Source organism: Staurois parvus, unplaced genomic scaffold, assembly GCF_062004578.1.
Source record: "Staurois parvus isolate SC_StPar_1 unplaced genomic scaffold, SC_StPar_1.0 ptg000355l, whole genome shotgun sequence".
Classification (NCBI taxonomy): Eukaryota; Metazoa; Chordata; class Amphibia; order Anura; family Ranidae; genus Staurois; species Staurois parvus.
Genome location: NW_028318151.1, coordinates 642,590 through 768,143, shown reverse-complemented (window position 1 = coordinate 768,143; position 125,554 = coordinate 642,590). Strand labels below are relative to the sequence as shown.

The 125,554-nt window shown below is 42.1% G+C and overlaps 1 protein-coding gene across 1 annotated transcript; it reads left to right on the top strand.

The window, feature by feature from the left end:
• The first annotated feature begins 39,454 nt into the window (after positions 1 to 39,454).
• PRRC1 (proline rich coiled-coil 1) lies at positions 39,455 to 84,682 on the top strand. Its single transcript, XM_089684762.1, has 9 exons — positions 39,455 to 39,610; positions 45,314 to 45,438; positions 46,519 to 46,917; positions 52,215 to 52,351; positions 62,035 to 62,137; positions 73,009 to 73,172; positions 79,391 to 79,494; positions 79,941 to 80,043; positions 82,809 to 84,682. The coding sequence occupies exons 2-9, from the start codon at positions 45,330 to 45,332 to the stop codon at positions 83,016 to 83,018; spliced, it is 1,329 nt and encodes a 442-aa protein (XP_089540888.1). The 5' UTR covers positions 39,455 to 39,610; positions 45,314 to 45,329; the 3' UTR covers positions 83,019 to 84,682.
• The last annotated feature ends 40,872 nt before the right edge of the window (positions 84,683 to 125,554 follow it).

The following is a 125,554-nucleotide window of genomic DNA, read 5'->3' as shown; positions in this document are numbered from 1 at the left end:
AATATTTAATCCCCTTGATATCCACATCAGGGAGGTTACACTATGGAGGGTCTCTGTTTGTATTTTATTATGATCCTGGGAGGAGCTGGCTGCTAGTTGGTTGAAGGCTGAAGACGCATGTCACCATTGAGGGGAACCCTGGGAGGAGTCTGTCTTTGTAGAATCAGTTGATCCCCAAAGCGAGCTGGCCCTTTGTAATCTAAGTAAGGAGGTGAGGGGGCATTCTGGCTATTGGAGGATTGTCACTTGTGAATCACCCACACAGCACTATAACTGCATGAGAGTGAAGTTGGAGTACCACTATATGTGTTGTTATTTTTGGGACTATTTATAACCATTTGTCTACAGTTGGTCTGCACATTTTTTTGTGTGTTATTTCACAGCATTGTGTGTATGGTTAACATTTCACTATGTGCACTGTATATTCCCAATGAGAGGGGATTCACGTGTTACACAATCATTTATATATTATTATACACATATGTATTTATATGTGGATCTCCCTGATGTGGATATCAAGGGGATTGAATATTATGCACTAAATTGGTTTATATGATCACTATTTATTTATTTAATATTTAGTTTTGTCAGCGCTGCACTGTGTCATTTATTGGTTTATTCACTTACTGGGTATAAGGTTAGTGTCAGCAGCTTTGAGGTTAGGACTCCATTTAAGCGCAGGAGGATCCTCGTTATATTTGATGAGAGTATGAGCCTACTCATGAATACACTGCACACATATACTATGAGTCTATGTATGCAAAAACATACTCCTTAAAACAACCATAGATGGATCGAATCCCTATTAAACTGGTCAAGATTCAATCCATCTATGAGCAGGCTGGTTGTACCCAAGTCCGTCTATAGTCTATATCGACTTGGGTACAACCAGCCTTTTGTATTTTTTACATGTGATTACTGTCAGCAGCGATAGTTGCTACCCGTAATCATTGTGTTTTGAATTCATTAATGTAGCACACATGCGAGACTTACAGACACAGCTAAACCTCAGCACAAAGGATAATTTTTTTTAAATTCAAACTATAACCCCCCCCCCACCCAACCACCCATTTAGGGGAACATAGCTGAGAGGTAACATTCCAGAGTAACACAAATGTGGCATTCTCCTGTGTCACCCCACCAATGCTGCTTGTAATCCAAGGTGAGGCTAGAAGAAGGTGTAGTGCCACAGTGTGCCAGATTGGAGATCTCTCCCTATATTGGTATGTTGATAGAAATAATGATGGGAAAGGCTGTGTTCCTGGCTCCCCCTCTTTTCTAGATTTTTCTTCAGCCTGCCTCTCTCCTATTTATGGCAGCTTCCTTCCAGCTACAGCACTACAAATTTGTTGTGTGTGTCCTGTGTGTTCTGGCCAAGCCCCTCTGCCGATCAGATGGAGCCCACCTATCGGCGATCATACCTCTTAGATCCAACAGCTATGGAAGGGGGAATCACCTTTTGATACAATTCAAGTGAGCTTCCTCATGTTTTACACTGGGAGGTGATGGGCCAGGCATGTCCTGGCTGTGCCAGCAGGACAGGCATTATTATCAATTCCTGGTCTAGAGAAACTGCCTTGACATGAGTTCAGATCTTGCAGTAGATCTTTCACTTATAGTTTAATAGCTACTGTTTAAAAACATAGCTTCAATAAGAAAAGAAAGCATTTTTTAAGCATCCTTATGAACCAGTCAAATAGTGGTAACTTTACACCACATTTCATTGATTTCAAAGCTGAAACTTGAGAGAATTCACTAAACTATTTTATCTCTCATCATCTTTCTACATCTGTTGACAGATTCCTGATGGCAAATGTTATTGTGTCTAGCAATACATTTGTTCAGCATGGTATAGAATATCTAAAGTACAACAATAAAAACGAAAGCACAGATTCATCGAAAAAATGTTCCTGTCAAAAGGTCAACTTATGCATTAACATGCCGGAACAAAAGTATTTACGTTTTCTAAAAATAAGATTTATGTTAAAAGTGTGTGCAGTCTAGATAGAGCAAAAAAAGCAAAATTAGGATTGATTGTAATCCCTTTGTTAGGTTTCTTATTCATGGTAAAGCCATCATCTGCAATGACATAATTAAAATTAAAGGCACACTTCTGCCAGCTGCCCAGGATATTTAGACAGATAATATTTCATCTCTTCTGAACTGTTTGTGTTTCATAATTATTTTAGCAATGGTAAACTTTACATTCTTTGGGGGCATAGTCCTATCAATACCCAACCCTCAAGTGTAAATACCAACTCCCGTGTCCACAAATATATTTGAGTTAAATATGATGATGGAAAAACACATATCTGATGAGGCAAGAGAAAATGAACCCTTTATAGCAGCATCTATTCCATTAAAAACACATTATGTCTATAAATATGGTGAATGTGGCAATGGTCTTTTTCATAGTTCTTGATTAGTGGAAAAATGATTGTTCTACACAGAAACATTAACTTGTCAATAACAAAAAAATGCACAAATGTTAATACAAATTCAGTACAATTTTATACTGTGTCAAAAGAATGAACATCAAGAAATAGTTGAACAATATAATCAATGCTCTATTACTTTGATACTAAACACCTAAAGGCACATATAAAAACACTAATGAATGTAGGTATGTATTCATTATAAAAACACTTACAAATACAATGAGTGTACCTAGTACTTAAATTTGTTTGGACATCATCCACCGGCTGTCTTCAGTATGTGGGCTGGTGGATGTTGACTGGACTACGCTAGGTACCGTGGACTGGGTTACTCGCCCTACACATAGGGTACCCTTGCTGTGTCATGCACATCAATGCCCTTGGACAAGGTAGGTTCCGCTCTCAGAGAAAGTCAACCTTAAGGCGGTCCTCCAGTGAATAAACTGGACTGCAGTTCACATAAATTATATAACCATACATGATCAGAGCAGTAAAACAGCAGGTACACAATTAAAACATAAAAGTCAGAAATTTGGAGGTACACTGGTTTACCGGTGATCAGGTGGGTTTCCCTGGTGCTGAGGATGGTAGGCAAAAGGCACCCAGGTATGACAATTTCAATCTTGTCCATGTAGATGTGCCTCCCAATGCTGCATTCCTTGTAAAAGCAGTGGAATTCAGCCTCAATGTGTTTGTTTTGTTGCCAGAAACTCCTAAAGGTGCTTCAGCACATAAAGCCTTTCCCAAATGGCACGGCTGAAAACTTTGGGCTGTTCCTCCCCAAGCTGGTGAAACAGTGTCTCTGACATGTAAGGGAAGATGCTTCCATACTGTTCCCATATGTGGGTAGCAAAGTACCTCTGCAAGCGGGCTAACCAAGTGATCTTGGCCCAAAAGTGGACAGAGCTCTGGGGTATATATGCATCAGCAGGGCTGGGGTACTTATACCAGTTTGTTCAACAGGGGCTCTTTGCAGACTAGGAGGTACCTAGGACTAGGACTCCTCATCACTGTCAAAAGACCAGCGAGGCCCAGGAGATCTCTTTGCAAGGCTCTGGGCAAGAGACCTGGAGGATAAACAAAGTATCCTTTGCAGTTGTGGTTGTAGCCATTGTAGCAGAACCCAGGAGGGGTCTTTGCATGAGGACCATCACCAGTGCATCCAGGATGGAAGAACCGGTGCTGTCCCAGAGGTCAACAGCAGACAGGTCCAGAACTGGTGGAGGCCGCATTTCTTCTAAGATGATCTCCGAAGGTTGAGTATGAGCTACCTGAGAAGGTGGAGATCTAAGTGCAGAAGGTAGGGTGGCAGCTGAACCCCTAGTCCAGTGAGGGAGGCCATCCTTGCAAACTTTTGCTTGGCAGGTCAATGGATTTTGGCTGGGGGTTCCTGTAAGGTGGTGGCTCCAGTGCCATTGGGAGTCACTGGAAGGCCGTCGGAGATGAGGTCTCCGGGTGCCTCGACCTTGAGCATCCTCTGGCACAGTTGGGCCCCACAGTGATGTAAACAAGTGCCAGACGTTTCCGGCAGGATGGATAGATGTACCAGAGTTCTTTGCGGGTGCCTGTGTGGGCAAACCCTACAGAAGCCTGGTACCGGACTCTGATGTTGGCATCTTCTTTCATGGCTGTTGCTGGCTGGACATGATGACAGGTAGCATTGAATGTGGTGGATCTGAGTGTCCTTCCAGGACTGGTTGCTATATATGCCCCTTATCAACATCTCCACCAAACCTCATACAGGAGCCAATCAGGAAGCAGCCATAATTAGTCACGTTCACTATTGCTGGACAAGCCTGGACAAGTTCTAACCAGCTAGCTACTGCCATGGTCTCTTTAGAGGTGGTCTTCAAGGTGATGAAGTGGGTATAGCCCCATGTTTGGCACCAAATCATGTGGGTGGATGTTGACTGTTCCAAGTGATTGTAAGTCCACAGGTTCTTCTGGACTATGCTAGGCACCGTGGACTGGGTCACACACCCTACACATGTGGTACCCTTGCTGTATCATGCTTGTCATTGCCCCAGAACAAGACTGGACCGCTTTCAGGGAAAGTCAACAATAAGGTAGTCCCCCAACTTAGAGATGGCCATACACCGTGTACACTGAGTGAATAAACTGGAATCCAAGTAACTCTCTGGTTACTTGTCTATGCAAACCTTACCTGTAACTGTTTGCATTTAGGAGGGACACGCTGAGCCTATGTCCACTCCACCCATCCAGTGTATCTCTGTCACCTACCTCCAAGTGATAGAATGGGGTCCCGCAGTGCACCTAGCTAGGACCTCATGCATGCACTTTGTCTTCTTACTCTCTCGCACCTGGCGGCCAGGTCGAGGGCCTCTGTGGTACTAATCTGCTCCCATTGCTATGACAGATGGACCACTAAGAGAATAAGTCCAAGAAGTAAGGCACCACACTTCACGACAGGCTGCTTATTCTGGTTACTAGACGTCTGCTACCCTTGGCAACTACTTGCTTTAACTCTGTACCATGTTAACTCTTGCAGAGCTGCCTTCATACCAGGGTCTACTTACTATGTCACAAGTTACAGCCTCACAAATACTGTCACATACCTGGCAGTGAGCCTGACTTGCAGAGGAAGGCCTCTTGTACAGCTCCTGCTCATGGGTCACTTATAGTGGAATAGTAACCACGACAGCACAGCGAGGTATGAGTGCTGTGGTCAGTCCAGTAGTCTACATGGGTAGCCGCTGTCACTTTGCCGAAAAGATGTCAGGAACAGAGCATATGGTGATTGGCAGATGTCTCAGCAGGGTAGGCTCGCAGCAGGCAGGTATTGGAATCGATCCCTATTTCCATCTCAACATCATCACAGGCCCCCTCCAATAGCAAACTTTCCAAAATGGGGAGTGCTGGATCATCATTCAAAGATACATTGATTTCCTGTGTATTGTGGTGAAGTTCACTCAATATGAGGGGTTCTTTTTTCAAAGCAAAATATCTTTTGATAGTTAGATTACATATCTATTTAGGTTGATAAAAAGTTTGAATAGATTGGGTGGATTTCTGGGGGTGAAATTGAGGCCTTTGAGCAATATGGTGTCCGTTTGTGAACCAGCGGTAATAGATCGCTGCTCAGTTCTCCGGCATTCTCGGAGAACACAGTTCTCCTGTGAATGCAGTTTATGAAGCAGTTCTCCGAACGAAGGGAGAACGGTCTCCAAACGCTGGAGAACGGTCTACAAACTCTGGAAAACGGCTCATTTTACTATAATCCAGCGAGATTACAGTAAAAGATCAGTTTACTAAACAGAGGTAAATTATCTGTGCTTAGTTTTCGGTCCCTCCGTTTCTCCAGCTCTGGGCTGGAGAATCTGGAGGGAGAACACAGATCTCCAGAGAAGGGCTGACATGATCTCCTGAGTGTCATAAACTGTGAATGACCAGAGAATAGCTGAGATCTGTTGAATCGCAGCTATTCTCTGTCATAAACGGACACCTATATCCAGTTTTGTATGTGTGAAAAGACAACTGGAAAGATTGTATATTTTTATGGTAGATTCTGTCTGAATCGCTTTCTCCCTCTTTTTGGCATTCTTTCCACCTCTTTTTCCCCTTCTTCTCTTCCCTCTCTTTTTCTCGCCGTGATCTTCTGCTGAGCTGCGCTGCTGTAATTCACTGCTGTGGGAACCAAAGTGCCCGCAGCTTCTTTCTGTAAAAAAGAGGGAGAGTTGGAAGGATTTTTGGTTGTTGATATCTGATCATTGGATCTAGCCACTGGATGTAAATCCTTGGTCACATGAGTGTTATTTTTGGGATTATTGGTTGCACCACCCTTTCGTGACTATGTCACTGGCTGTGTGGAACCGTGAGGCTTGTTATTGTACTGATTGACCTTTACCATAGAGCGATGTTCAAAGGGAGGTCCTCTTTGATTCTTATAATGGGAGGCATGTTTAGGAGCAGTACTACTCCTAGTGTTCTTTTTAGTGCTGTAGGTTCTCAGAGGGGCAATGTTCCTGGGATGGCCACTGGTCCCTTTTCGGGGCATTTCCATCAACACCATGATTTTGGTGTTGGCTTCTATTATAAGTATTAGTGTTGCATGCAGGCCTTTGTCTACGTCTCTATTGGGCCTAGTCCCAACCATATATGGGTTTGCTTTTTTCCAGTTGAGCTCACGCCATGATGGTAATCGAGCCTATCTCCTCGAACTTTCCTGATTTTTTACTTATCAGGTCCATCTCAAAGTTGACCATCTGGTCATTAACCTTGGCATCCCAGGAATTAAAGGACACTAGGTCAGAGTATAAGGCTAGTTCATCTTGTAGTGTTTGTATATCTCATGAGGAGAGGACAGCCGGTAATCGGCATTCCTCAGAGGGGACATCTACACTGATCTACACTGATCATCAGGGCACTGATGATCAGTGTAGCCCCATCAGTGCCACCTGTCAGTGCCCATCAGTGCCACATCAATGCCACATATCAGTGCCTACCAGTGCACATCAATGCCACATATCAGTGCCCATCTGAGCTGCCTTTCAGTGCCAACTATCAGTGCCAGTCAGTGCTGCCAATCAGTGCCAGTCAGTGCTGCCTATCAGTGCCAGTCAGTGCCACCTATCTGTGCCCATCAGTGCCGCCTATCAGTGCCCGTCAGTGCTGCCTATCAGTGCCAATCAGTGCTGCCCATCAGTGCCATATATGAATGCTGCCTTTCAGTGCCCATCAGTGATGCCTTGCAATGCCCATCAGTGCCACCTACCAGTGCCTCCTCATCAGTGCCCATCAGTGCTGCCTCATTAGCAAACATTAGTGAAGGAGAAATATTGCTTAATTTACAACATTTTATAACAGAAACTAAGAAAACGGTTTTTTTTTTCAAAATTTTCATTCAAAGTGCGACAGTGCTGAAAGCTGAAAATTGGCCTGGGCAGGAAGGAGGTAGGCAAGTGGTTAAAAATTAACTTTAATGTATAAAATGGTAAGTATTATACTCACAGTGTAACTGGAAAATCCTAAAACAGGATTCAGTTTTGGGCCAAGGAAACCCAGATATGAGTTTCATTGCACCCAGCAGAATTTGGAAATTACGTAATACTGGGAAGCACAGTCTGGGTTCGTGTTCGACCGTGTTCGACCAAACAGGAAACTAAAAATGTGGGGCTAAAAATTGTGGGACATGTAGGTACATGTGGTATCGCAAGAAAGAGGTACTAGGAAGGGATGGCCGCATGTATAAAATCAAGCAGATTATCAACTGCAGTACTTCACATGTTTTGTATATGGTCTCATTTGCCCATGTGGTCTCCATTATGTTGGTCAAACTACATGGCCTTTAAGAGTGAGATTCAGCAAGCACAAATGTAGTATTATAGACATCAGTAAAAGACAGAACAAATGGGACAAATACTCAGTACCCAGGCATTTCCAGGAAAAGCACAATAGTGACCGTACAGATATGAGAGTTTTTGGCATTGAATTGGTTGGTGACGACTCGGTTAGAGGTAGGAAGTTCCAAAAACTGTGCACAAGAGAAACTTACTGAATATTTACTTTGGGGTCCCTTGCCCCTGGAGGCCCTAATGAAGATTTAGAGATCTATGGGGCCTTACAGTGAGTCTTATATGTACCACATTCCATTGTGGGTTACTCTTTCTCTGTTTTTTATGTATTTGAATTCAAATTATAAATTTTTTTTCGATACTATTAATTATTACACCAGTGTGATAGTTATGTTACAACTGTGTGGCCCTCTATGTCATCAGGCACCATCTTTCTTCTTCTGTTGTTTCAGGTAGATAGAGAAGGCATACAGGGCAGACAGGGCGGCCGCATATATGTGTATGTATATATGTGCATATATGTATATATGTGTATGTATGTGTGTATCATTTCCATAGTGTGTGCCTCCCTAGGTCCTGGCAGCTGCATTCATGTCCCCATTAATATCGGTCAGTGGTTTGTAGGGTTACCTCTGTATCCCATTGTTTCATTATTGATGCAAGACTGTGGCACAGATATAGGCATATGCGCACTTGTCTCTCTATATGCATGTGGTGTACATGTGTGCAGATACGCATGTTGGATTGAACACCTCACCACACTGTACATATCATTCAGGATATCAGCTCCTTACATTCCTCTTTTTATTTTTGAACACTTTACTTGCATATATTTTGATTTGCATCATTTAATAAGGCATTTTATGGTTTCTTTATAGTTATTTTATGTTTATTTGTTGAGTGTGCATATGTGCACACATAAAGTATATGAAGAGAAGAGATATATATGTGTGCTATACACCGTGTTCCAAATTATTATGCAAATTATATTTTTCTCATTTACCTAAATAATTGATGTAAATAACAGTCAGCATAATTCTCATGTTGTCAACTATTAAGAGTACAATTCACATTTTATTGAACAAACCTCCTAATGATAACAGGATTTTTGTTAAACATAAAACACTTACAATGCACTGTTCCAAATTATTACGCACAGTAAGTTTCGAAACACTTTATAGGTTGTAAAGAACTGAAAATTGTCATTTGTTGTGTTTGCAGTATATTTACTGAAATCAAAATCTATTTCAATCAAACTTTTAACAACATTTTAACTTTTTAAACATTTTAACAGGTTACGTTACATTGTAACATAGGACCCCTTATTTGATAGCAGCTTCACAAGTCTTGCATCCATTGAACTTGTGAGTTTTTGGACAGTTTCTGCTTGAATTTGTTTGCAAGATGTCAGAATAGCCTCCCAGAGCTGCTGTTTGGATGTAAACTGCCTCCCACCCTCATAGATCTTTTGCTTGAGGATGCTCCAAAGGTTCTCAATAGGATTGAGGTCAGGGGAGGATGGAGGCCACACCATGACTTTCTCTCCTTTTATCCCCATAACAGCCATTGATGCAGAGGTATTCTTTGCAGCATGAGATGGTGCATTGTCATGCATGAAGATGATTTTATTACGGAAAGCATAGTTCTTCCTTCTGTACCAGGGAAGAAAGTGGTCAGTCATAAACTCCACTTTGCAGAGGTCATCTTTACACCTTTGGGGACCCTAAAGGGGCCGACCAGCTCTGTTCCCATGATTCTGGCCAAAAACATGACTCCACAACCGCCTTGCTGACGTTGCAGCCTTGTTGGAACAGGGTGGCCGTCCACCAACCATCCACTACTCTATCATCTGGACCATCCAGGGTTGCACGGCACTCATCAGTGAACAGGACTGTTTGAAAATTAGTCTTCATGTATTTTTCTGCCCAATGCAGCCGTTTCTGCTTGTGAGCATTGGTTAGAGGTGGCCGAATAGACGGTTTATCCACAGTTGCAAGACTGGAGGACTCTACACCTTGATGTCTGTGGGACTCCAGAGGCACCAGCAGCTTCAAATATCTGTTTGCTGCTATGTAATGGTATTTTAGCAGCTGCTCTCTTGATCCAATGCATGGATCTGGCAGAAATCTTCCTCAATGTGCCTTTATCTGCACAAACCCGTCTGTGCTCTGAATCAGCCACAAATCTCTTAATAGTGCGATGATCACATTTACGTTTTCGTGAAATATCTAATGTTTTCATACCTCGTCCAAGGCATTGAACTATTTCACTCTTTTTGGCAGCAGAGAGATCCTTTTTCTTCCCCATATTGCTTGAAAATGGTGCTCTGCTTAATAATGTGGAACACCCTCCTTTAGTAGTTTTTCCTTAAATTGGGCTCACCGGCCAATCTAATTATCACAGGTGTCCGAGATTGTTTTCAGTGATCAAAAGAGCCCTGACACACAATGCCATCCATGAGTTAAACTGAAAAACAAAATATTTAATCTTTGTGACACTTAAATAAAATTTGCATAATAATTTGGAACGCGGTGTATATACAGGTACATTTATAAGCATTTTTTTTATTATTTTTTATTGTTTAATCTACTTTTATGCTTCTATGAATCTTTTATTTATGTGTTCCTCTATTTACACTATCTTGCTCGCTGTGGTTTGCGTGAAATGGCTACAGGGATGACACTTTAATCCTTATATTACATTCATTATTTGCCACCTTGAATATTTGATCATTTTTGGTCACTATCACAGGGTGTCCACGTACACCAATACAATGCATTGTATGGCCATAGAGTATATCATCAGTACTTTACATCCTTATAGTGAGCCGTGACTTGTGTATTTTGCAGGTCAGTACAACCCCCGGCCACTGGGAACTTCAATTGTTGGAAAGTAGGCCTTGTGCAACCTGTTTGCGCTCCATGCTGGAACATATTGTCATTCCATACCCTCTGCGGGGCGCATGCATCCCAGATCGGAGTGCTCTGTGGTATGGAGCTACTGGATACCCGTTTGGAGTCTTGTTGCCATTACTCAACGATCTCCTGTTAGCGAGACCGCTCCACTAGACCACCATCACCACATGACATCAGTCTGGAAACCTGATTACAGGTGGGGGCAGGAGCATGTGGGAAGCAGCAAGGGTCAGAGGCTTAATATGAATATGAACTGGCTTATAGGACAAGGATGATCTGCACTCAGATAATGGGTAAGCCCTATTCACCTAACTAATCTTTCATGTTTCATGTTACAACACCCGCGGATGCCGGCTTACAGCACCCACAGACTGCAACCAGCCAGCTGCCGCCCCAGCCGCCCACCACTCCTTCTCCCCTCCTACGATCGGTCACTAATGAACTCAGACATGGCATAACAGACTCTCCCCATCCTCATGTCCTGACCAAAACCTCCCTCCTCTCCGACCCGATCAGAATTCTGCCCACCCTAGCATGCCACCTGCACTTCTCCTCCTCGTTCTCCCCTCCTCCATCCCCAAACTTGCCTCCCTCTACTCCCCCAAAACACCTCTACATCGCACCCTCACTTCTTCCCTCCCCCCTCTACGGCTCTCACCACCTCCTCCTATTACTCCACTCCCCCGCCGACCCACAAGCCACCACCAACCGACCCACGCGCTCCTGCACCTCCCATTCCCATGCCACCCTCCTCACCCTCCTCCTTCTCCTAAGCGCCGGTCACATCTCCCCGAACCCTGGCCCTCCATCTCCCCACTCCCCCACCCGGCACCCCCCTACTCACGCCAACCACTTTTTTTCAGATATAGCTTGGCCTCTCATTTGAGCTACCACTGTAATTGGTCACCTTGAAATGTCTCTCAATAACTAAATATATAAATATATATATATAAGGTATCCTTCATAGGAATAGATGGAAAGTCACTTGAGCAGAATTTTTGTTGTCGCTGGAAAAGACTGATTCTCACAGGAGCCTAGGCTGAGCTAATGCTCATTTTCTTAGCTTGGCATAGCCAACAGAAGAAGTATCTTTGACAGTTTCTGTTTCCCCCCACAAAATCACAAGGGAAATAATTAGTGTGGGTCCTATGAACTAAGCATAATTATACATATGTGGTTCTTCCTGGAAGTGTCAAAAACACAATCTGGCTGGAAGTTGGAAAAGACCACATTGACCCTACATTGTGACAGGTCAGCTTTAACGATATAATACTTTTGCTGTCCAAGTCATTCCTTCAGGGCCATGATCCTCACACAGATACTTGTTATTAATAGGCAATAAGAAAATCTACAAGATATAGTTCACTTTAAAGTGCCTATCATATAAATCTGGCCTGCACATCGTACTCACTGGGGTAGATCTACAAAAACTGGTGCACTCAGAATTTGGTGCAGCTGTGCATGATAGCCAATCAGCTTGGAAGCTGATTTTTATGCAGAGTTGTACCAGATTTTGCACTCTCCGGTGTTTTAGTAAATAAAGTCCAGCGACTTGTATTAAACAGTCCTAGACAATACTGTAAATAAATGACAGTTTAGATATATGTGTGTCTAGCCTCAAAACCTTCAGAATCACTAACCTGGAACAATCATGCAACACGTGAAGTCAGAGGGAAATCAGAACACTTGATCTGCAAATTTTTTTCTGGGTCAGTTTTGAAAGAGTTCCAATTAACTAAACCAGGAAACTTACTTTTAATTAGGAAAGGTCATCAAATCAGCCCATATATTTTTTCCATACATTTTCTGCCTTTTCCATGGGGACTTCACCTTAAAAGTGGAAAGTATCTAAAAATATTTTCTGAATGTATTACTTGAATGAATGTATTTATCACCCTCTGCTGGTAGCTAAGTATATCTAAAAATCACAACGGAAAACTCCACTTGTTCCAAAAACTGCACACAAACCCATACACATAAATATATTTTTTCACTTTACATATTTTTATTAACCTCAATTTCTTTACCATTAAGCCCTCATGCACACTTGATGTTTTTACAGCGGCTGTTTTTGACGTTTGACGTTTTTTTCTACAGTCAATAAACTCCCCAGCATGTTATCCTATGTGTCCGCGCACACATAGGCTGTAATCAACATTTTTTGGCTGGAAGAAAACCCAAAATTAGCGGGTTTCTAGTTTCTGTAAAAACGCTCTAACACTGAAAAACACAGCAAAACACGGTAAAACGCAGCAAACCGGCGTTTTTGGACTTTTTTTACCTTTTTTGAAATGCGGAAAAATGAGGGAAAACGCTGCTAATCGTGGAAAAACTCCACTAAGCGCTAATGTAAAAAAGCTGAAAAGTTTTTAACATGACTTTACACAGCTAACGTTACCAGCGTTCTCAAAACGTCAAGTGTACATGAGGGCTAATGATTGGAAATTACATAGAACACACTTTGGCTCCCATATGTAATTGTGGGTGGATAACACTATTAGCTGAACATCCCGCCCTAACCTAATCCTATGACTCAGTCAGTACTTGTGGCCGCAGCAATTCAGAGGACACATCCATAGGAATGAATGAAGAAAGCAAAGCAAAAGCACAGTAGGAGCTGGATAAGGCCTGGGACTTTCCTGTGCATAGGCTGTGCAGAAATCTTGTAATGAACACATCTGCTTTCTTACACAGACAAATGGGTGACATGTCCTTCTTCAGCAATGCTTTTGTGTCATTTCTCATCTGCTGCTCATTGATCAATGAATTAGCATCCTCACCTCTCTCCAATTAGCTATTCAGTAAGGCATGATGAGCATTTCAACTGTCTATTTACAGTGCCATGAAAAAGTATTAATACCCCTACCACATAAAATCCCAATAAAAAGCATTTATGTTTTTGGTTGGCACATGACAAAATGTGGAAAATTTCAAGGGGTATGGATACTTTTTCAAGGCACTATAGTTTGCCTAAAATTCTTCTTTACCACATAAAGTTTGGGGGCAATTAAAAACTGAAGAAAAGGAAATAGGAACATACATGGACTGACCAATTAAATTTCATCTTCTATACTCAATTACTTTGATTGGTCACTATGGTAAACAATTCAGCCTCTTATCTCAATTTAAAGAGATGCGCAAGTCTCCACCCAAAATAATTAAAAGCCAGCTACAAATACTGTAGCTACTGACTTTTATTATAAGGACACTTACCTGTCCAGGCATCCCCCGATGTCCTCACCCGAGCTGATTCTTCAATCGGCTTCAGGTCCAGGCTCTGGCATCTTAACTAGGGGAAACCGGCAGTGAAGCTTTGTGGCTTTACAGCTGATTTCCCACTGCGTATGCCCATGCCGAGCTGCACTTTGTGAATGGTCACACAGTCTTCTGGGACCTGTGATGTGTCCCAGAAGACTGTGCGGGAGGTTGGGGGTGAACTTCCAATTGGATGGCGATCCGACTGGAAGTGGGAACACGTCAAAACCAGGTACCTGCCCCACCTCCCCAAAACAAGTGCCAATTGGTAAAGAGGAGGGGGGAGGATGCAAACAAGCAAAACTTCCCCTTTTGGGTGAGGTTGCACTTTAAGCTTTTGTTATTTAGAGAAGGGAACAAGCAGGGCTTTTTTTCAGCGGGAATTCATTGGGAACGCAGTTCTGACACCTCCAGCACTGAATGTACTGTATCTAATGGCAAAGGGTGCCGTGGTGTGCTGGAGGGGCTATTGATGCTGGCTGCTGGGGGGTCTATTGTTGCAGGAGGGATTTATTTTTTTTGGGGGGGGGGCTATAGCTGCTGGGGTGGCCTATTGTTGCTTATGGGGTATCTGTTGCTGCTTCGAGGTGCACTGTTGCTGGGAGGGATCTACTGTTGAGGGAGGGGTCGATTGATGTTGGCTGCAGGGAGATCTGTTGCTGCTGCCATCGGTCTATTGTTGCTGGGGGGTATTTTGTTACAGGTGGTCTAGTGTTGCTGAGGGTCCACTGTTGCTGGGGATCTGCTGTTGCTGGGGGGCTCTATTGTTGTGGATGGATCTATTGTTACTGGGGATGTTATTGACTGTATTCCTTGTTATCGTTAACAAATTCCATACAAATTACTTAATATACATTATTCTCTGAAAGTAGCAGTACTGGAAGTAGGGTAGGGGGTGGATCCCAGGAATTGTACCCAGAGGTGGGTAGGGGGCACAGACAAGGGTGACTCGGAAAGCGGAAGTTCCTGCACCTTTTTTTTTCTGAGCAAAAAAAAAAGCCCTGGGAACAAGCCATAAAGCTTAATACAAAAGTTGCTGCAGACACATAGGGGTTGATTTACTAAAGGCAAATAGGCTGTTCACTGTGCAAGAAAATTTTCATTAGAGCTTAAAGTGTTACTAAACCCAGGACCCTGCATTCACTATATCTGACCTCCCACAGTACACACAACATGGAAATGCAATTATTTTAGTAAATATAAACTGCTAAATACCTTTTCTCATTCGCAGTTAGAGGAGTATTGTGACTTTAGCAGAGCACTGGTTAAAGCTTGTAGGATGAGTTTTCTTTCTGCCATAGGAGGATGTGAAACCCCTGACCTTCTGTCTGGACAGTGCTAATTGGTCCTATGCTGATCACATGCACTCTCCCAAGAAGAAAAAAAACCCTCTAGCAACACCAATACACACCAAACTGATCATGTGCATGTGACTATGGATTCAGCCTGTATCAGGTGGTCATTTCAACAAGAGGAGGGGCAGATAAGAAAGGATCAAACAGCCTTTTTACACAATGCAGAGGATTAACCCTTTAGGTTCCACAGTGAGTATAACAAGCATGCTTTACTGCATATACAGGCTGATTTTGCTGTTGTGGGTTTAGTAACACTTTAATAAATATGGTGCTATTTCACTTTGCTAAAAATACCTAAGCACATGCAAGGAAAATAATACTGATAATGATAGTAGTCAGCAGATGATAACCTCATTCACTAACCTCTGGAGATTATTCCCTTGAAAAGTGTAATTTCCCTTGTAAAGTGAAGTTTGTTTGCCTTAGTAAATCCATCCCATAAATATTGGAAGTTGGGAAGTGTCAGTAGTTTCTTTCACTGGGGGATCCTGTAGAACTGTCCTACTTTTGGCTGGTCCCTGGCATACAATGGATCTTTCTTCATATTGCCACTGTTGGCTGAGGTTCAGTTTATGACTTTCAGAATTGTGGTCTACTCGGTGGAAGAAATAAAATGCAATAACTGAAAATATTCTGGTTTGTATGTGCTTAACATTATAATACGTGCATGATGTGGGAACTATAACCTCAATTCCCTGCTTCTCTTGTCTACATAAAAACACGGTTTCTAACAATAGAAAATTGTGCTGAGCCTTAGAGAACAATCAGGTTAATTGCTAGGTATGTTAAACAGACATTTGTTAGTCACTGTTTTTCTTGAACACTTACATTGGTGCAATTCAAGGTAACAGAGAACAGTATTCTTGACAGAAAGAGACTGAGAGTTTTTACAGAAAATAAAGGGCTGCATGTATTGGTCAGATAAGGAAGGTTATGTACAATTTGGCCACAGAGAGAAAAAATTCTTGCTTCTGAGCAAAAGAGAAAATTATTTTAAAATGGATGTACTGCTTTTTTTTAGATAATTAGTTGCTTTGATTCAGTTTTATTTTAGTTGAATTTTTCTTGATACATTTTTAAATTGTGTAGCCCCCTTTTTGGTGGTGGTGGTGGTGGTGAGGGGAATGACAAATGTCCCTCCTCAAACAGGATATTGAACTAAACCTGTAGGTAAATAGGAGAACCAGAACCTTCACTAAGGCTCTTTTGACAGGGATCCATTTTTCTTTTGCTTTTGTGTTAAAAAAGCAGAAGAAAAACATGTGACCATGCAGTCCTATGGAACTCTTCACACTGATCTGTTGTGGGTCAGATGTGTTTTTTAAAAATCTGTTTGTTGCATTTTTTGTGTATGTTTGGTGCAGTAAAAAAAATGCCCCAAAACTGCACCTCCCCATTGAAATTAATGGAAATCGTGGCAAAAACGTATAAAAAAATTGCATCAAAAACACATCCGTGGTTTTTGCTAGGATCAGTGTGAAACCAGCCTAAGTGGAATTGTTTTGTGATTTCTCCACACACATGAAGATGACACACCTCTCTCACTCAGCACTTACTGACACACCTTGAGAAATTTCAAGGAGTTTATTAGGCCAAGCATAGCCTAAAAGAAGGAAGGATTAGTAAGTGTACTTATACAATCAATGAAGACAATACCATACTTTCAGTATTCCGGCTAATGGTAATTTAACAGAACTGAACTGTATTTACCTAGCAACGGTATATAAAGACAGTCTTAACTTGTTATCACAGTTCCAGTTATAGCCCACTGACCAGTGAATGATGAAAACATTGGCCTGCAAAGTTGGAGCCCTTGAGAAAAGCAGAAGAGTTTACCAGGAAAACCCAGGACACCTTCTTCTGGATCTCTGGATATGTGCTCTGGTTCAGTTTAAGGCCCCAGACAAGAAAAGAGCTGCTGTGATTTCCCTCTTTCAATCCTGCTGAAACAGTTCCTCTTTCTTCCAAACAGTGGGAGTGCTCTCTCTAGTACAATCTGATCACATACCCTCCCAAGGAGAAGGTTCCCATTCTTTGAGAGCAAGGTCCTGTGCGATGTGAAGTTTCTTTGCTTCACTCAGGCCCCATGTGTGGTCAGCTATGGCTGATGCAGCTTCTCACCAGCAGAAAATGGGATGTTGTGTGGCACTGGAACTCAGTAGGTCCTGCTGCGTGTTTTATGAAGTCACAGAACAGAAGATCCGCCCAACACATTACCTCTAAACAGGCATCATGAGGAATTTTCTATTTCACCAGCTAAGCACACCCACTTGCCTACATACCTGGGCTAAGGTCAGATGGATTCCAGGAATTAAATGCTACATGAATCATTCGCCTTTGCTCAAATGCAGGGGGGTGTTTTTAAAAGAGATTTCTCAACAAAATAAAGCATGGAGACATGGATGGATGAGTGAATTTGCTTTGAATATTAAAAATTGATTACAGGAGTACAGCCAAAGCTCTTTTGGCTGTACTCCTGTGGATCACAGGAGTGCAGTTCGTTCTTCACGCTTGTGACTCGATTTCAGCTGACAGTGGGCTGAAGCCCAATGTCGGCTGACACCACTCAGTTAGACCAGGCTGGGGAAAGATCCTGAGTTTAAAGTCAAGATCCACCCCAAAGTCTGGAGCGGCACCTGGCTCAGCTTCTCAGTGATCTGCTGAAAACCTGAGCCAGCCGCTTCCTACCCCTCTGCAGGCCAGTGCTCCAATGAAAGTGGAGGGGGCAGAGCAGACAGAGGTGAATGATAGTCACTGCTCTGCTCAGTGTGGCTGTAATAATTCAGCGTTTAGCAGTCATGTGATCGCTGAGTTATCACCCTTAAAGCTAGGGGGGACAGATGCAGCATTGGACCAATGCAGCATTGGACCAATGCTGCATCCACCTAGGTAAGCATAATTTGTGGAATAAAAACAAATCTCATAATTCTCTTTTTAATTGTGTTTTCAGTTTGTGGAGCTCAGATACAGTTAAAGAGAAGTACAGGATTTTACTAAATAAACCTACGTAGTCACCTAGCTGGATGTAGCATTGTTCTGATGCTGCATCTGTCCCCCACTGGCTCTACACCGAGAGCTGAGCAGTCAAAGACCGCTGAGTTTTCTTGTCCACACTGAGCAAAGAGCAGTGACATATCAAAGTTAACAGATCAGTAGTACTGCGGGTGTCAACACAGTTTGGGTGGCCTTTGAACTTTAGAAAGAACCAGCCTTCAGAGAATGGAATATTTGGACATTCTATTCAGTACAGTGTTATCAAGAGCATTCTTTGCCTGAATGCAAGAGCAGCAAAGTGATGCACTGTGCTTGGTGTCCAGCCTGTTTGAGGGACCGTATGACATTACTGGATATTCTGACTGCATTACTATTCTGAGGTTCCATATGTCATGTGGCATATAAGAGATTTTTCAGCTTGTTTTCTATGTCAGTGGGACAGGTCTTTCCAATATCAGATGACCAGAGTACCTTTGCCGATTTGACAAGATCTACATGGTGAACAGTTCTGTCCAACCTTTCCTGAGTGAAGCCCCTCAGTCCTGAAGACTGGACTATTCTTACATCAGATGACAGTCTCTGGGTCTGGGAAGCTTGCTGCTTTGGGACACAAACTTAGGGGTGGTTGTAAGGTCCAATGCATCAACATTCATGTCTCATAGAACAGCAGCATTCTTAACCCTGAGAATATTTGCCCACTTCCTCAAAGGATGCCATGTGGACATTTTGTTGGGCAACAAGACAGCCGTTTCTGACACTGCAAAGCAAGGTGGCACCAGAAGCATCCTTTTCCAGCAGATTGCAGACAAAATGTTTTCAGTGGACAGAGACACACCTGAGGAATTTCAATCATGAATGAGTGGTGAACAGAAGATATTTTCAAGGATTGGTGCATTCCACATGCTGATCTGATGGTGAGGTGACACCAGTGAATGCGCAAGCCACCAACTTTTGTTCCCATGTTGGATGCCTTCAAGATTTTGTTAAGGATGCATTCACAGTAATGTTGTGGAAACTGATCAAGATCTGGAGGGAGGTAGTCCAGGTCATAGTAATAATACCCAATTGGCCGAGAAACACTGGTTCCATCTTCTTCTATGGAATTCAAGGGTACCATGCACTCCTTCCTGAACTGATGGTGCAAGGGGATTGGCAACATCCCAACCTCTCTAGGTAGTGATTGGCAGTATTGCTTGTAGCAAGAAGGCACTGATTGATCTTAGGTTCTCATCAGATGTATTTTTCACTCTGTTGCAAGCCCACAAATCTTCCAAGACACTAAGCACTTCCAAATTTGGGACAGATTATTGGCAAGTGAAAAAAACATCCTTCCTTTAAACCCTTCACTACCCAATATATTGGATTTTCTTCAGATTTTATTAGATCTGGGCTTGGTTCTAATTTGTAAATGACCTGATTCCAGCTTCGTGTCTCATTGGAAGGAAAGGGGCAGAAAAGTAGTTAGTGAGGCCATTCATTAAGGTAAGGGTCAATTTACGGTCCTGAAGAAATCTTTGTTCATGTGTTGGGACTTGTCCTTAGATTTAAAAGCTCTAATGCAGGTCTCTCCGTGTGCAATTGGATTCTTGTTCCATCCGGTCTCTGACCTTGAAAACAGTGTTCTTTGCAGCTATTACATTGGCTAGAACTGTTTCAGAACTACGTGCCTTTGCCCGTAAAGAGCTGTTTTGTACCTTGCTGCCTGATATGATCATACTATTTGCATTAGCATAGTATTGTCATAAATTATCCAAGGATTTCCACTAAAGATTATCAACAGGAGGACTTTTGTCCATTAGACATGGTAAAGCTCATATCAGCCTGAAAACAGTTTGTTCTTATTAGCAAGTTCTAGGAAGGGAAAGGCAGCGTCACCTAGGACTGTTTTGATATGGATTCAGGAGGTGCATAATTCAGCATATCTAGCAGAGGACTTATCCCTGCCATCTGAGGTGTGAGCTCATTTAACCAGAGGGACAGCAACCCTGTTGGCTACTTATGCCAAGGTTTCCAAAGACATTTGTAAATGTGGGGTTCAACAAATACATTTATTCAGCATTACAGACCTAAGCAACAGGAAACTGAGCCATTTTGGTTCTTCAGTACTTTTTGCTGCTTTATTAGTGCAATATATTCCTTTTACATTCAATTCAATCAAAATTATTTATTTTCTCCCCCCCCGTTGTGGAAACTAATAATATCTTGTGGTAGGTTGACATGAGATGAGGCAAAAATATGGAAAATTGTTATCCACACTTGCGCTCTTTAATTTATTCTGAAGGTTATAGAGGTCAGAGAAGTGGAGTTGACTACATAATAATCTAGGAAAGGAAAATGATTGCAGCGGTTTTCGCATCATTAGCATGTCCACAGCAACATGCGATTTTCGTGTCACAATCGAAAGTACCTGATTGAACATGTTGGCTTTTATTTAAAAAAATTAATCAATTTCTAATCATTGATGGGTGAATAGTATGAAAAAATAAAAATGAAATGCGCAAGAGCTAGGAAAGTATGAACTGGAAGGAAAAGAACGTTCACTGTCAAGGAAGTGCTTTTATATGTAATATGTAACATTTAACATGTATGAATAGCAGGCAACAAGAACAAGCTATGTATCTGTATGCAGAGGGGAATACACAAAATGGGTTTGCATTATAATGAAAATGGGTTGACACCTTATGTACTACTGCACTCCTAGCACCAGAAAATAGTAAAGTGATTCTAAACATCTGAAGTGATTTTTTTAAAAATAACAAACATGTCCATACTTACCTGCTGTGTGCAGTAGTTCTGTACAGATCAACCCGGATTCTCCTCTTCTAGGGTCCCCTGCCGACACTCCTAGCCCCTCCCTCCTGTCAGGTTCCCCCACAGCAAGCAGCTGGGAGCCCTGCTGTGTGTGTCCAATCACACATGGAGCTGTGGCTCGGCCCTGCCCCCTCTATGTTTTCATTGGCTCACTGGCAACAATTGACAGCAGTGGGAGCCAGTGGCTCCCACGTCTGTCTCAGCCTAAGAGGAGAGGGAGTCCCAGGATAGCTGAGACTCCAGTGGACATCGTTGGATCAAGAGGGGCTTAGGTGAGTATTAAGGGGGGCTAGGTGGGAGGCTGCTGCACAGAGAAGGCTTTCTTGACTTAAGAACCACTTTGTCTGCTTTTTGGAAGGCTTGTACATACAGTAAAATACCATAGGGGTTGATTACTAAAACTGGAGAGTGCAAAATCTAATGTACTTCTGCATAGAAACCATTCAGCTTCCAGGTTTTTTTGTTAAAGCTTAATTGAACTGTTTTAGTCATGGACTTAATCATCCAGTTCTTATCTGTTCCTGTCCAAAATTTATGACGCTGGCCAGCTTGTGGAATGTGCGCACATAAAGAAACTCACACTGACACCTTTGGTCTGTGAAAACTTCTCTCTAATTTATTGAAATGAAACCGTGAGCTTATATATGAAAAATGATGCGAACATCACGTGATAACAGCATAAGCATTATATTAGTCTTTGATTGGTCACTTTACACGAAAACAATCTCCGTCATGGTATAGGTGTGATCTTCTTCAGTCTTATCTTAAAAAGAGAAAAACATTCTTTTGTCTTCCAAATCACACGATGGGAGGGGGTCTGTTCCTGTGAGCAAATATTTCTTAAGCAAGGATTTCTTAAAGTACCACAAAGCCCAGCAGGCAGAAAATATTCACACAACATATGTATTAAAGTATAAAAGTAAATATTTATAAAACTTATAGAAATAGCGTATATATATATATATTCAATAGGAAACGAAATAGGCATTTTACCAAATCCATCACAGTCCCCCCTTAAAATGACTATTTTACTCTGTCCCTATAAAGCCTAGCTCATCTGTCCTTATGTACCTTGGAACTCTTTTGTGCTGTACGTTAGACAAGTGATGACTATTTCATCACCTCCCTTGCCACAGACTTTGTACATAAGGAAGTCAGATGCTATCCCTACAAAATTGTGAGATTACTATTGGCGGGGAGGGACCGTAATGGGGTGTAAGGTTTTTCTTCATCCATCATATGGGGATCCTCTTGGTCCTGGTTCAGGAAGGTAGGTGTTCTGTTGTCTACAGCTTTGCTTATTAACTTCTTTACAAATGGTAGAATACAACATACAATCAGAGCTAAAAGAACTAGATTTATTAGTACCGTTACACCTATTTGGGCGAGCACTTTTTGCCACCCACTCATCCAGCTAAAATATTGATCCCACGGGTCTGAGATACCTGAGTTCTTCTTCAGCTCCACTGACAGATCTTCCAATTTATTTATACCCAGAGTAACCTTACCATTCGGGCCAGTATTGTCAGGAATATATGTACAACATGTTCCGGTTCCTTCTATCATTTTACAGACACCTCCTTTTTCTGTTAAAATCATGTCTAGAGCCATCCTATTCTGGAATGTCATGTAGGATGTAGGGGCTAACTGGTCAACGATTCCTTGAAGGGCATCCCTGGTGTAATTCACAAACCTCTGTTGGTTGTAGTATATGTAATTTATCTAATCTACATTTTTATTAACAGTTATCATGGGAATCAGGGATTCAAAACCTGCTTTACTTGGTCTTTGGCTTTAAATTTATTAGACACCCCCCTTGGGACTCCAATGGCATCTATATACACATGTGGGTCAAAACTACCAGAAGGAGCTTTTCGTTTCCTCCTATGGCCAGGCGTTGGGTCAGGGGTATTCTCTGCTAGGATGTGGAGAGGCATAATGGCCTTTGCAAGAGCACACTCACCAGTACAAATCCCTTCCAATCTTATTCTAATCTTTTGGTTCCCAGTAATTATCCGTGACACATATGTATATTCACTCACTACTATCGGAACATGCTCGTTGTGTCAAGATCATATAGATTACGGTCATAGCACCACATGGGATCTGTACTACAGAAATCAAAGGTGTAAATAGCTACATGAGTGTTGGATGAGTTGTACCAAAATATAGTGGTGTCACCTATTTCGGTGATATCCACCTGTTGAGCCTCTATCAGACTCATTAGAAAAAGGATATACAACATAGTTGTCATGGTGTAGATCAGCGGTTCTCAACCTGGGGGTCGCGACCCCTTTGGGGGTCGAACGACACTTCCACAGGGGTCGCCTAAGACCATCGGAAAACACATATTTCCGATGGTCTTAGGAACCGAGACACCGCTCCTCGCCGCCGCCACCGCCGTCTCCAGGTGTGGGCGGGATGACATGCCGCCCCTGTCATCTGGACACACCTCGAGATCAATCCTCGCCTGTGATTGGCCGCCGGCACTGTAGCTCAGGAGAGGCACACAGGCGGCCAATCACCGGCAAAGAGGTGGAGCTTGGGACGGAGGAGCCGAACGGCACCGCGAAGATCGAGCGAGTGAAGAGGAGGAGAGCGGCCGGAGAAGGAAGACATCTGACAGGTAAGTGTTGGTACCATGGGAGAGGGAGGGAGCGAGCTAGCCCAGGCTGGAGCAGGGGTCTGCAAGGTAAGTATCATTGGTGTCAGTGGGAATAGTGCCCCATCATTAGTGTCACTAATACCAATGATGGGGCACTATTCCTCCCACTGACACCAACGATGGGACACTATTCCTCCTACTGACACCAACGATGGGACACTATTCCTCCCACTGACACCAATGATGGGGCACTATTCCTCCCACTGACACCAACGATGGGGCACTATTCTTCCCACTGACACCAACGATGGGGCACTATTCCTCCCACTGACACCAACGATGGGACACTATTCCTCCCACTGACACCAACGATGGGGCACTATTCCTCCCACTGACACCAACGATGGGACACTATTCCTCCCACTGACACCAACGATGGGGCACTATTCCTCCCACTGACACCAACGATGGGACACTATTCCTCCCACTGACACCAACAATGGGGCACTATTCCTCCCACTGACACCAACGATGGGACACTATTCCCCCCACTGACACCAACGATGAGGCACGATTCCTCCCCCAAATGACACCAACGATGGGGCACGATTCCTCCCCCCACTGACAACAACGATGGGGCACAATTCCTCCCCCCACTGACACCAAGGATGGGGCACAATTCCTCCCCCCACTGACACCAAGGATGGGGCAGTATTCCTCCCCCCACTGACACCAAGGATGGGGCACTATTCCTCCCCCCACTGACACCAAGGATGGGGCACTATTCCTCCCCCCACTGACACCAAGGATGGGGCACTATTCCTCCCCCCACTGACACCAAGGATGGGGCACTATTCCTCCCCCCACTGACACCAAGGATGGGGCACTATTCCTCCTCCCACTTATACCAATGATGGGGCACTATTCCTCCCACTGACACCAATGATGGGGCACTATTCCTCCCACTGACACCAATGATGGGACACTATTCCTCACACTGACACCAATGATGGGGCACTATTCCTCCCACTGATACCAATGATGGGGCACTATTCCTCCCACTGACACCAATGACGAGGCACTATTCCTCCCACTGACACCAATGACGGGGCACTCTTCCTCCCACTGACACCAATGACGGGGCACTATTCCTCCCACTGATACCAATGACGGGGCACTATTCCTCCCACTGACACCAATGACGGGGCACTATTCCTCCCACTGACACCAACGATGGGACACTATTCCTCCCACTGACACCAACGATGGGGCACTATTCCTCCCACTGACACCAACGATGGGACACTATTCCTCCCACTGACACCAACGATGGGGCACTATTCCTCCCACTGACACCAACGATGGGACACTATTCCCCCCACTGACACCAACGATGAGGCACGATTCCTCCCCCAAATGACACCAACGATGGGGCACGATTCCTCCCCCCACTGACAACAATGATGGGGCACAATTCCTCCCCCCACTGATACCAAGGATGGGGCACAATTCCTCCCCCCACTGACACCAAGGATGGGGCAGTATTCCTCCCCCCACTGACACCAAGGATGGGGCACTATTCCTCCCCCCACTGACACCAAGGATGGGGCACTATTCCTCCCCCCACTGACACCAAGGATGGGGCACTATTCCTCCCCCCACTGACACCAAGGATGGGGCACTATTCCTCCCCCCACTGACACCAAGGATGGGGCACTATTCCTCCTCCCACTTATACCAATGATGGGGCACTATTCCTCCCACTGATACCAATGATGGGACACTATTCCTCCCACTGACACCAATGATGGGACACTATTCCTCACACTGACACCAATGATGGGGCACTATTCCTCCCACTGATACCAATGAGGGGGCACTATTCCTCCCACTGACACCAATGACGAGGCACTATTCCTCCCACTGACACCAATGACGGGGCACTATTCCTCCCACTGACACCAATGACGGGGCACTATTCCTCCCACTGATACCAATGACGGGGCACTATTCCTCCCACTGACACCAATGACGGGGCACTATTCCTCCCACTGACACCAATGACGGGGCACTATTCCTCCCACTGACACCAATGACGGGGCACTATTCCTCCCACTGACACCAATGACGGGGCACTATTCCTCCCACTGACACCAATGACGGGGCACTATTCCTCCCACTGACACCAATGAAGGGGGCACTATTCCTCCCACTGACACCAATGACGGGGCACTATTCCTCCCACTGATACCAATGACGGGGCACTATTCCTCCCACTGACACCAATGACGTGGCACTATTCCTCCTACTGCAAAATTACAGTTATGAAGTAGCAACGAAAATAATTTTATGGTTGGGGGTCACCACAACATGAGGAACTGTATTAAGGGGTCGCGGCGTTAGAAAGGTTGAGAACCACTGGTGTAGATGATGCCTTTCCCTCAGGGTTCGGGACTTTCTTGCAGTGGGAGGCGTGTATCCAAGTGTTCTTCCTGGCCACCTTGTCAGAAGGGGCTGTGGTCAGCAGAACTTGGAATGGACCATCATATCTTGGCTCAAGGGAATGTTTCCTCATAAATGTCTTTACTAATACCCAATCTCCGGGTAATAGGCTGTGAGTTCCTGTATCTGACTCAGAATCTGGAATGGAGAAAACACTTGGACATGGATACGGGTTAATTCACGTAATAATACAGTCACATAATCAGTTAACACATCAAATTGTAATTGCAACTGTTGTGGAAAATAACAACCAAGTCTGGGGGCTGAGCTAACCAAAATCTCATAAGGGGATAGGGAGTGTTCTCTCTTGGTGTGTATCTGACACTAAATAGGGCAATAAACAGACTGTCTGGCCAACTCATGCCAGTCTCTTGGGCTATTTTTTTAGCATTCTTTCTATTTTCCCACTACTTTGGGGGTGATAGGGGGTATGGAATGCCAGAGTGACTCCTAATGCCGCCCATATTTCTTTGGTTACTGAAGCTGTGAAGGCGGGGCCCTGGTCACTCTCTATCACCTCTGGAAGCCCATATCTGCATACAACCTCAGTGGGGAGTTTCTTCGCAGTTGTTTTAGCAGTCCTGTTAGTTACAGCAAAGGCCTCTGGCCAACTGGAAAACATGTCCAACACCACTAGGGTGTACTCAACCGCCCACTCTTTGGCATCTGGATATGGTCAATTTGTATCCTATGAAAAGGGTATAGGGGTTTGGCCAAGTGTTTCTGTGGTGTCTTCTCTGTGCGTCCCGGATTGCATTTTGCACATATGGCACATGTTCTGCAAAAATTGATCGTCAATGTGGTGATTCCAGGCGCTAGATAGTACTTGTTGATGAGAGAGTTCATGAGGCTCTTTGACAGATGGGCTGCTCCGTGTGCCCACTGGACTACAGCTGGAAACATATTCTTGGGTAAACAAAGCCTCTTGTTGCACTCAAACAGACCGTCTTTGAAAATAGCTCCTCTCCATCTCCAGCTTTCTTTTTCTTCTTGACTTGCTGCTTCTTGGAGTTCCTTGAGGTAGTTTCTGTCCACAGGTAAGGTCTGTAAGGTGAACATTGGTTCCCACTCTCCGGTCACCTCTCCTTCCATTTCTGGTGGTCCCATGGCCGCTCGTTTTGCCGCCAAATCTGCCAGATTATTGCCTTTGGCTTCTGAAGAGTTTAATTTCCCATGAACTTTTACCTTCAGAATAGCCACTTGAATGGGTAGAAGGAGTGCTTCCAGCAGTCATCCAATGGCTGCTCCATGTCTTATGGACGTACCTGCCGCAGTCATAAATCCTCTTGCCTTCCATGTGGGTCCAAAGTCATGGGCCATCCCAAAGGCATATCTGGAGTCTGTGTAGATATTGGCCCTTTTTAATCTGCCTATCTGGAACCATCAACAAAGAAAGTGAAGTCTGGATCCTGCAGAGGTGTTTCACTAACTGTGGGGAGATGGAAGATTTCCATTTTCATCACTTCAACACAATCATGTGGAGTAGTACAGGGGTCTCCTTCTTCACCTTCGCCTTCTTCTCCCCCCCTCGAAAAATGGCAGAAGGGTGGCTGGGTTGAGAGTGAGACACCTTTGGAGGGTCACATTGTCAGGAATGAGGAGGGAGATTTGCAACCGTAGATGTCTGGCCGTGGACAGGTGTCGGGGTTGTACTTGATTCAGGATGGCAGCAATGTCATGCGGTGCCAGAAGAAACGGGGTGTGGTAAAACGAGGTCTGAAGTTCTGTCCAATAGTGCTTGAGCAGAGAAGACAGCTGTTAGAGATGAAGGACCACCCCTAGCTACGGGATCCAAATGACAAGAATAGTACCCAATGGGTCTGGTTTGCCCTCCATGTTCTTGAGCTAGGACCCCCGTGACGTGGCCTTGCTTTTCTGACACAGTTTGAAAGGTTTCTCATAATCTGGAAGTCCCAAGACAGGAGCGGTGGATATTGCTTGCTTCAGCAGAATAAAATTATCCATGGCCTTGCTTGACAAGGTAAATGGCACAGACTTGAGAGCATCATAAAATGGTTGCATACGGACCGATGCATCAGGGATCCATGCCCTGCAGTAGGATATGAGTCCAAGAAAGGCATGCAGTTGTTTAGCTGCTTTAGGTTGGGGAATATCCTGGATTACAGCTACACGGTCCCCCAGTCTTGTTTGAAAATACTGCCATAAGGGGTGACACGGGTTTGCCCATTTCCTAACGAGAGTTGGGGCGTGGTGGTTGATATTCACGCTGCCCGTCTCGGGGGTCCCTGTCTTATCTGGGATATCTTGGGGCTCTGCATTCTCTTCTAAAGTGTCCCCGTTTCCCACAGTTATAACAGGTGATCCTTTCCCTGATATTTGGCAATGGTGGTGGACGAGTGTAGGTGGGATCTTCATCATTGACCACCATGAGGGGCGCTGTTTTTTTTCCTTTTTTATTTTCTATGCCTCTGGCCACCAACAGTCATCAGACATCTTCATAGAGCGGTATTCAGGGCGGGCCACCATCAGACCTTTCCTGATATCCTCTTTGAGCCCTGAGACAAAAGCAGTTGAGAGCATGTGTGTTTGTGCCTTTTCATATTGAGAGAAGCCCAGATCATCAAAGGCCTGTATGAGTCTGGCATAATACTTCTCCACAGACTCCCCTTTATCTTGGGTGATGTCTTGAATTGTGGTAGTCTGATCCGCCAATTTCTCCTTTTTTTAGTCGTGGAGCTGGGCACAAAACTCCACGCCTGAAGAACAGGAAATAGCACTTATCAGGCAGGCATCATTGAAGCCCATCTGCATAACTGGCCAGAAAACATGTCCTGCTTTAATTTGGCATAGACTGAGCAGGTCTTTCCAAGCAGCTGAGTAAGTTTCTTGTATCTGCACTACCCAGCGGTAAAGGGGCATTGGCTGTTTCTCTGGGTCAGGCAGACTCGTCACTAAGACCGCTGCTTGTGATGGGGTAAAAGCGACATACATTACCGGTGCCCCTTCCGGTAATCTTGAATGTCGGTGTTGTCTTGTGTACTGTTCCGGTTTAGTTTGTACTCCACTGTGCGTGGGTTTGGGAATCAAATCTATTGGTGCCCTTGTCGCTTGCAGCTGTCGATCACTCCATTCAGATGCATCGTCATTCAATTGGACATCTGACATAGGTTTGGGAGTCATACCTATCGGCATCCTTCCTGCTTGAGGTTGTTGATCATCCGACTCGAATACATTGTCATTCATGTATCCGGCTTGTGAAGGTGACACTTCCATATTGGGGAAAACGGGAGTGTGGTAGGAACCATCCTGGTTTAGAACAGGGAGAACTGGGTATATGCCTTATTTAGGCCTTCCGGGTGTACCAAGATGGCCGGCGAACGGAAGTGCACTGGGCTGGGCAGGAAGTGACAACACAGGTGTAGCAAGATGGCTGCTAGCAGGAAGTGTACTGGGCAGGAAGGGACAAAGCAGGAGCAGCAAGATGGCTGCCATCAGGAAGTGCACTGGGCAGGGCTGGGGTGATGGGCATAAAGTAAGCGTTAGACAAAGGGCAGGACTGTCCCTCCCCTCCTCCACCCCACATTCCAACATAGGGCGGTGGTTTTAGCAAACTTCCAATTACAATTTTGTGATACAAATACATTATACAATTGCCATTTTCTTGAATTTCTTCCAACTATCCTTCTTTATACAACACTTTTCCAGTTCTGTACAAAACTTCTGTCACGTTCAGCAAACCTTTATCACATAACATTCCTCTCTGTTCCTACAATGATTTATGCCAGTCCTGACCTTCAGCTTACAAACTTTCGCTACTTACTATAACTTTAACTGCTTCACTTCCTTCACAATATGACATGCCAGTAATCCTTTTCAATATTTTAACACATTAATGGTACACATAAACAGTTTATTTATTTTTTTTTCCCCTGTAGCAATACCTGTTCTGTCCACTACTCTTTGTGGATAACTTCGGCTACATTATACCAAACTTCTTGCTGTCCTCAAGCACATGTTTGTCAACTAAGACATCTTTCTTCTCTTTTTTTTTTTTTTTCGCCATACCTCCTTATCTTTAATTCCACATACTTTTCCTTTTCTCTCTCTGCAACCAGGTCACATGCTAACATTCCTTTCTAGGGGTCTTATCAGCGTCTGACCCATCTCCTCCCCCCTTCTCTGTCCTTCCTAACAGGAATCTAAGACACTTCACAGGCTGCTGTCCAGACTTTCCTTAACCCTTAACAAACCCCAACCTTCTGTTATGAATGGCAAACATTAGCTTACAGACACACATTTAGGACATAACATAGCAGTCTATCTTGGTGGGCTCTGAGTACAGACCACTGAGTAACTCATCGTAACCCACACAAACAGTTACGGCACCCGCTGTCACACTACCGTGACGCATATCCGACACCTCCTCTGTTGTGGTCAACACACAAGGTTACCACACACCCAGAGAAATTATGTGTCAAAACCCTCAGTAGGTCCACTCCTCTTCCACCTCAAGACTGATACATAAAAACACACAACAGAGACCCAGGTAACAGATAAGCACATGCAGGTATATTTAAATAAACTCCGGGCATACAAGGTTACCTGCCTTTATTGACCTTTAGCAGCCCTACTAGGCACAGGTATGAATCAACAACAAAGACAGGATAAGCAATGGTAAGATAGCAAAATATATCTTACCATGCTCCGAGAGGTGATCAAGCTCTTCGGCCTGTCCAGTTTGACTGACACCGAACGCCTTTTCATGGCGGCTGGCTGCAGGTTCATTATTCAGTTCCCGGGTTTCGGCACCAAATTGTTTTAGTCATGGACTTAATCATCCAGTGCTTATCTGTTCCTGTCCAAAATTTATGACGCTGGCCAGCTTGTGGAATGTGCGCACATAAAGAAACTCACACTGACACCTTTGGTCTGTGAAAACTTCTCTCTAATTTATTGAAATGAAACCGTGAGCTTATATATGAAAAATGATGCGAACATCACGTGATAACAGCATAAGCATTATATTAGTCTTTGATTGGTCACTTTACACGAAAACAATCTCCGTCATGGTATAGGTGTGATCTTCTTCAGTCTTATCTTAAAAAGAGAAAAACATTCTTTTGTCTTCCAAATCACAGGGAGGGGGTCTGTTCCTGTGAGCAAATATTTCTTAAGCAAGGATTTCTTAAAGTACCACAAAGCCCAGCAGGCAGAAAATATTCACACAACATATGTATTAAAGTATAAAAGTAAATATTTATAAAACTTATAGAAATAGCGTATATATATATATATATTCAATAGGAAACGAAATAGGCATTTTACCAAATCCATCACAGAACAAGCTAAAGTTAGAAGCTAAATCGCTACCATGCACAGCTGCACCAAATTTTGCACCAGTTTTAGTAAGTCAACCCATAGAGTCTGTAAGCAGAGTGAAAAAAAAGTATTTCGGTGCTTTCAGCTTAGTACATGAACAACAGTCAAAGAAATATTTACCCTAGGTTCACACCTAAGCGTTTTCCACAGCATTTTGCAGAAACGCACTACAGTCCAGTTAACATGATTCCTATGGGACATGTTCATATCTCCGTGTTTTCACCGGGTGCGTTTTTTGGAAAGGATCAGGGACTTTTTTGAATGCAAAAAGTTGTGTTTTTGGTTCTATAGACTTCAATGGAAATTCTGCAGAAAAGCATGAAGTGTGGTTTCTCTGCGATTGATGCGTTTTGTGCATTAAATCTGCCTAGCTACAAGAAAAAAACAAAAACGCAAAATGCATCAAAAACAGGTGCAAAATGCAACGCAATGCAGAAACGGATCAAACGCAAACTGCATAGGTGTGAACCTTGCCTTAAAAAGTACTTATTCTCAATTCCTATTGGTGGAGTCTCCACAGTTCTTATCACTTTCATTACCGCTCTGCACATTCTGGTCACCTTCATCACCGCTCTGCACAGCAAGTGTGCACAGGGATATACAGTACTGTACAGTATTTGCTGAAAAGCACACCAAAAAACTTCTCAGTATTGTAAGTACATGTCAGACCAGGAAAAATGTATGCAGCTCATGTTCGTCAACCGAAGCGGAGTTCATGAACGGAAGCAAATTTTAGTGAACTCTTCTGTTCGTGAATCTGAGTTCTTCGTGGATAGAAGCATTCGTGAACTGAGGTATCTTTGTACGTCCAAGCACTTCTCTTACTTGACTGTAAGTTCAGATATTTGTTTGTTTAACCACTTGCCCTCCAAAGGATTTACCCCCCTTCCTGACCAGGCCATTTTTTGTGTTACGACTCTGCATTACTTTAACTGACAATTGCACGGTCATGCAACGCTGCACCCAAATGAAATTTAAGTCTTTTTTTTCCCCGCAAATTGAGTTTCCTTCGGTATTTGATTACCTGTGCATTTTTTTTTTTTTGCTCTATAAAAAAAGACCTACAATTTTAAGAAAAAGCAATATTTTAGACTTTTTGCTATTAAACATGTCCAGTAAAAAAAGTTTTAAAAACTGAATTTCATCATAAATTTTAGGCCAAAATGTATTCTGCTACATGTCTTTGCTAAAAAAAAAAAAAAATCCCAATACATGTAAATTAATTGGTTTACGTGAAAATTATAGTGTTTACAAATGGCGGTATAGATACTGGGATTTTTTTAATTTTTTTTAATTTTTAATAGTAATGGAGGCGATCAGCTGCTCTTCTCTCTCTACAACCCCCCTTTTTTATTTTTTACACTCTGATAGAAACAGAGGTCACCCTCTTTTCCTATCCAATATCAAATTCCCTAATATCAGGCCCTACGTAACCCTTGCATTCCAAATACTCAACAGGAAACTCAAAGATTCCCTAGCAGACACCCCAGAGCCATACTGTTCAGTGGTTTTACTGAAACCAATACTTTTGTACCAATACTTTTTGTCATAACTTTTAAATGCTGGAGCATTAAAAAATAAAAATTGGTACTGTTCTCCACCCCAAGGTGGCTCAGGTCAAGAACAAATCGGCATGGTTCTTCCTGAATTAAAAGATGTCTGTGATTATTAATGAAAAACTGTGACTGAGGTGTGGGTGGAAGAGAACTCACGCGGGGTCAAAGAGTGGTTTTATGGCCCATGGCCAAGGGGCTCTTTTTTTGGGGGGAGCTGAAAAAACAGGGAGTCAGATAAAAGGAAAGCCACAGGGCAATAATTCCAGCACAATGAATGACAAACAGAAATATAAAAGGGTGGCAATAGGGAACGTCAAGGGATAAGTCCAGAGTCACAAGGCAACAAGCTAGGCACAGTGAGTAGCAGGCTGCAATCTGGTACAGCAGAGGTTAAGTTCAGGGTCAGAGGGCAACAATTCAAGAACGAGGAAAAAGGAAGCAATCTGGAACAGCAGGGACTTAAGCTGGCCATAGAATATCCAATTTTCTTGAGATTTTTGGTTTAGATTTACCAAAAACCTTATAATAGGAGGTCAAACCTAACAACACTTTCAATTGTATCCAATTAGGTAGGCTTTTGCACTACATAGTTGAAGGTAAATCTAAAGGAAATTGGGCAGAAATTGGACAGAAAATTGTATAGTTTATGGTCAGCCTTAGTCCAGGGTCAAAAACCAATTGTGGGTCCTCAGAGGGCTGTGTGTCCTGGCCTCAGCTTTAGGCATCAGTTGAAGGAAGAGCAGAGAGTAGCGTCTAAGTGTCCAGAAAGCAACACAGAATGAAAAACCAAAATTGTGCATATAAATTGACTTGGTTACACACTGCATCTGAATTAGAGATCACCAATTTCACAAAACAACAGAAAAAAAATCCAATTTTTCTGACCTCCATTACATAAACAAGTGTTTCTCAACTGTTTTTCAGTCAAGGCACCCTTTAAAATTCTGCACAATCTTGAGACACCCTTTAAAATGTTACACAATCTGGAGGCATCCATTACAAATTGTAAAAAACTAAATGAATCGTGTTACAGAATACTGCAACATGTTAGAGGTGATTTATTCTTCCAGATCAAATACACTTTTGCACACTGGTACTGACTAGTATTCCAATGTTTCTCTTCTCCCTCTTTTCACACCCTGCTAATGTGACCTCAGTTCTGACAGAGAGGGGCAAGGAAGGATCCTGTGCAAGTGCCTGATGTCCTACTTAATAACTGATGACATCATTGGTTGTTATGTCGCATGCAGCTAGAAGGTTGTAACGGTGCACAATTCAAAACCGTGGCTTTGTGTACCTGAAAGGCAGGCTTGATTCCCTCGCTAGCTTTAGACAATTTTGTGGGTATTTTTAGACATTTTGCCAAGGCACCCCTGAAGAAATCTGAAGGCATCCTGGTTGAAAAAGGCTGGCATAAACTATGTATGTTTGCATAGGGTTTTGACCTTTGATTGAACATTATTTGGCTAGGGACCTTGATCACTCTTTACTGACCATCTGATTTGGATAGCTAGACATCCTGCTTGGTCAATGATCATCACAAACACACCCCCATTGGATTTCTCCTGCTTACCTAGTCCCCCCAGTGTGCCCTTCCTCTTTCACTTCTTATTTTACTAGTTGGTTACAGAGTTTCAGCTGAGTCTATGCTGGAGGGTGAAAATGTGGATTACAGCAGAGTATTTCTTGGACCAAGATTTTTATTGTCTAGTGCAGGAGTCTCCAAACTTTCTAAATAAAGGGCCAGTTTACTGTCATTCAGACTTTAGGGGGGCCAGACTGCAGCAAGTGGGAGTAGAAAACGTCCTGGCATTAGTGGAAATAAACAGTGTTCCATCTTTAGTATTAAGGGGAGGAATAGTGCATCTTCATTAGTATCAGTTGAAAGAATAGTGCCCTACAATTGGTGTCAGTGGAAGGAATAGTTCCCCATTATTGATGTCAGTGGGTGGAATAGTGCCCAGTCATTGCTGTCAGTGGGTGGAATAGTGCCTAGTCATTGCTGTCAGTGGGTGGAATAGTGCCCAGTCATTGCTGTCAGTGGGTGGAATAGTGCCTTGTATGATTGGAAGGGATAATGCTTGAAGGGCCAGATAAAAGGGCCACATCCAGCCCCCGGGCAACAGTTTGGAGACCACTGGTCTAGTGCACTGATTCTGTGTATGTACCCTCATTGTAATTGGAATTATACTTGCTGTTATATATGCCTTTACATTCTTTAGTATAAACTGAAATGGAGAACAATTGATACTATTCCATTATCTGGAAGCCATTATTGTAATTATTTGACTGGATCATTTATATTGGTCATGTATTGGGCTGTTGCTTCCCTCTTTTTTTTAAATCTTCCAATGATGATACCCTACCTCTAAAACCAGGGAGAAGGAGGAGGGACGTGGTTTCAATGTCCGAATCAGCTCCAGCCTTCTACGAGGAGAGTTTCAGACCCTTGGCTTTATAAGGCAAGTGTGTATCATGGAACTGTGTGAGAAGAAAATAGGAGGACCATGCTTAACTGTAGAAAGAGTAGACTCTGTTCACAAGGAGGCAAAATAACGCAGGTCATGCACTCCTACAATAGTGGGTTTTCAGGAACATTTGCTGGAAGTTGAGGGAATGCTTCTGTGACGGTCGCGGCGTCAGAGCCCCAGCCCTTCTCACCAACTTGTGACTGAAGGACTACCCAATCTAAAACCGCGCTGTCACGCGCGTAACAATACCATGCTCAGTTGCACCCTGCGCAAAGATTTTCCAGCTAATGGACCACAATCTATGTGCCACAGGCTGAGAGCGATTCTTACTGGGTCAGCTTAATTACGCAATTAACTGTTCACACTGCCACCACCGCCTTTTTGTACAGAGGAGGAAATTTGCCAAACTTAGCAGTAACACTATGATGTTTGAATAATCGTCTGTATACACGCTGTCACCGCAGGCAGATGCATATAGAGGTTTAAAACAAAGAGTAGCACTCTTCAGAGACAGGAATTCTTAGTTTGCATTAAAGAGCTTTAGAAACAGTTCAACACTTTTCAGAAAATAAGATTTATTACTAAAAAGGTCAAAATGGTGCAATAAAAGTATTTACATAAAAAGATGTAGCCTATATATATATATATATATATATATATATATATATATATAAAAAAATACAGAGAGCAATACCACAACAGAGAGATAACAGAAAGAAGTTTAGAGGGGTAGAATACTTGCCGTCAGCCTTGGTTTAAGCAGCGTTCAAGTGTCAGAGCAAAAGGGTGCCTTTTCTCCCAAAGTTGGTTCCTGATGTTAAAAGGGAGATCTCTTCAACTTACTGCTCCAAGCATAACAGCCTTTTTCTAGGAACCCAGCAGGGTGTCTCCTTAAAGCAGAGAACAAATCGCCTCATTTGGGGAGGGGTGTTTTAGGCGGGGAACTCAGGCTTTGACCAAATCCCTCCCAGTTTATATCATGGTCAATCACCTTCCCTAGGTACATGTAGCAGCCTATCCACTAGTAGATTAATATGGAGAATGATATCCTGAACGTCCAGACATCAAATATGCCATATTTTACTATTTTAGCTAGAACTATATGGCTTCCTACTCTCCTGTAGACTTTAACTAGGGATGTAAGATATCAAGCGACTCGCATTAAAATGACCAATCTGAATATATGTTTTCACATGGGATATATGTTTTACTGCTATCCTGGAATGCTTTTGAAGTCCAGTGACTGCCAGGTTTATGGCTTTACGATCAGCTTCAGAGCAAGAGTTTGCCAGACACCCTGGCATCAGCTAATTGGGTTTACAACCATGAAGGATATCCGTGTCCTGTGCACTTCTGAACCCAGCACACAAGGACCTAGTGTCACTCAACAGAGAGGGAGGGGGGAGCTGATTTGGAGTGAGAAATTATACAAGATGGAGGGTCTTTACCAAAATGGATGTTCGCGTCCATATTTGTACGTACAATTGCTACAGCTTCTTTGTTCAAATCCCCAACAGATCCCTGACTACCCTCCTACATTAAATAACCAAGAACATTAAAGAGGGGTTAACTCTCCATTCTGACTGGTGGAGGACATACGGTTCCTGTGAACAAAAGGAGAGAAAATATGGCTCCTATGAACGGGAGTAGAGTAAATTCATCCACTTCAAGGTCCATCATAAATACCGCCGTATGGACCCAGAGACAGGAGTGCATACCCACACTGTTAAGAGACTAAAAGGCAGTTTGAAATGGCAGAACAAACAAGGGGACCACGAGACATTGTATGAAGTCACACTTTGCAGAGTTCGTGTGGAGGCAGAAACAAAAGTATGAGGATGTGCTCTCCAGTAGTGTACTCAGCATTACTGAATATTATCCTCCTCACAAACATTAATAACCTTCATTTTGACATATATAAATAAGTTCAGATATGAAACAAACACGCTTATTCTTCATTTCTCCCAATGAGTTAAACGTCTCACAAAATGCTGAGACTCCCTGTTAATGGAAATGTAGCAAAAATCTGAAATCACCCAATACCATGTATGTAACAAGCAGCAGTGACATTGTTTTAAAAAAAAATGCTCATTTAGCCCTGGTTCACGTTTGGTGTTTCCCCATGGATGTGTTGCCGCAGGGAAACCGCATAGTGCAATGCAGTTCCCAGAGTGTGGGGCTGCCATTAGGATTACACCCCGGTCACATTGGGTGCGACTTGGCATGCGATTTGCATGCCAGGTGACTTGCAAATCATATGCCAAGGCGCACCCTATTGTCTACTATTAGAGCGGTCATATTGGTGCGGTTCTGACTTGGCCGGAGCCACACCGATTTCTAAAATAGTGCATGCCTATTAGTGCCACCTCATTAGTGCCCATCAGTGCCACCTATCAGTCATGCATATCAGTGCAGCCTCATCAATGCACATCAGTGAAGGAGAAAAATTACCTGTTTGCAAGATTTTATAATAGAAACAGAAACTTTTTTTTCAAATTGTTTGCTCTTTGTTTATAGCACAAAATATAAAACACCCAGTGGTGAGTAAATACCACCAAAAGAAAGCTCTATTTGTGAGAAAACAATTATACAAATTTCATATGAATACAATGTTGCATGACCGCGCAATTGTCAAAGTGCGACAGCGCTGAAAGCCGAAAATTGGCCTAGTAAGGAAGGAGGTATAAGTGCCCAATAGGCAAGTGGTTAAACAGCACATACATACATACATGCCCCTATCCGAAAGCATGAGGTATTGAATTGGCTGCCACGTGAGTTATAAACTTTTATATGGTTATATGCTATTTGTCCCTACTGTGGAAAATAAAATATACTGCACTATGGGAGGATCTATCTTATTTCTCATTTGAGAGATTGATGCTGCAAATTTCCTGGAGAGGAGCCATTGGTGGGATACTAAATCCTGAGAGATTTGGGTGCGACAAGGAGCAGCATTTGGAGTGATAGCTATCTTGGAGGATCTGTGAGGGGGATCCACAAAAGCGCTTTGATCCGCAAGGGTCGAAGTGATGAGGTGAGAGGCTAATCCAGATGGTGGTCGGATTGTCAGAATTCACATTCACCCAAAGATCCACATGATTTCTCTTTATTTATGGTCACCAACTGTAGTCATCGGAAGCACGTGTTTTATTTTTATTTTTATCACTATCAATACCTATTGGACTTTGTGAGCACTGTTTGATGTATAGTTGTATTGGGGTGTTCCCACTACACGAGAGGCACGTGTGATTTTATATGCACGGTATTATATATATATTTATATATATTTAAATGTGTTTCTTACTTGTTTCCATTATATGAATTTATTTTTATAGATTTAATGAATCATGGGCACAAATTAATAATTAATATGAATTGATATCACTTTCACTTTTTACTTATTATTTTTATTTAAATTGATGCAATTTTGAGATTACACATCACTTAATATTTATGTGTACATATATTTTAAGGAGTAGCGCAACATTCTTTATTGTATTTATGTTAAACAGCACTAACACACGTGAACGAGCCCTATAGGATTATGTGTGCAAAACGGTCTACATCCCCCGACAAACAGGTCACAGGGGGTCTCGGGACAGCTCGTCAGCCTCCTGCTCTCCTTTCTCCTGGGCTCAGTTCAGTCACATTCATGAGCCATCCTCCGAGAATTTTAAAAAATTGGGGGTAGGCTGTGGAAACAGAGGGAGACAACCTACTCAGACATGCAGCTTATATACACCCAGCAACCAGCACTTCATTTCCCAGCCCCGCCCATCTCCCAGCATCCCCTTGGCTGCCCTCCAATGCTGGCTCTGGGATTCCTGACTAGCGTAGCCTCGCTCTCCTGTTTCAGCTCTGGTGATCCCTGCCTGTAGTAGCCCCGCCTCCTGGCCATGTCCCCGCCCAGTCCGGGTTACGTGGCAGCGCTGCCGTCAGCAGCAGTTCGGCGGCGGACATATTCTATGCCGGCCTGTGTGTCCGGGGAGCGGAGTGAGTGACAGAACACGGCGGAGAGGGCCCCAGCCTCTGTTCCTGTACTAGACGGACATACTGCAGGTGGGTGCATCCTGTGTGACGGTACAGAGCGGAGAGTGCGGGCGTGTCACTCCAGGAGCACATCTCTCCTCCAGCTATACATTCCTCACACACTGCACAGCACTGACATGGAGGACCACACCATTCATTACATTTCATATACTCTGTATATAAAAGGAGGGCTCACAGACACTGCCAGCTTCTCACCGGGGACTTTTCCCCTCACTGTGTTGTCACCCGGGCAGGAAGTGAGCTGAAACCTGCATCGGAGACAGGGATGATGATGATCAGTAAGTGGATGGGGTTGTAGCTCGTCTCCATTCTAGTATATATCAGGTGTTGTCACGGAGACAGGAAGTCAGGGGAAATTACATGCAGCAACAAAACTCTACAGGGGGACCAGAGAGAAGGCCTGCAGACCTGAAGCATTGGCTGAGCTGATGTACTAGTGACATCTATGCACATTTAACAGCTGCACATTTTGCAAAAAATATGTAAAAAATGCACCCATATTGATCAGTTAAATCTGAACTCCAGGCACAAAGATTCTCATTTCAATATATTCCTCAATAGCCGCAAAGGTTACAAATCCACTTTATGTGCACCAAATGCCTTTGCAAACCCAGATATTACTTTGCAAAAGTTACAGCAATATCATCACTGCCCTGTCAAAAGCCTGTGTAGAGAGGAGATGTGGGAGGGGTCAAAGGCTCCACCCACTACAAGAGGGGGTGGAGACGAGACCAGTCATCTTGTACAAGGAGAGAGAGCAGCAGTGACCAGTCTTTGGTGCACATTTATTAAACAGAAATTAATTTCAGTTCTCAATAAAATCATCTCCTGTGTTTATGAAGCCGAGAACAGTTGCTCTCAGGAGGAGACGTTATTCCTGTGAGAATGGCTGCGATTTGAGTAGAAGTGGAAGGGCTGCCAGTGATCTCACAAGATTACAATGCAGCTGAGTTTAAAGAGGAGTTCCAGCCCCCCCCCCCCAAAAAAAAAAATAAGTCAGCAGCTACAAATACCTCAGCTGCTGACTTTTAAAGGCTCAAGGTTTTTTACCTTCATGCAATCTATACATGAAGGTAAAAGTTTCTGTGTGCAGCAGTGCCCCCCCCCCCAATACTTACCTGAGCCCCATCAAGATCCAGATGCTTGCTGTGGGGGCACCCGATAGAAAGGAGGAGCCGGCTGGGGACCCCAGAAGAGGAGGATTCGGGCTGCTCTGTGCAAAACCATTACACACAGCAGGTAAGTATGATATGTTTGTTATTTTGCAAAAAAAGAACCTTTTATTATCACTTTAACATGAGGACATTTACCTGTTCAGGGTCCAGTGCCGTTGTCACCTCGGCTAGGTTTTCACTAGCCTCTGGGTTCCTGGTGCCGGCATTGCAGGTGAGTGAAACTGGAAGTGAAGCCTTGCAGCGTCACAGTTTCCTACTGCACATGTGCTTGTTGCACTGCGCATTGATTGGTTCCACATTCTTCTGGGACTTGTGAAGTGTCTCAGTAGACTTCAGGGGGAAGGATGGGGGCCGAACCTCCGGCTTAGTTCGCTGCAAGTGGGAACAGGTACCTATCAAAATCAGGTAGCCGCTCCCCTCTCCCTCCTAAATGTGCCAAATGTGGGGGGGCAGACAAGCAGAGTGTCCCCTTTTGAAGTGAAACCAAGGTTAAACAGACCATGTAATTACATGAAAATAATAAGTCCTGAGCACTGGAGCTTTTTTTAACGGGCATTTTTTTTAACGCTCATTTCGGCACATTCTTTAACTGCGTGTTTTACCCCTTTTTATTGCACATTTTGTCAGTTTTTGTAATGCGCATTTGGGCACTTTCCTAAACACATTTTGGCGAAGGTTATTTTCACACACATTTTGGTGTAGTTTGTAATGCGAATTTTGGCGCTTTTTTTAACACCTACTTTGGCACTTTTTGTAATGTGCATTTTGATGTTTTTTATGCGCATTTTGGCAAAACGCACATCTGCAGCCACTTTTGGGGTGCTATTAATTAATGGCACTGCAAGTATGAAATACTTTTTGTATGAGTTTCCGGAACACACACAAAAAGCGGTTTTAGAAAGTAAGCCAAAATACATGTTTAAAAAAGGCACCAAAATGCACATAAAAAATGTGCTAAAATGCATTTTAAAACATGTGCTTTTAAACGTTGCACCAAAATGCGCATTAAAAAAAAATTGTCCAAAAAGCCAAACTTAACCTTTTTGGGCATGAAGCGGTCTGCGTTTTCTCAATGCGTGTTTTGGTGCGTTTGTAGCGCATTTGTAAAATGACAAAATGTTCAGCAAAATATGTCTGCTAACCGCATTTGGGGTGTCATTAACAATGAACGACACCCAAAAGCGCACTGCGTATTTTGACACAATTTTAGCGCCATTTGGAATCGAAGCCAGAATTACGCAATTCTCCCATCAATTCTGCATTGCTCAGGTGTGAATGGGGCATAAAAGACAACACAGTATAAAAAAGTTATTTATATATATATTAAAGTATATACACATATATGGTTATTTATATTGATTTTTTAACCCCATTGGTGGTGATATTAGGAAGAGAGAAGCCTTCTTCCTCACATCACAGCAGATTCTCACCAAGATTCTCCAGCTCTGGCCTGGGGATATTTTACAGGGATGGCCAGTGATATCTTCAGCTCTCACCTTCATAAACCGGCCATCTCTGTAAAAGTGAATGACAGAAGGGTGTGTCCTGTGATGAGCTGTCAAGAGCATGTTCTCCTCTCCTCAGCTTCATAAACTGGCACACATGAGAGATCAGTTGAGATCATCAGGATCTCAGCTTTTCTCTCTCTCATAAATGGGACTCCTTTATTACCGGAAGTTCCTGCACAGAAGAAACATTTCACACTGAATTACTGCACAGATCTGGAAGAAATATACAAAGCAAACCAAGATTCAATGAAGAATACATGTCTATTTATTTAGATGATGTTTGCTTATCTCAGTTCAGCTTTAAAAAAATATTCTTTTATTTATTTTTTTTCCATTTGAGCCTGTAAAGCTTTGCAACTGTGATCATTGAATTGTGGGTGCAATGCTCTTGTTCCTGCAGACTTTTCCTCCAGGTACAGACCTTCAGTTAGAGAGATGGAGGAAATATCATGGGTGGCATTGCTGCACTTGTGCACCATTGAGAACTAAAAGGTTCTGCCTGCACCATGGTAGTAAATCCAAAGAACCACCAGATTTTGTACGGTGTGGAAGGGGGTGGGAGGAATCTGTAGACTAACTGTTTTTCATGTTACATCCTAAATATTTTCATGGTCAGAAAGATGAACATATATTTTAGGCAGGCCAATTTTCTCTTATTCCACCTGCAGGCTCAAAGAGAGATTAGGCAGTTCCCTCTTCCATGGTACCAGTGTGGATGGAGGAATCTCCACTGCCAGCCATTGTGTTCAGGCAGCCTTTGGCCAGCGAATAAAATATCATTGACAAAGTTTGACTGCATGTAATAGGACAGTGATTTTCCATCTGGCTCAATTGATTTTTAAATTGATTTTTGTCAAGCTAGGTGGTGCTCGCAGGGCCACCCACTACCCACATTTTGGCTCATTCAGCAAGAATCAGCTGAAATGTAAACAGTCTATGGCCAACGTAAAGTAATATTAAAGGCAATTAAAAAAAAATAACAAACATGTCTTTACTTACCTGCTCTGTGCATTGGTTTTGCACAGAGCAGACCCGACTCTCCTCTTCTCAGGTCTGCCGCTGGTGGTCCTGGCCCCTCCCTCCTGCCAAGTGCCTCCAGAGCAAGCGGCTTGCTTTGGGGGAACCCAGTCCGCTGCTCTGCATGTCCATTCAAACACAGAGCTGTGGCTTGGCCTCGCCCCCTCTCCTTATTGGCTCACTGGCTGTGACAGCCAGTGGCTCCCACTGCTGTCTTCAGGCAATGAGGAGGGAGAGTCCTTGTAGAGTTGAGGCTCTCATGCACATTGCTGGATAGTGATGGGGCTTAGGTATTGGGGGGGGGGGGGGGTCGGCTACTGCACACAGAAGGCTTTTTATCTTCATGCATAGAGTACATGAATGTCAAAAACCTTGAGCCTTTACAACCACTTTAAAGTGATATCAGACTCTAGTGTAAAAAAAAATATATTCTACTCAAGTATGTATTCTCAACTCAAAATGTACCTTTTATTTCTATCGGCCTCCTCCAGATCTCCAGAGACCTTTTTCATTTGCTGCTGTGATCTGACTTCCTGTTAGAGGGTGGCTACATTCATTCTCCATGGTCCCACTGAATGAAGGAATGTAGCCACCCTCACTTGCTTGCTCCCAAGATGGATGATGGGATGTGTATTGTGCACAGAGCAGTGCACATGAATACAGCTAATGCCTAGTACACTCTATCAGTTTAGTTTTTTTTCATTTAACCCAGCGAGCAGGCTGAAGGAAAAAAAAAACTGAAGCACTCCTTGAAGAGATCGCTGTACTAACTATCCGATGTGAGTACAGCGATTTCCCTGCTGAGCTATTGTCTGTTGACAGGGGGACTGCCCTCCCACCAAAATACACTGGTCAGTGCTCACAGCCAGTGGATGCCAGCACTGATTGCATGCCGATCACATGCTGGTGTTCCAGCATGCCCGTTTGACAGAAGCCAGGTTCTGTCAGATAGGCTGGTGTACACACAGGCCGAACGTTTCTGTTGAACCGGACGATATTCGGCCCGTGTGTATGGGGCTTTACATGCACTGCTGAGTCCCAGCAAATGAAAGTGAGGGAGAAAAGAAGAGGTTCAGGAGCTCATGGAGGACGTTACAGGGAAGCCTAAAAACACAGCAAGACAGACTACATGAAAAATAGTTTACAGGGCCATTAAGCACTGGAAGTGCAAGGATTATTTTTGGAGAATAATCATGTCTTTTAGTGTCACTTTAACCACTTGAGGACCGCCTGCAATATACTGTGGACAGGCGGCCTGTGTACCTGTACATCGCTGGCCTCTTCTAGGTACAGGGTGTGCACGCACCCCCGCCTGCTGACCTTTGTCAGCAGGTCAAGGCCAATAATTCATGGTCGGGATCTGCTGACTGTCGAGCTGCAGCCCAGAGCTCTGTGTTGACAATCAACACAGGGCTCTGTACAGAGGTAACAACATTTTGTTTCTTCTCCCTACAAGCTTTAGTATCACTTTAAGATTTTGAAAATGATATATTGTTTTTCTTCATTTTTTATGTAACAATATTAGGCTTCATTCAACCTTATGTTGCATTTTTACACAGCACACACCACTGCAATTGTATGATGTGAACAGGGCACATAGAAAACAATTAACGTACCCTTCCATTGAACTTTCTTTGATCTATGCAGGTCAGCACAGCTCAACGTTCATGGTGTGAATGAGCCCTTGCACTGGTGAAAGGTGGTCTGAACAGCAACCTAAAACTTGCTCAGATGGTCAGGTCATTGATACAGTGTGCAAATCTGATGACCCAGCATTCCTGGCAGGGGAGGGTCCTAACCACTGTGCCTCAATAATGGGAGCACTAGATGTTCTACTATATCCAGAGCCCTTCTGAAAAAAGTTTTTTTTTTTTTGTATTTGTTACATTTTTTTCAGTGCTAATCCAGTACTGTAAAAATGATCTGATATTTATGAAAAATGACATCTGCTTAACAGGGATAACTGCTTTTTGTAGTTCTCCCTCCAACCAATATTGCATCTTTTTTTACAGTGCCCTATCACAGAAAATGATGGAAGAGAGTGGCATTGAGACAACACCTCCTAGTACCCCACCCCCCAGTACCTTGGGAACATCGACTGGTGCTGCTGCACCTGTTACCACCCCGGTTCCACCAGGTAGGATTTGTTGCTTGGAAATGTAATTGATTACTCTGGCTGCTCTTGTTGAGAGAGAATTTAAGATGTGAGGGAGACGAGACAAAAATGCTGGTGGGAATGTTTCACTTCAATGTCCTAAAGCATTACAAGCAAAAAAGAAAAACAAAATTAAAGTGTGAGTTAAGTAAAGTGTTAATTTAAACAGCCCAGAGGATTAATGTAAAACATGTTTTAAACAACAGCTGGTAGGTAGTGCCCAAAATTCCAAACTACTACTCAACTGGTATGTTCTTCTTGGCCCCCTCCTTCCCCTGGTGTGCATCAAGAAAATGCAACGATAGAGCTAGTTATGTGCTGTCCCATAGAGGAGAATGTCCAACAAGTCACTTACCCGTCTTATCCATGCAAGGGATGGCTAGAGGATAAGAAGTGTAGCCTAGAGCTTCAAGACAGGCTAGTGGCTGGAAACACATGACTGCTGCAGAAGGCATTTATATGTATTTTTATGCTTCTGAGGACAGATGGGGATTGAGATGTTGCCCTCGTAGAGACATAGATGGCAGTCCGACAGAGACTCTAACTTTTCCAGCTCTATCTGAAAAGAAATTCATTTTGGCTGGAATTGGGCTTTAAAGCAAAACAATTTTTTTATAAAAACACTTGGAAATTGTGGAAATTGTTAGGTGGACATGGTGCATGTATTCATATTTCTTTCAAATTCAAAACTTTTTGTGACCTATTCAGAGGTGATGGTGTAGGCAAAGCAAAGGGACCTGGCAATCTTTATGACCTCTTGGCTTTATTTCTACAAACTGCTCGGCTAGTGGTCATAGGCTTTGCAGGTGTCCCTCTTAATATGGCATGCATAAGGAACAGAGCACATCACCACACAGAACATCATTGGCCCCTCGCAGTCCTGTCCCATTTTCTTTTTTTATCATTTGACTGACAACTGGATTTAGTAAAGGAAGTAACAAGTGGCTTATAGAAGAGTAGGAGATTGACTGTTCTATTACAGGTATATTTTCTTACAGTGTACAAAAGTGTGAAACATGAATGTGTTGAAAATAACAATTTGTTTCTGTTCTTCATTTCCAGTTTTATCGAGTCCTTTGGCTGGTCCATCCTTTCCACCTTCTCAGTCTTTCACTCCTCCTACCTTCTCTTCCCCTCTCCCACCATCCTCTGTTCCTCCAATGAGAACCTCTGCTCCTCTGCCATTTGCAACTCCTCCTCCTGCCCCAGGGGTACTAGCCGCTCCTCTTCACACATCTGCACCTGCAGCGTTCAGCAGTCCTTTGCCGTCATTCTCTTCTCCTGCTTCTTTTCCACCTCCTCCTCTCAGCTCTACCCCGGCTCCAGGCTTAGTGGCACCACCTATGGGTCCTCCTGTCACGGGATTTTCAATGTCTTCTACCTACGATATCACAAAGGGTCATGCTGGACGAGCACCACAAACACCTTTGATGCCAACATATTCTACACCCCCTGTCACAGGTTGTGTTCTTTCACATTTCTTCCTTTCTTCTCCCACAAAATAGGATTCTATATTGTTTCTGATTTATTTTTATCCAAGTAAGAAAACATACTGCTTTGCTGTGAATGTATGGTTTGCTATCAGTAGAATATAAATCTGGCTTATTGTAGACCATGTCACCTTTATCAGAGTGCATGAAATAAGTTATATTCATTTTGTTGTTACGTCTCCCCCAAATACCCACATAATAGCCAATGCTATTTTCTATCATAAGTTTGTATTTATTTGGTTACTGTGGGGCAGCAAAGACAGTTGTTATTTCAGGGACACTGATATGGAACTCCATTTTTTTAACCTAATATATATATTGTAAAATATATAACGCTTAACGCCTGGATAAGATTTTTATTTATATGTACCTGGTTCTGGTTATATTCTGTACATCTTCTGTCTTTGCAAAGAAAATGCAGTTCCTAAAGGACAAATGCACTTACAGTTCAGTTGTCTTTAAAAAAAAAAAAAAGTGTCTTAAAAATCTGCTAGGTTACAAATGGTGTAATAAGGTGTATTTAATTTCCTGGATTGCTGCCTGTGGATTTTTTTGTTTTGTCTTTATTTTTTTTTTTAAACTTCACTGATGCTGGAAAGTGCTCCAACAGTAGGCTAGCAGCTTCTGATACACAGAAGATGTCCCGTGTGCATCGTATCTCTCCTTGTCCATTCACAGAAAGCTTTGTATTCTTTGAACAGATTCACAGAATACAAAGCGTTCTGTGATTGGACAAAAGGATAGGAGAGCATAGAGAAATGACAGGACAGCTGCTCTGTTGGTAGTCTGTTGAAAGCATTGGGATTATGGAGAAGGCTATACTTCCCAGCATCAGTGGAGTTATAAATTGTAAAGATCTAGGAAATGAAATACCCTCATTGCATGTTGCTGTTTGTAGCCCAGTACATTTTTAAAACTTTTTTTTTCTTGGAGTTCTTCTTTTTAAAAAAGTTAGTCAACAATGATAGTTTGAAGATGAAAAAAGTAATGGTAAAGGCAATAAATAAATAAAAAACATGTTTTACTTATCTGCTCTGTGCAGAGGTTTTGCACAGGGCAGCCCTGATCCCCCTGGTCTCGGGTCCCCCGCTAGCGCTCAATGGTCCTCCCTTCTGTTGAATGCCCCCAGAGCAAGCCACTTGCTGTGGAGGCACCCATGCAGGCTCGCTCCCGAGCCGCTGCTCTGCGTGTTCATTCCTCGTTCGTTCATTCCCGGTCTCTCCTCATTAGCTCACTGGCTATGATTGACAGCAGTTGGAGTCAGTGGTTCCCAGAGAGTCCCCAGAGAGCTGAGGCTCTCGTGCACGTCGCTGGATTGTGATGGGACTCAGGTAAGTATTAGGGGGGCTGGGGAGCAGCTGCACACTTTTTTTTCTTTTTTTTTTTTTTTTTTTTTTTTTTTTTTTTGTTTTTTTGTTTTTTTGTTTTACCTTCATGCGTAGAGTTCATGAGGCTTTGTTCACACCATAAGTGCAGAAAAACTGATGGTAACTGACACGCAAATTTCACTTGCAGAGACATCAGTTTTTTCATGCACGCTTCAATGTGTTTTATACACGTTGCAGATTCCTGCACAGAAAAAATCCACGTGTGATACTAGTGTTGTGGTGTGAACAGGACACATAGAGAACAATTGATTTCTTTGTGGCCTTGCAGAACTTGTGCATAAAAACTGATTGTCTGTCAGTGATTTCCTTTTGCAGTTTTAAGTAGGGATGTGCCGATATTGAGTATTTTCATGAGTACTCGTCAAAATGATCCCGATACCCAAAACCAATACTTTGCTTTGCAATTTGCATCCATACAAAACTAATTGGTGCAAATCACCCTGCAAAGAATGCCATACGATTCGAACAGGAATGTGGTGCTATTCCTGTCCAAATCGCATGTGGTTTCCCTAGCGCTCCTTTGTGAACCCAGGCTTGTCATATCCTGAGTTCACACGGGAGCTGTGCAGGATACCTCCCTGCACAGATCTCATGCAGTCACACAACTAAAAGCCGCTTCACAGGTCTGGGGATTCGAACCCCCCCCCCCCGGCTTTCTCTCCTCTCCTTGCAGTGGGCTAGACATCTTCTGATTGGGCTGCACCATCACAATGCTGACCAATCAGAAGCGGTCTAGCCTGTACTGTCATCCCTGCAAGGAGAGGAGAGAGAGCCACGGGGATTTCTAATCCACAGACGTGAAGTGGCTTTTAGTTGTCTGACTGCATGGGATCTGTGCAGGGAGAGTTTCCACACAGTTCCTGTGTGAACTCTGGATATGACAAGTCTGGGTTCACACAGGAGCGGTGGGGAGAACTTCATGTGATTCGAACAGGAACGGCACTGCATTCCTGTTCAAAATCGCATGATATTCTTTGCAGTGCGATTTGCACCCATTTTGTATCTGTGCATGTTATTGGCGGCGAGTACTTGACCAAAAGTATCGGTACTCATACTTACCGATAAGATTTTAAAAATGGTTTTCGGTGCATCTAGTTTTATGAGCTCATCTACAATTGTGTTGTCTATTCTAGGTGGATTGCTTTTTACAGAGTGGCAAGGGGGTGGCGATACTGCCACCTCCTGAATTGCCTGTGGGGTTTTTTTCTTCCCTCAGCCAAATAGGCTTTTTCAATAGAAATACTGTACCACAAATGCAGCTTAGTATTTGGCTTGCGGTTTAGTGTGGCCAGATACACTTGAGGGAGGGGGGGGGGGGTTTGTTGCTCTGTGGCACAAAGCTTTGCATTTGTGTACCCCTGTAGCAGCTTAAGAGGAGAGTAAAAATGCAGCTCGACCACCTGTTTTAGCCCCCCCCACCGCAAGTGTAAAACTAGGCCTAAGTGTCACTCTTCATGGATGAAGTATGGCGGTGTGTAAGGTTCTCAGGTATTTTTCACTAAGCAGGCTCATTCGTGCAGTTTAGGAACCAAGTCTCACTCTTCTAGGTAAAGCTAGTTAGCATGAAGTAAATGAATAAATAAAAATTGGCACACAAGGCCTACACAGCTCCAGGTGTGTCCACCCTATACACTCCACTGTATCACTCATGTGCTCTTCAAATATGGCAAACAGCAGTATGAGCTCTTATGAATTTCAAGCTGCTCAAAGAGTAAAATACTCTTCTTGAAAGCACTGGGAGCAGTGAAAAATACTTTTGTCTGCTACATGTAAATAAAGGGGGTTTGCTGTATCCTAGTCAGGGCCGGCACTACCACTAGGCAAACTAGGCAGCCTCCTAGGGTGCAGCCACGGCCACTGGAAATTAGCATGACACAGATCATTTGTCGGTTGGTTCTGATCCAGCTCCGGTGGCGATGATGAGATAACCCAGTAGTTAGTCCTGGGCGTGTTCAGGTCCTCCGGCCATGTGACATCAAGGGGTAAGCATTCTCTCGCCGTGTATTGTACAATTGGAGAGGGCACGTCTTGGCTCTGTGGCTCCTCCCTTGAGCTCTCTGTCACTGTCGGTTCATCCTCCAAAAACAGAGCCGATGGCTGGTAGTGGCCTATTTCCGCTCAGCAATGATCGACAGCCTGAGTGCCATTCAGCCACAACCCAGCGTCCCTCCCCGCACTTAACCTGATATGCCGAGGCTCCGGCCCCATCTCTTACAGCTGGGCTTCTGCTGACGAGAGCTGCACAGGGCATGAGCCAGCTCAACTTCCTGACAGCCTAGCCCCTCCTCCTGCAGTGCCAGGATCCCTCTGTGTGCAGTGCTGCTTACAGGGCCCAGGGCGGGTGCAGAATAGTCTAGCACCAGCCATGATCCCAGTCATGTGAAAAGAGGTAATGGCAATAATCCTTGTTGGGAAATTGTTTCACTTATTATTTGCACTAGGCCTGTATTCTGTAAAGCAGTGTGTTTCATAAATGTGTGTGATAATAAGCGAATTCCCACAAGGCATAGCATCAGGTGCTGTCAGAAGGCAGACACCAAACAATTCTGGTCATGCTGAAAGTACACAATTATTATGGAACCAGATTGCATCACAGCCTATTCAAAACAAAGCAGAGATGTATTTGTATCAATATACAGTATTTTCTGGCGTATAAGACTACTTTTTATACTTAAAAATATATCCCAAAAATTGGGGGTCGTCTTATACGCGGGGTATAAAATGTGAACCTTAAGTTTGTTTGGGTCAAGCTGGCTGGAAGTGTGGTAATACTGTACATACAGTATACCGTGCTGAGCCAAACTGGCTCAAAACAAATGTCCCTATGACAGATTAATCTGTCAGCCCGCTGGATGTGCGGTATATACAGTATACTGCGCTGAGCCAAGCGGTTTCAAAACGTACCGGTACGTCCCTACTGTAATCAGCCCGCTGGATGCGTGTATGTACGGTAGCTGCGGCTACATACAGTATCCACTGGGCCAATCGCAGCGAGTGATGTATTCTACTAATGAATACAAAGCCTGCTCGGAGTCAGAGAGGTGGGCTGATGATGTCACAACCTCAGCCAATCCGAGCAGGCTTTGTATTCATTAGAATACATCGCTCGCCGTGATTGGCCCAGCGTATACTGTATGTAGCCGTAGCTACTGTACATACACGCATCCAGCGGGCTGATTACAGTAGGGACGTACTGGTACGTTTTGAAACAGCTTGGCTCAGTATACTGTATATACCACACATCCAGCGGGCTGACAGATTAATCTGTCATAGGGACATTTGTTTTGAGCCAGCTTGGCTCAGCGTGGTGTACTGTATGTACATTACTGCACATCCAGCGGGCTGTATATATACTGTATGTAGCCGAAGCTACCGTATTACCACACATCCAGCGGTAACCATCTGATTTGGAATTTGATCCATATGGTGACCGTCTTACAAATGTATCACAAGATGTCATTCATGAATTTATGATGTCAGAGGATGAACATGAGGATTTTGAAGGATTTTAAGTACCGGTAAGTCATAACGATTTCAATAAAAAAAATCTTATGTTTTTAAATGGTGTTGCCTTGGAAGGGGGGTAGTCTTATACGGCGAGTATAGCTCAAAACGTATGTTTTAACTGGAAAATTAGAAGGTCGTCTTATAAACCCAGTCGCCTTATACGCCGGAAAATATGGGTAGTTATAGAAATATTGGTGTATGATCTGGACAAGGAAACAAACACATTCAGTACATTTCTGCAATACATGCTACTTTCCCTGTTTTGGCTTTTGCAAAAATACATATTGATCCTGCCAAAAATAGGTTGCCTTCTAATTTCTGGTTGAGCTGACAACTTGTTGCTTGTTTCTAATATGTTTTCTCTGTATTGTAGTTCTGCCAAATACTGTTACACAACATGCTGCTAGTACTTCAGGATCATCCATTACCTTTCCCGAGGAGCCTGAAGATCCCCGGGTGCATGCCGTACACAATGAAGGACCTACTGGAGGGATATGGGGCTTTATTAAGGTGAGAAATGATACTGAATTTAAAAAATCTTTCTTTTGTTTTCTAGAACACAGTAGCACAGTTACAAATATATAAATGTACTTTTTGTGTGTGGCTTGCTTGTGAAATTCAAAGTAGGGGGAAGAATATTCAATAAGTCCCCATGGTGCAGAGGAAATATATATATATATATATATATATATATATACACACTGCCTTGAAAAAGTATTCATATCCCTTGAAATTGTCCATATTTTGTCATGTGCCAACCATAAATGTAAATGTATTTTATTGGTATTTTATGTGATAGACCAACACAAATTAGCACATAATTATGAAGAGGAAGGAAAATGATAAATGCTTTTTCAAATTTTTTACAATTAAATATCTGGAAAATGTGGCGTGCATTTATATTCAGCCCCCTAACTAAAATCTAGTGGAACCAGTTGCCTTCAGAAGTCACCTAACTGGTAAACAGAGTCCACCTGTGTGTAATTTAATCTCAGTATAAATACAGCTGTTCTGTGAAGCCCTCAGAGGTTTGTTAGAGAACATTCGTGAACAAACAACATCATGAAGGCCAAGGAACACACCAGACAGGTGAGGGATAAAGTTGTGGAGAAGTTTAAAGCAGGGTTAGGTTATAAAAAAAAATATACCAAGCTTTGAACATCTCACAGAGCACTGTTCAATCCATCATCCAAAAATGGAAAGAGTATGGCACAACTGCAGACCTACCGAGACATGGCTGTCCACCTAAACTGACAGGCCACGCAAGGAGAGCATTAATCAGAGAAGTAGCCAAGAGGCCCATGGTAACTTTGGAGGAGCTGCAGAGATCCATAGCTCAGGTGGGAGAATCAGTCCACAGGACAACGATTAGTCATGCACTCCACAAGTCTGGCTTTTATGGAAGATTGACAAGAGAAAGCCATTGTTGAAAGAAAGCCATAAGCAGTCCCATTTGCAATTTGTGAGAAGCCATGTGGGGGGACACAGCAAACATGTGGAAGAAGGTGCTCTGGTCAGATGAGACCAAAAATGAACTTTTCAGCCTAAAAGCAAAACACTATGTGTGGCGGAAAACTAACACTGCACATCACCCTGAACACACCATCCCCACCGTGAAACATGGTGGTGGAGCATCATGTTCATGTTCTGGGGATGTTTTTCAGAGAAGGTGGTCAGAGTTGATGGGAAGATGGATGGAGACATACAGGGCAATCTAAGAAGAAAACCTGTTAGAGTCTGCAAAAGACTTGAGACTGGTGCGGAGGTTCACCTTCCAGCAGGACAACGACCTTAAACATGCAGCCAGAGCTACAATGGAATGGTTTTGATCAAAGCACATTTATGTGTTAGAATGGCCCAGTCAAAGTCCAGACCTAAATCTAATTGAGAATCTGTGGCAAGACTTGAAAATTGCTGTTCACACTCTCCATCCAATCTGACAGAGCTTGAGCTATTTTGCAAAGAAGAATGGGCAAAATTTTCACTCTCTAGATGTGCAAAGCTGGTAGAGACATCCTCAAAAAAGACTTGCAGCTGTTATTGCAGCAAAAGGTGGTTCTACAAAGTATTGACTCAGGGTGGCTGAATACAAATGCAGCTGTAATTGCATTTTTTTTTTCAATTATTTTATATATTTTTTTTAATTTTATGTGTTTACCATTTATTTCAAAGGATATGTTTAACACCTATTAACACACACAAAATATGTAAGTGGCAATCTATTCTGCTGTAATGCAGAGGCTGTGCTCCTTTCCACTTTATGTTTTACATTGAAGTTGGACTGAAATTAATGGACAAACTTAATCTGGATTTTATATATAGTAAATGCAGAATAGGAGCACCTTAGTTGGGATCCTGAAACTGCAATCTGTACCAAATTTGATTTTTGTGAAGCACACAGATTTTACTATGAGAGAAACACTTGCCTGACACACCAAAAATCACACTTTTCTCCCCTATTTCTGTGATACAATCTGTACATATTGTCATTTCTTTGCTCTGCTCTAGCCCTGCCCATGTGATGCATGGGGTTTAGCCAGGAAGGGCGTTTATTGATACTGATCTTGGCTAAACATGTATAGGAATTAGTGACCAATTTACTATCCAATGCTGCTTGGCACCTGCTCTATTTCCTAGACATCTTATCCTGTGCTTACCATGCTGCCTGAGGAAGTGGTTTCCAGCAGAAGCTAGGTGACCACTCTGCACTTTGTAAAGCTGAGACCAATGCTAAGGGGAATATTTACAAAGCAATGAATGTGACTGTGGCCAGAAATTCACTTTTGGTGAATCACTATCTTTCAAAACACATGCACCTGACAAATTCACTTGTAGTAAATGTTTGGTGGATATTATAAATTGCCCCTATGATTTTGCTGTATGTAATTTTGCTTTAAGTGGTTATATGTTTAAGGCTGTATGTAACCCACGGTTTTCGATGCACAATGAGAGAAAAAAAAATTGTTTGCTGGCTCTGTCCTAAAATAAGGAATAAAGTCCTTATTTTTTTTGTTATGTAATGCAGGTAAGAAGTGGAGAACAGCGTCTTTTTTAAGAAGGTTCTACTATGCTACCCAACTCTAATCAAAGCTAAAATATTGTCGGGCATAGTTTAAACACTCCTAGTCCTAAAGGAACAATCAAGCAGATGGGTAGGGCATGTTTGTTTTAACCGCTTCCTGACCGCCCTATAGCAGAAATACTGATTTGCGCTCCTGCGGTTTTCACAGGCCGGTGGTGGGCGCTCGTGGGTGCCGTGATTTGATCCTCGAGGGAGCAATCATTCCATTTAGGCCAGTGATGGTCAGCCTAATTCGGATGATCGATCCCTGTCCTATCAGGGATCTTCCTGTACCTGTGTTTACAGTTACACAGGTACAGGAAATGATGACATATTCTCTCTCTGGGCACATTCCGTCCTAGAGAGAGAAGATTTAAGACGCACAGTGAGTAAAAGCAGCGCACTTACTTCTGAACACTTTAGGAAGCATTTAACCCCCCCGTTAACCCCTTCACTGCCCTGTCACCAGTGTCATTAGTACAGTGTACAGATTTTTTGCTGATCACTGTATTCGTGTCACCGGCGAATTCAGATAGCGTTAGCATCAGTTAGCCCTCCCCTCCCAGATAGCGTCACATTGCCCGTTTGTACACCAGTAATCACATTTAAAGCCTTGATTGCCAGGAACACGCTCATACACAATAAACGTCCATTGCTAGTATAATGTCTGAATGGATCAATATCTTTGATCAAATCAGCACTATACCAGCGTCCACATTAGTATAGGGTCCCCAAAAACACAGCGTTATCGGGATCAGCCCTGGAACCTGCCAGCACCTGTGTTTAGCCCCTATGCTTACCAGTCAGTAGATCACTGTCACTTGATACATTGCACACAAAACCGCAGTGTTCGCAGAATCGGGCCTGATCTCTGTTAGCACTTACTATTACATTTTTTTTGTAGCGGTTCAAGCAGTCCCTGACAGCCAGGTGCTCTTTTTCCCGTGAGTCACACTAGATACCTATAAATTTAGTGGACAAAATGTCAATGGAAAGGTACACTAGTGAAGAGGCCTATAGCAGTGGTTCTCAACCTTCCTAATGCCGTGACCCTTTAATACAGTTCCTCATGTTGTGGTGACCCCCAACCATAAAATTATTTACCCAGTAATTATAATTCATGAGTGTCGTTTTACCTCCCATACTGCTGCTTTCAGCACAGTAGCTGCTTTTAACAGAGTAGCTGCTTTCAACACAGCAGCTGCTATCTACACAGTAACTGCTCTTTACACATCGGAAATATGTGTTTTCTGATGGTCTTAGGGGACCCCTGTGAAAGGGTCATTCGACCCCCAAAAGGGTCGCGACCCACAGGTTGAGAACCACTGGCCTATAGGATTCTGAGCATGTCAGGTGAGAACAAAGGGGAAGACTCCCTTACACAGGCCTCAGAATACGAACCTGTAGACAGCAGTGGCAGCCTGACAGCTCAAACGATGGAGAAGAGGTCCTGCTAAGATCAAGCGTACCCGACCCCATTCCCAGATTGCTGAGATGTTCCAAACGCATGATGACTCTCACATGCAACAGAGTGCCAGCACTAGTGCGGCTCTACCTTTTGGTGAACTGGCGAGCACCAGCAGTCTAGTACATCCTGGTCTTTCACATACCAGCACTGCAGTATCACTTGGTGACGTGGCGAGTCCCTTAAGTGCAGTACAAGCTGGTGCGGTGGCGAACACAAGTAGTGTCCCGCAGCCACCAAGAATTTGCACACAGGCCTGTAGAGCCCCTAGTATTCTTCCGGATGTGCTTGCAATTCCCGATTGGCGGACCACAAATTCTTCAGCACCCATACTTCCCCCATTCACTGCCCAACCCGGAATTCAGGTGGAAACAGCAAATTTAAATATTCCCCCTTGATTTTTTGGAGCTGTTTTTTCACAAAAGATCTGTATGCATTGATTGTGGATCAAAGCAATTTATATTCACAACAATTTATCACTGCCAACCCAGATTCAAACCTTGCCAGACCATTCGCATGGAAACCCATTACGGTTTCCGAATTTAAAGTTGTTTTGGGCCTAACCCTCAACATGGGCATTACTAAAAAAAATTAATTGCGGTTGTTTTTGTCCACAGACCCAATTCATCATACGCCCGCGTTCTCTGTTGCCATGGCCAGGCATAGATATGAGAGTATAATGTGTTTTATGCATTTCAACGACAACACACTGTCGTCCTCGGAATTTGACCGGCTCCACAAAATTTAGCCCCTCGTAAATCACCTTAACCAAAAATTTGCAGATGTCTATACTCCCCAGCAAAACATCTGCTGATGAGTCCCTCATTAATTTTTCTGGCCACCTTGCATTCAAACAATTTCTTCCCAGCAAGCGTGCAGATATGGGGTCAAGATGTAGAAGACCTGTGAGAGGGCAACAGGCTATACATATATGTTTCGGATTTACGAGTGAAAAGATAGTCACCTGGAGCCCCCCGGATGCATGGGGAGCAGTGGCAAGATAGTTTGGGACTTGGTGTCATCCTTTTTCCATATGGGGTACCACTTTTACGTGGACAATTTTTATTCAAGTCTTCTATTATTTAGACATTTGTACGATCTTGGAAATGGCACATGTGGCACCGTGCAATCTAATGGCCGGGGCTTCCCCCAACAGCTTGTAAATACCCATCTTAGAAATGGGGAAAAAGCCTGCTTGAGAAATGAGGAATTGCTCACAGTAAAGTGGAAGGACAAATGGGATGTTTTCGTCCTGTTTTCCATTCACACAGACACGACCATCCAAATTGCCACGGCTGCTGGTGTTATTGTGAAGCCCCTCTGTGTATAACTTTAACATGGGAGAGGTGGACTTTAATGAGAAGATGATGAAGCTGTACTCCGTTTCCAGAAAAGCCAGATGCTGGTACAAAAAAAGTGTTTGTTTATTTCAGCTGGCTCTATATAATGCTTTTGTGCTTTACAAAGCAACTGGACGAAGTGGATCCTTCCTAAAATTCCAGGAAGAGATCATCACGGCCCTTTTGTATCCAGAAGGTGCTGTGGCCCAAACCCCCAATACAGATGCATGAGAGGCATTTTCCCGATGCCCTTCATGGTACCCCAACCCAAAGGACACCCCAAAAAAGATGTCTGTAGCAGACATTGAATTAGGAGTGACACCCGCTTTTTTTTTTTTTTTTGTCCCTCCTTTCCTGGCCAACCTAGTCTCTGCCTCAAGGGCTGCTCCCGTCGCTACCACACACTAGTGGAGTATTAGTATAGGGTACAGCACGACACAGTTAAGTCACATATTTACACAGGGTCTGGAAAGATGTTGGGTAGTCAGGAAACTGACTATCGCATTTGGAGAGACCCTACAATCTGGTTTAAAAAAAATTAATAAAAAGTATAAATCCCCCCCCAAAAATTAAACATTTTAAAAACCAAACATATTTAGTTTTTTTTGTTGTCGTTTCTGTTCTACTGTTACAATTTTACGGTTTTATTGTGATCCATTGCTGTTTTCTTTGCAGGAATGCCATTCAGCTGTAGCACCGACTTGTTTAACAGAAACAGGAGCTTGCACTCAGAATATACATAAGTCAGTGTGGGCAGTGCTGTTGGAAGATATTTTTCATCCGCAGTTAAAAAAAAAAGAGCATATATGCCGAAGCATGGGGGCCAGGGGTGGCCAGTGTGTGGATGGCATGGCACCTATGCTTCTTCATATATATTTTATAATATTTGTTGGCACATTTCATGTGTGCCCACCATTAGATGTGGGTGTATGCAGGGAGGTATATTCTAATGGTGGGCAAACCAAACACTTTTTCTGGCAGAGATTTCTTCGGGGGAATCTGAGAATGCAGCTGGTGTTTCTGCCAGCTGACTATAGAGCTGATTGGAAAACGGAATGGTGCCAATCATCTCTGTAGTCTTAAGAAATCAGAAGCTACGAGCATTTCATCACTTCAGTTTCATAGGATATAAACAGCGCTGTTTGTAAATTGGGAAAGCATCTGATCACACCGATCTTGGTGAGATTAGATAATGTAAGGGCAGTGGAGATATCTAGAGTCTGATAGACCCCAGATTTAAAAACAAAAAGAATAGAACCATGCCCATTGACGTTATAGGGGATATTGGTGATAGCATTAAAAGTGATAAAAAAAAAAATCAAAGGGACAGTGTAAAAATAATGAAAAAAAATCAAATTGGCTTAAAAAAAAAAGAGCACCCTCACCCCACCGTGCGCACACCAGCGTGCTCGAGCATTGACCCCGTGCCAGTATCTAAACAGCAGTTGCACCATGCATGTGAAGTATTGCCGCGAACTTCAGATCAAGACAGTAACTCTAGCACTAGACCACCTCTGTAAATCAAAAATGGTAGCTTGTAAAGTGTTGCCTATGGATATTAAAAATGTATGCAGTTTGCCGCCATTGCACGGGGCATATTTTACCAAATAATTGGCCAATATATTGTGTTTTTGTGCATTAAAAGTAAAAAAAAGTATTTTTTTTTCAAAAAATTTGCATTTGAAAAATGTGAAAAAAAATTGAAGCATCCACCATTTTATTCACTAGGGTGTCTGCTTTAAAAATATATATATTATTTGCGGGTTCAAAGTAATTTCCTAGCAAAAAATACAGATTTTTGTTTTTTTTCATGTGAACAAAAAGTGTTAGGTGGTTAGAAGAGAGAGTGGCATAAACTTCTAATGCAGGGCATAAAATGCTCCCACCCTCCTTTTTAGAAAAGTAGACACCCCAAGGGGTCATTTGGGTGAAGGGGGTTGGTGCTATCCTGGCATTTCAGGGCCTCCGAATCTGATAGGAAGTGAAATGAGGAAGTTAAGCACCTTCAGGCTTTCAAAGTGGTCATTGGATTTCAGGCTCCTGTATGTGGCTAGGCTCCCAAAAAGTCTCTCACGTGGTATCCCCATACTCAGTAGAAGTAGCAGAATGTATTTTGGGGTGTAATTCCACATATACCCATGGCTTGTGTGAGCAATATATCATTTAAGTGAGAAATTTGTGTAAAAAAATAAAAATGTTGGTTATTTTTCAAAAACGTATGGGAAAAAAAATAAATCTTCCATGGACTCAATATGCCTCTTAGCAGATAGGTTAGGGTGTCTACTTTCTGAAAAGGGGTCATTTGGGGGTGTTTGTACTGTCCTGGTATTTTAGCACCTCAAGAAATGTGATGGGCAGTCAGAAAGTAAAAGCTGTATAAATTCCATTATCTTTTCCATAGTTTGTAGATGCTATAACTTTCACACAGCGCAAAATATAGACATATTGGGATTTTTTTTTACCAAAAACATGTAGCAGAATACATTTTGGCCTTAATTTATGGCAAAATTTTAGTTTTTTTGGATATTTTTTATGACCGAAATGAGAAGATATAATTTTTTTTTTTTTTTTTAATTTTCGGTATTTTTTTTTTTTTATAGCGCGAAAAATAAAAAGTGCACAGGTGGTCAAATACCACCGAAAGGAAGCTCTATTTGTGTGAAAAAAGGAAACAAATTTTATTTTATGAACATATTGCATGACTGTGCAATTGGCAGTTAAACTAGTGCAGCACTGTATAATAAAAATTGGCGTAAATTGCAGTATCTATACCATAATTTGTAGACGCTATAACTTTCACACAAAGCAATCAATATACACTTATTGAGATTTTTTTTTACCAATACGTAGCAGAATATGTTTTAGCCTAAATTTATGACTAACTTGGAGTTTACTACCGTATTTGCCGGCGTATAAGACGACTTTTCAACCCCTGAAAATCTTCTGAAAAGTCGGGGGTCGTCTTATACGCCGGTATACGGCGAGCCGGTGTGTCAGGGCGGCACTTTTTCCAGGGGCGGTGTCCTCCAACGGACACTAAGTACAGGGGTGGGCAGAGGGGCTGCTGTACCTTACCTGGCTCCGGTCCCGGTCCCACGATGATCCGGTCCAGGAAGCGCGGCTACTCCTTTCAGTTCGGCCGCTCGGCTCCGCCTCCTCACCGGTGATTGGGTGCCAGCGCACACAGGCGACCAGTCACCGGCGAGGAGGCGGAGCCGAACGGCCCCACGAAAATCAAGCTGCCGAACTGAAAGAAGGAGCAGCCGCTCCTCTCCCCCACTGACACCAATGATGGGGCACTATTCCTCCTCCCCACTGACACCAATGATGGGGCACTATTCCTCCTCCCCACTGACACCAATGATGGGGCACTATTCCTCCTCCCCACTGACACCAATGATGGGGCACTATTCCTCCCCCACTGACACCAATGATGGGGCACTATTCCTCCCCCACTGACACCAATGATGGGACACTATTCCTCCCCCACTGACACCAATGATGGGGCACTATTCCTCCCCCACTGACACCAATGATGGGGCACTTTTCTCCCCACTGATACCAATGATGGGGCACTATTCTCCCCACTGACACCAATGATGGGGCACTATTAGTGTCAGTGGGAGGAGTAGTGCCTCATCATTGGTATCAGTGGGAGGAATCATGCCCCATCATTGGTGTCAGTGGGAGGAATAGCACCCCATCATTGGTGTCAGTGGGAGGAATAGCACCCCATGGTAGAATACCATACTGAAATACCATACCATATTGAAATCAAATCTGATGTTTTTTCATTTTTATTTGGTGTGCGTTGGAAGAGGGGTAGTCTTATACGGCGAGTATAGCTCAAACCCTATATTTTAACAGGAAAAGTAGGGGGTCGTCTTATATGCCCAGTCGTCTTATACGCCGGCAAATACGGTATATATATTTTTCATAGCCATAAGTAAAATATATTGGGGTTTATTTTCAAAATTTTTAGTCTTTTTTTTGTTTATAGCGCAAAAAATAAAAAGCACACAGGTGATCAAATACCACTGAAAGAAAGCTCTATTTGTGTGAAAAAAAAGTAAATTTTGTTTGGGTACAGCATTGCATAACCGAGCAATTACCAGTTGAAATAATGCAGCGTTGAATAGCAAAAAAAGCCCTGGTCAGGAAGGTGGGTAAATCCTCAAGGGGGCAAGTGGTTACATTTTAGATTGGTTATGTCTTTATTTCACTAATATGCGTTGTTTTCTTTGCATTGGCTTTATTTATAGCCATGTTTTGCCATTTTTGTACATCTCTAGCAAAGTGTTCTAATATGTTTTTGTGATCACTATAGGGAGTGGCTGGCAATCCCATGGTGAAGTCTGTGCTGGATAAAACCAAACATTCAGTGGAGAGTGTGATCACCACCCTGGACCCTGGCATGGCTCCATATATCCGTAAGTGAAGACATGCAGAAAATACAGATGCATGCAATGTTGTAAGTGTTCTCAGCACACAGCTTGGAAATGCTGTTTCGTAATTCAGTGCAGTTTAGAAAAAGTAGGCCTTAATATTTTAATGGCTCGTTCATTCCTGGTACAATGAATAATAGGAATTAGAGACATGAAATTGATTGTAAATGCTCTTTAAAAATAAAAAGCCAGCATGTTTATACTTAACTGCTCTGTGCAATGAAATTGCACAGAATAGCTCAACCCCACGAACCTCCTCTTCTTGGGTTCTCCACTGGTTCTCCTGGCCCCTCTTTTCCGCCAAGCCACTTTATATGGGGGTACTTGTGTGGACTTGCTCTCAAACCTGGCTGTTTGCGCTATTGACAGACTTGGCCCTGCTTCCTCATCGTGGGCTTTGATTGACAGCAGCAGCGACAAGGAACCTGCTGCCTCAAAAAAGCCAGAGAGACCAGGAAGTTAAGAGAGAGAAGAGCTGCAGAGGGGAACAGCGCTGGATAGAATGAGGGCTCAGGTAAGTAAAAGAAGGATGAGGGGAGATACTGATGCTTAAAATTTTTTTTTTCTTTTTTTTTTTTTTTACCTTAATGCAAGGAATGCATTAAGGTAAAAAATGTTTAGGCTTTATAACCACTTGAATCATCATTTTCTATCATCTCATTTATTTTTTCTGAATGGTGTAAAATATAATGATGAATGAATCCTTTTAATACATGTAAAATTTGTCGAAAGACCAATTGTATTTTAAAATTGGAGATTGTTGTGCACCAGGTGCTCGCAGCATGAGGTCATGAGTGAAGTGGCTAACCTCAGATGATTCACAGAGATGAAACAAATTCATCTACATAAGTTTTACCCATTTATCTGCCGCCCTCTCATTACAGCCTCACAGATCACAGGATTTTTATTAGCTCCAGAAAGCAAGTGGTGGACACTTGATGTCGCGCTGCACAGCGTACAGCAGGTAGCTGGGTGTAATCTGAGACCTGAGCGGAGTGGAAGGACAAATCCCTCTCAATGCAACCTAATAGGGAAGTGGGGGGGGGGGGGGGGGCACTAAGACACATCTACCTTGTGTGCGTTTGGGGATGGACCATCAGCAATGGGGGTTAGTAGAAGGTCCATGTGGAGGTGGTGTCCACGTCCATCTTTAATGGGGGGCTTGTAGTAGTATGGACTTGTCAGAGGAGGCAGCCGTCTGTAAGAGCTTGTAGATACTCCTAATGCAGGTAGAGAAGAGAGACCGCAGTGCCACTCTAAGTGTGGAAGGTTAAAATCAGGCAGACTTAATGGTAAAATTGCACTCACATAGGTAGGTAACAGGTAGTCATGTCAAGGGATGGAGGTCCAGTGGGAGCATCAGGTCCTTTTGGCCATGCTCTGTGTGTTTTCCCGCCGCTCCGGTGGTGTCCAGGGTGCAGGGAGTAGCCGAGGGACCCAAGGAGGCTCGCAGGGATGATGTCATCGCCATCTTGGAAACCCGGTCCATGTGGAGACATCATCCCTGCGAGCCTCCCTGCGCCCCTCTGCTACTCCCAGAGCCCTGGACACCACTGGAGCGGTGGGAAAACACGCAGAGTGTGGCCAAAAGACCTGATGCTCTCCCACTGGACCTCCATCACTTGACATGCCTACCTATTACCTACCTATGTGAGTGCAATTTTACCATTAAATCTGTCTGATTTTAACCTTCTGCACTTAGAGTGGCGCTGCTGTCTCTCTTCTCTGCCTAATAGGGAAGGCTCAGTCACCTTCTGTGTGCTGGAGGGGGGCTCGGGCTGTCTCCTGAGATTCTGATCGACAGACTTGAGTGGAGCAGTGAAGCACTGTGATAGTGCAGTGCTGAAAAACAGGTGCAGGTGCTTGTTTTCTATATGGTTATTGTGACTGCCCCAATCAACGTGTCTTTGCTAATCATACACAGGAACAGTGTTTAACCAATAGGCCTTATTTTCACAGACTAATATTTTTTTGTTTGTTTTTTTTTTTTTAATACACAGGGGATGGGCGTGTTTTTTTTATAAAGATTAGGTAAAGAGAAGTAAAACTGCTGGTCACAGCTAATAAAATAAACACAGTACATATTTCATCATATTGAAGGCTAAAAATGTAAAATGCAAAACTTGCTTAACTAATGATTGTGGGCAATAGTTGTAGTTTTTTTTATACACTCCAGTATTTAGAACGTAGTGTGTTAGATGCTAAGTAATAACCCAAGTGTTACATCTTGTGGCTGATGATAGTCCTGTTTATGCACAAAAGGACTGCTGTTACAAATACTGGCATTAGAGGGCAGTGCTGCTGAGCTGATTGAGTCTGTACAGTGCACTTTGTTAACCACTTGCCCTCCAGAGGATCCCCCCCCCCCCTTCCTGACCAGGCCATTTATTGCTTTATGGCGCTGCATTACTTTAACTGACAATTGCGTGGTCATGCAGCGCTACGCCCAAATTAAATGTATGTATTTTTTTTTTCCCAATGAACTGAGCTTTCTTCGGTGGTATTTGATCGCCTGTACGTTTTTTTTTTTTGTTTTGTTTTTTTTTTTTTTTTGTGCTGTAAAAAAAAAAAACAACAATTTTGAGAAAAAAAACAACATTTTTGAATATTTGCCATTACTATAAAAATGTCCAGTAAAAACATTTTTAAATTCTAATTTTGTCCTAAATTTAGGCCAAAATGTATTCTGCGAGATGTCTTTGCTAAAAAAAAAAATCCTAATCCGTGTAAATTGATTGGTTTACGGAAAAGGTATAGCGTTTACAAATGGCGGTATAGATACTGGAATTTTGCTTTGTTTTACTAATAATGGTGGCGATCATTGACTTATAGCGGGACTGCGGTGGGCATTCTGTCATTGGGGGAACTGACTTGGTGTCACTGACATCCCCAGTGACACCAATACAGTGATCAGTGCTTTAAAAAAAAAAGCACTGACACTGTACTAATGGCACTGGGCAGAAAGGGGTTAACATGAGGGGCGATCAAAGGGTTAGCTGTGTGCAGGGAGTGTTTTACTGGGGGCCGTGTGTTGGTTCTTCACTGCAAGCACACTGCTTTGGATGGCTGTGCACAGCCATCCAGAGCAGTGTGACCGAGCCGATAGGGAGGAGGACTGTTAGTAAACAAAGCAGCCCTCCTCCCCTTCGTAGATCCTCGGTAATCACCGGACGCCGGCGGGTAACCCCCAGCCGGGACCTGGTGATTGACAGTTGCGAATGGCGGCGTGGGTAGGGCGCTCCTGGCTCGTGCGCTCCCCCTACTCGGAAATGCAAAATCACGTGTATATACAGGATTTTGCGCACTGCTGCCGCACTGTAGCAGTTTATCTGCTATAGGGCAGCGGGGGTGTGGTTAAGAATAACTACCACCAAAACAAAGAAAATACTTTTCATGTTCAGATAGAATTCTGGTTGGGAATTACGTGTCTATTTTAACCAATTAATTACCGGTGCTTTCACCCCCTTCCTGTCCAGGCCAATTTTCAGCTTTCATTGCTGTCACACTTTGACAATTGTGTGGTCATGCAACACTATCCATATGAAATTTTTTTTAATTTTTTTGAGACCGATGGAGCTTTTTTTTTTTTTTTTTTTTAGTGGTATTTAATTACCACTAGCTCTTTTTTATTTTTTGCTAAACAAATGGGGAAAAAAACCCCAAATATTTGAAAAAAGTGATGAAAGAAATACCGATAACTGGCAAGTCTGTTTACATGTGATCAGCTGTGATTTGGAAACAGCTGATCACATGGTAAAGAGTCGCTGTGATTGGCCCTGTACCATGATCTGTGATCAGCTGGGTCCAAAGGACACAGCTTTCACGGAGTGTGCCTGATGCACGCACATGTGCGCACGTCCAGTGAACTGGAGAGCCGCTCTGCAGCAGTCTTTCAGCTATAGCATGGTAGGGAAGTGGTTAATTAATACAGTATGCCCAGTAATATGTTTTTTGTTTAGACATTTACATATAATAACTAATTAGTTTTATTGTATACTTGCTGTTGGCTGTCATTTTTTGTGCTGGTGTTGTACAGTTACAATAAGAACATCTTATGGCATCTCTTGGATTGGTTGTTAGAGGTAATCTGTTATGATTCAGATATGTGAGCTGTTATTTCTCAATTTGGACTGATTACAATCTAAAGGGAAAACAGCCAGTTGCTTGCACCTTTCAAAATAAATGAGGATAGGAATCTTTTTTTTTTTTTTTTTTTTTTCCTGACAGGATTCTGCTTATTTGGTTAGAAAAGATACAGCTGGTGGTGAGCTGAGTAAATGCGTTACTGAGTTTCAAGAATGTCAGTCTGTGGTTTTTTTTAGCTTTTATTTGGACAGTCTAACCATCTCAAATATTTAATGATTCCGAATAATCATGCCAAGTAATCCTTAGATCTACTGCTGTGCAGTGTGAAGGGGGTTAGGGCAGCAGTTATTGTACAAACGAGAAATGCCCCTGTATAAGCTGTATAAAATCTAGTATAGATACAGTGCCTTGAAAAAAGTATTTGTACGCCTTGAAATTTTCCACATTACAACCAAAAACGTAAAAGTAATTTATTGGGATTTTATGTGATAGATCAACACAAAGTGGCACATAATTGTGAAGTGGAAGGAGAAAGATAAATGAGTTTCAAATTTTTTTCAAATATCTAAAAAGTCAGGCATGCATTTGTATTCAGCCCCCTTTACTCTGATACCCCTAACTAAAATCTAGTGGAACCAATTACCTTCAGAAGTCACCTAATTAGAAAATAGTCCACCTGTGTGTAATTTAATCTCAGTATAAATATGAGCTGTTCTGTAAAGCCCTTAGAGGTTTGTTAGAGAACATTAGTGAAAAAACAGCATCATGAAGGCCAAGGAACACACCAGACAGGTCAGGGATAAAGCTGTGGAGAAGTTTAAAGCCGGGTTAAGTTACAAAACAATATCCCAAGCTTTAAACATCTCACGGAGCACTGTTCAGTCCATCATCTGAAAATGGAAAGAGTATGACACAACTGCAAGCATATCGAGACATGGCTGTTCACCTAAACTGACAGGCCGGGCAAGGAGAGCATTAATTAGAGAAGCAGCCAAGAGGCCCATGGTGACTCTGGAGGAGCTGCAGACATCCACAGCTCAGGTGGGAGAATCTGTCTACAGGACAACGATTAGTCGTGCACACCACAGATATGGCCTTTATGGAAGAGTGGCAAGAAGAAAGCCATTGTTGAAAGAAAGCCATAAGCAGTCCCGTTTGCAGTTCGCGAGAAGCCATGTGAGGGACACAGCAAACATGTGGAAGAAGGGGCTCTGGTCAGATGAGACCAAAATTTAACTTTTTGACCTAAAAGCAAAACACTCTGTGTGGCGGAAAACTAACACTGCACATCACCCTTAACACACCATACCCACCGTGAAACATGGTGGTGGCGCATCTTGTTGTGGGGATGTTTTTCTTCAGCAAGGACAGGGAAGCTGGTCAGAGTTGATGGGAAGATGGATGGAGCCAAAGACAGGGCAATCTTAGAAGAAAACCTGTTAAAGTCTGCAAAAGACTTGCGACTGGGGCGGAGGTTCACCTTTCAGCAGGACAACAGCCCTAAACATACAGCCAGAGCTACAATGGAATGGTTTAGATCAAAGCATATTTATGTGTTAGAATGGCCCAGTCAAAGTCCAGACCTAAATCCAACTGCGAATCTGTGGCAAAACTTAAAAATTGCTGTTCACAGACGCTCTACATCCAATCTGACAGAGCTTGAGCTATTTTGCAAAGAAGAATGGGCAAAAATTTCACTCTCTAGATCTGGCAGAGTCATCCCAAAAAAGCCTTGCAGTTGTAACTGCAGCGAAAGGTGGTTCTACAACGTATTGACTTCGGGGGGGCTGCATAAAAATGCACGCCACACTTTACAGATGTTTTCTTTGAAAAAAAGTTTTGAAAACCATTTATCATTTTCCTTCCACTTCACAATTATGTGTCACTTTGTGTTGGTCTATCACATAAAATCCCAATAAAAGACATTTACGTTTTTAGTTGTAACATGACAAAATGTAGAAAATTTCAAGGGGTATGAATACTTTTTCAAGGCACTGTATATGGGCATGTAGAAAATGCTAAACTAATAGGGCAGCTGACCACCAAGAACAAGAAGCCTACATAATAATCACACACATCTGGCATGCTGACAAATGTCTGCATTTCAGTGTTCCCCCTTCCTTGTATTTGCTTAGCTCCCCAGTGAACTGTAAGGATTCAGTCACTCCTGGGTGTGAGCATTTACAGAAAATTTTACAGCATTTTTTAAGGCTTGAGTTTTTTTTTTTTGAGTAGACAATGCAAAGCTAGTTACTAGGAGGAGAAAGCTCTAGGAGGAGATGGCTCTTTTTCAGGTGCTCTCATGGAAGTGGAATAAGTATAAATCAGCACACATATATATAAAATCCTCAAAAATCCCTTAAAGTCATATCAATATCCTTCCCCTGAAGTACTAATAAAATATATATTCATTGACTTAAACCCAAAAACCCACAATTATAGTGAAAAGATCAAAACCCAAAGAGATTACCCAAAAAATAAAAAATATCAAATATATATAAAAGAACAAAAATAAATAAAGTCCCAATATGCAAAGTGTCCAAATAATGTGTCCAAACAAAGATCAATTTCTTGATAGGAAGACGCTTCCTACTCCACTGAAGAAGATGCAAATCAATCACAGGTGCTCTTCAAATACCTCAAAAAACAAAATCTCAACATAGTATATTACCTTTTAAATCCCAGAACTAAAGTGCCACACGTGTATCATGCAAAAAAAACACTCCAGTGTCACAGCACTCATGTGAGAGAAAAAGAAAAAAAAATTAAATTTTATAAATATCACTGCAAACTATATATAAAGTGCATAATTACCCTAAAACAAACAAATTCCAGTTTGTAATCAACCACATATGTACAGAGTGTCCTTAGATTGGTATCCTCTTGTTCCTCAGGACCTCACAAACAGACCAGGAATCAGTATGTGAATTATAATCATATATAAAATTTATTGCAGCCACTTACATATAAAAACGATAAGATCAGCAAGACAGCATCCAACTAGCAACTAGATAGGACTATCTAGCATGGTATATCAGCTGTGGAGTGGCATGAGGAGTTGGATGCTGTCTTGCTGATCTTATCGTTTTTATATGTAAGTGGCTACAATAAATTTTATATATGATTATAATTCACATACTGATTCCTGGTCCGTTTGTGAGGTCCTGAGGAACAAGAGGATACCAATCTAAGGACACTCTGTACATATGTGGTTGATTACAAACTGGAATTTGTTTGTTTTAGGGTAATTATGCACTTTATATATAGTTTGCAGTGATATTTATAAAATTTAATTTTTTTTTTTTTCTTTTTCTCTCACATGAGTGCTGTGACACTGGAGTGTTTTTTTTTTGCATGATACACGTGTGGCACTTTAGTTCTGGGATTTAAAAGGTAATATACTATGTTGAGATTTTGTTTTTTGAGGTATTTGAAGAGCACCTGTGATTGATTTGCATCTTCTTCAGTGGAGTAGGAAGCGTCTTCCTATCAAGAAATTGATCTTTGTTTGGACACATTATTTGGACACTTTGCATATTGGGACTTTATTTATTTTTGTTCTTTTATATATATTTGATATTTTTTATTTTTTGGGTAATCTCTTTGGGTTTTGATCTTTTCACTATAATTGTGGGTTTTTGGGTTTAAGTCAATGAATATATATCTCATGGAAGTGGAACTTCACTATCTTAGTCAACGTTGACAATTTTGAATCCGTATGCTTCTAGCATTAGTATATAGGAAAGTATATAATTTATACGTGTTTTAAACTATTTTTTACATTTCTTTAGTCACTTTCTAGTTTCAATGCCTAGGCAAATTATGTCATACACCCCAGGCGTCTTCAGGAGGGGTTTTCTCAGTTAAGCACACCCTCCTGCCTGTATGCCTAAGCTATGGGCAGATGGATTCTAGGAAGTAAATGCTACCTGAATCGCCTGCATTTTTCAAAATGGCCACGGCCAGAAATTCAAGGAGGGTGTTTTCCTAAGTGAAATAAAGCATGGAGACATGGATGGATGGGTGAGTTTGCTTTGAGTATTAAAAATTAGTTAATGTTTTTTGTTTGTGGTGGTCAGACACAGTCCAAGGGGAAAATAATGCCCCTTTCTGCTTTAAAAGTAACTCAGGCAACTTAAGGTGCAATTTAAAAGCTTGGAATTTTGGTTGTTCGTTTTTGGAGCATTAAGCTACAAAACTCTGGTGTGAATTGGGGCTTAGTGACAGATTTAGTGTTGATGTGTAGGTGTGAGATCTTTTGTAATAGAAATTGGGAAACCTTCCTGCCTGTTGCTAGCTGTATATCACTTCTACAGTCACAGAGGAAGGCATGTTTCTAGTGTGGACACACAAATACTATTTGGCGATAGTTGTACGAGGCTGCCCAAGGAGAAATCCAGCTAAAATCCTCTATCATCCTGTAACTTTAAATCAGGGGTCCTCAAATTCTACCCCGCGGGCCGGATATGTCCCGCCAAAGACATTTGTCTGGCCTGCCGGGCCAGCCAAAAAAAAAAAAATCGAGGGGGAAAAAAAAAAAAAAACACGGCGCCGACCGGCAAATAGCTAGGCTGCTCGCTGGGTCCTCGGCCGGGAGGACCAAGTGAACAGCAGCCTGGAAGCCCCAGATTTAACCTGCTGCAGCCAAAGGCGCGACAAGAGAGGAGGAGAGCACACCAGGTACAGTGCATTGCGGTGTTAAGTGCGTTAGTGTTCATTGCGTTACAGTGTACACAGCATTGCTGTGTCCAGTGCATTTTGGTGTCCAGTGCGTTGGAGTATAGTGCATTGCTGCGTCCAGTGCGTTAGTGTACAGTGCATTGCGGTTTCCAATGCATTCGTGTACAGTGCTTTTTAAATATTGTATTTTTTTTCCTGTTTTTTTTGGGGTTTTTTTTGTTTTTTTTTCCACTACAAATAAGATGTGTGGTGTGCATAGGAAATTGTTAATATTTTTTTTCAATTTATAGTCTGGCCACCCTGTGAAGGTCAGTGAACTGACCCCATGTTTAAAAGGTTTGAGGACCCGTGCTTTAAATACTTTATTCTATATATATTTTACATATATTTTATTTGTTTCTATTTATTCTGTTCAATACTAATAAAAGTAAAAACAAATTTAAAAAAATATACTGTGTGGCTTTCAACAGGTAACTAAACTATTGCAATGTACTATGAATATACTTGCAGACAGCAGATGGCATGCTCTGTACAAACACAAGAGCTCTGCAGACAGAGGATGGACTCCTCTCGCTCTCCTAATAAAGACAGGACAGTCTTGGGCTCCATGCACACTTGCTTCTAGAATCTTATTTGCATTTTTTTTTCTGCTCCTAGAAGCTAAATTGTGTTATCCTATGTGTCCATGCACACTACTTTAGGCTATTAGCATTTTTTGAGCGGCAGTGCCTAGAAGCAGAAAAAAAAATTGTTTTTGTATAGTTTTTGCGGACGGCACAGTGGCTTAGTGGTTAGCACTTCTGCCTTGCAGTAAATGGGTCATGGGTTCATTTTCCAACCCTGGCGCCTTCTGCATGGAGTTTGCATGTTCTCCCTGTGTTCGCGTGGGTTTCCTCTGGGTACTCGGGTTTCCTCCCACACTCCAAAGACATGCTGGTAGGTTAATTGGCTCTTGTCTAAAAAATTGTCCTAGTTTCATCCCTGGCCACGTGGGATTTCCTGCATGGTAGGGGTTGGGGAAAGACCTGGCAACCTACTCTGTAAGATAATTTCTAAGAGAATTCATGGAAAAGTCGCTGAGTGATGGTCCATGCAATCACCAAGGGTCGGATACGACTGAATGGATAGAGAGTTTTTGCAGTGTTTTTCCAGCAGAAAGAAAACCCTGAATGCTGCTAAAACGCTCTTAACAGCTTTTTTTTCCCTCTACATTTCTTGTAAAACACGCTAATAAAATGCTACTAAAAAAACACTATTACCAGCGGGGTTTTGTTTAGCTGAACATATAACACTAGTGTGCATGGAGCCTTAATCAGTTGACAAAGGCTGTAAACATATATGCATGCAGTGTGCTTATTTGAAATTCCAGCATGATTTAGCAGTCTGTCAGGAGTGTACCTTAATAAATATTCATTTGTTAATATAAATGTTTGATGTGTATTGGAAGTCCAGCTTCCTTCAATTTTTCCCACTTTTAGTTTCAATGAAGCCTTTCTGTCGCTTACTTTATATCTTTCATTTAGTGTAAATTGATTTTCAAATGGCTGTTTTTCTTTTTTTTTTTTTAGTCTGTAAATACATGCTTCATTACATACACTGTAGGCAAACAGTTTAATTTGTTGAATGTCACCCACAAGTTGGGTTATTTATTTATTTACAGTTTGATTTGAATGTTTGCATTTTCTTTCTATTCACTGGTAATACTGAAGTTTAAAAATAAATAAATAGAAAATTTGGACGATGACTGTCACTGCTGAGTGCTAACTATATAAGCAATAAAATGCTAATATTCGTAAGTAGGTACTATATTAAACCATTTTACACCAGTGTCCAACCAGATTTAAACTTTTGTTCCTCACCTGTTTGAATGTAAATGATTCTCCAGGAGCAGATGTTGGGTTAGGGAGGGAGTCTGTGCTTACTGTCTTACTCAAAGGCTGTCTATTAAGGGGAGCTCAACACTGGCTGCTCTTTAGCTAACTTTTTTGCCTAAGTGATTATTAGAGAATTGCATTGTGGTTGTTGCTGACACTTTGTATAACCTGTGCATCTTCTACAAGCTTTTTTTTAAACATTTCCTTTTTGTGTAGGATCTGGAGGAGAGCTTGACCTAATAGTGACATCTAACAAAGAGGTGAAGGTTGCAGCTGTTCGTGATGCTTTTCAGGAGGTGTTTGGAATGGCTCTTGTAACAGGGGAAGACGGGCAGTCAAATATTGCACCACAGCCTGTTGGATATGCTGCTGGGTTAAAGGTAAGTGCCAGTTCTGTTTATATTCAGTCTGTGTACACACTATCAATATACTAAGGTAAAGCATGGCGGGACAGGTTACTGCAGAATTCAAAACAGAGGGATATGTCATGACATTTTGACAGTTTGTTCAGATCACGCCACTTGCACCCAACACCATCTCTGTCTTATACTGGCCTGTTTCCAATCCAGCAAGATATTGCAATCTAGACTGCCACTTCTCATATTCTTCCCAGTTGGGCCTGTGTATATCCTCTGCACTAACATTGTTGTAGATTTCAGTGTATGAGCTAGTATGTGCATGCACCATGGGAATGAATGGAGAGTGCAGCGTGTATATGAGAGACTGGCTGGGATCATTTTGACACATGGTGGTGATCTGTGCAGCAACCTTTCACTGGATCAGGGTCAGATGAGTATAAGACTGAGAGGGGTGGTGAGGGAGAAATATGATGTGAGTGTAGCTGTAGTTGTGTGGGAACTATAAGGGCTAGTTTACACCAGTATTGCTATGAAGAGTGATCAACATTCAGAGAGCATTTGACAGGTGGTGAGGAGGCTTTGTATCTCTTTCTCACCGCTTCCTTAAAGTGGTTGTAAAGGCTGAAGGCTTTTTACCTCCATGCATTGTATGCATGAAGGTAAAAACCTTCAGTGTGTAGCGCCCCTTCTCATATTCACTTGAGCCCCATCTCGGTTCAGCCAGACCTCCCAGTTCTTCTCCCTCATTTGCTTGAGCCACGGCAGCGGGAGCCATAGGCTGCCAATCACAGACTGTGAGGAAGGAGTAGGGGGCAGGGCCAAGTCCTGTTCTGCTCTGTTTTATGCATGCAGAGAGCAGGGCCCAGGAGTGAGCACACACCATTGCCCGCATAGTAAGCTGCTTTTTATGGGGGTGCTGTTTAGGGGGGAGGAGACAGAAGCGCTGGTGGGGACTCGAGAAGAAGAGGATCGGAGCTGCAGAACCACTGCACAGAGCAGGTAAGTATCACATGTTTTGTTACCATTCCCCAAATGCTAGTGCAAATGAGGCCTAAGTGTCAGACAATTGCAAATCTCTTGGCGGGTAAAACCATTCACATTTACAATATATTGTACATTTTGCCCTTCACATAGGTATCCCTGCTGGTTTGTTGCAAGTTTCAGTGCGGTTTTGTATTTTGTCATTACTACCCAAGAAGGTTCAGCTGCAGGATTATTAAGCACAAGTGAATGTGCAAAAGCAATTAGTAATAAAAAAAATCAGCATCTTTAGGTCTAGGAAGGGAAATGGCTGCCCGGTGATAGCTTGTACCTCTAGAAACATAGCAGCCCTCTCACACCCATGTTAGCTACACTGTGTGATGTGGTGGGAAATAGTTGATAAAAAGCCCCTAGGCAAAAGAGCAACCTGCAGAAAGTGTCCTGTCTTGTACTGTTTGGCAAATAAAATTATCTGGGTCTGCTTTAATTAGAATTACTGTACTTTCTCACATCATTGTTTGCTCTTTGTATTGGTCTACTGAGACGGGAAGAGCTTTATTCTATAAATCCGTCCTCTCTTCCCAACACTGTATTAAAAATGTGTATTTCTGCTTCTACTCTGGATAGCTTAAAAGGTATCCAGGTTTGTTTTTGGATACAGCGGGGAAAGGTTAGAACCCTCATAGGGATTTGCTTCCAGTTGACACCATTAGGTACCATTATAGGGATTTCCCTGCACTCCTTTTTTGGGGACAAGGTTTCATCAGATAGAAAGTGAGGGAAAATCTGCAACGGGACAACAATAAAAAGCTGACTGGGGTTTGAGCCTTTCCCTTAATGTTAAAACTTTTATTACTGTCTGTGTTGCTGTTTCATTTCCCATCCAGTGAATAGATTGTCTCCAATACAGTAAGTGATAGAAAATGTTTTCATCTAAGCCCTGGACAGTAAAACCCATTCATGAGCTTTAATCCTTCCCTGAAACTGTAATTTTTACTATATTGGAACTGCACTGCATCTGAGCATCACAAACCAAAAATTCTATTTAATTAATTTTTAAAATTCAAAGCTAACTGCCCCATACATCCATGCCTCCATGCTTTATTTTGCTGAGAAATCATTTTGAAAAACACCCCCTGGCTTTTCTGGCAGTGTCCATCTTGAGTAAGGACAGATAATTCATGTATCATTTACTTCCTGGAATCCATCTGCCTTTAGCTCAGGGATAGGCTAACCCTCCCTCCTTTCCTGAAGACTCATGGGATGTATGACATCATTTGCCTAGGCATGGAAACCAGGAAGTAACTGAAGAAATGTAAAAAAAAAGGTTTTAAACAAGTAAATATAATATACTCCCTATCTATTTACTAGTGCTAGCAGCATAAGGTTTAAACATAGTCCATGTTGATTGAGAGGGTGAAGTTCCGCTTTAAGTATAACCAGGTTAAGGTGAGGTGGACTTAAAGTATATGTGAACCTTACCTTGTAAAACCATTCATACAGTTTAAAATAGAGTTGAATGTGTGTTTATATATATATATATATATATATATATATATATATATATATATATATATATATATATATATATATATATATATATATATATATATATATATATATATAAAAAAAACGAGAGAGACAGATAAGCAGCAGTACTCTAATCTTCTAGTGAAGAGCTGTGCAGGGGAACATGTCAGCAGAAGTCTGACCACTAGAGTACAGGCAAACTGTGCTACCAAGTAGAATGCCATGGAGCACACCATGCTGGGATTGTTTTCTTCCGTGCCTGGCATGGTCAGTTTGAAATGGGATACATTTACATTTTTCATTTTCACTGTAAGTACATTGTAGCAGACTCATGCAAGAAATATACAATTTTGGGGTAACATACACTTTAATCACTTGGCAACCGCGCTATAGCCGAATGACAGCTACAGCATGGTTTTCCAGTCCTGGGAGGGCTTCATATGACGGCCTCCAAGAACTCACCCTTCCGCACATCCCCGGGGGCGCGCACCTGGCGATCTCCATGATTGCTGTGCCTATGGACACAGCTGATCACATGATGTGGTAAAAGGCCAATCACAGAAGCCTTTTACCACATGATCAGCTGTGTCCAATGACACCGCAAATCATCGGTAAATGCATTTGCCGGTTATCTGCTGCACTTTCCTCGTGCGAGGAAAGTACTGTCGATAAGCGGCAATTGCCAAAGGACAGATCGGCACTGATAATCAGTGCCACCCAGCAGCGCCGCCCACCTGTGCCTAGTATTGCCACCCTCCAGTGCCCAGCAGTGCTCCCCATCAATGCCCCCCCTCAGTGCCCTGTAGTGCTGCTAGTCAGTGCCGTCAGTCAGTGCCACCCATCAGTGCTGCCTATCAGTGCCCATCATTGTTGCATATCGGTGTCGCCTATCAGTGCCCATCAGTGCAGCCTGATCAACGCACATCAGTGAAGGAGAAAAATAACCTGTTTGCAAAATTTTATGATAGAAACAAAGAAAAACTTTGTTGTTTATAGCACAAATAATAAAACACCCAGCAGTGATTAAATACCACCAAAAGAAAGATCTATTTGTGTGAAAAAAAATGATAAAAATGTCATATGGGTACAGTGTTGCATGACCGCGCAGTTGTCATTCAAAGTGCGACAGCGCTGAAAGCTGAAAATTGGCCTGGGCAGGAAGTGCGTATAAGTGCCTGGTAGGCAAGTGGTTAAAGGAGAATAAAGCATATAATGAAGTGCAGCGCTAAATAGTGAGTCATAAAATTAAGTTCGTGGATAAATGTGATAACGTCCAAGTGAGCCAGAAGATCAAAGTGATGGTGCTTGGGAAAACTGGAAAAAATGCGCACTTACCAGATGCGTATGGGATAAGCGCATATATAAATCCACCTCTAGGAGAGTTACAGTAGGTAGAGGTCCTCCTCTAGGAAAATGGGCAGCACAGTGGAGTGTAGATGAAGATTATGTCACCAGAGGTCTCCTTTATGGTAGATTGGGTCTGCAACCTGCATATAGGGATTCCCTTCCTCTGGGTACTGTATCTTTCAGCAAGAGACTTCCACTGGTTCTGCAACTTAATAGCTCCGTGGGGGAGCCATAGAAAAATTGCCCATAGTGTAGTATGTTTCAAAAGTGCTTTATTAACAATGATGGGTTAAAAAGCAGAGCAGATAAACAAGAGACTGACCCTACTTTAAGATGGCTGCTGGACCAACTCGTGGCTCCGGTGGCATGACGTCACAGCGTGTTGAGCCTCCTGAGGCCTTTCGTGCTAAAGCACGTCTTCAGAGGGGGATCAACACCGCTGTAATGGTGATTGCCGCTATATATAGTAATTGCGCATGCGCGTCGCATCGCCGCCATTTTACCGGAGGACGAGCGAATTGCGCATGCGCGGAACGGTCGATGCCATTTTCCAATGGATCTTTATCATAAACACAGCTGTGATGCTGTGTGAATCGGTAGTATAGTTAAACAGCCCGATTTTATTAGAACAAATGACAGCAGAGAAAGTATAGCAACATATGCAGGTTACCAATAATGATCTATGTAAGGGACAGAACTTTAGAAAAATTAGTAAAACCACTGTCTGTTAAATGCCTTTTGAAAGGTATATTTCTAAGAGGATAGACAATCTTGTGTGGCTAATTAAAGGTAAAATAAAACATATCATGCAGTACTCCGGATAAAACATGTATGGGTAAGTATTAACTGGATTAAGTAAACCTTATGTACTGCATGCATTATATAAGACATTAAAATAAAAAAGATCCAATGTAAAAAAGGACGTTAAAAACCACAAATGTGTATAGTCAAGCATTAATATAAAACATCAAACTGGAAAAAGGTGAAAATGACATATATAAAATATACTATTAAAAATCTTTTGAAATACCAATAGAATACTAATATATAAAGGAGAATGTTATTTAGAAAAGCACCACACCCTTAATTAGTATAGCAGCAACTCCAAACCCAAAAATTATTATATAATCTTGGTCAAAACAACTTCAACTATAGGAATGCGCTAAAGACATAAATCTCTCAATGAAATGTGCATAAATCAATATAAAACAAAACATTTCAAAAATAAATTGTGAATAAACCATAAAGTGTCCAAAAATCAATGTGCGAAAGTCCAAACACTTTTGACAAAAGTCCCACAGGATAAATTTGAAACCACCATGTGCAATCCACCACCAAATAAAGTTGGGTAACTCGCCAGAGCTATATGCTGATCAAATCATAGACCAACATAAGCGCTATTGCTCTGGGAGCGAGAAGTATTCCAATTCCAGGTATTGGGTGCAATATTCTGCAGTATTGAATCCCTTAGGATGTGAAAAAATGCCACTTTTACTAGGATTGATTCCAGACAATCATGGAAAAGCTCTTCGCAACCACTCTCTCTTAAATGGATATGCGATTCTCCATAGACATTGGAACGATGTTCAAAGGCAAAGAAAAGGCATAATAGTGCAGCGTGTTTAAAACCAAAGCATATATTTAATGTAGTAACACACTTACAAACAAGGTGTCTAGACCGACACCAGCATCAAAGGCATAGGCATAAATCACTAGCACTGCTCACCACGGGTCCTCTCCGACATACACAGGAGGAGTGTTACAACGTCAACATCCTGTCGGCCACGCCCTACGCGTTTCGTCACCACGACGTCCTCACGGGGTGGTTTGGATGCAGACGTCAGACCAACCCTAGATATCCCGCACGCACTCTGCATCGCGGCATTGACTTAACCACTCACAGTGGTGTGGAATAACCCACACTCCACCTAATACATGGCATAATTAACAGTATCCAGTATAAATAACTGTGTACTCTGATAAGTATAAAAATTATCATACATGAGTAAGTCTTCCTTAAATACAATACAAAAAGTAACAAATATATTCTTAAACGGCTCAAAGGCAATTTAAAGGGCCATACTCGTATTAAAGAGCTACTCTACTCCGAAAAAGCATATTATAATGAAAATAAAAATTAAAAAAAAGGAACTAAAAAGCCCTCCACTAAACCGTACAAAATTGTGTGCTGGGAGATTTTATTCATACATTCTTAAAGTTGACATGCAGATATAATTTAGAGCTGGTAATATTATTTATTTTTGTATATAGCAGCCATAGGTGTATTTTATAATCTACTCTTCTTGGTGTCTTGTCATTGCTCGTTGTTCTGTTCACTTGAAGTGTGTTCTTTATATTCTTTTTTTCCAATTTATTTTCAGGGAGCCCAAGAAAGAATAGATGGATTACGCAGGAGTGGTGTCATCCATGAGAAGCAACCTGCTGTGTCAGTAGAAAACTTCATTGCGGAGCTGCTGCCTGACAAGTAAGAATTAGTCATAGATGCTGAATCATTGCTTTTAGCATGAGGTTTACGGTTTCAAACCAAAAGTCATATATACAGAATGTTTTAGACAAGCCTACAATTCTTTCTCTGTGAAGAGCTTTTTCTCAGGCTTAAAATATTTTTTCCAAGTGTTATGGTCCTAGTTTAAGCAATGATATATTCATCTTTGTAGGGAATCCAGTGTTGTCATCTGTACATTTGTCACTTTGGCATACCACCTTTTGTTTGTGTTTCATAAAGAGAAAATTAAACCTGATTGATATGAAAAGGTTCCTCTTTTTTTTGGCCTATGTGTTTTTAATATGTAGATACCCTGACTGCTTGCAGAACTATATAATTTTATCCTTCTATGTATTCTATTGTTTACTCATTATTTGCACTGAAATGAAGTACAATTCAGATTTCATTATGATGTTATGTTTTAGGTGGTTTGATATTGGTTGCGTCATTTTGGATGATCCAATCCATGGCATTCGTTTAGAAACCTTTACACAAGCTACACCTTTGCCTTTGGAATATGTACAGCAGGTTTGTTTCCATTTTTTTTTTCTTCTTAGTATAGTAGCTACTGGTAAAAAAAATGTAGATAAATGTAATAACATTTTGTGACACAATAAAAATTTTAAAAATAGTTATCAAATATGATCAGCAAATAGAGTGCCTCATAGTTCTAACTTGTGTTTAAAATTGCTGATACTCATTCTGTTCTGCTAGGTCGGGGGTCAGCAACCAGCAGATCATAATCTACCAATAGATCTCAGCCAGGTGACTGGTAGATCCCGATCTGGGCTTGCTGACCCACCATCCCAGAGCATCAAACAGAGTGCAGTCCAGAGGAGGAACTGCTTGTAAAGTGGGAGCGGTCATAGGGAGCAAGAACCACATAAGCCGATGCCTCCTCTGTAGTGCTGGATTCTGTCCCATGAGAAATGATATCAACTGCACTCCACCTCTTATGCCGGCTAGCAGCCTCCAGAGTGATACCAGCAATAGGAAAGAAGAGGAGATCTTCAAGTCAGTTTGAAGCTGTACACCGAGCATAATAGTATAGGGCTTCTTTCACACTGATGCGCTGTGATTTACCCACACCATGGGTGCAGTGCAGTGTACCTGCAGTTTTCTTGCGGGTTTGTTGCGCTTAGCTATAGACTTCTAATGATATCCTGCAGGTTTGGTGCACTTTCTGAAAGCACACCAAAACTCCAGGAGTTTTGGTGAGCTTTCAGAAAGTGCTCAACAGCTTCAGGATATAACAAACAGAAGTCTATGGTAAAGCACAGCTAAACCAGGAAAGTTGCAGATGCACTGCACCCGTGGTGCAGGTCAGGTAAGCCACAGTACATCAGTGTGAAAGCAGCCTTTTATAGGGGGCTGAGAACAGTAAGGGTTTCCCTTAGTTTAGATGTGTTTTTACCACCCCTGCCCCAACCACACTCCCTTTTAGCTTCAGTGGCCAGGGGTGTAGACATGTCAGAGCCGCAGCAGGAGTTATACACTTTGCCATAGTTGATGGGTGTAGCACCTGCCAAGCATAACCCATTCAAGTGAATGAGGCCATTCTGCAAGTGCTCTGTGACCTTGTGCAAACAAGGACTTAAAGCAGGCAGGATTGTGTTGCTTTCTCACCACCTGCTTTAAACCCTTGGACCATGCAGAAGCATACAGTTGCAGGGTGCTTGAAGAGTAGATTAATTTACTTGAATAGGTTGTGATTGACAGGCGGTAGCACCCACAAAAAGCAACAGGGGGTGTAATTCCTTCTGCAGCATGTGTACACCTTTACAACTTTGGCTGCTACCTCAGCAGCTAAAGGGGATATGGATTGGGGGTGGTACAATCGTGACTCACCTGAAGGATTTTAACAACTCCCCCCAACTTTGTGTGAACGAGACATAAGGGTGCCGCTGCTGAATGCAACTAAGGGCTCGTTCACAAGTGCAGCAGTCGCTGCTGCTTCTCTGGAAAGTGATCCGAGTGCATTTGACAGGTGCCGCCCTACCACCTGATTTAAACTGATTTAAATGCACACAATTGCAACAACGTAGTACAGCAATCAAAGGTTTAAATCAGGTGTGAGGAGGTGACACTGTGCCCAGTGATCTTTGACTTCTATGTTGTTCAGGTAGCTCTCCGCCTCTTCAAGGTTGCCTATCCCTGTGCTAGATGGACTTTTCTCAGGATATTTGTTAGAGGACTAAAAAGGCTAAAGACAAACCAGCACTTTAGATTTCTCCTGAAATTATTTGCATGACCCCCCCCCCCCCTAAAAATCCTACCAGTTTGTTGGAGTTGTTGAATGTAGCTTATCAATCAGCTTCTGGCCACACCTAGTCCTGCCCACTACAATCCTGGATTGACAGCACTTCTTTTGTTGCTGTAACTCCCACTGTGAGCAAATCCCCTAACTTGTGTCTTAACACTGCAGCTCAGTCAGGGAAGTTAGAGTTTTTCTTTTTTTCCTACTGCAGCTTCTGCAACACAGTCCGTGTTACTACTTGGTCAGTACAGGGAATTGAGAGCATGGGGCATTTCGGCGGTGATCAGGAACACTGGCGACAGGAAGAAAGAAAAAAAAATTACCTTTTCTTTTTTTTTTTATTAGTTTAAATTTTTTATTACATTTTTTTTCTTTTTTTTCTTTCTTCATATTTTACTATGCCCAAAGTAGTATGTTACCATAGTAACATTGTACTACTTTGGGGAAGTAATCAGTATTTTTTTACACAATTTGCTTATAGCAAAGAATTACTTTGCTATAAGCAAACATTTACCTGAATGACATCGATTCATTTAGGGTTTTTTTTTTTTTTGTGCTTAGCTGTGATTTGGCCACGGCTAATCACATGACACAGCTGGGCTGTGATTGGCCCAGCTTGTGCATGTGATCGCTGTGACCATTCACATTCACAGCTAGACACACTAGTATACAATGGATGGCGTGAAATGAAGCCATACATTGTATACAACTGTCATGTGACATGCTGTGATTGGTCACAGCAGGTCACATGGTACTGGAAACGGGGCCGGTACACAGATCTGTCATCGGTCGTGTCCGAGGTACACGGCTGGTGACAGATCGCGCCGCAGAGCGCATGCCTGAAAGGACGCCATATAGCGTCCACCCGGAGGGACGAGGTGTTTTGCCGGCCGCCATCTGGCTATAGGCTGGGCGGGAACCGGTTAAAGTGGATATTTTTTTTAAAACAATGTTTTAGAAACTAGTTGAAAATTCTCACACTGTCTCAGAAGAATCTCTATAGCTGACTGATCTATATTTTTGTCATTTTTTATAGGCCCAAAATCTTACCCCACAGGACTACAACCTCAGGTGGTCTGGCCTTTCTGTGACGGTGGGCGAGGTACTGGAGAGAAGTCTACCACAAGTCAGTAGGACTGATTGGCATGTGGTTTTCACAGGCATGTCCCGTAGACAGATGATTTTCAGCGCAGCCAAAGCTCTTGCAGGAATGTACAAGCAGCGACTCCCACCAAGAATACTTTGAAAACAAGCAGCAAGACATAAAGCTTTTTCTGTTAATGTTTTGTAGATCTGAAAAGTAGACCAAACAACATGGCACAAACAGTTGTTTTCTTGTTTAGAAGAAAACACAGAAACCGTGCAAAAAAAATGCCTTCAATGGAAATACCACCTTTGCAGTACAATCAAGAGGTTACTTCATGTTTGTGGAAGATGTATACAGTTGAACATGCCACCCCTTTAACCTGCAATGTCACATTGTGCCTAGTTTGACTAAATCAACTTTGTGGCAGCAGGCAAAGCTCGAGCACAGTAGTTTGTTGTACTTTGCCTTTATATTCATAGGCAGACTCCTATCTATATATAGGCTAACCTAATCGTGTATAAAATTAATATATATTTATCAAGCTTTAATTACTGTTCTTCAATGCATTTGCTATTAAAAAAAGATATGTCCATTAACTTTTATATCAGAAAATCCTGTAGCCTGAAAATATAGCTTGCTTTTGATTGCACCTTAATTTTTTTTTCCTTTTTAGTATGGTAGATATTGCAGTGTACTGCCATCATCATCAACATGGAAATCTTAGAATATTTTGGATGTGAGACTAATGTCTTGGCATCTAGAAAAACAATGGTGCTAGGTTGGCAGGTTAAATCACAAATTTGTACTAGAAATCTCAACTCTGTATTCTCAGTACTCACTTGCACAGGAATGATCTAGCAACACAGATTTAGAAACGAGATCCAGTTATCTGTTTATTAATTCTTGGCAAGTAGTTATACTAAACATGCGTGTGATTAGGGGACTGTGCTATTAGAAAACGCTAGTGCGAATATCTACTAGACATTGGTCAACAACTACAACAGTTTACAGCTTTGTTTTTTAAGGGAAATTGAGAATGCAAGTAAAGGGCATCACATTTTCTTTTTATTTACATTCTATTTGATGTAATTATTTAACAGTAAAGGTACTTTGAGACATTGGGGATTGTTTGTCTGTAGGTGCTGCCAGTCACTACAGATATCTACAGATATCACACTTTCTGAGCTTTTTTTGGTTAAAGAATTGATTGACCTGGTTAGATTTTTATCCCAGTGCTCTAGATGTCAGCATTGCACTCTCAAAATGATTGTTGCTTGGTTTTTCATTAGGAAGATCTTTGGGCACTTGGATCTTGCTTTATCCATCTGCCGGATCATTAAAGCCTATGTAGGCAGCTATGGTAAATTCGTTTTTTTCTAGTACTTCCAGGTGAGAAGACCTGCTTTCAAAGATGCCGTTGTTTCGGGAATTACAGAAAGAATAACTGTATCTGTGCAAAGCCCAGCCTGCTGTCTCTATCCCTGAGGTGTGTGACCTTGGGAAAGTATAGCTAGGGTATGTGCCCTTGCAGCATTGTTCATGTGATATCACTATGGGTGGAGCGCAGTGTCATTCTGGGTATGCTTAGGGTCAAAAAACATAGCATACTAGAAATTAGTTAATCATTCTAATCATTCTACAAAACAAATCTTTTCTTTCTCCAGCCTAGACTTTTAAATATGTGCATGCTGATTCTTTGTGTTCTTTAAGAATCACACAATTCTGAAGTCCTAATTGCTTGGATTTATGAATTCTGTAATTCTATGCAAACTGGACAAATCTGCATTCATGTATCCTTGAAAATTAAAACTGTGTTCGGTGTACTTTGTTCAGGGCACAATACGTTTGACAGCTTTCCAGGTTACTGTGACCTCAATGACTGCATCGTTCTGTGAGGCATAAGAGTGTGTGTGTGTGTGTGTGTGTGTGTGTGTGTGTGTGTGTGTGTCAGTCACACATTTTGTTATTGATGTCATTTTTTTCCTGTTTTTATTGCTGTGTCTGTCTGCCTTCATTTTTACCAACAGAAAAAGCTTAAAGAATGTGTACAAACATAATTTTCACAGTGATTTGGAAAAAACTTAATTTAAAGGTGGATTTCATTTTAATAAGCTAAATGTATTTTCATTGTTTTACAAATATTGACAGTTTAAAGGGCATTTCTACTGTCAGCACTCCATATGGGGGGAGGTTGCGAACACAGACTTTATTTTTTAAGTGGGAAATACCTATAGCCCTTAAAAAGGTACATGCTAAGATCATAGTACAATGCAGTGAAGTCGGCGCTAACCACATATCAAGCTGTGTGCAATGGATATAGATATACAAAATTACCCTCCAAAAATAAAAAAAAGTAAATTCAGTGCTTAATCATTAAATATGTGAATACTTATGATCCACCATATAAATTAGTGCACAATAATAATAGGTCCGTAAAGAAGATGTGCATAAACACAAAAGTGTAAAGTTACAACTAATGTTTTTCCACTGAGGTACTACAATATCTGGTTTTACAATCCACTGAGGTATTTACACTTGAGATTGTAGTACCTCCGTAGAAAAACTTAGTTGTAACTTTACACTTTTGTGTTTATGCAGATCAGCCTTATGAACCTACTATTATCATTGCTAAGAACATATAAATATAATGTGAAAATGATATAGGTATAATGTAAAACCAAAACCACCCTTGCTCCTACACCAATTCCAAATTGGAAAAAAAAAACTTTCAACCCCCTGAAAGCTTAAACTCAAATCAATAGATCCAAACAGGAATCTACCCTCTTTCAATAAATCTACTATATATGTGACAACAAAATATTCCCCATATACTTTCTACAAAATCATAAATCCAGTGTCTCTGTGATTTAAATCCAATAATATAAAGTCCAGTGTCTCAATAACGAAAAAATATATAAAATTAAAAATTAAAAAATAAAGATAAAAATAAAAATAAAATAAAAAGAAATGAAAAAATGTCTATTTCTTGCAGTGTTGATTGTTGTGAAGAACCTCAAAGAAAAAGAAACTCACAATAGTGCATTACCATAATACCACAAAAAAAAAAAAAAAAAAAAAAAATATATAATAAAATTTATGAATATATATATATATATATATATATATATATATAAAACACATGCACACACAAATGTGTATCAAACAATTGTGCAACCTTTAAGTGAAAAATTATATATTTAACACTTGTGAGAACCTTCCAAAAGAGAAAGGTAATAAAACACTTGTGCTCATAAATAATAAAATCATGAAGTGATCTACTAAGTGAGATTCCTCCCCACACGTGACACTTCTAGTGAGTAAGGCCAATATACCCTTACCAACAGTAGATGAAACTCACGCCTTTTGTATATATATATAACTGGAAATCCTCCAAAGAAGCTTTATCCTCCTCTCCTCCTTCGCTTCCTGTTAGGATGATCTTACCATGCCTTCCACATCCATAGGTTTATAAAATATAACGTACCTCCATGTATGTTTCAAGTTTTAATGAATCCACTTGTATAAGGAGTTGAAAACATAGGCATATAAATAGTATAATCAATTTTGGACAAGCCCCACTGAGTGGGGATTACCAGGCAGTTCCCACAGTTCCCATGCAGTCCACTCTCAAGTGTCCAGTGATTCCTCAACAAAGATGGCCGCTGCGACACTTCCGGTTCCTGCTCCTTGCGTATGACGTCACTTCCTCTTGACGCGTTTCGTCACATCCGGGACTTAGTCATAAGAGAGATAGACGTCCTGACACCTGGCCACAATAAATACTGCTCCTCCACTAATTGACGATACTCCGATCGCCATATTGGAAAAGGGAAACATCGCCCTTACTAAACTGCACAGCCGCACAGCTTACTCCCAGGAAATAAACTCCCTGTACATACAAGAGCCAGGAACGTATCTAGTGGGATCTCACAGCCACACATCCTCCTAACAGGAAATGGGCTCCCTATACACATAAGAACTGGGAACATATCTAATGGAATCGCATACATTATAGGGGCTGTTTTCATACTCTAGATACAAAAATTATATTAATATATATATTAATTACACAGTAAATAAAATAATAAGTTAAAACCTGAATAAAACAATTAATTAATAACCCTTACTTTCTATATGCCCTAGCAGACATTTATTGTATTATATATCTAATGATAGCTACTCCCCTAGCACCACCTGCTGGTCATAATAAATATTGCTATTTTATAATATCCTACCAAATTACACATACAGTTGATTTTAAGTATCAATTAATTCTTATTTAATCTAAAATAGTTAATACAGCTAGAAGAATATTTATTTCAAGATATTTATATGATTAAGATAAATAAAATTGTAACAAAGACATTTATTAAAATTTAAAATTATTAAAAATTAGAAATAAAACAATTAAGGTCTAAATCCACATTTAATCCTCTAGGTCTAAGTGTTCTTAATTGGAATATCCAAAATGTTTCATTTTGCGATAAAATTTTAATTTTATCACTCCCTCTCCAGTGAGCTTCTATGGAATCAATCCCACAGAATTTCAGGGTTCCTGGATCACAATTATGGATATCCCTAAAATGTCTGGAAAGGCAGTGGTCTTTTTTACCTTTTTTAATATTGTTCACGTGTTCGCTCAATCTTTTATGAAGGGGTCTTGACGTTCTGCCCACATATTGTAAGTGGCATGGACATTCTAATACGTATGTAACAAATGTCGACTTGCAGGAAATAAACTTCTTAATTTCAAAGCTCTTTCCTGTATTCTGGGAAGTAAATTCTTTAATCGATCTGTTACGAATACCTGTTATTTTACATATGGAACATTTTTTACAGGGGTAAAAACCTTTAAGATCACACATGTTCAACTTCTTTTTCATGGGGGGAGAGATGACATTTTTTACTAAAATATCCCTTAGATTGTTCGTTCTCTTATAAATAAAAGTAGGCTTCTCCGGTATTATCTGGCCCAAGATTCTATCCTTTTTTATGATTGGCCAGTGTTTTTTAATGATAGATTCAATCTCTTTATATTGGCAATTATATCTCGATATAAACGCATAATCCACCCTTTTATTTCTCTCTTTTATTTGTTTAGATTGGTACCTCACTTTCTGATCGCCAATATAATTTTTGCTAATTTCATACCTAATTTTTTCCAACTTCGTGGGATCATATCCTTTTTGGACAAACCTGTCCTTAATTAGCTCTGATTGTTCTATATAATCCTTCAGTCTAGAGCAATTACGCATAATTCTAACAAACTGGCTTTTGGGTATACCATTAATCCAGATAGGGTGGTGACAGCTATTCGTTGGTATGAAGCCATTCCTGTCTGTATCCTTGAAATATGTTTTAGTAAAAAGAGAGTCATTATCTTTAAAAATATTAAGATCTAAAAAATTAATTGACTTAAAATCCACCGTAAACGAAAAGCCTAAATTATATTCATTATTCTCCAAGGTTAAAAAGAATTCTTTTAATGATTGTAAGGAACCTTCCCACATCATCAAAATATCATCAATATAGCGTTTCCACAGTATGAGTTCCTTCCTTCTATTTTTAAAAATGTCCTTCTCCTCCCATTTAGCTAAAAATATATTGGCAAAGCTGGGCGCAAACTTTGCGCCCATTGCAACCCCTTTTTTTTGTATAAAAAATTCTCCATTATACCAAAAATAGTTTTTGTCTAAACAGAATTCCAGTAGCTGAATAATAAACTTTCTCTGCTTAATATGTAGGTCAGAGAAGTTTTTTAAGGCCCATTTTATGGCTTTCATGCCATCATTATGTCTGATATTTGTGTATAGAGCGTTGACATCAATAGTAACTAGCAGAGTTTCCTTAGTAATTTTCATTTTATTTACTAAATTAATGACATCACTACTGTCCTTTAAATATGAAGGCATTTGTGTCACTATCGGCTGCAAATAAAAATCAATGTATTCTCCCGTTCTTGAATGTAGAGAACCAATCCCATTGATTATTGGTCTACCCGGGGGATTGGTCAAATTTTTATGAATTTTAGGTAAATAATAAATAATAGGAGTTTTACAGTGACTAGGAATCAAATATCTGCCTTCTTTCTCTGTTAGAATGCCATTCTTTTCTGCTTCCTTCACTAAGCTATGGAGCGTTTTTTTATATAGTTTGACTGGATTGCTTTTAATTTTACTATACGTTTCTTGATCATTTAACATGTGTTCCATTTCTTTTTCATATGCAGATCTATCTAGAACCACCACCCCCCCTCCCTTATCTGCTGGTCTGATAACAATATTTTTCTTTTCTTTTAAGGATTTCAATCCTAATTGGAAAGCTTTATCTTCCTGATATTTTTTCCTTTCCACCTCTGTTATATCATCAATAACCATATTTTTAAAAACCTCCATATATTGATTTTTGTTATTAGTAGGATTAAATGTGGAATAGTTTCTTAAACCACTGTGTACATACATATCATTAGGACTATTTTTATTCGCATTTTTGTTTGGACCCGGTAAAGAGGCAAAATATTTTTTAATATTTAATTTTCTCATATATTTGTTGATATCTACATATGTACCAAATCTATCAAATTTTGCCTTTGGCGCGAATTTTAAACCTTTATCTAAAACTTTTATCTCATCTATAGTAAGAGTTGCAGAACTAATGTTATAAATGCCTTCACCTATACTTCCTTCCTTTTCCTCTTGTTGTCTCTTTGTTCCTTTGCTTGCCCTTCTGGGCTTGCTTGTTCCACCCTTTCTGGGGGTACTATTCTTTCTATTTCCCCTCTGTATTGTTCTGATGGGTACTCCGGAGTCCCCCTCCCCCATCCCGGCTGATAGAAGGGGGCTGGTGGATATGGACCCGGCGGTCTTCCTCTGTGACCCCTTGGAAAAAAATTTCCCCTCCTTGGGTTACCCCCATATTGCTGGGGATGACCCCAATCCTCTAAAGGTTGGAATCTATTATAAACAGGGATCGGGAATTGATTATTATAAGAATTCCTAGGACCTCCGTTTCCTCTCCCCTTATTTTGCCATGGGGAGTTGGATTGTCTTTTTTGTGGATTCGGAGCTGTATGTACAACCTTTCCCTCATTTTTCTTAACATTGGAGGGATGGGTAATTTTTATAGGTGAATTGGCCGGTGTGGAATTTTCTGATTTGCAAGTTTGGGATACTATATCCTGCCATTTATAAATATTATTATTTTTATAATCTCCTGTATCTCTAATATATTTTCTATGTTTCCTTTTTTTCACCTCCAAATCTTTTTTATCCAATTGTTCATGCAATTTTTTAGATAAGCTATTAAAATCTTTATGATCTTTGAACCCTTCTATTTTATTCTTAAGTTCATTTAATTGGGATTCTACCAATATTAACTTTCTTTTTTTCCTTTCCATCAACATATTCAAAAATTGTCTTTCACATTTGTGAAAAAATTCCATCCACTCTTTGTTTGAATCCTCATCAGTAAGGCCGTCATTGGGACCTATGTCCCATCTTAGGCGTCTGGGTACAATATCCTCTCCTAAATATTTTTCTAAAGTCACCATATCCCACCAAATTTGAATCTTTTTCTCCATATTATATCCAATTTTTTTAAACATGTGTTCTACATTATCATCCAACACCGTATGTGTTGTGGAAAATACTTCTTCTAAATTAATTTGTCTGGAACCAATATAATTAAATATATCCATATTCACTTCAAAATCACACTCCCTAGTGTTTAAAACTTATAAATATAATGTGAAAATGATATAGGTAAAGTGAGTGAGGTGAGTGAGGTACCAATCTAAACAAATAAAAGAGAGAAATAAAAGGGTGGATTATGCGTTTATATCGAGATATAATTGCCAATATAAAGAGATTGAATCTATCATTAAAAAACACTGGCCAATCATAAAAAAGGATAGAATCTTGGGCCAGATAATACCGGAGAAGCCTACTTTTATTTATAAGAGAACGAACAATCTAAGGGATATTTTAGTAAAAAATGTCATCTCTCCCCCCATGAAAAAGAAGTTGAACATGTGTGATCTTAAAGGTTTTTACCCCTGTAAAAAATGTTCCATATGTAAAATAACAGGTATTCGTAACAGATCGATTAAAGAATTTACTTCCCAGAATACAGGAAAGAGCTTTGAAATTAAGAAGTTTATTTCCTGCAAGTCGACATTTGTTACATACGTATTAGAATGTCCATGCCACTTACAATATGTGGGCAGAACGTCAAGACCCCTTCATAAAAGATTGAGCGAACACGTGAACAATATTAAAAAAGGTAAAAAAGACCACTGCCTTTCCAGACATTTTAGGGATATCCATAATTGTGATCCAGGAACCCTGAAATTCTGTGGGATTGATTCCATAGAAGCTCACTGGAGAGGGAGTGATAAAATTAAAATTTTATCGCAAAATGAAACATTTTGGATATTCCAATTAAGAACACTTAGACCTAGAGGATTAAATGTGGATTTAGACCTTAATTGTTTTATTTCTAATTTTTAATAATTTTAAATTTTAATAAATGTCTTTGTTACAATTTTATTTATCTTAATCATATAAATATCTTGAAATAAATATTCTTCTAGCTGTATTAACTATTTTAGATTAAATAAGAATTAATTGATACTTAAAATCAACTGTATGTGTAATTTGGTAGGATATTATAAAATAGCAATATTTATTATGACCAGCAGGTGGTGCTAGGGGAGTAGCTATCATTAGATATATAATACAATAAATGTCTGCTAGGGCATATAGAAAGTAAGGGTTATTAATTAATTGTTTTATTCAGGTTTTAACTTATTATTTTATTTACTGTGTAATTAATATATATATTAATATAATTTTTGTATCTAGAGTATGAAAACAGCCCCTATAATGTATGCGATTCCATTAGATATGTTCCCAGTTCTTATGTGTATAGGGAGCCCATTTCCTGTTAGGAGGATGTGTGGCTGTGAGATCCCACTAGATACGTTCCTGGCTCTTGTATGTACAGGGAGTTTATTTCCTGGGAGTAAGCTGTGCGGCTGTGCAGTTTAGTAAGGGCGATGTTTCCCTTTTCCAATATGGCGATCGGAGTATCGTCAATTAGTGGAGGAGCAGTATTTATTGTGGCCAGGTGTCAGGACGTCTATCTCTCTTATGACTAAGTCCCGGATGTGACGAAACGCGTCAAGAGGAAGTGACGTCATACGCAAGGAGCAGGAACCGGAAGTGTCGCAGCGGCCATCTTTGTTGAGGAATCACTGGACACTTGAGAGTGGACTGCATGGGAACTGTGGGAACTGCCTGGTAATCCCCACTCAGTGGGGCTTGTCCAAAATTGATTATACTATTTATATGCCTATGTTTTCAACTCCTTATACAAGTGGATTCATTAAAACTTGAAACATACATGGAGGTACGTTATATTTTATAAACCTATGGATGTGGAAGGCATGGTAAGATCATCCTAACAGGAAGCGAAGGAGGAGAGGAGGATAAAGCTTCTTTGGAGGATTTCCAGTTATATATATATACAAAAGGCGTGAGTTTCATCTACTGTTGGTAAGGGTATATTGGCCTTACTCACTAGAAGTGTCACGTGTGGGGAGGAATCTCACTTAGTAGATCACTTCATGATTTTATTATTTATGAGCACAAGTGTTTTATTACCTTTCTCTTTTGGAAGGTTCTCACAAGTGTTAAATATATAATTTTTCACTTAAAGGTTGCACAATTGTTTGATACACATTTGTGTGTGCATGTGTTTTATATATATATATATATATATATATATATATATTCATAAATTTTATTATATATTTTTTTTTTTTTTTTTTTTTTTTTTGTGGTATTATGGTAATGCACTATTGTGAGTTTCTTTTTCTTTGAGGTTCTTCACAACAATCAACACTGCAAGAAATAGACATTTTTTCATTTCTTTTTATTTTATTTTTATTTTTATCTTTATTTTTTAATTTTTAATTTTATATATTTTTTCGTTATTGAGACACTGGACTTTATATTATTGGATTTAAATCACAGAGACATTGCTAAGAACATACCTGTTGAAGCCATTTATCGGTTGGATGTTCTCTGTTTAGGAGTATGCAGGGGTAGTTACGAATATTCTTTAGTAGTCCCTTATCCCTGGGCACCATAGTGATGACTGTGCCACCAACAGACCCAGACAGTAAGGAATATTAACCACCTGAATACATTTAAAAAACTATAGTAAAATATAGCAGCCAGTGATAGTTTCCAAGACATTGCTTCTATTCTGTGTTTTGTAGTGCATTGTTTTTTTCGTGTAGTGGTTATGGTGTGTTGACATGACAAGGACAGTAAGTCGTCATGGGGCTGTTGACATAAATGTTTGAGAGTCATAATGCTCCCATTGTAGTGTACACATTCTCTAATTTGGCAGTTGTCACTGCGATCAGCAACCAATATCTTTATCTGTTGAGTTTGACTCTTGTCTCTCTCCAGATCCAGTGGTCTGCATGGTCTAAGTACTAGTAACAGAAGAAAAAAAAGCCAGCCTTGTAGTGTATATATTCATGTCTTGGGTACCTTGGGGCTGCAGGGCAGGAATTTTTATTTGGGCCATTGGGAGCAAGAATGTGGGCTGTAAAGGTGTTCTGAAGACTGTAAATACTGACAATCCTTACTCTTACACATTCAATATGCTTGCTGTCTTTAAAGCGGAGCTACACTGCACCTGAGCAACACAAACTTAAAATATTATTTTAATATTTAATATTCAAAGCAAACTCACCCATAAAACCATGTCTCCATGCTTTATTTGGCTGAGATCACTTTGAAAAACAACCCCTAGCTTTTCTGGCCTTGGCCATTTTGATTAAGGGCAGATGATTCATAAAGCATTTACTTCCTGAAATTCATCTGCCCATAGCTGAGGCAGGAAGGTGTGCTTCACTGAGAAAAAGCCTTCCCCTGCTCCTGAAGACTCCTGGGATGTATGATGTAATTTGCCTAGGCATGGAAACAAAAAAAAAAAGTTTAAAACAAGTAAATATGACACACTTCCCTTATCTTTTTTTTTTTTTACTAATGATAGCAGCATAATGATTACAAATAGTCAATGTTGATTTGAGAGTGAAGTTCTGCTTTAACTATCTCCTGTACTGTAGCATATCTTCAGAATGTTCTCAGTCTCTGAACCTCTTCTATAGTATTCCAGATGCTGACCATAGGCAATCTTTTGGACCTCTAGTGAGGCCCCTTGTGCCTGTCAAATTGACCACTGCTATTTAGCCCTTCAGTGGTGCATAATATGGATAAAGCCTTGTTAGAATAACTATTTCCACTAAGTGGTATTCTGAAGCCAGAGTCATTGCACAGCTAATGAGAACTGTGCAATTGTTTTGGATTTGACTTTACTTATAGTAAATTTGTCAGTGCTATTAATTTATCTTAAACAACCAAATATAAAATGTATCTTAAAGCGGAGCTCCACCCAAAAGTGGAAGTTCCGCTTTAAGGACTGCTCCCTATTAAGGATTGGCACCTTTTTGGGGGAGGGGGTCGGAGCGGGTACCCGAATTGGACAGGTACCCTCCCATTTTCCTTCCTCCCTGTAGTCTTTTGGGACACATGACAGAACCATTCATGAAGTGCAGCGCTATTCGCGCATGTGCAGTGGTTACCCAGTTGGAATACAGGACTGCCGGTGAAACGAGCTGCGGGTGACACACCATGGGACCGAGGGACAGGTAAGTGGCTGTTTTTTTAAAAGCAGCTACAGTTTTTGTAGCTGCTGACTTTTTTATTTTTTGATAGGTTGAGTGGAACTCTGCTTTAAGTCTGTAAGGTATAATTCAACCAGACCAATACCAGAAAAACTGATTTTCTATAATGTATTTGCAAAATGCTGAAACTTTTTTTTAAAGAGAGTTTTCTGTGTAAAAGTAAATTGCTTGCTATATTCCTTTTTAAAAGAAATGGCACTCTTGAACATTCACAAATTTATTTATTTTTTTTAATTGAAAATGAGACCACAAAAGAGTAATATTGTTATTCAGACAAACTTTGGCTTGTGAAATATGACCTAGGAATACCCTACCATAGCAAGCATCTTGAGGAAACCAAATCTCAATAGGGCATTGCCCCCTACAGATTTGTGGTTGACATTTACTTACAATACTATTTGAGCACTCGTTTCCTTCTTTAACCCCTTCATGCTGGTGCCTCCTGGCCCTTTAAGGGGTTTTTGATGCTGGGAGATGGGGCGGGATTTAGGGTCATGTGACTGCTGTGATTGGCTGTCACGGCAGTCACATGATTGGAAAGGTACCGATCGCATGAAGAGATCGGGACCTTTCCGCGGGACGCCGACACGTGCTGGGAGCGAGCAAAAGGTGCACACTCTCAGCACATGTTTGCTTACAAATGTTACACAAATATGGGACTACACGGCGTCAAAGCCCAGCAGTCAAGAGGTTGCATATTTGCGCACTGTTGGCATGAAGAGGTTAACAAATGAAAACTCAAAGTAGTTCCTTCTTGACAAACCTGCTAAGTCTAGAGCTGGTATAGATTAGCTGGTAGACTATGCCCTCTGCCATTTCTACAATTTTTTTGCAGAAAGTGGAAAACCCACTGTGAACACCGCAGTGTCAACCCAGTTACAAACTGTTTGTGTAAAGCCAGCCATAGACGGTTTGAATCTTGGCCGGTTCAGCAGGGACCAGCTGAAATTTAAACCATGTATGGGCAGGCTGAATGTACTCAAGTTGATTGATCAACTTGGGTACAACCAACCTGTCAGATTTTACATGCGATTATTGCTAGCTGATATTCTAGCTAATCACTGTGTTCTCCCTCGCCGGGAGGACACAATGGCTCTGCAGGAGGGATTCCCCCATCAACACTGGTTGCAGGGAAGAAAATGGTTCTGTCTATAACCAACTTATGCCGTTGTAAAGTTTGTCACCCACAAATGCAGCAAAACTTAATGTGAATTAGAACCTTTTATACTAATATCATTTGTTGCACTTGATTCAATGATCTAAAAGTAACTTCATCTACTTTTTAATGAATCATAAATGAGTTCTGCTAAACCTTTATTATGTAATTCTGAAGAATAAAAATTGTTTTCATTTGTTGCATTAATTGGCTGGCTGAAATTGCCCATAGAAACTAGTGAAAGATGCAGACACTATCCAGATGCCTTCAGACCCCGGTATGGTGAAGCTGTCACATAATGGGGAACGCTGAGCAGAGTATTCATGTTCGTGGTCAGAGAGGTGTGGAAAAGAATATATTCACAATAATCTGTGCTCTTTACTTATTAAACCCTTTTCACTCACTTTTGAATGTTGCATTTTACAGCGTGACAACACTTAAATATACAGGCATAAAAAACAACATCCATCTATTCAAAATGTGAAACCTCTTATATTGCCCTAATACATAAACACACATCTTGCTCCCGTTGCATCTGTTGTAAGAAAATGAATGTTTATTTTGATGTTGTGTGTACAATTGTTACATTCACAAGAGACATTGTGAAGAGAACTATTAATAACATATGAACTGTTAATCACTTAAGAATATGACAGTTCTAATGCTGTGGCAATAGGAGGATGCATTCCCTGCCAGCTTCCCCGCTGTGTTGGAGCCCTCTATCTGTTGCTCCATTTGGGAGAACATAAAGGCATGGGGAAACATTGTGTGCAGCCAACCATCAAGCCTAGAAACTTTCACCCGGAAAGGCTGTGAGATTATCCACCCAGGTAAGATTCAACACTGGAGCTCTTTCCAGGGTGGACACTGCAGTAGAGAGTAGCAAGGGCGGGATGGATTGATGAGGGTACTTTTATTTGACTAGGTCCTCTTCTCCCCAGCTGCTGCCTTCAAGTCTAAAACTCAGGTTAGAAGGCTGAAATACCTACCTGTCAGCCAGAGCAGTTCCCCCAAGTGCCTCTGGTTTGTCACAACTCTTGTGAGGCAGAGGCCTGATTACATATTACTGAAGTCAGTGTTTTTGCTTCATCTAGACCCACTTCAAAGACATGAAGGACAAGAGGGCTGCAGGTGACTCCTGGAAAGAGACTATACCAGCTGATGGGTATTTCAGTATTCTAATTGACCTTAACCTCAGTATTATACTACAATGTAAAATTAAGCTCAGTGTAACTGCTAAATCTAAATTCTAAACCTGAAATTCCCACAGAAAGTTTGTTTTTTTTTAATAGACAATACTATCAAATTATGGTATCATACATGTCTGTAATCATCCCTAAAGCTTTTTTATAATATCATTCCCATCCATGACCCTGTAATAACATATCAATATGGAAACTTCTGCCAGTGAAATAAAACAAATCAGTTTATCAATGCTAGTGTATCTGACCACATTTAAAGGAAGACACTTGTACCAAGGGGCAAGCTACAACACAAAGGGTCTCTTTATATTTTTTCACACAACTTTTCACCCAAGATTCACACTTTTTTCAAATTAGATTCAGTTGGAAAATTGTGCAAATCCAGTATGACAGTTGTGTGAATCTTGGGTGAAAAGTATATTCTAAATAGACAAGCTTTAAATTTACTTTGTTGAGGGTGAAGACTGAAGAAGTTGTCCTAATGAGTGAATTGAATTTTGGCAGAATGGATTCTTTACATGTTATTTCAGAGATGTGTCCTAGACAGAAATCATCTTTGTGAATAAATTTGCCTCTTTTAAATGTAATTTGAGAATAGCTTAACTATGTTCATTCCGTTCAAAATATATAAAACAAAAACATCTGGTACTCCAAGAAAATGTAGTATATTTGTGCATAAGCGAGATGGTTTTGCTCCATCTATGAACTTATAAAACAGAAATAACTACAGTTCCTATGTAGCTTGCAAAATAGCATTTTATAAACTTTGGTACATTTACACATTTTATTCTCAATTATATGGCCATGTGTGTTTTTTTTTTTTTTTTTTTTAAAGCTTACATTTTAATACCTCCATTATGATGCTAAAAATGTTTCCAATGTACCGGTTTTGCCACTTTAAATTTCAATTCAAATGCTTTGCCTTACTACTAGATTGTATTGCAGTTAGACTTCTTTAGATAATTTAACTGTTTTTTGTCAGTTTTCATTTTTTTTTTTTTTTTTAGAACTTTTTATACCCAATGTGGAAAGCAGTTCACTAATATATATGCCACTAGTGGCTTGCCTTGTGGATCAGATTAAAATAAATGTTTTTACAACTACATTTGTTGCCTGATAATTCTATTCTTTGTTTTCAAACTTTCTACTTTTGGCTTGTTTAACCTCTTCCCGCCCGGCCTATGGCTGAATGGCGGTTGGCAAAAACACTCACCTTTCGGGCATGTGCAGTTTGTGCGCCTGCAGAGCCACGCAGCGGCGCGATCTGTCACTGGCCGTGTACCTCAGACACGGCCGATGACAGATCTGACTACCGGCCCCGTTGCCGGTACCATGTGACCTGCTGTGACCAATCACAGCAGGTCACATGACAGTTGTATACAATGGATGGCTTCATTCATGCCATCCATTGTATACTAGTGTGTCTAGCTGTGAATGGTCACAGCGATCACATGCACAAGCTGCGCCAATCTTAGCCCATCTGTGTTATGTGATTAGCTGTGGCCAAATCACAGCTAAGCACAGGAAAAAAACCCTGAATGAATCGCTGTCATTCAGGTAAATGCTTGCTTATAGCAAAGTAATTCTTTGCAACATATTGTGGACTGCTGAAAGCAAGATTGTTCTGTCTAGGGGCTGCAGAAAGACCCCCCCCCCCCAAACTCTGAATTCAAGCCACAGTACACTGTGAAGACAGTGAAGCATGGTGGCACAAGCATTATCATTATCACTGATAGGTGGCACTGATGGGTGACACTGAAAGGCAGCTCAGATGGCCACTGATATGTGACACTGATGGGCACTGAAATGTGGCACTGATGGGCACTGGCAGGTGGCATGGATGAGCACTGACAGCTGGCACTGATGGACACTGACAGGTGGCACTGCTGGGGCCACACAGATCATCAGGCACACTGGTCATCAGTGCTCTGGTGATCAGTGTACATGTCCCCTCCGAGGAATGCTGATTACCGGCAAACGGCTATTTCTTCATAATACCAAAAGGTAGGGATCAAAGTCTTGCAATGTAAATAGATCACCCAGAGGGAAATGTTTTTTCTCAACAAAAGTGAAGTTACTTTTTAAGGATTTCATTCCAATTGGTTTGAATGCAAAATGCAGCATGCAGAGATTTCTTTTAATGTGTAGAAGCACAACAGACTGTAAATAGGTCTTGAAAACGTATACATGAACTTTACTTCTTTGGAAAATGCAGCCCAGTATGTCTTGAGTCAGGATCGCTTAAAAACAGTGGCAAAGTTTTACAAGGGTGTTATTAACATTTTAGTTCAGATTACCTTTCAAGTATGTCATCAGGATGAAAAGTTGGATACAAACTAAATTTCACAGTGGGCAGCTCTGCAAACTGGCAAGAGAGCGCCATATAACCAGATGCATAGATTACTTCCAGGTAGCAAATGATCCATGCCTGCAACTGTTTTTATTCTCTCAAATTTGTGTCTGTTAGCCAATGCATTCAAGTATTGTATCTTACCATAAATATTCTTGATGTATTTGACTCTGCTAGCATCGTGCATCCCATAAATCTTGTGGCTACTACAGCCAAGATCTACACAAAAATACATGTACCATTAGAAATATACGCATACCGCTTTCTTTAGTTTTGGTGTCTCTATTATGCCCATGGAGACCTACAAATTTCTATGGATAATGATCATTTCTTGGCTGTGGGGCTTAGGCATGTCCATCCCACTCTGCAGTGCTCAGTGCCTGTGCAACATTTTTGCTAGCCCCATAGCATTGTCATGGTAGAAAAGCAGATATTGACACTCAGAAAGTATTAGCACAGGCAATATCTGGGACCTGGTTGGAGTGTTGCAGTGGAGGGACCAAGTATGTGCAAGCACCATATCGTTACTGCTTTAATGTGCAGATCTTGTATAATGCCCTTATATGCAGCCAATTGTTTGCTTTAGAGAGGTGGCTTGAATATGGTACAGCACCATCCAGTCGCTGTAGGGAACAAAGAAAGTCCTTTTTAAATTGGAAGGGTGGCAGGGTATGCCAACTTTTTCCAACTTTGTATAACTCAGACCTGCCAGTGATGACACGCAAACAGAAGTTACATATGAAATGCTGAAATGTTTAAATCTTGTGTATATCAGACTGTAGAGCTATATAATCCTAACGACAGTAAGGGCTGATGCCAACAATTGTTCTTATCAAACACAGGTCTTTACATTCAAATGCAGTTGTATTCATATTTGAAAGGAAAATACAACATTTGACAAGACGCTTTTGACCTGCTTGGTCTTCAGTTCAAACACACTTCCTAAGGACATTATTATTATTATTATTATACAGTATTTATATAGCGCCAAAGGGTATGCTCAGCGCTGTACAGTAGCAAGGGGGACAGAACATGATACAAGACAGTAACAAAACAGTACACGAGGGGTTCAAGGGCCCTGCTCTTTTGAGCTTACAATCTAGGAGATATTGGGGTTTATCTACTAACGCTGGAGAGTGCAAAATCAGGCTGACTTCTGCATAGAAACCAATCCGCTTCTAACACCAGCTTGTTCAATTAACCCTTGGCAATAAAACCTGGAAGCTGATTGGTTTCTATGCAGAAGTGAGCCTGATTTTGCACTCTCCAGCATTAATAAACAAACCTCATTGCATCCCACGAAATGCAAAGCAGGTCATATTCAGCCTCCAAATTGCCATGTGCATCGCTCATTTTAAGTCCATGATAATTTGCTGACCTCTATTTCATGTCAGATAGGACCTGTGTACATGCTTCCTAAGAGATTTACTCATAAAGGATGTGGTTTCCCCTTTCTGTACACCACAGGGTTTTGCCAGAAATACCCTTAACCTGACATTTTCGTGTTTTTTTTTTTGTTTTTTTATTTCATGTAAAATCCAAAATGCAGCATGGAGCTGGTAATATCCTGCAGTATGTTCACAGCAGTCAACTTTTATGGAGAAAAGCTCTGTTTCTTAACATGTTTCAGGTAACATGGCCGTTTTCTCCACTTACCAGCACACTTTTTCCCCCTCATTTATTAGAATGAATATGCTTTAGAGCCCTGGTGCTCAACCAGCAGCCCAAGGGCCACATGCTGCACTTCAATATATAATGTGCAGCCCTTGGACCTCAGCAGTCTGTAGTGGGAACATTGATTAGGATAATAGCATTTATCTCTACTAGACTCATACATTTTCCAAGCATATCCTCAGCCAAAAATGTAGCATGTCCACACTCTGACACTCCTTTCCTCTATTAGCTCTGCAGTTTCTGGTAGTCTTCTCAAACATTGTATATATTAAAGATTATGTGTGGCTCTTTGATGATATATACACTATATTGCCAAAGGTTTTGGGACACCTACCTTTACACGCACATGAACTTTAATGGCATCCCAGTCTTAGTCCAAAATGTGTTGGTATGCTGACGCCTTAAGAGTTCCCTTCACTGGAACTAAGGGGCCAAACCCAACCCCTGGAAATCAACCCCACACCATAATCTCACCTCCACCAAACTGTACACTTGGCATAATGCAGTCAAGCATGCACTGTTCTCTTGGCAACCGCCAAGGATTGCCAGACAGAGAAGTGTGATTCATCATTCCAGAGAACACGTCTCCTCTGCTCTAGAGTCCAGTGGCGGCGTGCTTTAAACCACTTTATCTGATGCTTTGCATTGCACTTGGTGATGTAAGGCTTGGATGCAGCTGCTCAGGTATGGAAACCCATTCCATGAAGCTTTCTATGCACTGCCGTTGTGCTAATATGAAGGCCACACAAAGTTTGGAGGTCTTTAGCTACTGACTCTGCAGACAGTTGGCAATTTCTGTGCACTGTGTACTCAGCATGTGTTGACCCTGCTCTGTCATTTTATGTGGCCTACCACTTCGTGGCTGAGTTGCTGTTGTTCCAAGTTGCTTCCACTTTGTTATAATATCACTAACAGTTGACCGTGGAATATTTAGTAGCAAGGAAATTTAACGGATGGACTTATTGCACAGGTGGCAACCTATCAGGCTATGTGCAGGGGGAGTGTCGGGTCGTTGAAGACCTGTACCAGTACTCTAGGGCTACATAGCAATTAAAAAACAAAAGGCTCAAATTGGGCTTTAACCACTTCCTGACCGGCCGTTGTATATAAACGGCCGGACGGTGGCAGTGCAGGGTCGGGTGGCCGTTTATAAACGGCCGCCCGCATCCGAGGCTCGTGCGAGGCTCCTAGAGCGCGCACCCGCGTGCCCGGTGATCGCCGTGTCCCTCGGATACCGGCGATCACCTGACGTGGTACAGGACCGTCCTGTACCATGTGACCGACTGTGTCCAATAAGGACACAGTCCTAATGTAAATAGAAGCCGCATGGTGCGGCTTCCGCCCCCTTGACCGCGCACGCGCGTGCCCACAGATCGCCGGGTCCCTCAGATACAGGGGATCAGGCAACATGGTACAGGACCAATGAAATCGTCCTGTACCATGTGACCAACTGTGTCCAATAAGGACACAGTCTAAATGTAAATAGAAGCCGCATGGTGCGGCTTCCGCCCCCTTGACCGCGCACGTGCGTGCCCACAGATCGCCGGGTCCCTCAGATACAGGGGATCAGGTAACATGGTACAGGACCAATGAAATCGTCCTGTACCATGTGACCAATTATAAGTGTAAACAGAAGCCGCATGGTGCGGCTTCCGGCTCCTTCTCCTCACACGGAGTTCTGTCTGTGAGAGAAGGAGCCGGATAGCCAGAGCAAGCCTGATCGCAAGTGTCCCTAATTGTCCCTGATCACAGTGTCCCTGATTGTCCCTGACTGTCTGTCCCTGATCACAAGTGTCCCTGACTGTCTGTCCCTGACCACAAGTGTCCCTGATTGTCTGTCCCTGATCACAAGTGTCCTTGACTGTCCCTGACCACAAGTGTCCCTGATCAAAAGTGTCCCTGATCGTCAGTGTCCCTGTTTCTCAGTGACCAGTGTCCCTGATCGTCAGTGTCCCTGATCACAAGTGTCCCTGATCGTCAGTGTCCCTGATCGTCAGTGTCTCTGATCGCCAGTGTCCCTGATCGCCAGTGTCTCTGATCGCCAGTGTCCCTGATCGCCAGTGTCCCTGATCGCCAGTGTCTCTGATCGCCAGTGTCCCTGATCGTCCGTGTCCCTGATCGTCCGTGTCCCTGATCACAAGTGTCCCTGATCGTCAGTGTCCCTGATCGTCAGTGTCCCTGATCGTCAGTGTCTCTGATCACAAGTGTCTCTGATCACAAGTGTCCCTGATAACAAGTGTCCCTGATCACAAGTGTCCCTGATCGTCAGTGTCTCTGATCACAAGTGTCCCTGATCGTCAGTGTCCCTGATCACAAGTGTCCCCGATCGTCAGTGTCCCTGATCGTCAGTGTCTCTGATCGCCAGTGTCCCTGATCGCCAGTGTCTCTGATCGCCAGTGTCCCTGATCGCCAGTGTCCCTGATCGCCAGTGTCCCTGATCGCCAGTGTCCCTGATCGTCCGTGTCCCTGATCGTCCGTGTCCCTGATCGTCCGTGTCCCTGATCGTCAGTGTCCCTGATCACAAGTGTCTCTGATCACAAGTGTCCCTGATCACAAGTGTCCCTGATCGTCAGTGTCTCTGATCACAAGTGTCCCTGATCGTCAGTGTCCCTGATCGTCAGTGTCCCTGATCACAAGTGTCCCTGATCACAAGTGTCCCTGATTGTCAGTGTCCCTGATCACAAGTGTCCTTGATCGTCAGTGTCCCTGATCACAAGTGTCCCTGATCGTCAGTGTCCCTGATCACAAGTGTCCCTGATCACAAGTGTCCCTGATTGTCAGTGTCTCTGATCGCCAGTGTCCCTGATCGTCCGTGTCCCTGATCGTCCGTGTCCCTGATCACAAGTGTCCCTGATCGTCAGTGTCCCTGATCGTCAGTGTCTCTGATCACAAGTGTCCCTGATCACAAGTGTCTCTGATCACAAGTGTCTCTGATCACAAGTGTCCCTGATCACCAGTGTCCCTGATCGTCAGTGTCCCTGATCGTCAGTGTCCCTGATCGTCAGTGTCCCTGATCACAAGTGTCCCTGATCGTCAGTGTCCCTGATCGTCAGTGTCTCTGATCGCCAGTGTCCCTGATCGCCAGTGTCTCTGATCGCCAGTGTCCCTGATCGCCAGTGTCCCTGATCGCCAGTGTCTCTGATCGCCAGTGTCCCTGATCGTCCGTGTCCCTGATCGTCCGTGTCCCTGATCACAAGTGTCCCTGATCGTCAGTGTCCCTGATCGTCAGTGTCTCTGATCACAAGTGTCCCTGATCACAAGTGTCTCTGATCACAAGTGTCTCTGATCACAAGTGTCCCTGATCACAAGTGTCCCTGATCGTCAGTGTCTCTGATCACAAGTGTCCCTGATCGTCAGTGTCCCTGATCACAAGTGTCCCTGATCACAAGTGTCCCTGATTGTCAGTGTCCCTGATCACAAGTGTCCTTGATCGTCAGTGTCCCTGATCACAAGTGTCCCTGATCGTCAGTGTCCCTGATCACAAGTGTCCCTGATCACAAGTGTCCCTGATTGTCAGTGTCTCTGATCGTCAGTGTACCTGATCACAAGCGTCCCTGATCACAAGTGTTCCTGATCGTCAGTGTCTCTGATCGTCAGCGTCCCTGATCACAAGTGTCCCTGATCGTCAGTGTCCCTGATAGTCAGTGTCCCTGATTGTCAGTGTCCCTGATCGCCACACAGCGGCCCAGCTGTGTCCCTGATCACTGCATAGCGTCCCAGTGTCCCTGATCTCCACACCAGCAGGTCTTGATCACCTGCACACTACCATATCCTGATCATCATACCACCAAGTCTTGATCACCGCCACACCTGCAGGTCCCAATCACAGCCATACCAGCAGGTCCTGATCACCACCCCAGCAGATCCTGATCACCACCAAACTAGTGGGTCCTGATCCGCCATACCAGCGGGTTCTGATCGCCGCCACATCATTGGATCCTGATCGCTGCTAAACCCACGGGTCCTGATCACCACCATACCAGTCCTGATCACCTGAGAGCCATTACAGCAAACTGTGAGTACTTTTTAGTCTTTGCACACAGTTTACACACACACTCACAAAACATTGCCTGCCAGCTCACGGTATCTCTGATCTTTGCCCAACAGCATCTTGTGTAAACCAACCGCAGACAGCCATCTGTCCCTCACTACAGTAACATCAGACCACTGTACACCAGCACCATCATCCTGATCACCGCCATTCCAGTAGTTCCTGATCACAGTGCCAAAAATATGGCCAAAAGATTATATTCAAGCGAGGAGGCATTTCAAATTCTGAGTATGACAGATGAGAGTGACGGAGAGCTCTCACTGTCAGACTCAGATTCTGTATATGAACCAGTACACAGCAGCGGTTCACTCTCTGAATCAGAAGAAGGTGTTCCAACAAAAAGAATGAGGAGCTCCAAGGACCAGCAAGCAACCACCAGCAGCTCAATATCTTCCTCTGACATGGCTAGTACCAGCAGTGTAAGTGCAAGTACTAGTACTCGGGTGTCACGTCAGCGACCAAGGGTCCATACTGCTGTCCCAGATGCACTTTTAAACCCTGTGTGGCTACCTACAGGATCACGAGCACCTATAATTCCCCCATTCATAGCCCAGTCAGGCATTCAGGTAGAAACTCAAAATTTTACAGCCATTGATTTTTTCCATTTATTTTTCACTGAAGATTTTTTGAATTCAGTTGTGCACCAATGCAATCTTTTTGCCCAGCAATTTATCACCCAAAATCCCAACTCCTTTTATGCCCGTCCATTTGAGTGGAAATGCCTCACAGTTGAAGAATTTAAAGTGTTTCTCGGCCTTGCATTTAATATGGGACTAACAAAAAAAAATGAATTACATGCTTATTGGTCAACAAATCCCATTCATCACATGCCGCTCTTTTCTACCACTATGTCCAGGACCCGCTATAGAACAATAATGCACTTTCTACATTTCAACGATAATTCCATGTGCCCCCCCAGAGATCACCCCGAGTATGACAAACTTTATAAAATTCGGCCACTGATCAATTATTTCAACCAAAGATTTTCAGAAATATATTGTCCTAAAAAAAACATCTGTGTCGATGAATCCCTAATCCATTTCACTGGGAGGCTGATCATAAAACAGTACATTCCAAGCAAACGGGCCAGATATGGTGTGAAAATGAACAAACTCTGCGAAAGGTCCACAGGATACGTGCACAAGTTCCGTATCTACGAAGGAAAGGACAGTCAGCTAGAGCCCCCTGAATGCCCAGCTTATATGGGGATTAGTGGAAAAATTGTCTGGGACCTGGTATACCCCCTCTTCAACCAGGGGTACCACCTTTACGTGGACAATTTCTACACAAGTCTGCTCCTTTTCCGCCACCTTTATCTCAAGGACATTGTAGCCTGTGGCACAGCTCGACCCAATCGGAAGGGCTTTCCACAACAATTGGTTGCCACCAAGCTAAACAGGGGCGAGTCAGCTAGCTTGCAAAATGAAGAGATCCTGGCCCTTAAGTGGCGAGACAAACAGGATGTGTATGTCCTTTCATCTATCCATAACAGCAGCTCATTGGAAATTCAAGGAAGACGCGGTACCATCCGAAAACCTCAATGCATACACGAATACAACCTGTTCATGGGGGGAGTAGATTTAAATGATCAAATGCTACAGCCCTACATACCCAACAGAAGATCAATCTACTGGTATAAAAAAGTATCCTTCTACCTTTTACATATGGCCCTGTACAATTCCTACATCGTTTACCAGAAGTCCACACAAAGACCTGTCACCTTCTTACAATATCAGGAAGAGATTATCACATCCCTCATCTATCAAGGAAGACCCGTACCTGAACAAATTCGCTCTGATGCAGTGAGCAGATTGCATGAAAGACATTTCCCCAATATCATCCCTACTACCCAAGCAGACCGCCATCCTCAAAAAAAATGTCGTGTATGCTCCAAACATAGAATTCGACGTGACATCCGATACTATTGTCCCCAGTGTCCCTCAAAGCCTGGTCTCTGTATAGGAGATTGCTTCCGTATCTACCATACCGCACTACATTATTAGTGAAGTATGGTGAAGATATTTCTGTTTGTCCTCCTACCTGCTATTTCCCTGCCACGTTTCTGCCTGTATTCATTTTCCTGCTTTCCATCTGAACTGACCTCGGCCTGTTAATCGACCATGCCTCTGCCTTCTGCCTGAATTGACCTCGGCCTGTTAATCGACCATGCCTCTGCCTGCTGCCTGAACTGACCTCAGCCTGTTAATCGATTCTGCCTCTGCCTGCTGCCTGAACTGACCTCAGCCTGTTAAATCGACCATGCCTCTGCCTGCTGCCTGAACTGACCTCAGCCTGTTAAATCGACCATGCCTCTGCCTGCTGCCTGAACTGACCTCAGCTTGTTAATCAATTCTGCCTCTGCTTGCTGCCTGAACTGACCTCGGCTTGTTAAATCGACCATGCCTCTGCCTGCTGCCTGAACTGACCTCGGCCTGTTAATCAACCATGTTTTCTGCCTGCCTCCTGGACTGATCTTTTTCCCTCCCACTTTAGTAGTGGGATTCAAGACAACACAGGGGTCTCACTTATGTGAGGGGATCCAGAGTAGTGTTTCCAAGCAGAGAAAACTTTTTTGTTTTCTTTGGGTTTTGTAATTCCCGGATCAGGGTCTGGAGACCAGAGGCTTCGAAGAGATTTGGGTGGGACGAAGCCTCTACCCCTTTGTCCAGTCTTACCTAACCAAGGCCCTAAGCTTTATGTTTCTGCCTGGACCAATCCTTTGATCACGTCTCTGCTTGCTGTCTGTATCGACTGTGGCCTTTTTATGGACCATGTTCCTGTCTTCTTCCTGGACCACTGCTTTGCCTGTTTGCTCACCACGTCTATGCATGACATCGGTACTGACCCATCTGCACATCCCACTGGCTACCTTCCTGCGAGACACTGGTGCCCCCATCCTCTATAGACAACTGCACTGAAACCACAGGTACTCTTTGGTTTATCTTTTGTTTAACTTCTTGGTGAGTGAACATAGTGCTATGTGGGCAGCCACGTACCAGTAGATTGAGCTTTTAGGAACAGGCTGTAGGTGAAGCTACACTATGCTTTATGCTATGTTTATTTGCAAAATTTAGTAACATTGCGTTAAAAAAAATAGATAAATTTCCACATTTTCTGAAAATTTGTGTAAAAAATTAAGTCTTCAGAAGACTCGGCTGCTCCAGGACCTCCAAAATGGCATTAGGTAGTCAAGAAATCAGATGTGTCATTTTTTCCCCTAGAACTCCAAAAGGTGCTTATTGGATGTGGAGCCCCCCTATGTGGCCAGACTGTGAAAAAGTCTCACACATTTGGTATCGCCATATTCAGGAAGAGTTACAGAATGTGTTTTGGGGTGTAATTTTAAGTATGCCTATGTTGTATAATAGAAATATATCATAGATTGACAACTTTGCGTAAAAAAAAAACATTTTCATTTTCTTTTCACATTTTCCAAAAACTTTTGGCAAAAAATGCAGTCTTCAGAGGGCTCCCCATGACTCTTAAAATATACCCTGGGGTGTTTGCTTTCCAAAATGGGGTCATTTTGTGGGTAATTCCATTGTCCTGATGCTCCAGGACCTCCAAAACTGTGATAGACAGTCAAGAAATTAGATGTGTAATTTTTGCCCCTAGAACGCCTAAGGGTGCTTATTGGATGTGGGGCCCTTCTATGTGGCTAGGCTGTGAAAAAGTTTCACACATTTGGTATCACCATACTCAGGAAGAGTAGCAGAATGTGTTTTGGGGTGTAACTGCAAGTATGCCTATGCCGTGTGAGAGAAAGAACTTGTTAAAATGACAACTTTGTGAAAAAAAAATTAAAATTATTTACTTTCATCATTTCCCCTTAAAAAATTGGCAAAAAATTACAACTTCAAAAAACTCTCCTTGCCTCTCATTAAATACCTCAGACTGTCTACTTTCCAAAAAGGGGTCATTTGGGGGGTATTTGTATTATCCTGCCATTTTAGGGCCCTGAGAATCTATATAGGTAGTCAGTACATCAGGATTGATAAATTTTCAAATATATCAAATATATATACCGTGGTCTGTGGACTCTATAACTTTAATACAGACTAAATAATACACACTGATTTGGGTTATTTCTACCAAACAAAGGTAGTACAATGGATTTTGGCCTAAATTAATGAAGAAAGTATATTTATTTGCAAAATCTAGTAACAAAAACGAAGAAAAACATGTTTATTTTCAAAATTTTCAGTCTTTTTCCACTTTTCTAGAAAAAAATAAAACCCCCAGTGGTGATTAAATACCACCAAATGAAAGCTCTATTTGTGTGAAAAAAATGATAAAAATTTCATTTGGATACAGTGTCGTATGCCTGAGTAACTGGCATTCACAATGTGAGAGCACTGAAAGCTGAAAATTAGCCTGGTCAGGAAGGGGGTAAAAGTGTCCGGTCTGGAAGTGGTTAAAGAGGATCGTCTTCAGCCTCAGGCCCTATGGATGACTATGTCTGCTCAATTCAGGTACTCACCCAACCCAGCTTTGTCCCGTTGACATCATTCTATCAACAGACACCACTTGGTCTTGCTCCACCATCTTACTTCTGACATCATCAAAAGGCCTGCCAGCCATTCCGGATTGAACCAACGGAGCCTCGCGATGATGCTCTGCTAGGCCCGCCCAACTCTCTTACTTGCTGAATGAGAGACTAACTGCCTAACTGGATGTGTGATATGCATATCCCAGGTGTCCCAGTGAGCACTAGGCACATCATTCACCTAGGTCAGTGGTCTCCAAACTGTGTCCCTGGGGCCGGATGCGGCCCTTTGTCTACTGTTATCCAGCTCTTGAGGTATTATTCCTGCCACTAAAACGAACAAAGGGGCATAATTCCTGCCACTAACACCAACTATTTCTCCCCCTAATACCAAAGATCAGACATTGTTTACTCCCACTGGGCACATCAGGCCCCCTTTAAGTCAGCAAACTGGCCCTTTCTTTGGAAAGCTTGGAGACCCCGGACATAGGTGAACAACATGCATGGAGGGCAGGGCGGCATGATTTGTTTAAAAAAAAACTGCCTTATCGCTGCAGAGAAAGAGAGGAGGGAAGTCAACACAGAGGGTAAAGATCTGCTTTAAGTGAATAGTACAATTTCATAGAGGTCTTATATAATTAACTGTATATTTTCCAAATAGGATATGATAGAGGCCGAAATCATAAAACTTTATTGTATAAAGGTAGTGCCAATGCAGAACTGGACGAAGTGAGCTGAAGTTTTGAATTTAACATTCCAGTTATATCCCATATTCTAGATGTCAATGATATAGTTAGAGATTTTTTGTGACAAACCTCAATCACTAATAAATTTAGGAAAGGAATACAGCACTATATACAGTTTGGCAAAGACAGATAGAAATGTCTTTACTGGACTAACCAATGGCACCCAGTAGGTCAAAGAAACACATAAGACTTATGGCTTGACAAACATAAATATTGTCTGTAATCGTATATATGATGCACGTTGGCTATTTTAAGCGCACATCACTTTTACAGTTGAGTTCTATAAATCAAAAGGTTAACTTGTGCTAATGTTACAAATATAGCTCCGTGGGAGAAGACAGATTTACGCAGAGTGATTAATGACAGCAAAGAAATTCTATTAGTAAATGCTTTAGGCAGGACATGCAAACCTGAATAAAAATCCCAGCGGTAGCTGTCTAGATACCTAAAGCTAAAGTACAGTCATACTGATTAATAGCTAAGAGCTAATCATAAAACAATTAATGGTTGGGCAGACTTTATACAATAGCTGTGTCATTCTTGTTTATTGGAAAATTAAGTAAAAAATGCCTTTTCTTCATTGATTAGACCAAAGCAGAGTTTAGAGGCATGATTTTAGGCAAAAATCTGTATGCAGCTGAACGCTAAAACTCCAGGCAGATATAAAAGACACAAATGAATGTTTTCATTATTGCATAATTAATTGTATTCCTAAATGTCAGCAGTGTAAGTACATGAATTTCACTTGGTATCAGCCTCTTGCGATGTACAGAAGAGCTCCTACTGAGAGAAGGCTGTTCAACTTTACGTTTTGAACATTTTACTTTCTTCTTGAATTATACATTTAGAGACATTCATGTTAAATTGCCGATGCTGGAGAGTAAATAATATGTTGTATATTAGCTTTACAGTGATTCTAAAAGTTATTTTTTATTTTTTTTTTTAAATAATACACGTCATACTTACCATCTCTGTGCAATTGGTTTGCACAGATCAGCCCTGGTTCTTCTCTTCTGGGGTAGTCCGCTGACGCTCTTGGCTCCTCCTTGCTTCCGAGTATCCCTCCCAGACAGCGGTTTGCTATGGGAAGTACTTGTGCAGGCTCAGGGGTTGTCTGACATCTCATGGGGCCCCCGGGCAATAGGGGATCATGGGGCCCCTGTGTCCTCGCCCCCACACTTAAACCACACTCAAAAAATTCTATGACAAAGCCTATGAAAGGTTCCAGGGGCATCTCATGGGGCCCCCTACTGACCTCGGGCAGTGCCCGAGAGCCCGAATGGTCAGTCCGCCCCTGTGCAGGCTTGATCCCGTGCCCCACTGTGTGCATCTATTGACAGCCGGCCTTGCTCCCTCCTTACTGAATTTGATTGACAGCAGTAGGAGCCAATGGCTTCCGCTGCTCTCACTGAATCCATTGAGTCACTACTCTCAGGAACAGCGCTGGATTGAGATTGGGAAGTAGTTGGGGGCAGGGGGCTGCTGCACAAAAAACAGATAGCACAAGATAGCTACATGCCTTGCTTCCATCACAAAGGGTTTATTCTTCATTCTAGGAGAAAGACTAGATTCATTCACATCATTCCCCTCTGCTCCTTAGCCAACTGTACACCCAGAACTGTTGGTTTATAGTACAGATTCATCCTAATATAATACACCTATTTATTCCAAATTATGTATCTTTGGCAAAATTTCCATATGGAAACATAAGCCTCTGTTGACTCCTCTAGTTCATTTTTGGGGGAAGAGTACATTGAAAGTCTCCCCAAGCAAATAATGTTTAGTGACCCTTATTTGCTCTTATCCCCTGTGCCTACATTAGTTGCACCACTGGTATAACTGGTTTACTCAGTGGTACTGAATATGACATTTTTATATCTTTTAGGCTCTTCTGGGAATATGTCCCCATTTTTGTCAGGTTGTCATGAAATGGAAAGTGAAAATCCTGTAATGGAGACACTGGCAGCAAATAAATAAAGACCTTGCACTTGAAGGGACATAACTTTGAGATTTACTTTCTTATAACTGACCTGGATATCTAAAGGACATCATTGATAGGCCTTATACTGAACACATTAGCACATTTTTAATTTGCAAATATATTTTAGCATGATTCACACATTTGGAATTAGCATGCAGAATGTTCATTGTCCGAGACATTCCTTCAAGTCCTATGTAAGTGACCTTGTTATGTACTTTACAGCAGGCCATAACTACAAAGTTTCAGAATTCTGATAATGGAACACTGTGTGTTAATCATATAACAAAACATATTTCACCCATCAAAAATGCTGTTGTGTAGCATACAAACGATGCTATTGTTTTATTAGGAGGAATTATTCTGAATCACATTTACAAATCTCTTACTTACAAATATGAGTGGTCTGAAGCATCATGTAGAGCCAATAAAGCATACACAGTTGTTATCTGTTACTAATAGTTTGGTATTTTCTGTGCTAGTTATTAAGACATTTCTTGAGGTTTTCCATAAGGTTCCATTCACAACTATGTGTGCACATCAACAGGCGCCATTGAAAATGAATGGCAACACAATGCGCTACAGCAGGCATGTCCGGGGGTCAGTTTAATACGGCCCTCCAACAGCCCTCCCTGCTCTGTGTAATGTGGCCCTCCCACGGCCCTCCCTTCTATGGCAGACAGTCTTCTGCTTGAGAGCAGAGGGCAGTGCGCATGCCTGACTGCTGCGCGTTCTCCCTGGTCTGTGTAAATGCGGCTGTCGCACGGCCCTCCCTTCTGTGGCAGACAGTCTTCTGCTTGAGAGCAGTGCGCATGCGTGACTGCACCGCGCTGGGAGCAACAGAGGGCGGTGACGTCAGGGCCGGGCTTCCAGCGTGAAGTGTGTTTCTCTTCCCCTCCTGGCTGCCGAGCAGAGACTTCAGCTCCAGCTATCTTTTTCACCCTTCACATTAGTGCAGGTAAGTTTTTTTAAAATTTATTTTCAATACATTGTGAAAACTCAGCTGTCAGTTGATCTTAATGTTATGAAATGAAAAGTATGTCGTTTGCAATTAACTTGGCATAAAATAATTTATTTGCATTTAATTGTAATGGTTCAAAGAATGTTCGGAAAAATGTTCGGCCCTCCACCATGTTCACTTCATCCAATCTGGCCCTCTTTGAAAAAAGTTTGGACACCCCTGCGCTACAGCATGCATGGTGTGTTACACTGCATTGCGTCATCAAGCAGTTTCAATGGCCAATGCAAAAAAGCAAAAACAAAAAAATACAAAAACAAATATTAGCCTGTCATCCTTATCCTTTCATCACTAACACCAGACATGCACAGCAACAATGTGCATATTGGGTACCCCAACCTTTCAATGATACATGCTTATTTTGGTTTAGTGACTCAATAAATGGTAAAGCAAGGTTAAAGTGTTACTAAACCCTGGACCCTGCATTCACTATATCTGGTCCCCCACAGTACACAGAACATGCAAGTGCAATTATTTTAGTAAATATAAACTGCTAAATACCTTTTCTTATCAGCAGTTGGAGCAGTCTTGAGACTTCTATCAGTGTCCAGCCGAGCACATGTTAAAGCTTGTAGGAGGAGTTTTCATTCTGCTCTAGGTGGATGCAGGACCCCTGACCTCTGTCTGGACAGTGCTGTTTGGCCCTGTGCTGATCACATGCACTCTTCCAAGAAAAAAAACAAACCTCTCTAGCAATACACACCAAACTAAACATGTGCAGAGTGACTCCACATGATATGTTTTATCAGGAAATAAGAGGGGAACACTGGAAGAAGGGGATGATCAGAGAAGACAGGATCAAACATTCTTTTTACACAATGCAGAGGATTAACCCCTTAGGTTCCACAATGAGTATAACAAGCATGCTTTACTGCATATACAGGCTGATTTTACTGTTGTGGGTTTAGTAACACTTCAAGCATGCAAGCCCCAAGACATACACACTCATAAATGAGTCAGCAATAACAGCTTCAATATTTTTATCCTGCCAAGCTGGCTGTAATTCTAAACACTGCTGGTCTCCTACAAGGCGTGGGGAAAAATAGCACTATTTTTCCTAGCAAGTACAACATATCAGGCTTTCAATCTAACCAAGGATTCTGCTGGCACTACACCAGATTTGCATCACTTTTCATAAATTCAGGACAATAGCAGACTGCTATTGTTTAGGGAGCTGTAATTCCTTCTACTCATAAGTCTGAAAGGAAACATATACTTGGAGAATATACCAGCTGCCATTGCTGGGAGCAAAGCAGGGTGTTGTATATCGAATCCAACTCTGCCTTTGTAGTAAACCAAACCTGTATTCTAAACCTAAGCTAGTGTAACCAAGCCCAATCTATACTTATCTACAAGGCAAATTCCTAATAAAATTATAAGCTGCTCCAGTACAGCAAGATGGTCACATCACATCATTGCTGGTAAAGGTGAGATCTGTGTTCGGGCAGAGCTTCTGATTGGCTGGTTCATACAGTGTCAGTACCCACATGACCACCACTGTGACAGTGCTTAGGAAACGGCAACTGTTAGGCTAAAGACACCACTTAACTTAAAGCGGAGTTCCATCACGCTGTCAAAAAATAAAAGTCAGCAGCTACAAAAACTGTAGCTGCTGACTTTTAAAAAAAACAGCCACTTACCTGTCCCTCGGTCCTGCGGTGTGTCCCCTGCAACCCCGTTTCACCGGCCGTCCTGTATTTCAGGAGGTCAGCATCTTCAGTGTGGGCACCCGGCTGTGATAGCTTGCGGCTTCACAGCCGGGAACCCACTGCGCATGCGCAAGTAGCGCTGCACTTCCTGAATGGTCCTGTAGTCTTTTAGGACCTGTCACGTGTCCCAAAAGACTACAGGGAGGGAGGGAGGACACCTTCCGATTCCGATCGCCTAGGCCAGTGGTGGGCAACCTTTTTTTTCAACTGAGCCAAATCTCGCCAAAACCACGATTGAAATTTATTTTGAGAGCCACATTTTTAAAACTGAAAATACATCCCCCATATAGTAATTCATCCCCCATAGTAATTCATCCCCCATAGTAATTCATCCCCCATATAGTAATTCATCCCCCATATAGTAATTCATCCACCATAGTAATTCATCCCCCCTATAGTAATTCATCCCCCATAGTAATTCATCCCCCATATAGTAATTCATCCCCCATATAGTAATTCATCCCCCATATAGTAATTCATCCCCCATATAGTAATTCATCCCCCATAGTAATTCATCCCCCATATAGTAATTCATCCCCCATAGTAATTCATCCCCCATATAGTAATTCATCCCCCATAGTAATTCATCCCCCATATAGTAATTCATCCCCCATAGTAATTCATCCCCCATATAGTAATTCATCCCCCATAGTAATTCATCCCCCATATAGTAATTCATCCCCCATATAGTAATTCATCCCCCATAGTAATTCATCCCCCATATAGTAATTCACCCCCCATAGTAATTCATCCCCCATATAGTAATTCATTCCCCATAGTAATTCATCCCCCCTATAGTAATTCATCCCCCATAGTAATTAATCCCCCATATAGTAATTCATCCCCCATAGTAATTCATCCCCCATAGTAATTCATCCCCAATAGTAATTCATCCCCCATATATTAATTCATCCCCCATAGTAATTCGTCCCCCATAGTAATTCGTCCCCCATATAGTAATTCATCCCCCATAGTAATTCATCCCCCATAGTAATTAATCCCCCATAGTAATTCATCCCCCATAGTAATTCATCCCCCATAGTAGTTCATCCCCCATAGTAATTCATCCCCCATATAGTAATTCATCCCCCATAGTAATTCATCCCCCATAGTAATTCATCCCCCATATAGTAATTCATCCCCCATAGTAATTCATCCCCCATAGTAATTCATCCCCCATATAGTAATTCATCCCCCATAGTAATTCATCCCCCATAGTAATTCATCCCTCATATAGTAATTCATCCCCCCTATAGTAATTCATTCCCCATATTGTGTCAATTCACTTACCTTTGCTCCGCGCGTTCCTCTCGCCGTGTTCCCGCGCCGTTCCGGTCTTCAGGGCGGACTGTGAGAGGAGAGGAGTTCGTCACGCTGCCCCGTCTACATCCTGACAGCCAATGTTTGCCACGCTCCGCGGGCCGGATTAAAAGGTCCGCCGGGCCGTAGTTTGCCCATTGTTGGGCTAGCTGCAGAGTCCTGACTTTTGGGGCGGCCATCCGAGAGGAGGGAGGGGAGCGGGCGCCCGGCACACAGAAGAGCCACATTAAAGTTTGTAAAGAGCCGCATGTGGCTCGCGAGCGACGGCTTGCCGACCACTGGCCTAGGCAATCAGACTGGAAGTGGGAGCGGGTACCTGTCAAATTCTGGTACCCACTCCCCCTCTGCCCCCAAAGGTGCCAATCCTTAATGGGGAGCAGGGGAGCAGTCCTTAAAGCGGAACTTCACCTTTTGGGTAGAGCTCCGCTTTAAAGTCATAGGTAGCGGTGGGCTTAGTACATACAGTACACATAAAGTGGAGTTCCAGTCAGTTTTGTGTTTATTAAGTCAGCAGCTACAAAAACTGAAGCTGATGACTTTTAATAAACACACACTCACCTGTACAAGGGTCCAGAATGTGCTCACCCACGCCGTCCCTTCTTTCCCTCTGCCCTCCCCGGTGCTGTCATCTCAACTGGGGGCACCAGGTTGTGACAGCTTACAGCTTCACCCAACAAGTGAGAGAAGTGGAGCCGCCTACAGTGTGCAGGTAGGTACCAGAGCTGGGTACTTCAACTTAATACAGCAACAAAAGAAAGACATGTGGAAGATGGTGGAGCTTTTAAGGAGAGGGGGAGAAGAAGGGGGTAGTGGAGGGGGGTTGCATGCAGAAGTCAGAGCTGAAGAGGGGTGAAAGTCAGATGTAGATGAGGGGAAGCAGAGGTAGGCAGCTGTGGAAGAAGCCTGAACTCTGTGTGTAGTGTACCCCTGAACTTTGCATGTAGCACACCTCTGCCCTCTGTGTGTAACCCCCCCCCCCCCCCACCCTGAACGCTGCACTTTGCACATAATGCACTCCTGGTATTTAATGCCCATTTAAGACCCTCCCTCCGGTAATGAAATGTAACCACACCCACTATTTGATGCGGTTTGGAGGGTGTATGTCTGGGGGGGAAGGGGGTTTGGGGGGGGGGTGTCATGGTTGAATTCTTGCACCTATTTTTTGAAAAAAAAAAAAGCCATATACAGTATACACTGTACATATATACAAAAAATGTCTCTTGCAAGCAAAACAAGCATTTCCATTACTTTGCTAAACTAAATATTCAAAGGGTTCTAGTTGTTCTAGGTGGAAGGGGGAATTCAGAGTACCTTTCACCCACCCAGCACTTATTGATGGATTTTCCATATGAACATGCTAGTTTTCTGGTGGTCATGCTGATCCAGTGGTTTCAGCACTTTTTGATGCCTTGACCTGGAAAAAGGTATGCAGAGTTGAGTTGTGGCCTAATCTGCATGCTCAGGCTGTTGTTCTGGGTTAGTGACTCACAAAGTATTGAAGCCGGAGACAGCCAAGCATCTAGTAATAATAGATGGACATCAGCAGTGGGAACATAAATATTTCTTTTTACAGGACACCTTGAGCATTGCCTGACCTTTTGTGCTTGAATTAATAGGAATACTGTTTTTGCTTGTCATTAAAGCTTTCGCTTCAATCATCCAACAGTGCAAGGAAGGTGATTATTTTTTGTAATTCCTCTGAATGTGACTCCATTAGTACATCACCCCCTTTGTGTGCTAGTTAAACACCTGCTCCACCTCAAATCAGAACATGAAATAAGGCACTATCTGAGCTAACATCCCCAATGTTTCTGTTATTTACCTTCTCTGCATGGAGTAACTATAGTAGGTCTTCTAACTTAGCTTCAGATCAGGGGATGGCAACCCACCGATAGCAATCTACTGGCCAACCATGGGCAGGTGATGGGTTGATCGCGTCCAAGTCCCTGCACTGCCAACCCTCAAGTGCTACAGGGTGGCAGAGCGGCAAAAAACAATGAACTCAGGCATGTTGGTCTGGAGTTCTGAGGCCAGGAAACTGCCCAAGCCAAACCTAAACAGTGGAAACATTCTCTGTCCTACAGCACACCCCTTGCTGATGTGCAGCTGCTGGGAAGGGGTGGGGGGGAATATGCTTCTGCCACCTATGTCAAGTTTCAGGCAGTAGTATAGCTCAGGCAGGTTTGGGCTGTTATCTGAAAGCGCCTGAGCTCATTCCCTGAGTGTACTGCTCTGATAGCCACTGGCACTTCTCTCCAGTCCATGTGAGGCGCTTGTGGTTGACATAATGTGGAATGGATGAGAGAGGAGAGTAGGTGGGTATCAGCTGACTCCCCAATACCATGCCCTCCTGACCCTCAGTACTCTGCTCACCCGACCTTCCTTGTAGTGTGCCCTCCTGACTCCCCTATAGTATGCCCTCCTGACTCCCCTATAGTATGCCCTCCTGATCCCTATAGTATGCCCTCCTGACTCCCCTGCAGTATGCCCTCCTGACCCCAAACTACCTTGCCTTCCTAACACCCCTTCCCCCAGTACCGTCCCCTCCTAACCCAAAGTACCATGCTCTGCTGACCTCCCAGTACAGGTACTGTGCTCTGCTGACCTCCCAGCAAAGGTACTGTGCTCTGCTGACCTCCCAGCACACAGCCCTGCTGCCTCCTGTACTTTGCCCTGTTTTCTGCCCTGCTGACCGCCTGTCCTCTGTCCCATCTATTACTGGGCTTTGTACACTGACCTACATACTACTGACCCCTGTATACTACCTGATAATCTACTGACCTCTGTACTCTGCTCTGCATACTACGGACCTCTGTACTCTGCTCTGCATACTACGGACCACTGTACTCTGCTCTGCATACTACGGACCTCTGTACTCTGCTCTGCATACTACGGACCTCTGTACTCTGCTCTGCATACTACGGACCACTGTACTCTGCTCTGCATACTACGGACCACTGTACTCTGCTCTGCATACTACGGACCTCTGTACTCTGCTCTGCATACTACGGACCACTGTACTCTGCTCTGCATACTACGGACCTCTGTACTCTGCTCTGCATACTACGGACCTCTGTACTCTGCTCTGCATACTACGGACCACTGTACTCTGCTCTGCATACTACGGACCTCTGTACTCTGCTCTGCATACTACGGACCTCTGTACTCTGCTCTGCATACTACGGACCTCTGTACTCTGCTCTGCATACTACGGACCTCTGTACTCTGCTCAGCATACTACGGACCTCTGTACTCTGCTCAGCATACTACGGACCTCTGTACTCTGCTCTGCATACTACGGACCTCTGTACTCTGCTCTGCATACTACGGACCTCTGTACTCTGCTCTGCATATTAAGGACCTCTGTACACTGCTCTAGCTACTACTGACTTCTACTGACCCCTGGACACTGCTCTATATACTACTTACACTGGCCAGAACTCAGAGCAGACAACCAGGCCAGAAATTAGTTGAGCAAATCAGCCTGCAATACCAGATCATCTGCCTTCATGATGCACTCCTGTATCAGTCGTGTAGGGATAACCAATTATTCCCCAGACATGAAAAAATATGTGAATGAAAGTGAATGCTGAGTTTCCTGCTGAAGCCAACATTTAAGGTATATTATATTTATATTTTTACAGTGACATTAGTTTTATACAATTTTTATACATTTTCCTAATGCTAGCCTTACTTTTTATTGGGAGCTTGCTGGTGAACTTCTTTAAAAAAGAGGGTGCTGCACCCTAGTGATCTTAGATCTCGTCAATGTATTCCAGGTAGATTTCCACCTCTCAAAGGTTGCCTACCCTTGCTTGAGATAAATATGGACTATAACAGGTAACCTTTACTTTTGAACTTTTATAGATCCATAAAAACATTTTTTAAGACAAATAAAAAATACCAAAGAAATAAAATAAGTAAAGTGTTGCCCAGCTGTCAACATATGAGAGGCTATACCTCAATCTGATATTTGGGCAACCCTCCAAAAGTAAAATAATGCCATTTACAAAGAACTGTTCATCCTACTGAAATGTTTCTTGTCCAAGTGCCAGGAACATATAACCTTAGCATCTCCATTATATGTAACGTTCACCATCCCAAGAAATGACTTTCCCAGCATTACACAAGTATCATTTTTCTAAACAAAACTTCAGTTATTTCTCTGAAATCAGGCGTGCTTAAATAGTTATTAAGGAAGTGGTGCTAAAAATATTTTATAGGTCAATTTGAATGGTCTTGCTTGGAGAACAAATGATAATGTCACGGTTCCAAGGCAAACTTTAAGGGACACTGGCTTCTTTTACAGTTGCCAGTTTGAATGATCTTGTCAACGGATGGGCAAGCTGGCAGTCCTGAGCAGATCTTTATTATGATTCAAAGGACCAAGGAAATTGTTGCTAAAAGATGCTGTGGATAGTATATTGCTAAAGTTACCAATAACTATGTATATAAAAAAGCTTAAAGAATATGTTACCCCAGCATTTCATATTTCTGATATGTCTGTTGTACCATATACTTTTGTTAAAAATGATCTTTTTCTCTCTGTATTGATTCAATTGTGTGAAATTCCCTGTGTTCCTGCCAGTCCCCTTGATTCAAACTGACCACGCTAAGCATGCGAGCACATCCATCTCAGTGTAGTCAGTTTTCTGGCTGTACTGTGAGAACAGCCTACCTGTCCCCAAATGCTCAGACTTGTTCTAACATGCTCTCACTTCCTCTGCGCAGCCATTCACTGGGAAGGTCGGTGTACTGTTTTTCTCCACCCCCAGCTCTCTTATGCAGCTGAGAACAAAGATTATGTAATCACGTATTTAAAAAAAAAATTATATATATATATATAGGTGAAACTCGAAAAATTAGAATATCGTGCAAAAGTTCATTTATTTCAGTAATGCAACTTAAAAGGTGAAACTAATATATGAGATAGACTCATTACATGCAAAGCAAGATAGTTCAAGCCGTGATTTGTCATAAGTGTGATGATTATGGCTTACAGCTCATGAAAACCCCAAATCCACAATCTCAGAAAATTAGAATATTGTGAAAAGGTGCAATATTCTCGGCTCAAAGTGTCCCACTCTAATCAGCTAATTCAGCCATAACACCTGCAAAGGGTTCCTGAGCCTTTAAATGGTCTCTCAGTCTGGTTCAGTAGGAATCACAATCATGGGAAAGACTGCTGACCTGACAGTTGTGCAGAAAACCACCATTGACACCCTCCATAAGGAGGGAAAGCCTCAAAAGGTAATTGCAAAAGAAGTTGGATGTTCCCAAAGTGCTGTATCAAAGCACATTAATAGAAAGTTATGTGGAAGGGAAAAGTGTGGAAGAAAAAGGTGCACAAGCAGCATTGATGACCGCAGCCTGGAGAGGATTGTCAGGAAAAGGCCATTCAAAAGTGTTGGGGACTTTCACAAGGAGTGGACTGAGGCTGGAGTCAGTGCATCAAGAGCCACCACACACAGATGGATCCTGGACATGGGCTTCACATGTCATATTCCTCTTGTCAAGCTCCTGAACAACAAACAACATCAGAAGCGTCTTACCTGGGCTAAAGAAAAACAGACCTGGTCTGTTGCTCAGTGGTCCAAAGTCCTCTTTTCTGATGAGAGCAACTTTTGCATCTCATTTGGAAATCAAGGACCCAGAGTATGGAGGAAGAATGGAGAGGCACACACTGCAAGATGCTTGAAGTCCAGTGTGAAGTTTCCACAGTCTGTGTTGATTTGGGGAGCCATGTCATCTGCTGGTGTTGGTCCACTGTGCTTCATTAAGTCCAGGGTCAACGCAGCTGTCTACCAGGAGATTTTGGAGCACTTCATGCTTCCTTCCGCAGATGAGCTTTATGGGGATGCTGACTTCATTTTCCAGCAGGACTTGGCACCTGCCCACACTGCCAAAAGCGCCAAAACCTGGTTCAATGACCGTGGGATTACTGTGCTTGATTGGCCAGCAAACTCATCTGATCTGAACCCCATAGAGAATCTATGGGGCATTGCCAAGAGAAAGATGAGAGACATGAGACCGAACAATGTAGAAGAGTTGAAGGCTGCTATTGAAGCATCCTGGTCTTCCATAACACCTCAGCAGTGCCACAGGCTGATAGCTTCCATGCCATGCTGCATTGAGGCAGTAATTGCTGCAAAAGGGGCCCAAACCAAGTACTGAGTACATATGCATGCTTATACTTTTCAGAGGTCCGATATTGTTCTATGTACAATCCTTGTTTTATTGATTGCATATAATATTCTAATTTTCTGAGATTGTGGATTTGGGGTTTTCATGAGCTGTAAGCCATAATCATCACAATTATGACAAATCACGGCTTGAACTATCTTGCTTTGCATGTAATGCGTCTATCTCATATATTAGTTTCACCTTTTAAGTTGCATTACTGAAATAAGTGAACTTTGGCACGATATTCTAATTTTTCGAGTTTCACCTGTATATGGCTTGCCTTTCATTTCTATTTTAAACTGAATGGGATTATTTACAAAGTAATGGTGCACGTATAGTCTAAGTGAAATATTCTGTTATTTATGTATATATAGCTATATATGAAATATTAATTATTTAATATTTATATTTACAACCAGAAGGTGGAGATCTTTGTGAATATTACAAGTGAAAAAGTCAAAGCAGTGGCTGTCCTACTCTTTCCTCTTCTCTTTCCTACCCTCCGGAAGCTCTTTAGAGGTTCAATCAGAGACAGGATGTCTGAAAGGAAACCTTTTCTGACACACTGCTCTTTTTGGAAACCCATAGGGTGAATTTAAGTCTTTGCAATTGCAGTTTTTTGGTGGCATGACCTCTTTAAAAGGGCCTGCGCCAAAAAGCATTACATCAGTTTTGATCATTTTGATCACACCTGAGCAAGATTCAGGTAGCTCCTGATAGTGCCACCTTAAAAACCTGCCAGTATGCCTGTGACAGGTTCTTTAAGAATTACTGCCAGCTGACAAATTAACAAACTGGTGATTTATTTATTTCAGGTACTTATATAGCGCTGTCAATTTACGCCACGCTTTACATATATATTGTACATTCATCAGTCAATAAACCTCATGGGGCGTACAATCTAAGGTCCCTAACTTACATTCATATATACACATACTAGGGACAATTTAAACAGGATCCAATTAGCCTACCAGAATGTCTTTGGAGTGATGATTAGGACCATCTCTGAGCTGATGGGGAGGTATGCCATTGCTAACAGTAAAAGTCTGAGCTGGGAAGCTGTAGCAACCAGTGACATCACCTGGCCCCATTCAGGTACCAGGCAGGAGATTCTTAGACAAAGTCTGTAAATAAAGGAGTGGTGATACTAGTGACATCATTGACTATATATGGCCATATTTGTTCAACAGAAATTTCAAAATCTCCTGCGCATGAGTGTGGAGGATCGGGGACCACTGTCCTAGACTGTTGGGGGTATACCAATGGATAAGTAAAGCCTTGTTTTTCTCTCAAATGACTGGGGTGGTCCAGAATGCAACTGTAAAAAGACGGAGAGCGCACTGGCCTAGTGCATTATCCCAAGGTAAGTTATTTAAAAAAATGATGAATTATACTCACAAACAATAGGTAAAAGATCGCATATCAAGTAGCAGCTTTTGGTGCAATAAGTAATGAGACCCGATGAACCCTAGTTAGTCATTAGTAAAACCTCATCTGGAATATGCAGTTCAGTTTTGAGCACCAATTCACAAAAAGAACATTGGGGAACTGGAGAAAGTACAGAGAAGGGCAACCAAACTGATAAGAGGCATGGAGGAGCTCAGCTATGAGGAAAGGTTAGAGGAACTGAATTTATTCTCTCTTGAGAAAAGGAGATTAAGGGGGGATATGATCAACATGTATAAATACATCAGTGGTTCATATAGTGAACTCGGTGTAGAGCTATTCACCCTGAGGTCATCACAGAGGACAAGGGGGCACTCTTTACGTCTGGAGGAAAAGAGATTTAATCTCCAAACACGGAAAGGTTTCTTCACAGTGAGAGCTCTGTGGAATATACTCCCTCAAGAGTTGGTTCTGGCCAGCTCAGTGGATTGCTTTAAAAAAGACCTGGATTCTTTCTTAGATACACAGAATATAACTGGTTACTAACATTTATAGGTAAAGTTGATTCAGGAAATATCCGATTGCCTCTCAGGGGATCAGGAAGGAATATTTTCCCCTGCAGGAACAAATTGGATCATGCTTTGCTGGATTTTTTTTTGCCTTTCTCTGGATCAACCGTGGGTATAGGATTATAACTTTTTTTTTTTTATGGTTTTACTGGATGGACTTTTCTTTTTTTAGCCAGACTAACTATGTAACTCTCAGATGCCAGAAAGGTACCTTTCAAGGTTCCTTCCTGAGGAAAAGGGTTGCCCTTGAAATGCATAAGCCATCCTTCAGGTCCTTGAAGGCACCTTTCTGGCATCTGAGGGTCCACTGGGTCTCATTACTTATTGTACCAAAGGATGCTACTTAATCTGTATTGTATAGAGAGGCACAGAGACCCAGTGATGACATCAGTGGGGCTAAAATAAAGTATGAAATAAAATCATTAAACTTTTAATAAAAATTGTCTTTAGCATGTTGATACTAATAGTACTCCTAATACAGTATAGGATAATGGAGTAATCTGTAGTAGGGATCCCCCTCCAAACTTCTTGCATCCAAGGATCACACTGGTGAACTCTGTAGCATATGCAAATCAGATTGTATACAACCAGAGATAACCAAACTTTATATTAGTAGAAAATTGTGATCTGTCAGTCACACCAGGCAAATTTTGTGTATATATTTCATGAACCATACACATACATGTAATCTCTGAACATCTTTGCATGACTTTGAGAAGAATAGTTGTATGAGAATGGAACATTATTCCGTAAAATAAGAAGAGCAGACTTGGAGCACACTGTGTTGCTTCATTTACTGTAAACAGTGTGGCATATGCTCATAGTCTCATAATAGCCTACCCGTTAAGAACTCATTAAAAGGACATTTTCAGCGGCCCCAAATAACACACGGAAAACAAAATAAATTAGCCCTGATGCTGAGATCATATATAAGTAAAAAAGATTATCTACCATACTACCACAACACTTTTTATAGGAAGGTGAATGCACTTTGTAACTTTCCTCAACTTATAATTATGCATGTCCTTAAATGCTTTCCCACTGCTCTATAGTAGAGCTCCTGCTACAGGGCAGCAAGGCTGTGCATAATCACGTATCTATGTGTG

Excerpts from the sequence above, each read along its gene's own strand:
- PRRC1 (XM_089684762.1), top strand. The coding sequence starts at position 45,330 with ATGATGGAAGAGAGTGGCATTGAGACAACACCTCCTAGTACCCCACCC. Across the intron at positions 46,918-52,214 it reads TTCTACACCCCCTGTCACAG|TTCTGCCAAATACTGTTACA; the intron begins GTTGTGTTCTTT and ends TCTGTATTGTAG. Across the intron at positions 79,495-79,940 it reads GCGGAGCTGCTGCCTGACAA|GTGGTTTGATATTGGTTGCG; the intron begins GTAAGAATTAGT and ends GTTATGTTTTAG.